General features: G+C 36.9%; 6 protein-coding genes and 1 long non-coding RNA gene across 7 annotated transcripts in view; 4 read left to right on the top strand and 3 right to left on the bottom strand.

Annotated features, from left to right (window-relative positions):
- The first annotated feature begins 12,106 nt into the window (after positions 1-12,106).
- Positions 12,107-17,515, top strand: LOC140162070 (caspase-7-like). The gene is made up of 6 exons (XM_072185363.1): positions 12,107-12,251; positions 13,255-13,540; positions 14,031-14,344; positions 15,537-15,712; positions 16,494-16,633; positions 17,497-17,515. Exons 1-6 carry the CDS (start codon positions 12,182-12,184, stop codon positions 17,513-17,515), a joined length of 1,005 nt encoding a protein of 334 aa, XP_072041464.1. The 5' UTR covers positions 12,107-12,181.
- A 3,234-nt stretch (positions 17,516-20,749) lies between these two features.
- On the top strand, positions 20,750-28,419 carry LOC140150338 (hyalin-like). Its single transcript, XM_072172349.1, has 9 exons — positions 20,750-20,994; positions 22,277-22,450; positions 22,840-23,100; positions 23,914-24,156; positions 24,678-24,926; positions 25,524-25,778; positions 26,216-26,467; positions 26,623-26,862; positions 27,527-28,419. Exons 1-9 carry the CDS (start codon positions 20,817-20,819, stop codon positions 27,640-27,642), a joined length of 1,968 nt encoding a protein of 655 aa, XP_072028450.1. The 5' UTR covers positions 20,750-20,816; the 3' UTR covers positions 27,643-28,419.
- A 1,630-nt stretch (positions 28,420-30,049) lies between these two features.
- On the top strand, positions 30,050-36,284 carry LOC140162059 (outer membrane lipoprotein Blc-like). Its single transcript, XM_072185353.1, has 4 exons — positions 30,050-30,211; positions 34,588-34,651; positions 35,046-35,207; positions 35,811-36,284. Exons 1-4 carry the CDS (start codon positions 30,050-30,052, stop codon positions 36,101-36,103), a joined length of 681 nt encoding a protein of 226 aa, XP_072041454.1. The 3' UTR covers positions 36,104-36,284.
- A 422-nt stretch (positions 36,285-36,706) lies between these two features.
- LOC140150329 (transient receptor potential cation channel subfamily M member-like 2) lies at positions 36,707-84,242 on the bottom strand. The gene is given in 36 exon segments (XM_072172339.1): positions 36,707-41,382; positions 42,414-42,527; positions 43,544-43,687; positions 44,665-44,773; positions 45,113-45,199; positions 46,030-46,223; positions 46,498-46,655; positions 47,054-47,162; positions 48,289-48,415; positions 50,784-50,916; positions 52,451-52,644; positions 53,875-54,013; positions 54,669-54,843; positions 55,536-55,784; positions 57,114-57,133; positions 57,136-57,241; positions 57,783-57,918; positions 58,531-58,667; positions 60,383-60,406; positions 61,006-61,179; positions 62,370-62,595; positions 63,814-64,024; positions 65,730-65,741; positions 68,161-68,392; positions 69,198-69,248; positions 71,129-71,263; positions 73,057-73,157; positions 74,878-75,077; positions 75,921-76,122; positions 78,773-78,953; positions 79,938-80,107; positions 82,110-82,290; positions 83,064-83,247; positions 83,385-83,479; positions 84,037-84,137; positions 84,140-84,242. Coding segments are annotated over 36 exon segments (5,004 nt in total). The 5' UTR covers positions 84,216-84,242; the 3' UTR covers positions 36,707-41,265.
- Positions 84,243-97,261: 13,019 nt separating this feature from the next.
- Positions 97,262-100,362, top strand: LOC140150318 (uncharacterized). The gene is made up of 5 exons (XM_072172328.1): positions 97,262-97,343; positions 97,554-97,677; positions 98,304-98,368; positions 98,856-99,254; positions 99,670-100,362. Exons 1-5 carry the CDS (start codon positions 97,322-97,324, stop codon positions 99,777-99,779), a joined length of 720 nt encoding a protein of 239 aa, XP_072028429.1. The 5' UTR covers positions 97,262-97,321; the 3' UTR covers positions 99,780-100,362.
- Positions 100,354-117,694, bottom strand: part of LOC140150325 (uncharacterized) — a 444,264-nt gene continuing 426,923 nt past the window's right edge. The window contains exon 2 of the long non-coding RNA XR_011858791.1: positions 100,354-100,590. This is a non-coding gene — a long non-coding RNA (uncharacterized lncRNA). The remainder of the gene's footprint in view (positions 100,591-117,694) is intronic.
- LOC140168365 (solute carrier family 28 member 3-like) overlaps positions 100,612-117,694 on the bottom strand; it is a 43,739-nt gene continuing 26,656 nt past the window's right edge. Inside the window, 7 exon segments of the mRNA XM_072191742.1 lie at positions 100,612-106,265; positions 106,747-106,927; positions 107,372-107,533; positions 111,751-111,919; positions 113,401-113,657; positions 114,339-114,500; positions 116,646-116,840. Coding sequence (XP_072047843.1) covers positions 106,171-106,265; positions 106,747-106,927; positions 107,372-107,533; positions 111,751-111,919; positions 113,401-113,657; positions 114,339-114,500; positions 116,646-116,840 — 1,221 coding nt within the window. The 3' untranslated portion in view covers positions 100,612-106,170.

The following is a 117,694-nucleotide window of genomic DNA, read 5'->3' as shown; positions in this document are numbered from 1 at the left end:
GCCCTATGGAGAGAGTGCCTGTTGAGGGCGCTATAGCCCCCATTTTAGGAACAAAAATGTGATTTAAAAAAAACTGACCCGTGCAAATTTTCTAAAATTTTCAGAGTATGTAGTAGAAATATAATCAAGTAGTTGCCCTACCTGCTCTTCTCCGAAAAAAAGAAGTCCTATTATACCTCAATGATAATGACACCTAGGTGATCTCCACCAATCATTGGACTATTTCATTTGAAATTCACACACCTCTGTAAGATTCAAAATTTTCCAGTTGTATCAAATGTACACAATCCAGCTGCAAATTTCTTGATTGAAAATTATTGAAATTGATCAAATCTAGTTAAAATTTACACAGATAAGAGAAGTGTTTTTGGAATTTGAAAATTTTTCATACCTTTTCTACTTTTTATGGATGAAAATTTGATGTTCAAATTCTTACTTAATGGGGATGTGGATTTTAAATGGAATAGCCCAGTATGTAATAGAGCCTTGAAGCCTCCGCTTATTTATTTTCTCCAATATCCTGTGTATACAATGTATATATTTCCCTGAGAAACTACTGCATTATATAGACTAATCCAATTTCACGCATTCCTACTCCTCAATGGCAGCCATAGCTGTGACGGGGACCCAGCTATCTCACCTAAAATGTGAAATGATGCGGCCTTAAAGGGTATTTTAAACTGCATTCTATCACCCGTGTTACATGTAGACAAAAGAATGATGACAGTTTACAACACAAAAGAATCTAACATCGAATTTTAAGTGGGTTTAATCCACCCAATTGGGCACTCACAACACCTGTTTGGTGCATGCGGGGAACCAAATATGGCCGACCAAATCCTGACCATGACTTGGCTCGTAGGATTCATCTATAGATCACATTTGTGATATCTGTACCAGTAAACTCTTCCCATGTTGATCTGTAAAGTGTAGCCCACTGTTACCAATCTAAAGCTGAAACTGGTGTGCAGTTGTATTAATATCCATGCTTCAAGGATTCAGAAAATAAACTTTATACATATTCATCATACGGCTGTAAAACATAAGGAATTGATAGTTGGGTTGTAAGAATGAGTATGTGGACTAATTTGTAGTTGGTTGATAACAACTAAAAGTTTATGTTGCAATGCTTTGATAGTATTTTGTTATTGTACACAATTTATGTAAGTGTCAGAGAGTCTGACTGAATATAGCCCAGTTTGTAATGTTATGGGAAATCTGCCTGCCATATTGGATTGTCATACATGGATACCAAAATATTGTACCTCCATTGTTAGCAAGTACCTACTCAAATGCTAGTGTGTTTGTTACAAAAGTTTACACATACGAGGGGGTATCCAAAAGTTGTTGACATCACCTAGAAGGGAAGGAGCTATATCGATGAAATTTTGTCAGTGTAATCACTGGTCCTTATGTACATTATGGTCCAAAAATGGTCTCATAAGTATGTTTACTTGTTTTACAGGTGTCGCTAGATGGGCAGTAGGCGCATAACCTGTAAAATGGTGAAGCATGATTTAAGTTCCTGCATTTGAAGGGTTAGGCCTACAATGCTCTGAAAATCTATAATGAAATGAAAGCTATCTACAGTGATGATTGCCCATCATATGGCACTGTTGCTTTTTGAAAAAGGAATTTCAAACTGGCCACATGTCCCTCACAGATGAGCCAAGAAGTGGGCGTCCATCACTTTCGGATGATGCGGCCTCAGTGAAGAAACTCAAGAAAGTGGAGGATCTTATCATGAAAAGGTTATGCGCCTACTGCCCATCTAGCGCCACTTGTAAAACAAGTAAACATACTTATGAGACCAATTTTGGACCATAATGTACATAAGGACCAGTGATTACACTGACAAAATTTCATCGATATAGCTCCTTCCCTTCTGGGTGATGTCAAAAACTTTTGGATACCCCCTCGTATATAGCATATTTGGCATATAGCCCAGTGTGTAATGCTATGGGAAATCTGCCTGCCATCAAATGATAGTGTGTTTGTTACGAAAGTTTACACATTATATTGCGAATTTGCTTTGCATATTTAATTGGAACAAACCTAATCGTGATTGCATTTTTTCTTTGTATCTTATGTTGTATCACTTTTGTGAACTATTATACTTAAAAGAGTATTTTGTGATCCTAGCATCCTCCTTTTATGACATTTTTCAGTAGATATACATGAAAAAAAAACTTATTCCCAAAATCTCAGTTGATTCCGATTTTGCGTTTGCGAGTTTTGCATGATTATGTGTATGACACTGCTCCATAGACATTGTGTTGTAATTTCGTTCTGGTATACCAGAACGAAATTCAAATTTCACGATATCTTTGCTAAACGAATTAATCTGCAAGAAATTGTTTGTACATAAACATTATGTAGCCAGAGGTTTCCAGTGATATAAAAATCTCAACTTTTTTTGAGAAAAGTGGGGATGAGGCTGTGGATCATGAAATGCCCTTTTAATATATTATGTTTTGTATTAGGGCTGAGGGCTTGCTTGGAAAACAGTGCTAGTCACTGAAGTTGATACCCTCAATAAAGAAAGAATAAACTAAACTAAATAAGCATGTGCTGGGAATCAACATTTCCCAGATGTATGTCAAAATGATAATAAATTTCTCCTTCATAAGTGACATGAAAACATGGTGAAATGCAGACTCTTCTAATATGTAACCTCTGATGTGTGTTCAAATGCAGAGTTGGAGTCTGATTGGCTAATTGTATAAAATAATCACCTCTGTATCTCCTTAGCAAATCAAACAATTCTACAGTATTAGGCCATTCGCACTTGATTATTAGTTTCCTGTTTAAGATTTTGAAAAAGGGACGAGGTGACTTTTAATTATTAATTCTTAATTATCTTTTATTTTCTTTATTTGGTTTGAACTATTACAAGCAACTATCGACTCGTTTTGACAAGGGCGGGCATTTAATTATTTCACAACAATATTTGATTTTATAAATAAGTGAAGGTGGAGTTGTACTCTTTGTTCATTCATCATTATTGTTGATATTATTAAAGTCAGAAAATATCAAGTAGAAGTAGTTGAAAGTTATTTTAAAGGAGAAAATTGGAAATAAAAATAAAATAACTAATTATTTTGAGGTTTTCAATTTTGGACGCGGGCGGTAAACAGGAAACTAATAATCAAGTGCGAAGGGCCTTATGGCTTTAAGGCTCTTATGAAAAACAAATGCATAAAAACAATACGGGCAGTCGGGCCCATGTTGGAATTGAAGCCATAAAACTGAACATTTCTGTAATTCAATTGTAGCACATCTATTAGTACAATGTTAATGACAGAAGTATATCATGTGTTTACCTGTGTTATGTTTTAGTTATACTTTTTTGACAAGCAGGTACTTGCTTAACATAAAAAAGTAAAGCCTCAAAAACAACGAGTTTGTCTCAGCGTTATGCACACAGAGTTTTTCTTGATAACCCATTTTATAGTGTATTGTATTGTTTTAATCGTCAGAAAAAGAATTCGACTGCCAAGCAATCAAATGCAATAATAATGATAAAATAGAAAGCCAGCATAATGTGAATTGCTGATACATACCTTTGTTTTTGACCTAATGTGGTAAAATTGCATATATTTTTAAGTTTTGTCTATTAATTATAAGTGCAATAAAATCATAGATTTGTGAGATATATATCATCTTTTGTGAGATGACCATATGTGTATTTCTAAAATGCAAGCCATTGTAGAGGAATGTGTCGGGTAAAGCACAAGTTATTAGGGATGGACGACTGAAGACTGCCCAGTAATATTGAAAGATGTTCTTGTAATGTGGGAGCAAGAATCTGTGGACACTCTACGGTGCAGCGACCAACAATGCATCGTGTACCCTTAAGTGCACCCACTATGTGTATTCCTTAGCCTCCATGTATCAATTAGATTTTTTACAAATACAGTTGTAATGTATCATGTTTCAAAGACATATAAAATGTTACCTGTCCTGCATCCAAGAAAGGTGCAGAAGCAAACTGGGATGTGAAATTTTTGGTGGAAGATAGCAAAGACATTGACTGACTGATCACTCTCATTTGCTTCATTGAGGTGTGGTATAAGCATTACCTGTAAGCACATATTAAAATTAAGTGAGAATTGGCTAATATCATCTATTCTTGCACAGATTTTCATAAAATCGGTATGCACATTATCAATATTGATTCTCGTAAAATTGCACACAATCTGATTGCACACATTCTAATAGCCTAGAATTACTCAATTCTCACATAATTTTGATTCCCTCATAGTGTAAACACTGCACTTGATCCGTATATGAATATGTATATGAATATGAAGAGCATCGGGGCAATTGTAAATAGTCAGTGCATTTTCCATCACTTGTCACACAGATGTCAAGTTATTATTTTGTTTCTAAGTAACATGAAATCATGTTTATGTAATGGACGAGAATGAAGTATATGTAAAATATTTGTACAGCAAAAACTATGTATAAATTAACTTAAAAACAGTTAATATGTGTTCCATGTAATCAACAAGGAACCCATGAAATTTTCTAAAAATACATTGTATATGGACATAATATTGTACCAAAAATGCAAAATACAAGGAGCTGAAACCAACCTAAATTGAATTGTTTTTAAGTAAGTCATTTAAAAAGGACAATACATCTAAAAAGGACAATACATCAAGTAAAATATTTGGGCCAAACAAACAACAAAAGTATTAGTATCACCAATTGGTCTAGTTATGAAGTCATTTTTAAAATGGTGTCATTTTCTTGTATTTTGATTTTGATAGAAGTGGATTGCAGGTTCTGTTACAAAGTGGATGGGTCATGCACATTAATTCCCTCTGTACTTGAATGGATATTTGGGCAATTCCAAGCATCATTCCGCAACGCGAAGTTTGCATATGCAAATTAGGGTCGTTTGGAAAAGTTTCTCTCACCTTAATCTTTCACTTACCAAAAATAGTTTCCATTATGCTATTCACCTACCTAATTGGCTGCTGCATTAAAAAGAATTCATTGCAAACTTCGTGTTGCGGGATGATGTTGCTTGGAATTGCCCATTTCAAGAACTGCTATGACCTAATCGTGAAGCAAAATGGAACTCTAAAAGTGGACCTTTGGCCACATATTGTTATGCTTTTTGTGTGTTACAGCAGCTACCATGACAAAAGCAATCCACAAATATATTTCTGTTGTGTATAGATCATTGTAAGGAAGCCTTCAATCACATTGTTTAAAAACAGGTGAAATGGTTAACAAATTTAAAAGCATGAAAAGTTAATTATAAAAAACTTTCTATACTTTAAAAGTACTTAATTTGCATTGATGTTCATGTTGGATGTAACAATTTTATTGTCTAGCCGCACACAAGTATTTGTTATTACTTGATGTGCTTAATTCCATACAGCATGATTTTGGTTAGCAGAGACTAGCATACAATGTTTCTAGAGTAATCAGGTTGCATTGAACATCTACCACATTTTGCAGTGGCATAGCCCGAGGGGGAGCCCTCCACAGAAAATTTTCAGGGATAAAATGGTGACGGTAAAAAGTAAAGTGACTAAAAATGGACAAAAAATTAACAAATAGGGACGAAAATGTGGCTTTGCCCCCTCACACTAAAATCCTGGTTAGATCACTGCACATTTAGTACTCTTTGTGGTATAATTGAATAACAACTCGTAATAATTAGTCATGTCTCTTTTATGAATATTCAGTGAAACCTAACCTTGTTTCAGAATTAGTCCATTGTTTTAAGTTATTGTATGTTTTGAGAGCATGTTATTTTTTTTAAGGGTTGGGCAAGAACAGATTATCAGGATTTTATCTTAGCATTGAAGTATACATGCTTTGTGTGCACATAATTATTGTTTATTTAATAATAAAATATTTAACGCGAAAGGATAACACCCGTAGTCTGTACATTTATTTTTTCCAGGTTTTTCAGGCCCACATAACAGAAGAGTGAACAAGAAAATGATGTACATAATGCAAACAGGTCAGGATAAGGAGAGACACATTGTACACGCCCGAGTATTCTTGATACACTTAGATGTATTCGTTCACTAGAAACTGGTCAAATAAAACTTTTTAATAATCCCCCATTGATTTTCACTCTTTTCTACTCCAAAAAAAATCACACGACTCAAGACAGCCAAAGCAAATTGGTAGGAAAATGTGTGCGAACAATTTATGTCATTATGTTTTGATGAGTCCATGTGTGTGAAAATATTGAATCCTAAACATAATTAATAATGATAAAATTGGATGCTTTACGCCCAGTATTTATTGGTCTCGCTATCAGTTTTAAAATATTGGACTCGACTACGTCTCCTCCAATATTTTAAAACTTATAGCTCGACCAATAAATATGGGCTCAATTGATCCAATTTTATATCACACGCAAACCTGTGTATAGGCAGGTCTCGGGTCTAATGCAGTAAAGTCACGGAAATAATAATTTTCAGTTTCTTATAGGACAGTAAACAGCATTTGCAAAGCTGCATTTTGCAGAAAACCGCATTGAAATTGAACAACCAGTTCCAAAGCAATTAAAGAGTTTCCAAAACAAAAGGAAACAAAAGAAAATTTTGTCTTTGTTTGGCTATATCTCAAAATCAATATTACCGAGTTGCAACTGATTTTGCTTGATGGCATCACAAATATGCAAGCATATTGTAAACTTTTTGCACTATGATTAGGAGCACATCGTCATCGTCTAGGAATGGAATGTTTGGTATCCCAAAAATTTGGTGTGTAAGGGGGTGGTGGTTTGGAATGCTGCAAATTTACCCCCCCCCTCATAAATATTACATCCCTCTAAAGGATTCACGAAAAGTAAGATTTGATCAATCTCTGATATCAAGATAACTGGTACACTAAAAGTATGCATTTTTGGCCTTAATTTGCATCTGATAACAGATGTTGATCCTTCAACATCTGTTACCAGATCATATGATTATTGATCCTCGTCTGCGGCGTTCTGTCAGATCCCACGACCAAGCTGTCAAAATCTCAAGATCCAACCTGGTCAGCCACCAGAGGTCATTCCTTCCATCCTCAGCTCACCTTTGGAATGCTCTACCTGGTCCAATTACCTCTAACCAGAATCGGTTGAGCTTCAAACGGGAGGTTAACAACTATCTTGGCGCCAACCCATCAGCGCTAACATACCGATAGCAGCTGTTAATGCCTTGCATAGTTCAGACATAAAAAAAAATAAAGTTTTCTACTTAAAGGCAAAAAGGTCAAATGTTCAACTTTTAAATTTGACCCATGCATAATTGGCCGTTTTGGTTTTATGCCAATTTCACCACTTTCGATCAAGGGGATTTTTTAGGACGTATATTATGGTGTTCTGAATTCTGGGGACCTCATAGAAATGCTTTGAAGTGAACAAAATTATGTTGTAATTAGGGGCTGTGCAGTAATTACTAGCCCAGGGGTAAAAATTTCCAAACGGCCTGCCAAAATTGCGTGTCCCCCTCTCGTTCTGCCAAAAATGCCCCCTGTTTTTGCACATGACAAAATTTTGGGCCAATTTTCAAACTTTATTATGGTCTAGATATTTAGATAATATAATGCGAGGGTAGCGAGTAATTTTGCAATAAACGTTTAGTTTCCCTAAAGTGCTTGTTATTTAAAAACTCACTTACTTGCCTCACCCCATTATTGCCGATGTCCTTAGGGGAGCACATCACCAAATCAATACTTCTGTAAGTTCTGTATAAGCATAGCGACTGACTCGACCACGAAGATTATAAATCATATCTGCGATTCGAAGACTATCAGAAAAGATATTCGATAACATCAACTTCAACGTAGGCCTACTTGTAATTTAATCCTGATGACCTCATAATAAATCTTTGCTGTGTAGGCCTAACATAATTGACAACATGCAGTAGAAATCAGTTACGACTTCCGAACAGACTACACTTTGGTTATTTCCACAAGCCGGATTTTACTGTGTAAAAAGGTAAAATTCCTTTTATTTTCAGGATCATAAATAATCAATATCCCGATATCATATTACTTCACTGATTCATGCTTGATTAAATAATATGCCTATCTAACATCATTCTATCCGCCTTTCGGCGGTACCACGGAAGTTGGTGTGTATGGAATCACAAGTGTGAGCTAGTGTGTATACTAATATGGTAGCCTACCTCAGCATTTGTGCAGTATACATTTATTTATATTTATTTTGATGATTTGTACGAAGTATTTATCACGTAGGGCCTACCGATAATAAGTGGATCGCAGATTGCATGTTTATTAATTAAGTACAAAGTTCATGATTCTTCATGTGAAATTCCTCTTCAAGCTAGACGGACATTTAAATTACTAGTATTAGGAGTATCCATTCCTGGGGTAAACCATTACATAGTCGATTTGAAATTTTCCGGGGAAATTTTAAATATTTAGGCCTAATTAATCATGATGAACGCATTCAGTTAAACTTGAAATTATACATATCCGGATACAGATGTTTATCTGAATTATCTCAACATGCTTAAGTAAAGTATTCAATAAATCAGTCATTCGGCGCAATTATAAAAGTACATCAGATCTTTACTTATAGGCATAGATAGTGTAATCGAATGCAACATATCTTGCCATACGGGCATAATTTCAAAGAGAGCGCATCGTTGAACAGTGGCGTAGCGTTTTAGGGACACAGGGAGGGGGGGCACATGCCCAAATCGATTTGAAAATCCCACAGGAAAATTGACGAAAAACGGCTTGTGCCCCCCATCAGACTCGGTGTCCCCTCCAATCATGGTCGGTGCCCCCTCCTCCATATGAGATGTTCCCCGGCTGTCCACCTCATATAATTACATGCAGTCTACCGCGGGGGACCGGTCAAGTTGAGCATCCTTGTCTTTATTTGTCTGCACAAATCGGGATACAAATAAGCACACGTACACAAACCCGTATATCCAAAACTGTCAAACTGTAGACAAACATATAGGCTAACTAATTGTAATTGTCGCTACAATTTTATTTATATTTGATTTTCGTGAAATTTCGTACTCTTTATTAAAATGCTGATTAAATTTTGCCCTTTGACAAAGCGGGATCCCGCATCACGTCAGAGGTGATATCGAGACACAAATAAACACATAGGCCTATCAAATCCGTACACCCCAACATAACTAAAAAACAATTGTAATTGTTGTGAAGACTAATGAAGACAATGATGCTCAACTTGACATAGTAAATGTCAGGTAGACTACATGTAGGCCTAATTATATGAGGTGGGACAGGGGCTATCTTTTGAGGAGAGCGAGAGCAACCGCTCTCTACTGCTCTCTTTAAATCTGATCTAGGAGAGTGATTTTTAGCTCGAGTAAGTTGACCATTCTCTCCTTACATTCTATTGTAAATGCTCTAAACACTTAACAGCTCTCCTTACATGCCTTAAAGGCTCCAGAAGAGCTATTTAATGCTCTCCTGCAAATTCCAAAAGCATCTCATAGATTTGGTTGGACTACATGCAAATCTTACTTAATAGTGAGTCATTCACGTTTTGGTTTTGAAAGGACACTTCGTCTAATTATGGTCTTATTCGTATTTTCCCTCGCTGGCTTACCAGGGAGGGATAATAATTCCGTGTTACAAAATTTAAATTCCGTGTTACAAATTATTGGACGATTCCGTGATTTTCCGTGTTACATTATAAAGCACTGAAAAGTGAATACAAGCATGTTTTAAAAGTGTATTTGTCTTGTATAATTATACGTACCGTTTTACTGTAGTCTCCCCGAGTTGCATCGTAGGCCTAGAATTAATGCTAGAATGGATTGTTTAATGGTTGATTACTGCTAAATTATCACTTTTCTTTGTTTTCTTTGCAAATCAACACAAAAGTTAGATACTATTTCACTATTTTGTGGCATTTTCAAATTTCCGTGAGCAAACACCGAATCCCGTGAATTTTTCCGTTTTCCGTATCATGGAGAAATCATGGCTTTAGATTACATTGGATTAGAGCCCAACGAATATGAGACTTGAGAGAGACTTCATCAGAAATGAAGGAGAACTACATGGTCCTAGGAAATAGAGCCTTCTTTATTTGCACTTTATGTCGAATTTTAATTGTGATGTTTAGAGTATGGTTAAATTTTAATTTTATTGCTTGTAGGTTTTATATCATGAAATTTGATTTACATCATTCGAAATTGATTCGATATGCGTTAAAGCCTTACATGTCAGCGTTATAAAGAACAATTGTGATGATTGGCTGAAATTTTCCCTCGCTGGCTTTCCAATTTATCATAACAGCATTCGCATTATTGTTTCAAATTACAAGGTGTCCCATAAACAGGTTACATGTAGAAATGAACCGCATTTTGTGATGGTACAACAAAACAATGTCAGTTTTTTTCAGATATTATTTTTTGTTCCTTCTTGTAACTGTTAGCTAAGTTTCAATTCCGTACCTTAAAAGCAACTTAACTTATGAGCGCAAGATGACAGGGTGTCAAGAGTAGCAAACCATCATCAAAATATCGCACAACAAAAGTTGAACACACGCACAGCTTAGTTTTCAGATTTTTCTTTAGGGCCCTATTACCTTTTATGTTTCTCTTATTTTTCATTGTTGAACTTATTGAACAAAAGAAACATATTGAAAAATAGACTATTGCACACTAAAAATAAATCAGTTTTAGAACTTCTTGACTCTTTGTGGTTAGGTGGTCATTAGAGAAGAACACATTTTTGGTGAAAGCAATTCTGCACGCTGTATCTCATGTTATCAACATAGTGAAATGAATAACAATCTTTTGCATTTAGGCCATGTTTGGATTTTGTTGACTTGAAATCGCTGCTGTTTGTTTTTACATTTCTGACTGAACTCTTGAAATAAAACTGAATAAGTTTTATTCTTTATTTATCAGAATAAAATACTGCATCTCAGCCATGCAGTGGCTGGGCCTACTCAAGTGCCCCGCCAAATGCACGGTGGCTGTAACGGCGGTATGATGAACCTCGTGTTGCATTACGGTATGTCAGGTAAAGAGCTTGCTCAGGAATACGTGGAATGCGGGCTAAGTACGTATGTTGTGAACTTGACATTCACAGGGGTACTAGTAGAGGGTACATAGATTATGTCATGAAAAGGATATTTATATTGGTTAACATTAACTTAGATTATTTTCAAAAATCTACATGACCTTTTTTGGGGACACCGGTATAATAATAGTGTCCCTATGTACCGTATGAGATTAAAGCCTTAATGTACGATTTCCTTCAAATTTTTAAATTTGTTATTATAATACTCAAAATGCTGAATAATACAAGTAATAATTATCAGGAAGGATTACTGAGCTGAAATAACAAGGTAAAGTGAAAGAAACCCTGCTGGTTATATTGGCCATTTAACGCGCACTTCTATAGGAGGACATAATGTCATAATTATTTGAATTATGACATTATGTTGAACTTTGCTCTGTTGACCTACAAACACAACAAATTTGGCTGATTCCATTTAGGTGCAAGTTGGGACATGTGTAAACATAACAAATATACCAAAAAATCAGGTTTGAAAAAAATTAACCAATTTCATAATAAAAGATCGTACATTATGGCTTTAATCAGAGAAGTTCTTCCTCTCTGATTTAACAGGATGAGTGGATGACTGACAGAGAATAGACAAGATCTTCGCAAAGCTCTGTGTTCTAGAGACAGTGAATGAGGGTCGTGTTTGGTTTAATATTCTACCAAACAAACAAATCGATTCCCCATCCTCGTATTGCACAATCATCACAGCTTGTCATTCAGGAATTTCTAGAAATGATTGTTTGCAAACAGATTATTTATTTGATTAGTGAGGGATTATTAAAGTACTGTAATTGAAATTTGGACTATTGACACCACATGACGATAAAGACCTATCTCTCCGTGTCCGGCGTTCAGCGAATCTTCATAGCTCTGTACACACTGAATGACGATAGACTAATTGGATGAAATAGTCCTATGACGCATATTTAATTAAACACGGTAAGTTTTTTGATGTGTATAAAAACAACGGGATTTTGCTTATTATTCATTTGAACCGTTCTTGAATACGACTGGTGATATTTTAAAGATTTACATAGGCCTATATTTGTACACATCTCAATTCTACAACAGCAACAGGGTTTAATACCGCAGTAGATTTGTTTAAGTTACCCAATAGAGAGCCGTAGATATGTCTACTCTTACAGCAACTGTTTTGATGTCTTATATTCCTGGTACTGCTTCCAACAAATATTTTAATGGTAAGTTTTAGTTTAGTACTATATTGTAGGCCTAATGATTGTAAAGTTTGAAGACATAATGGAAAGGTTTGGCTACAAAACGATTCTCTTATATACGCACCCCTGCACAGTTTCCATCTCGATACACATGAGCACACAATTTTGTCTAAGAGCTTCCAAGCAAGCAGTGAATTGTCTCTACACAGTTGAGTGCATAGCATCGTAAGAGCTGTGTGAGTTTCTAGCTGGTGACTAGTGAGAAATATGGCATATGTGATTGGTTTTTGTCAAAACCCCAAATCTTCCCTTCATCCAATCAGAAAGTTTTTTATATCGAACGAAAGCTAAGGCTTCCCCCTAAAAACACTTTTTTTCATCACGGCAACAGATAATGCAATTCAGTGTTTGTAGCAAGACGAATGTGGTAAATCTGTTGAAAACGACCAATTCAAGCACCATTTTTGATCAAAATGTAGGTTTTAAAAGTCAAAACCTCAAGTGATCCTTGCAATATTTTTCAGATTTTATGTCATTAATGAAAGAGCATACTTTTATTGTCCATATACTATATAGCTTCATTTTAATGAGCAATGACCAATTCTCTTTCAAAATTAATTACAAATCTTGTGTGAAAAGTTACTAGTTTTGCCTGTTTTGTCATACGATTGTAAATATCAATGAACAGTGACTTTTTATTCTAACATGTCCGAAATTACATAGGTTTACATTACAACTGATATAACTCACTTGTAGAGTTCCACAAGGGACCATGCTGGGCCCAATACTTAAATGCCTTTGCTCTAGCAATGAAGTAGACTGTCACGGGCGGGATACAGTCGGGGTTCTGTGAGCAACATGTTACTCCTGTATGCTAGTGAAGGTGGTGCTTCAGTCAGTATCATCTGAAACAAATGACAATGATGAAACATGAACTTAAAAAGTCGGCAGCCTTATAATAATTCCCTTTTTAAATAGCATTTATATATTTATTTACTAACACTTTGTACCAATATCATGAATACAGAGATGTCGTCCACCCAAGTACTTACAGGCACAGACGAGAAGACCACAGTGGTACCTCTTGCCCAAACGGACGACAATGATGATATCGTCGCAAGTGCTAGTCAGTCTGGTGACAGTGTCGATGCCGCAGCGACAAGGAGATCACGACAAACCAAGCAGGTGCCCCTAACGAAGGGTGAAGATGACACAGCGACAAGAAGAGCACTGCAAACCAAGCAGGCACCCCTAGCGAAGGGCGAAGATGACACAGATATTGATCCTACAATAATACTGTCTCAGAAAATGAAGTAAGTAAATTTTAAAAGTGTATAATGACGTTTTGTGGCCGTACGGTGGAGTTATATGGGGACTTAATGAATGTTCTTGTGAAATGAGGAAGGGACTGGGAGTACTGTCAGTCTGTGACGTGTTCTAAGTGCCTAAAATGACTATAAAATCTATTAGCCTCCTTCCAGTATGAGAAGAATGGCCGTGAATTTCGCAATTCTAACAATATTTCTCAATTTTCTTTCTGTAAACGTTTCCAGCCACATATTCCAAGTCTTATTCCCAGGATTTCTTAACAAAATAACCCCTGTAGATTGCTTGATGTATATGTAGCAATTTTTGTGGTTCTCTCAATGCATTTTCTTCTTGTACAGTTTGATGTATTTTAGTCTTACTGTGCAATTTTTAAAGGTATTTTTTTACTCTTAACTCTAAACATTGGACCGGGCGACAAGATACGATTTATTAAACGTCAATAATAATTTATAAAAAATATATTTTGTTTCACAGGGAATTGACTGAATTGTCATGGAAGAGCACTTCACAAAAAGATCAAATTAACAACAACGTCCCATCACCAGGACCCACAATTCCACGGACCACATATGCACAATCCAAATATGTCTATAACATGCAGCATAGAGACCGTGGTAAGGCAGTCATCATCAACAACATCAACTTCCAGAAGATAACGGGAATGTCCAAACGTGGTGGAAGCCAACGAGATGCTGACTCTCTTGTTGTGATTTTGGATAAACTTGGTTTTACTGTCCAAGCTCACACAGATCTTACGGTTAAGAAGACCAGAGCGGTATTGAATAGCAGTGAGTATTTGCTTCGGTTATAATTCAATAACGATCTCTTGAATATTTTTAACTCCCCAAGTCCTCAGTCTTTTTCACCTGAAAACGGCATTTAAGCGAAGAAAAAACCTGTTCTACGGGCGGATGAACCTTTCAGGTTGGGTTGGTTGGTCAGTGGTTTTGTGTTTGTATTTGCTTTATAAATAAACTTAAAAATCACTAAACAAAACAACAGTCTGAACTGCATAGGTCCTACAACAGAACAAGAAAATCTGGGTCAGGCCCGAGGGTTTTTGTCGCCTTATAGGTATTGGTTTCCATTTTAGCTCAATCTGTAAGGCGATGGACTCTGTGCCCTGGTGTGCTAAGATGCATGTTTGAGTCCTAAGTGATGTTAGTTTGTTCTCCACGGTGGAAGCAAAATGAGCTAGCCAGCAGGTTCCTGGACAGGAACTTACTGCTGATTAACTCTGTGAGCGGATACTGCCCTGTATACTGGCTGTGATGGTTTGTTTGTAAAAGATGTCTATAGGACACGCACTTCGTATGTAGGGACTGCAGTAGTTGTGAAATGGGACAATGTAATATAACAATGTATAATGCAGCGAAAATCTATTCTACAGTACACCATAAATTCTGAACGTTTTTAAGTTAAAAACGGTAACACACCAATTGCCTAACCTATTGAGCTCCCTTGTCCTATGCCATATGCGATATGCTACAGCTTAAAGCCATATTATAACATTTGCTGTTGAGGACGCCCTCACTGATTTTTTAAAATTCATTGTTTTACACAATTATATTGTACTTTATTAAACCAATATACCCTGCAAAAATCAAGACTCTAGGTGCTGTAGTTTTGTCAAAATCCGATATTTTGAATAAAGCGCCGGAACCGGCGTCTTATTATTACGATGGAATTATTAGTCGAACGCATACACGATGTTCATAACACACAGTGCGGGACGGTGATCTACACAACAAAGGGTCGTACCATAACATGACCGAAGGAGTGGTACGTATTGGCGACATACGCGCTGGTAGTAAATTCCAATTTTCTTTGCTTTGACGTAGTTGTTCGGCTCAAAAATAAAGGGGATATATCTGACAGTAAAATTAACATTTTATGTCAAAGAAATGCTAATCTATTTTGTATGATAATGTTATAATATTGCTTTAAGGTAACGAAAATGATTGTTTACTTCCATGTCAGTTTCCAGGCAGGATCACAGTAATGCTGATTGTCTCTTATTCGCCATCATGTCTCACGGTGAAGAAGGTCTTCTCTATTGCGTCGACGGCACGATACCTGTGGAAGAGGTAACCACACCTTTTCGAGGCGATAAATGCCCTTCATTGGCTGGGAAGCCCAAAATATTCTTCATTCAGGTATGTATAGAAACACGGTACGTAATAATCTGGCCAACCAACTCTGCTCGACTGAAGCTTGGGTGGTTCTGCCAGTAGGACATCCCTTCAGAGAATGGAATGAACGAAACAGTAGCATCTAGCATGTGTTTACTTCCCTTACTGCAATTGGAGCCATGCTTTGATTGGCTGTTTGAGCTCATATAGAATCTCGGTGTTGACTGGTTGTGGTGGAAATGTCATTGCCTTTTATTTAATTTCTAATCCGCGAATGAGATATTTGCACCATGCTTCTGGATTCAATTCCGAAGTAGTTGATGAACTTGTTCTGCATGGTGTATATAAGCAGAAACTTAAGTTTTCCGTTGTAGTTCGTTGGCTCTCTTGCTGGGGCGTAGCAACAGCCTCGCGGGCCCATGGACAAGGAGCAGTGCGGAGCCCTCTATAACATCTCCTGTATCAGTCCTTATTTCATTTTCGCTTGCTCGGGGCCCCTGAAGCCGCGGGGCCCATGGACTTAGTCCACCCTGTCCACCCGCTTGCTATACGCCCATGCTCTCTTGTGATCCAATAGAGTGTCAAAATGTATGTTCACTTTCATGTAATGTAATTAACACAGCATCTTTTGAATGACTGAAAATCTCCTTGACAGAATGACATTAATTCACATACAATAGGGATCGTCATCACGTATGCATGCTTTTAGCGTATGCATGGTTTCAGATTGTCTTTTCACGGGTTCAACTGCTGCACCGGTGGATTACATAATCAAGTAACTAACATTATTGTATATTCGATTCAGGCTTGCCGAGGTCAAAAACTTGACAGTGGCGTCGAGATTGGAACAGAAGAGGTAGATGCAGCGATATATGGATATCCTGGTGAAAAGAGGCAACTCATCCCATCTGAAGCAGATTTTTGGTTGGCTATTCATCACCCCAGGTACGAAAATATTTACTAACTCATATCGTGTAAGTGTGGCATGTGGAGACTGTGCACTCACGATCATGCCGTCCCGGATCATGCTACAGAAAAGAATTCAATTGACAATTATCGGTTTTGCAAATGCGATATCGCTTTTACCATGTTTGCGAGTTAAAAAATAATCAACATGTGGACCACGGGACTACTTTGGTATTTTAAATATTCTAATGAATTGGTAAAAACCTGTCATCTGCAACTACAAAGATGACGCATCGCTTGTCGCTTAGGCAAACGATCAAGTGTAAATTCAGCTTCAATTAATGACATAACTGACTCAAATGCTCTAATACGTTATTCAGAAAATATTCTTTTCAATAAATGGGTGGAAATGCATTAGTCCTAGATGGCTTATGTCCATTGCAAGAAATTACGGTACTTAGAAAAGGGTCGTTTCGTAAAATGAAGGTTCTGGATTTGGAGACGAAACATTGTATAAAAGTATTATTGAATTATGCTGTATATATATAATGATAAAATTATGTGGCACAAGATTGATTGCTTGACAGTGTTTGAAGTCAATACAGGGTCTCTATTACTCGATATACCCACCAGTTCCAGTTTAAATGCGAGCAATGCTAATTGCTGAGCATCAACATGTAAATTTCGTCTCCAAATCCAGAACTTCATTCACGAAATGACCCTAAAGTGCTGTAATTTCTTGCAGTGGACGTAAGCCATTTATAGTATATCAGGATATTCGCATCTAACACCTAGAATATAATACTCGTATGAAGCCATATTATCAAATTATATAGATCGCAATTGCTGATGTGATCTAAAAGTTGAATATGTTCAAAATATGTGTCTGATTTTCCTTTCAGGTTATTACTCCTGGCGTAATCAAGGAATTGGAGCATGGTTTATTCAAGCCATACTCAGCGTACTAACTGATCACGGCACAGAGCTGGAAATTCAGCAGATGATGACTCGGGTTAACCACATCGTAGCCTATGAATACATGTCAAACTGTACAATTCCCGGCTTCGACCAGAAGAAACAAGTACCATGTATCGTATCCACACTCACAAAGGAACTGTATTTTAAGTCAAAGACAACCAGCTTGTGACCAAATTGTATATCAAATGAACTTATGAAGTACAATATAAGCTAATATATGCCTATGTGTGTTTGTGTTCTTTGTGGCTGGTTTAAGTCTGCGAGTGGATTACAGACATAGTCAGAAAATTAACTGATGTTGTGAGATGTGGACTAAAACAATACACTTTATCCACTCCAGAACCAGTTTTAGCACCCAAGTGATACAGAGTTGTCAAAAAAGTGGCGTTTCAAGTTCTGAGAATGTGCGATACCAGCGAATCACAATTTTGCTTTGGCTCCAATTGATGTTATTTTGAAGTGACACAATTAGATATGTTGATCTGGGAATTTCCCCTTAAACCGTGGATTCTTGGTTTCCACAATAACAACTTATTTGTCAATAAAAAATAATAGTTTATATTTATTAAAATAATATTTAACTGACTAAGAATGAGAATAAACAACATGAGTTTTTGTTTTTACTATCCTCTGCAGTATGATAGATGACAAGCAGTTCCAATATCTTATTGTAGTGGATATTCCGGCTGCCTATACTCAAAAGATGACCCGCCTGTTGTCTAAACAAAAAATCATATTGTTTCTTCTCTAAGTTTATGTTGTCCTTAAGAAGTATGTTAGTGACTGCATACACTCTAAATTGCAAGGATTTAAAAAATAATTCTTAAGGTTGCAATTAGGGACCAATGAATTTTAGATTTAAAATTAATCTGATAGATCTGAATTTCAAATTTTTAAGATTTGATTTTAAATCTGTAAGATTTAATTTTAAAACTAATACTTGATTGGTCAATAATCACTAGGCCTATCACTTAGGATTTATTCTAAATCCCTAAAATTTAGAGTGTAACCGGGGCTTTAAGGGTAGATGCGGTATTGTTGGTCGAAGCAGCCAAAAAAAATCAATTTTTATTGTCTGAATCAATATATTATTGAAAAATAACACTTTGATGTTTTGCAAAAGTTCATTCTACAAATCATATACTTTGAAAACTTGCTTAATTTATTGTTGTTAATGAGTTATGTACATTTTACAAAAGTGTTGTTGTTTCAGCCCTCTTTACAACATAACTCAGGAACCACAGGACCTATAAAAGCATTTCTGTGATATTTGAATTCTTCTACACGCTCGCAAGGAAATGAGCAATGCAATTTTTGCCGAAGCTCACTACCATTCGCAAGATGTTGTGTACTACCCAATCGCAACACTTTAAAATAGTGTATTACCTTAACTGACAAATAAATACGAACTGTATTTTAAGTCAAAGACAACCAGCTTGTGACCAAATTGTATTAAATGAACTCATAAAGTACAATATAAGCTAATACCGTATATGATTAGTTGTGTTTGTATATTTGTAAAGATGTTCTTGTGTTGTGGTTTAAGTCTGCGAGTGGATTACAGACATGCGTTGAAGATGATGAAGATCAGCCAGAAAATTAACTGATATTGTGAGATGTGGACTAAAACAATACACCTTATCCACCCCAGAACCTGTTTTAGCACCCAAGTGATACAGAGTTTTCAAAGAAAGTGACGTATCATGTGTGATACCAGCGAACACAATTTGGCTTAGGCTACATTGATGTTATTTTGAAGTGACACAATTAGATTTGTTGATCTGTGAATTTGCCCTTAAACCGCGGATTCCTGGTTTCAACAATAACAACTTATTTGTCAATAAAAAATAATAGTTTATATTTATTAAAATAATATTTAACTGACTAAGAATGAGAATAAACAACATGAGTTTTTGTTTTTGCTATCCTCTGCTGTATGATAGACGACAAGCAGTTCCATTATTGTAGTGGATATTCCGGCTGCCTATACTCAAAAGATGACCTGCCTGTTGTCTAAACAAAAAATCATATCGTTTCTTCTCTAATTTTATGTTGTCCTTAAGAAGTGTGTTAGTGACTGCATACACTCTAAATTGCAAGGATTTAAAAATAAATTCTTAAGGTTGCAATTAGGGACCAATAAATTTTAGATTTAAAATTAATCTGATAGGTCTGAATTTCACATTTTTAAGATTGGATTTTAAATCTGTAAGATTTTATTTTAAATCTAATACTTGATTGCTCAATAATCACTATCCCTTAGTAAATCCTTAAAATTTAGAGTGTAACCGGGGCTTATAACTGACAAAATAATGTAATGAAAATATATTGTAAATAGCCAAAAATTCAATAGCACCTATTGAGGAATAAATCAGGATCCAAGTGTGTGTCCGCAAGGACCGACCGGTTGACAAACAAAAATACATAATTAAGAGAAGAGGAATATTACTTGAATTAAGAATTGTCTACATACATGGCAGTCTTTAAACACAACAACTTGGGCCACACATTTTCAAAACTGGTACATTACCAATGATTACAAGCGCATTTCAGTTCTGACGAACACTTATTGGTATAGCAGGGCGTAAGACAATGTGAGACACAATGATATATGCGAGGATCGGAAATATTAACGATGCAAGCCCGATCCCTCTTCATTATTACTGAAACAACTTTTATTACAATTATTATTTTTTATTTGACCGAGAAAATAGCGAGTGGTCAGTACCGTTCTGAGTAGATATGGGATACACTGAATATAATTGAACACTTGCGAAATATACCATACACAGAACACAGTGAAATTGTGTGACGCAACATTTTTGGGAATCCCCAAGGATTCAACCAGATTTCACAAAATTCAGACTCCACTGGTTTTAAGTTATTTGTCCTTTCAAGTGAAGCTTTTTCATTGCTTTGAAGCATTTTCGTTGCGGCTTTTTAGTCCAAATGAATTTTCAGCCGCTGTTCCTTTATTGAATAGTTGAAATGGATTTTAAATGACCTTCTATATTTTAGCTCTCCGTTGCCCTTTGTTCTCGGAGTCACGGGTTATGCATAACAATGCCCCGAAACAATGCGTCTTCAAAGTCAAACTTTTAGGGGAATTCCCAACTCAAATCCTTGGTGAAATATGTAAAAATAGACTCAAAACCTGATTCATATAGTAGCCTTCGACGAACTAGAGCCCAACCACTCTATCATTTGTCTATTGGGTAGATATTGATACGTAAGAAGCTGTAAGATGGCTGAACAACCTCGTTATAAAAATGATTACACGTACGTTGATAATTATTACTCGCAGTCAATTCCATCAGCATCCGGAGATCATAAATATTATCATCCACCTCAAGAAAATACTTACGAATATGCAGGACCACCTACCGTCAGTCAAGATGTTCGTATGAACAATCTAAATCCACGTAAGTAAATATGTAACCACATATTATACCGTAAAGATTTTTAGGTACAAACTAAAAGTGCTCTTCAGTGAAAATTCAACCAGCAAATAAGAGCACGGATCATTAATTCCATTTTTGATTTTCAAAGGATGGAGCGTTCTATAAAATTTACCCCGAGCCAAAAGGAGCCCATATGTGCCATTAGGCGAATCTTTATGGATTTTTGTTGGCATCCTATTTGCTTTCCCAACGGTCCAACAAAAGTAGATCATTCGCAATAATGTTTTACAGCAAAGAACATTTCGAGGGGTTATATCCAGAAGAACCATTATGATATAAAATTGGATCAGTTAAGCCCATATTTATTGGTCGGAGCTATGAGTTTATTTTACAACTCATAGCGAGACGAATAAATATTGGGCGTAAAGCATCCAATTTTATCATTGTTGGATCCAATATTTTCACACACTTGGATCCATCAAAACATAATAATGTCCAAAATTACACGTTATTCATGATTTCGGCAACATAATAAATGCAAGTGACTTTGATCAATTAAACAGTAAAACTAGACACAAGTGACCATACCCCAAAGCCTTATTCACGGATTTTTGTTGGCATCTTATATTTGCGTTCCCATTTCGCATTATAAATGTAAATGACTTTGGGGTAGGCGATACGCATGCATAAGTGCTCATGTAAACCCCAAAGTCATTTGCCTTTATTATGGAGGGCAGAATTAATCGTCCATTTGTTGCCGAAATGAGAAACATCTATAATAATCTATAATAAATTACTGAGTTTGGCGAATTGGTAAGGCTAAAAACTTCTACGGTTTACATTATTTTGGAAAACGGATTTTTGTGTTGCGTAGAGTAAGGTTGTCCGCACCCCAATAAAACGTTCAATTTTGTTTTTGTTTACGTTAATGGTGTCAAATAATACATGTATTAGTTTAAAAAGCACTGAAAGCGCCCTTACATCCATATTTGGACGTAAATCAGCCATTTTAAGAAAACGACAACTCCAATTTTTATGCAACTTTCATATATAGCATTCTAGACATCAATTACATACAAGTCAGCACCAACTTTAACAGAATTAGGCATATAATAATGATTGTTGTTGAAAACACCTGTCCAAATACTTGTTTTAGTCGGCACCGACTCATTTTTTGACCGATTTGGATGCAAATGGTGTCAAAATGCTCAGGAGATCATACTGCATCAAATCAGCCTATTCCCTAAGAAATATGAAACATCACCCTTTTTAAAAGGCTTATTCATATATCTCTGATTTATAGCGCCTCCGAATCCACCTCCTTATGATGCCGCCATCCGCCAAGCTTCTAATGGACGTCAAGCTCCTGATGGACGCCGCTCTCAACGTTGTTGGTGCTATGTATGTGTCTTTGTTGTAGTTCTGCTGGTTTGTGGTTCAGCTGTTGGAGTAACATATATTGTTTTAACTACTTCACGTAAGTTAATACAAGTTCTTACTTACACCTACACACTTACTTCAGTGAGGTATCAAACTGTGCGAATAAATTTATCTATAACATACTTTTGGCAGGTTTTCATTTAACATGATTAACACCCCTTCTTTGACTTATGGACCAAAATTAAACTGGGCACTTTCTTTTTGGGATGAGGTTATAATGGTGAATATTATAGTGATCTTATAGCACTAGAATTCGGCTATATTGTACAATATTCACGATGAATGTAACCTGTAAATTTAAATTTTCTTGTCAGCAAAATATATATTAGTCGTTTCGAATGTATTCTACAATGAGTATTTTATAACCATGATAACAATCTTTTAAAAACATGTTTAAGTATTCAATTATTTTGCCTTTAATTTCAGGATCTTCTGGTTCTTCTGGTGGTTCACAACCTCCAGTCCCAATAACATCTTGCCCTGACCCAATCAGGACCGAGGCACCAGCGCAATCTAATTCTACCAATGTGTACTGGAGGGAACCTATGGCACGACACCCTTCCAATATTTCATCGCTAGAGAGAAGTCACCAACCTGGTGATCGATTCTTCATCGGTTCAACTTACGTTACTTATACGTTCACAGATAAGAACGGAAACACGGGTATTTGTTCCTTCGATGTCACAGGTAAAAAAATGTTTGAGTCTTTCTTTGTAGTTTGATCAGGATAGTGCATGCTGAATTTTGTAGCTCGTCTTTGGACACCCTGTATATTGTGCTTGGATGTTCCACTCTGTAGACAGCTACAATATTCAAGATCACTCCTGATCAGGGAACTACAAAGGGTTCTTGTTACATTCACAGGGGCATTGATCATATCCATTAGTACGCACGATCATAAACATCTTCCTGATTGCATTTTGCGAAAGCCCCAGTCAAGTCGAGGAGGTATTTCAACGACCAGGTCTTTAATTGTTGTGATTTGGTTCTATCTTGTACCATTCATGATAGTGTCAAAAATAACAGGTTTTCTTAAAAGAGCAATAATATGCACTTAGAAGGGTGGAAATAAATTCCCAGTTTGAGACTAATAAAGCATAAGGTCTTTTTGGAGAAGCTCGCGATCATCATGATCATGGGTGCACCACCGACCAATATATGCCTATTTGATCACAATGTGAAGCTATAACCGAAAGGAAACTTTGATCTTAACAACATCCGGAATGCGGATGCTGAGAGAGGGAGAGAGGCAGTTTCAATAATTGAAACTCCATTGGCTACGAGCTGGACAGGGGGCAGAGAGATTCTTAATTGAATATATTTACATAATGCAGACTGGGAGATTCAAGGAGAATCACTTGAGTTTTGTGTGAGATTTTGTGGGGTTGTGTTTGCCTGAATGCCCGACCTCATTAGTTTTATTAAGCTTACTAAGGGTCCAAAAAGACCGTTTGCTTTTCAACGGTGGTGACAGTTTATTTATGTCTTCTTTACTGACAGTTGTGGATGTTACCCCACCCGAGATAACTAACTGTCCTCTAGACCAGGAGTATTTCATCACGGGTCCTAACGAAGAAGAGATAACATGGTCAGAACCAACAGCAAGTGACAATTCTGGAGGTATCACACATGTGACTCAATCCCATGGACAAGAGGTTTTGTTCCCAGCTGGTGATACCAAGGTTTCCTATCATTTCTCCGATCCATCTGGAAATCAAGCTTCATGTGTGTTTACAATAACCGGTAAGAAATTGAGCAAACTATGAACTTACATGTTTCCTTCTGTATAATTATCAGTCATAAGTATATGGCCACATCCGTACTTTGTCTCTGATCATGTATAATTCAAATATTGAATCAGTCCAAGTGCTAGTGAATCCCCTTCACAAGAAGTGTTCAGTTCACAATCTTTCCAGCAAGAAGTCTGACACCTCCGCAATCAGTAGTTCCACAATTTGAACTAGGAAAAGAGGCCAATGATTTTGATACAACTACAATATGGTATAGCTCGGTATGCGAATTCTAGGTCGATTAGTAACAGCATTTCATCACAAATTACAGTGAAGTAGGAAAGTTACCGAATAATAAGAGCTGAAAAGCTGTCGAAGCAACTGTCGTGACTGTCTGGACCTCTTTGAGCGTTAAAATAGCCCAAAGATTTAAAACAACAACAACAACTTGGTATAAAGGCTGGCCATCTCGTCATCTTAGACTTCGTGCCAAAGCTGAGACACATTATATTTTAATCTTTACCATGTTTACAGTTACCGGTATTAGACCTCCTGAAATCACCGACTGCCCTCAAGATGTAGTCAGAACCACACCTTCGGGCGGGTCCACGTCAGTTATCGTATGGTGGGCAGAACCGTCAGCTACCAACCCAAGTGGAGAAATGCTCTCATTGGAACGAAGCCATCAACCCGGCGATTATTTCGGTATTGGGGAAACAACTATAACTTACACTTTCACCGGAGATCGTGGACTTCAGGCAGTTTGTGAATTCAACATAAATGGTAGGCCCTATGTATACACATAATCAGGTTAGCTATAACATGTATAATGGCAAAATGGTATCCCCCGCACAAGCCACATTTTGGGTGAACCCATATTCCAAATATATCCAGTGGTCCTGGTAGGCATCGAATCTTCATAGTAACAAACCCTCAATGGTCTAGATAGTACACAAACCTTCGTAATAACAAACCTTCAATGGTCTAGATAGTATAAACAAGGATTCAATTGTCTATCAAAGGAGTCAGTGGTTTAGATAGGTAATAAACCTTCGATGGTCCAGAAGGTAACAAACCTTTGATGGTCCAAATATGTAAGAAGCCTTCAATTACCTACATTCTTGGCAAAAAGTAGTTGGCACACTTGGAAACATTGGCGTGGATATGCCATTTTTCATGTTTTAATAGGCGAAAGGGGAGGTTGGCATATTCAAAATGCCTTACAGGCCCAGTACTTATCTACGCTATCAACCTTCTGGGTTTTTCTTCCTTCGTGCCCAACACTAATTTCATTATTTGTCCCCAGCAAAGGTACATTTTATTGCACAATCCTCTAATACTAGCTTCGTGTACAGGAATTGGCATTTTTTGTATTTTCAGTGGTTGTAACAGATGGCACACCACCAGTTATAAGCAACTGTCCTGCAGACACATCGCATGAAGCCCCTGTTGATGGTAATGTCGCTATCGTCTGGTGGACAGAGCCCACAGCTAGCAGTCCCAGCGGTGCAATCGTAACACTTCAGGAACCGTCATACAGACCAGGCAATAATTTTGAAATTGGGAGTACTTCAGTCAACTATGTGTTTATAGACAACATCGGATTAAGGGTCACGTGTTCATTTCGCATTACAGGTATGCTCAGGCAGATCTCAGAGAAGATTATTGTAGTTAATCTCTAGAAACAAAATAATTGATCACAACTTTTCAAAAATCGGACCTCTTCTCATATTCCTGTTCCATCTTATCCGCTTCCATCTTATCCGCTTCTCGGCTTGTTGTACAGTCATGGTATAGTGTTGTAGTTGGATTAAATTATGCACCAAAACAGCGCCTTGAGATCCATTTGGCGGATGGTATGTCGTGCTTTATAAATCCCAAAATCTATTGACTTTAAAAACCAAAAACGATTTCTTAGATGGCGTAGCTTGGTGTGCACTCCACCATCGGAGATATGTATTAGTACCGTTGAATGTGGATTGAGTGCAACTTGTACAGTCTCCTTAAGTGACTATTGGACTGCACTTGCCCGATTAAATCGAACTATTATGTATTATCATGTCATGTTTCAGTTATTGACGTAACTCCGCCATTAGTGCAAAGATGTCCTGAAGACATTCGAATTGACGGGTTTAGTGGCAATATAGGAGATGGTGTTGAAGTCACGTGGCTGGAACCTACTGCTACCGATAATTCTGGCAAGCCTGTAACAATTGACAAATCTCATCATCCGGGATCAACGTTCATACATGGTGTAACAGAAGTAACGTACGTTTTTCGAGATCATGGCGGAGAGGAATCCATTTGTACTTTTTATATTACTGGTAAGTGCATCAGTGGCGCAGATTTCTTTTTGACATTGGGTTTTGGGGTTGGAAATTTTGCCATATTCTGATGAAATATGGTGCAAACGTGGAATTAATTCGCGCAAAGGAATTTTTGATGGTTTCATCTTCCTCCTTTGTTTCATAATTTGCAGTACCAGACACGAGTCCACCAACCATACATCAGTGTCCAGAGGACATGACGTTCCAGTATCAATCATATTCATCTGCAGTATATTGGACAAGACCGTATGCAACCGACAGCTCTGGCAATGTCACATTGCTCCATGCAAGTCATACTTCTGGGTCGTATTTCTCTTCAGGAGATACTGTGGTGGAATATGTATTTGTGGATTCAGACGGCAACATCGCTAAGTGTTCCTTCACGGTAACAGGTAGATGAAATCTCTTTCCCGATCGCTCTCTCGCGCTCTATCTATCTTTAACTGCCCCTGTCCAGCTCGTAACCAGTGCAGTTTCAGTTATTGAAACTGCCTCTCTCCCTCTCTCAGCATCCGCATTCCGGATGTTGTTGCACTTGTCACCCATCTTGATTCCGACTCCTAGATTCTGGACATATTTCATAACAAATTCCTTGAATATGCTGAATATGCATGTAGAAAGCAGGCATCCTGACCTATACAGACTAAAACTTCAACAATATTTGTGAGTTTATCATACATTCTATCGACGAGGTTTACCAACTCAACAAAGTTCCAGTAAATGTGACCATTTATTAGTTTTTCTATTTTAGCAAACACAATTTTCACTTGCTAGACGTAGACAATACCAACAGCGTTTACACTAATATTTTTAACACTGCTTTTCCTTTTTCCTTTCTTTATTTTATTCCTTTCATTTCATTACTCCAGTATTGACTTTGGTTTTTTTTCCTGGCCAGACCGCATTGATAATTTTGAGCAGGGGCTTTCTCATGATAGAGAGCCCTCCTGCTTTAAAGGTTTCTGCCGATATTCTATCCTATCCAGTGTTTGGAGTGTGAGAATACAATTCATGAAGTTGGTAATCTAATTACTATAATTTTGTATTTATTTACAGGGGTATACAAGTCATCATCGAGCTCAACCACGACAACATCATCTGTATCTGGGACACTTGTAGCGTTCATTTGTTTAGTCATAATTTGTTACTGTTGTTATAAATATAAAAAATAGCGAAATATAAACTGTTCAACAAGAAGAAAAGCATTTGTAGTAAAGTAAAGCCAGCGCTGGATTGGATGACTCAGAGCAAGTGGCTGAAAGAATGAGAGTGACACAGAGTGTCATTAGCAGGGTTTTTGTAGAGGTACATGTAGACTGGTGAGTACTCAGGACAGCTGCATGGACAAAAGTCGCACAAAGGCCACAGCCCTGGTTGTCATCATCCGCTTATCATTGGTGAAGAGGAGAGGCGTGCAGTGTCCTGAACTGCCAGTCTGCGTAAGCGTTGGCAATGTTAAATGCTCTGCGATGTGCTTTAGTCGTGTTAGTCAGAGCAGCACCACATAGAAGACCAGTATTGCGAAGACGCGTGCGAAAACTGCCAGTTGAATAAATTGTAATCATGGCATATGCATTGTGGAACCAGTTTCCTGAGGGTAAGCTAGTCTCTGCATGTACTTCTGCACAACCCTGCAATGACGATAGCCCCTGATAGAGGGCAGGGCTTGAAGAATGAGGGACATTAAGGGGTAAAAGATTAAAAAAAATAATAATAAAAGTAGAATATATATTCAGTATCAACAAAAAACATCAAGGCCGCAGGGGCGGCAGCCCCGAGGCCGGCGACTCCCATACAACGACTAAACACTTCAAGTGGGACCCCAATATAATGGCCCCGCAGGGTTAGAAAGCAAAGAGTAACTTTAATGTAAAATTCTGCGCATGTTTTGTTTAACGATAGGCGATTAGGGACCTAACAAGCGCCCCAGAGCGATGCCTCCTCACATCTAACGATGTAACGCTAACTTACTAACGCTAACTTACTAGCGTTGAGTTGGAGAGCCATTCGCCTGTATTGATTTACTACATAATTTATTGTACATTCAACTTACAATTTAAAATTGTAACTTTCAGTATTATAAAATTTATTACCATTTTTGTCAATATTGCTATTCTTTTGTTATGCATGTTTAATTTATGTAAAAAGCATTTGTGAATAAACTTGAATTGAATTAAATTGAATTGGAAAGGGGATGCTTGGAGAATCCTGGTGTCGGGTATACAGGCTGCAGACATTTGTAGGTCGTTATAACTATCATCTTTCACTCATTTTGTATTACTTTTCCTTTGCTCTGTTATCCTTCAGTTGGCTTGGTTACAGCTTAAGATAAATAATAAATATTAATCTGAATCAAGCATCCGATAGGGTTTCTGATAATTATTTGTGTAAGAACTTAATCTTTTGAGTAAGGTTTGATCTTTCCCTAGAGAAGGCCTTTTCTGAGCTTTCGGCACTCTAGCGAGTGCCATCTTCGGAGATGAAGATAGGACTCTAGCGAGTGCCATCTTCATCTTGTCAAGCCCCTTACTTGTTGCCATGGTGACTGTGAATGCAAAAGCTGCCGATTCCGAGTTGTACTTTAGGTACAAACTAGCAACACAGGTATATTTTCAAACCCGTTAGTAGTAGCTAGCCAGAGCTAGAGCGAAGAAAATGTAATGTTACGTCTATTGTAGCTTATTAATAGTATTGAGGCATGGTGTTTATTTTCGGTGCAGCTTTTCATCATCGCTATGGCAAGGGCAACACATTATGGGCTATTAAGACCAATGAGGTATCAGAATTTGCAGAGTATAAACCGGGCTCCAATTTACTACACAGTTTGAAAATTTATCAAAGAATAGGCATAACAATCTGGTTCGTACATTCTGTGGAAATTTCACATTATGCAAAAACCACTCACACGTCCACCTGATTTAAGATTAGTGTTTTTTTTATTTTTATGAAAGAGCGGTATTGTATTCGATCTATGATCATGATGATTGCACACATACACAGACATGGCAGGTGATGAATGCAGCCTACAATAGTGCAGGGCAATACATTCAAAATCGTTTTCACCTATCAGCTATGGTGATTAATCCTGTGACATATGTCGTATCACTACTTCTACAGCGAATAGAAAACGTTCGTGTTTTCGGATTTCGTTTACCATTGAAGTGAACAGATTTTCTTTTAGAAATCTAAACAGCATTTCTTCCCGGTAGATGGAGCATTTTTGTTCAATTATTTTCCTTCTTTAGGGTTCTTATGTCCCTTGTCAATGACTAATGGACTGAGTGAGTTGATTTGGTGCAGAATCTATCGCTGTTTATAATCTAGATGAATTATTTGACTGACGCAATCTGATCAAACTTATCAACAGCCTTGCGAAGGGTCCAAAAGATCACATCGATCGTAAGCAACAATTTGCTTATATAATATATTTACATTAAAGCTTATAAAAGCAAAACTAAGACGATGGTAAGAACTTTGTCACGTGCCCTCAGATTGTGATCGTCTCTTTTGAAGGTTTAACGTCGCTAGACCCCAGTGTTAGTGGTGTTTCTTGGTTTGTAATAATAGCTAACAATCAAAATGAAGATTCTTGCGTATACATTAAGTATAATTGGCATTGCATTGGCCATGCCATCTGCTCAAGACATTGGACGCAATGATGATTCGTCCGTCGCTCTAAGACCTCCGCCAGAAACGGTGTCTACCATTGACTTGCCTAACTACCTTGGCCGATGGTATCAGGTGAGGAATATTATTTTATATAATTCTATCTTCAATTATCTTTCATATGTGGTGTAGTATATCAAAGAGGTAGCACAGGTCATCTGATCTCAGTGTTTTGGTAACTCTTAATATCAATACCGGAAATCCATTTCAAATCCAGGTAAGATCAATCATGAAGTATAAATTTTGCTACCACATAATTCATGCTATAGGTAGGGAAGCGCTGTTGAGCGGAGACGCAAAAGCGAAACATAATAATTATTATGTTTTGTGACATTGGTTTCAATTCAAGTATAGTATTATCACAGATCAAAGAAGATTATCAACACATCACCACAATGCAATGCTTTTGGAAAAGATCCTAAAACTGGTTCCTGAATGCAAGTTCCCATTTATAGCATGTACAGTTCAGTGTAAACGAAGGAGCGCTTTACAGCAGCAATATCACTGCTATTAGGTTTGGGTGGTAACTGTGGGTGTCGTGTACTCATTACATGTTTCGAAAGAAAAACAAAACAGGGTTATGAAATTTGAAATGAAAATGGGAACAATAATTTTGTTGACACTGAGATCAACCTAGCTTCTTATCTGATGTTCACTTAGCCTGCCTTATTGCAATTTTTTCACTCACTCTGTAGTTTTGTGATGTGAACGTGGCAAGTGACTGCTAATAAATCTTTTTTTTACAATTTTACTGTTTGGAATAATTAAAATTGTTACTTTTCACCAGATATATTTTGTGACTACCTCATCTTCTACTTCTACGGCGATTCTTGGCATACCAATATTCGTATCTCGCCATGTGGTGCAAACGTTACATTTGGTGCAGAAATTAACATCCAAATTTCTTACGCCCGCCACCAACAAAGAAGTACAGAGCTTTATGATGCTAGATGTATCTTCTTCAATGTCGTTAATATAAAGGATGAATAGCTGAGGACTCAGCACTGTCCCTTGGGGAACTCCTGAGATGACACTTGTCTCGCCTGAGCACTCTCCATCAACAACCAATGATTGCGTTCTTCTTGTGAGCCAATTCTTAATCCAGTCGTATCTCGAGAGTGTAAAGATTTATACGTGTTGGTAGTAGACATCAAAGAGAAGTTTAAAACTGGTCAACAACACTCACGTTTGTCCGAATAATTTCAGAGAATGATACTCCGTCATCAGCGGTGTGATACTTGTGAATGACTGATGTATGCACTTTACTTCATGTTGTCAATGTCCTTTTTTGACCCTTTGTCAGGTGTTTCTAGAAGTAAAGTGTCATAGATTTTGGAAAGTTCTCGGCCCCGTTCCTATTAAGGGTGGGGCTGGTCTCTTTCTTGATGAAAATGGCCTCTCTCACTTTTCTTGGCAATAGTTTTTCTTCTCTGCAGAGCACTTCGACGTTGTCAGTGTCAGCATCATGTCCTGTGCGCTTGTGGTGCTCTACAATTGCTGATGGATGCAATTGCTGTTGTATCTCCTCGGATTCTAAATCAGTCCAGTTTATAAAAGACGTTGGTGGAGCACGTAATCAAACGCCTTTGAGAAGTCAAGAATAAGGCAGTCAATCTGTTCCTGTTGATCCAGTCCCCAGCCTAGTTCTTCATTTGTTGTGAATAGCTGGGTAAGGGTTTCACAATTGTGATTCTTTCTAAATCCATGCTGAGATGGAGAGAGTATGTTTTTATCATCTAGATGTTGCCGGATTGACTGGCTAGAATATTCTCAAGCATTTTGAACGTCACACTTGTGAGGGAAACGGGTCGATATATTGTTTCCAGGATCACTACGCTCGCCCTTCTTCTTGTAGATAGCAGATATATTTGCAGTCTTCCAATCAGGCGGAACTTCACCAGTTTCTAAAGATTGTCTGAAGATTTCACTCAGTGCCAGTGCAAGTATGGATGAAATATTCTTGAGCATCCAGGTAGATACCTTGTCAGGTCCAATTGCCTTCTTTGGGTTTAAGGCAGCCCGCAATTTCTCAACTCCATTGGAACTAATTTTAATACCACAGCTTTTTGGCTGGATTATCTGACTGGTTATCTGTGTCGTCAACAAACATGTTCTTGTAGATTATAAGCCTCATTGAGAGCTGAGTTCACTTCTTCCTATTATCGGTATTTCGGTATTTTATTTAGCACATATCACATATCGTGCCTAAATGGCCAAATTACATTTAAAAGACACGAAAAACAAATTATTGCACACAGTATATTTACATTGACCAAATATATATAATAAGGTATTGAAAAACTTCATAATAATATAGTAAAATTCAAAACAATTATGAATAAAAAACAATATAAACAATTAAAATATTATAACAGCTGCACAAGACAGCTGCACCAGCTCCACGTATTTCCAACAACTAGAAGTGGAATTTTGAGCAGCATCATTTATGAAAATCTGAAAAACAATAGGGCCGAGTTCGTGCCCTGAGGGACTCCCCCCCCCACAAATCCATGGAACGATGGACCCATGGACTCCCAAGCGAATCTTATCAACAAGGATGGTATGATCGACCAAGTCAAACACTTTGGAAAAATCCGTTAGGACCACCGTTCCAACATTGTGACTTCCTTCTGCGCCTTCTTCAGTTGGTTGTATACCTCAATATCAGTTTTAAATACTTCTTTCAGGCATCGTATCGTCGTATCATTAGCCTTTTGATATTGTCATTCATCCAAGGCAGACTCCATCGCCCAAAGATGGTTTTAGTGGGGATGCGGCGCCGATGGTCATAACACTCTCGAGAGTTGCCTTGAAATGGTCCCAGTTATCTGATGTGCTTCTGCTTTTGTTAGAAGCAAAGAACTCTTGGGAGAAATAATTCTTTCTCAATACCTTCCATATTTGCCTTCCTATAAATGTGTACTGTCCTTGATTTCTTTTTGTTAGTCTGGATATTTGTATCGGATTCAGTTATGACCGCTTAATGGTGTGACATACCAGGTATGACCATAACTTCTTTAACACAGTCTGGAACAGTTGTTAATATTAAGAGTTGAAGATGTTATCTAGTCACTTCATTCACCACGATGTTATCTTTGTAGGCTATGAAGGATCTTCTTCCATTAGCATCGCGATCCTTCCACTCATCTCCCTTGTTTGGTCCCTTATTCATCATCAATGCCTTTGTACCAGTGCGAATGTAATTAGTGATGAAGTCAGCAGGTCTTCTGGACCTGAGATCATCTTCAAGAGTGCTCATTCCATTCTTGAATTCGATGTATACCATCTCGCTGCTGTTGAATATCAAAGACTTCATCATCATTCACAACAACTGTACATTGAATATCATTGGATTTTTTCACCTTTGTCGAGAACAAATACCATACGGTTATATGCCGTGAAACTATTAGTAACGGTTGCCTTTTCCAGAGGTCTATACTTTGAATTTGTTCCTACGCTCACCTGTAATGGGTTTGAGCACTTTTAATTCCAAAGTTAGTCACCTGAAAAATAATACTTGTTATATTACGCCCCCACTATTTATAGTGGTTGAGCACTTTCGACTACTTTTGGAGCAGACACTGTCCTGGAAAGGCTTGGTTTGTCATGATTTTGACACCACAGAAAGTTAGTCACCTGAAAAATAATACTTGTTATATTACGCCCCCACTATTTATAGTGGTTGAGCACTTTCGACTACTTTTGGAGTAGAGACTGTGCTGGAATGGCTTGGTTTGTCATGACTTTGACACCACAGAATGTATATACATGTATACGCATTTCTGTTAAATTTTTGCAAGTATCTTTATTGACTAAAGTACATTGCAATCGTGTAAAAAACAGAATTTAAAAATATTTTGAGAGAGTTCTCCTCAGCAAATGTTATAATATGGCTTTAAAGTCTATGTAGCTGGAATGAAAAGCCGACCATCAATTTAAAATTTTGATATTTCGTATTGAAGATATACATCAGTTTCCCCAAAGACCTCAAATGTTTAGGTCTTTTTATTTTCGGTCTTTAGGGAAAGGCCTATCTGTCAACATTTTCAAATGATGGACGGGTTTTCCTCCCAGCTGTATATACTTTAAGTACATATCATTAGATTCATAAAGTTTACTTCGATGTATGTTAAATGTCAAAAATATAAATTTTGAATAATTTGCCATTTCAAAAAACAAAATCAAAATTATTCGATATCAGAAGGACATTCCTCGTATTCAGAATGCAATTCGATGTCTCTCATGTCCCACAAAAAATACTGTGCAATCGTTGCTATCCGATCCCTTAATATAATTGCTGAATTGAATAGGTTGTTTTGGTGTTATAAATTTCAAATGTGCGCACGGACTTGTCTGTTTACATAATATGTTCCAGTGCTCACGTTGGGGCGGGGTTGTGCATTATGTGTGATAAATATAAAATTGTTTACATATATATCTAATATTTACAGATGTATGCAAGTAGGATTGTGTTGGCTACCTACGAGAGAGATAATACCTGTGTAACTGCTGACTGTAAGTAATTTGACGAGTGGAATCATGAAAGTTCATATCAATTTGTTAAATGTATGCGTAATAAGATTGTTAAACGCGAATGTGACTGACGGGTGCACTGGCGCAGTGAACAGAGAACAAGGGCAGTCTTCAGTGAACGGCTCTTTTCAGAGTCACCATACCTTCAAAATTTGTCAGCTAAGCGATGTTCTCCGTTGACAAGGGGCAGTCTTCAGTGAACGGCTCTTTTCAGAGCCATCAGAAGGTAGGGGCGGCCTACATCTCATTTTTACGTACTTTGTCCTGAAGAAGTCAGAGTACTATACTCCTGACGAAAGCTTGACAGCTCTAAACTTGTCCTCCGGCGAACCAGCTAAAAACCCACTAATTGCTCATTTTTTGTTATTATATTTAGACGGCCTCAACCTAGATGGAAGTATTTCTGTTGAGAACAGTGGCCGATTGAAGACCCCAGATGGTAATTTGACACAGATCCAAGGCTTTGCTTATATACCAAACCCTGCCTATCCGGGACAACTCAAAGTTGCATTTTCTATTGTGCCTCAACCTGGCGATTGTAAGTTTGCTTTCAGTAGTTAAAATAAGACATGGTTTAATGCAGTTTTAGTTAGTAGGCCTACTATCGCGAAGGATCAAGCTTTCAAATGAGACCAAATTCATCACCATGAGACAAAGTAAAATACCCTGTTCTACAAACGTATTGACCGCCCCTCGTACCTTATGAAATTAAATTTATGCAATGTAAGCAATTAACGATATCATAATATTTGTATTACGTCTGTATATATCATAGGCGTAGATCCGGGGGGGTAAATCCTAATATTTTGCCAGGGGATGGTCCATACAATCATCCCTCCAATGTTATTATTCTATAAATTATTCTATGCCAAAAGGAGCTGGATTCACTATACTTAAAGAATTTTTCAAACCCCACCCCCATGTCAAAAAGAATTAAGAATATTAAGATATCACCGTTTTATATATTGCCTAAATTTGATTTCATACGGTAAATAAAGTGAAGATAATACTTGTACTTTATAGCATGACGCGTGGACCAGTATCCGAAGCAAACTCTTCGACTAGGCCTATATAGATATAATTAAGCTACTCATATAGGAAAATGTTATTAAAACTGAATTATTTTCAAATTTTTCCCCAGATTGGATATTAAAACTAGGTCCAAAAGAAGAATCCTTCCCAAGTGTACCTCAATACCAATACGCTATTGTATCTACTCCTCTACGTGGTCAACTATTTGTACTAGCTCGTAACATACAACAGTTCAACGCCAGATTCAATGAAGAAGTTCTCGCTTTCCTCAAGGAAGAGGGATTCACGACGTATTTGAATGAACCAGTGAAAACGCTACAGAATCCCGAGTGTAAATACGCGGGAACCAACAAACAAGATACCATGAAAGGAATATATTACCAGAACAAAAAGTTATTTTAATTTTTGACTGTCGTCTTTCTCTGACAAAATGTCACTGCACTGCACTTTATAACGTGCCCCTGCAACCTTTGTTCCGTACAGGATGTGGGAATGAATATAAAAAAAGACCTATTCAGTTTTTAACAAGAAATATGCTGCTCAGTCGTTTGTGTACGAACATGCTTTGTTGAAATAAAGGAAAAGGAAATGTCTCGTATTTCATTTGAGATTTGTGTTCGTGTTTATTGCAGCTTGTTTGAAAACCTACCTAAGAAATCGGTATTTAAGGCCACATAAGAAATAGCCGTAACAACTTAGCCAACATGATAAGTTCTAAACATTTTCCTCAAGTGATTTTAACAGTTCGATGTTTATTTAAACTTGTAGCTTTTGAGTTCCAACAACGTACCCAGGTCTCCCCTGAATCATGATGATGATGATGCTAATTACAAAAAAAATGATAGGACGTAAAAGTTTATTATGCAGTTTTTGATCATAATTTCTTTTTAAAAACGCTATCTATCCACTCCTTCCATATAAATGTTATGGAGGACACCCAACCAATTTTTTCTTAGTCAAATTGGTATGAACAATGTAGATGAAACCAAAGGATCAATACCAATATTCATAGATGCTTGCTATCTCTTTATTACATTTGTTACATTCATACATATTGTTTTCTACAAAAATAAGTAATAACAAAGAACACTTAATTTTATATTTTACATTTAAAAAGAGTATTGTATTGCTTCATTGATGAGGTTATGTTCTACAATGTTCAGTACATAATTATCATTTAAAATATGCAATAATTTTACTTTATATGTGAATAAAGTTTTAAATAACAAAATTAAACAATGAAAGACTTGTTGAAAATGATTATTCTCTGTACAAAAAGTGAGCGATGGATTGAACTGTACAAATATATAAGTAAACCCAAAAGATCATCACAATGATTTATGACAAACTATACTTTGATCAGCGCTTAATCGGCGGACCTTATAACATCGCGGATTAATATCAAAATATTTTATTTTGAGTATTGTCTTGTGACATCTTGCCAGAAGCATCATAAATTATCAATTGAAGTCCAATACTTTGTCTACTTTCTTTAACAACATATAGACAAGATAGGTGAACTAATAGCATTCTTAATGTGGGTCTACTTTTCGGCGTAGTAGTAAAAGCCTAACATTTGCCGTCTATTAAGAGCTGATCAAACTATAGAAACGTATACTGGAACATTGAGTGATACCAATTTACAGACGAAATTGCAAATAGATCAGAGACATAAAGGATAAAGGTCTAATGACACCTCACAGCTTAAATAATTAGAGAATAAAGGTATTGGTTTTAGCCCCTGGAGTGCATCTATCATCTCATATAACACGGGCGACATCATTATTTTAAGTAAAACAACGAGGCTTAGTCGAGTTGTTTTACACCAAAAATAATGATGTCGCCTGTGTTATATGAGACGATAGATGCACGACAGCGGCTAAAAACAATACCTTTATTCTCATTCTTAAACACTTCAATTCAAATAGAAATATCACAAGTATATTACAAATTTTAATCAAATTAAATCCTACATTTTATGAGGAACTACCTAGGGCTTAAAATCGATCAGTCCCGTTGTTGCTATGCGCCTCCCGATTGGTTCAAATAGTGAGCACGCGTATCGCGTCGATGCACACACGCTGACCCGTGTGATATCGTGTCATATCACACGGTAAGAACCAATGAGATTGCAGGAACGTTCTGAAGTGTTAAGAATATCTTATCAAATACTGCACAAATGCACAACTCTTATTTCTAATATCATTTTGTCAAAAACATACTTGGAAAGCAGTATCAGTCACTGAATGTTGTAACCGTGTATAAAGAAAGCTCAAACAAATATACATGAAACAAGGAATTTAAACAAAATCTGACAGTTTTGTTCTCCTCCCAGTTTAAAAGCTGCATTGTGGATAATTATGCAACATGTGGTTGGTTAATGAAGTAAAAATCCTCCCTCTGTACTATAACTGAGACTTGGTCAAATGTCTTTAAAATGACGAAGGCCCTAACCAAAGCAACTAACCTTTGAACATAACACACTTATATACACTAAACTTCCCCAACACACACCCACAACAATATCCCTATTGTTGTTGTTTTTTTATCATTTGAATAATAAGAATTTCACACTTTTATATCAATGACAGCATTTTAAAAGCAACTTATTAAACATTATTTCAGTTTCATATTTGTTCATTTACATTACAAAATACTAAAATTTACACAGCCTCAAAAACAAACAAACACAAAACAAAAGGACAAACTTGACTGCGCTGCACAATTGTCCTTTTTACAGAAGCGGAACTCTGCAATAAAATCTATTATTTTCAGCACTACATAAAACATCTTTGTAACTATGCATTTCACTCATGGACCAAGTTATTTCTAGAGGATTGCATATTCACAAAAGTCCAAGAGGGAAAGGGTTAAGATTTTTATTTTCTCTATTTATTTTCTTTGCAAAGTGAGCATGCATATCCATCACTTATATAGTTCCAAATTTGTTTTTTTTTCTTAATAGACTAACCACTTGCTAGGTTTCTGCCAGACTACCAGGTCCGATGTCATGCAGTGGTGTATTATACTGGCTGAAATTTCCAAGAGGGGCAAAATTCCAAAGTCGTCCTGCTGACTCGCACCTAGAATGACTTTACCAGAACACCATCATGCAGGTATGCTAAAATGTGTCAAAACAGGTCAAAATGAAAAAGCACATTGCAACCTTGCAAATTTTGATCAATTTTGTCTGGTATTTTAAGCCTGTTTTATGTTTTCAGCAACACAAATACCAAGGAGAAATGGGGATACATCTCATTTATTTAACATCCAAAAACATGTGTTAAGATGAGTTGTAGTTGTGTGATACTTTCTCTAACAGTTTGTCAGAAATGATGCATCCCCTGCTGCTGAAAAACCCATAAAATTCCCTTGGACACAAAAAAACTTAGTATCACATATTACTACACTGAACAAGTGCACACACACCCTATTTTCCATTCTTCTTAGGATGGTATTTCAACTACATATTTCTGTACATTTTAGACATATGAACAAGAAACTATTTTGTAAGTTTTTTCTATGTACATGAATATACAGTGCACATATTGCACAAAGTAATAAATATAATTGTTTTTATACAACAACCTTAATAATACTTCAAATGTTTTAATAAAATCTATAACATCAAGGTATTTTCTATGGAATGTTTAGTTCCTTCACACACACATGATTTTCTTATATTTATATTAACTTTACACTTGTGGAAAGGCACATTTGATACATTCTGCTGCAATCATTCAATCATAATCTGTCAAATTGTCCACAAAATAAATCCTTTACATAAATTAATTTCAATGTCTTTTATTAACAACTATGGAAGGTAAAATGTAAGGATAAATTTTAAATAAAAAAATAAATGAAGTGACCAAACTACAAGTAAATTAAGTAATTCTTGGCCAAACTTGAAATATGAACGCTAGTGGCGCCACAATAAACACTGGGGCAGATAGCGTGGTACAGAAGAAAGCATACATGTGCCTTACATTGACATGGACGCAACGCACATGTTCCAGCTTGCCCAAGAAATACTTAACTTACCTGCAATATACATCTTGGTAGAAACCATTTGGTTCAAAATAAACTGTCAAATTTCTAACACTCTGCAAAAGTGTTAGAAACAACATGAAAGCTGCAACTGCAATAACTGCTAAAAAAGTTAATTTGGCAAAGGAATTTGGTGGGTGAAATAGTTACATGGGCATAGCAATAGTAATCCACTCCCTTTCCATAACGATAATGTACTCATTGACAAAAACAAAGATACAATGTTCCTGGGCATCAATTGTATAGGATCCCAACTTATAATTTCCCCCTAATGCTTTTTGAAATAAATCCAAAAATATTTGTAAAAAATGTAAAAAGGTATGTGTAGCCATATTTGTTTTACACATCTAGACCAATTTATAACATCTCACATCATTGTGTTCAGTCATAATTGTTTAATATGTACAAAAAGAGACCATTTTAAAAGTTGCACCTGAATCCATAGCAGTCAGGTTTTTCTTAACAAACACAAGAACAGGACTGTATTGTTTGTGAGATGAATCCTATTAAACCATTGCACAGTTCCGCCATATGCGAGGAGAGCCTCGATCTGGCAGCATGCATGAATGGAAATTGAACCAGTTATATAACATTGCGTAAAGTTATGTTATACTTCCTTTCATGCGAATGGACTCATATGCAAATTTTAAAACAGCCTCTTTTTTTACATAATGAACCATTTGACTAAACGAAACGATGTGCGATGCTTTAAATTGGCCCAGATGTGTAAAACAAATATGGCTACACATACCTATTTACATTGTGTAAAATATTTTATTTATTTTAAAATGTGTTAGGGGGAAGTTGTGGATCCTAAACATCTAGTAGCTACAAGTAAATTAGTTCAATCTTGGCCAAGCTCGAACGCTAGTGGATACGTGATAAACACACATGTACATAGCGCTGTACAGAAGAAAGCATGCACAGGCCTTACATTGCGTACACACTTAATACGCTACATGGACGTATCGGGTACATTCAAGCTTGGCCAAAAATTACTTAATTTACCGCAGGTAAAATTAAAGCAATATTCAGAGATCCAGCACTGCCAAGCTGATTTCCCCATCCCTGAAAGGATAAGTTCAGAAACTTTGTTTTCTTGTCAAGAGAGATGTGTAATGTATTGAAAACTCTGGGGACAAGAAAATCTATGCCAAATAAGGAAGTCAAAATTTGTCAACCATATTCAACATAAATACAATAGGAGATGTTGCAATTATAGGTCAATGCCAACTTCACAAAGGAATGACCTATTAAATGAAAAAGCATGAGTTGTTCTTATCAAAGTGAACTATTTATGCTTATTGGTCAATTTGTGAAGCAGCCAGGCAAACAATTTAATACAACGTAGGCCTATATCTCTGAACAAAGTATTAACAGTTTAACTCATGTACCTTATCATTTGGTCCAAAGTCGTAATATCAAATAGTTATTTGTCATATACACACCATAGAGCTTCTAATCCCAGCTTTGACTGGCCCAACTTAGAAACAAACTTATAACTATCTTCCACTTATTTAGAATGCAGCATTATGAAACTCTGCAACTTTCTTGAGCATAGCTGTATGACTGGCAAAAAGAGGAATCTTGGAGCTGACACGCTGCCACCTTACACCTTGAGCATCATCACCAGCCTATAACAAAAACAAAATAATATGATTCAAATAATTTTTATATGCAACCAGTAAAGCAAATCCCAACTAAAGTGTATGCTACTATTATCTTACTAGCAATACTGTTGTGTGACATCAAACTTTGGCATCATTTACATTCAAACAAGGCTTAACATCTATTTGTAATGTGTTATAATGTATTGCACAAAATGTTTAAACAAAGCAAATCGTCAGTCGCAGCACAAAGTGGTGTGCATGAAGGACAAAATGCCTTTCCGAGAATTTTTTGTTTTGAAGGATATGTTACTAACAACAAAGTTGATACTCCTCCACTATTATCTCTCAGTGGCAGCCTGGGATTGGCAAATATACAACTAAAAACAACAATATATTTAAACCTCAAACACTCAATCTCACAAAATGTATCACTGAGAAAGTATTTAATTAGATCACATCATCGAAAATGACGCTTTTAGCCCTTATCAAATTGCTCTAATCATAAAATGTCATTCCAATCAGGATATAAATAATCTAATTACAAACACTACTGTCCTCCTATTAACTCTGAATATTTATATACAGTAAGCCAAAAAATTGAGGTACCAGTTGTGTTCACCCCTGTATGTTGTAAATAAAGACAAATATGTCAACATTTAAACAAGCATCTAATACCTGTACTCTTTTTTTGAAATTGGTTGAGAATTAAAGAAACGGTGATCTAAAACCTAAGGAAGAAACGAAATCAAAAGTTGCAGTTTTGTGTTCTAATCAATGAAAGCACAACGCTAGTTTTAACGTGCTAATCAATGGAAGCACAACGCTAGTTTTCTTGTTCGAGAACGCTTTGTGTACAAATCAATAGGGCATGCGATAGAGCAAACTGCAACTTTTTCGATCATCGTGTTTTTATTTCTTGAACAATTTCAACAAATGAGGTCTTAAATTCGCGCTATCTGTCTTTGTTTAGGATGTACATAACTGGTACCTTAATTCTTTTGCTTATTGTATTAGTGACCCTAGGTATATAGGTTGTAATTTTAAATCAATCTTACCTGGAAAGGTAGCTGACCAACTGATGTTCCATCTTCATCGTGGAAATTCATACAGACTGTCTCCATCCATGCATTATCTGTATTACGTGGATCATCAACATAGCCTTTGTACACCTGTTTACATAAATATATATGGAGTATTATGAGCTACATTATCTAACATCTCTCATTGTCTACTTGATACAACAATATCATAATCTATTAAATTTATCAAATACACTCAGATAAAGAAATCACTGGTACAGTGCACTCATTGCAGGAGCATTTAATTATGTATGTGTATAACAAATTCTTATGTAGAGTAATGAATCAAGGAAGACAGTGGGATGCCATACATCATGTAAGTGTGGCTTTGAGGGTTTCAATTTCTTGCAAAACCATTTCATGTCGTCTTACTTGATCCCTCCCATGGTAACCTGCAAACCTTAGCACTCCTCTGATAGTTTAGAAGGCACGTTCTATTCAACAACATTCAATCCTGACCAAAATCTATCATATATCCTATTGCTGATCTTAACCCTACATCCTCACCAAATTTTGCCAAATCAATATAGTTTTTGAGTCATTTACGGATTGAACCGAGTCATTTCTAGCAATTTTCAAGTCAAGGCTTAAGACTTAAAGACCCATTCAGTGATCCCAGCGCAAGTGTAAAAAAAAAAAATTAAAATTGTTTATAAATTGCTTAAAAGTGAAAGATAAGTCATTCAAATTGTCATTTGGTATTTTTGAAATGACAAATTTGGCAAAAAACGAGGAAAACAGCAGTACTGACGAAGTTGAAGCCCCATTCAAATACACGTAGCTAATTTAGATACTATCAGTATCTAAATTACAGATTTGTGTAAAATGTTTTATTTTGTCTTAAATACATGGCTTTCGGCTGAACCACTTGCAGGCTATGATAGCACATCCATGACAATGACAGAGGTACCAAAATCTGAATTTTGATGATTTTTACAATCGTCCGGATGAGCAAATCACTGAATGGGCTTTTAAGTCAATTTTATTGTGACAAAAATTTGAAACACTATGTGAGCTTTGTTAAATAGTTTCATTTAGTTCTTTTTATTTTTGACAAGCACTACCATTCAACACAAGTATCTTTTTTCACTTCAAAACATACTTACCGCTACTCCATTTTTGAAAAGCTTATCAATGGCTTCGGATATTACTTTCTTTTCCTCTTCCTTTTTGTCCAATTCTCCCAAGGCTTCTTCTCCAAACTCTTTTTTCAAGGTAAGGCTAACGACATCACCTGGCTCCACCATGCCCTGTATAGAGAAATGTTGAAAATACCAGATTAATAAATAAAGCAATTTCCAGAGTTTGATATATTTAATTTAAAGGGCATTTCGTGATCCACAGCCTCATCCCCCTCTTTTCTGAAAAAAAGTTGAGATTTTTATATCACTGAAAACCTCTGGCTACATAATGTTTATGTACAAAATATTTCTTGCAGATTAATTAGTTTAGCAAAGATATCGTGAAATTACACCACATTGTCTATGGAGCAGTGTAATACACATAATCATGTACAACTCGCAAACGCAAAATCGGAATCAACTGAAATTTTGGGAATAAGATTTTTTCGTGGATATCTACTGAACAATGTCATAAAAAGAGGATGCTAGGATCACATAATATTCCTTTAATTTAATAAGTGTTTAATATTGATATATTGATATTCAAACAAGCAACCAACCCAAATGTTAAATGTTTTCATTCAGGAACTTGCCTCCTTTCTCTTGTTTTCAAAATCTAATGTTTTCATTTTGTTAATAAGTCAATAAGCACTGTTATTCTACAAATATTTTATTTTTCTAAATAACTTAAATAGCTATGAGTGTAATAGAATCAGTATCAGAGTTCACCTTACAGTTAATGATTATAACCTGTTGATTGCTGTATGAATTACCAGAGGGTGATGGGCTATTCCAGTTGATCTCCTTAATCTCCCACACAGGAGGTGTAGATTTCAAATGGAGTCACCCATCCAGATAGAACCATTTGAAATTCACATTCCTGTGTGAGAGATTAAGGTCATGTCTTCCATAGGGGGGTGTATGTTTTCATAGTTCACAGTTTTCAATTTTTCCTAACTGTAATGCTGACCCAGGCATGAGACTGCACTTTCTTTAAAAAAACTGAAAATGTGCATGAAATTTGGCAAAAAGTACCAGGCTGAAATTAAGTAAAGTTGCGAAAACTGAATTCAGTTTTAAAATTGAAAATTCTCATGCATGCTTACCCCTGGGATGGCCCATTGACTGTTGTCTCGTCTCTGGATGGCTACAAATTCTAACACTCTTTTGCCTGTTTCATCTGTCATAATACAACCATCTGGGGATCGTTTCCACCTGTCAATCAATTGTAATCATCCATTATAATAAGTAAAACTAGGTCAGCTCCACTCATAACACAACATTTTCTTTGTTAAGTATTGAAAGCAGGATAGAACATTTAAAATTTGCGGTACCAACATGTTTGCAAAATGTAAGGTTGATGTGTGTTATATTTTGCAGTTTCAAATTTAATAATATGCTTTGTACGTTGAAATTGTAGAAATCAATTTTGATACACCTGAATTAATCTTAATCAAAACAATGCATGTTTTCACAGAGCTATGGTAATGTTGGTGTTTTTGTATACTACTTTTCTAAAAACAACACCTGTCTATTTAGACATGGTTTTATTACCTTGTGACTACTGGATCAGCTGCATGATTTGGACCAAACCTTCCCAACATTCCACGTCCTATGACACCTGTCCTGCCTTTAGGATTTCTATACGAATAACAAGTACAAATATGGCTGTCAATTATGATAGCTCAACTGGCTACAATGGTAGCCAAAAGTCTTAGGACAGTTTTGATAGGGTAATGTAAATAATTTCCCAGTGTTTTTCTCAAAATGACTATGTAAAGATACTGTTAACTGCCGCTTAGTAGCAATGTTGCCAGTTTCTCATCACTGTCATCATGGTATAGTGAATGGAGATGAGAGGCTATACAAGTTGAGTCACATTCTCTATAATCTAATGAATGAGAAAAAAAAAGCATTAGGCAACCTTGCTACTAAGCAGCTGTCAACATCTAAACTAATAAAGAAGTCAAGAATTAACCATCTTATGAACACCTTCAAGAGTGATAGATGTCACCTGGATCGCTATAAATGTTTTTTTTATAGCAAAATCACATTCTGTATTGTGATTTGATAAAAGAATATTTACATAATATAAGGATTCAAATAACTATTAAATTAGTATTTGAATACGGAATCAAATATGGACCCAGGAAACAAAAATATTGTATATAAAACATTCTAAATGTTATAAACATGTTTTGGTTTGGTCAAAACGCTTTAATAACATTTAAATGTTGGGTTTTATCACGTTAAAAATGTTGTCAAAATGTTATTGTAAGAATTTTTTGGCAAACATTGTGCTACATATTTTATCAACACTAATAAAACATTAGGCCTATGTCAGAATGTTTTGCAAGTTTAAAAAAATGTTTTATAACCTCTATATACACTTTAAATATGCGGATATTTAATCTTTTTCTGAGTTTGCTGGGGACCTCATTTTGTCCATCCAATCCAGGGGTTGTACTTACAATGGCAGTCCATCTTGAACATTGTAGTTTCCCATATAGCTTCTCCTGTCATACTTGCACTCCTTATCCATTTCATTGAAATTTAAGATCTGTCTCTTGCTTTTAGGTTGATCTAGTAGATCTACATCAGCATAATGTGGCATAGCCAAAACACTGTCATGGGTGTAGGAGATGGGTCGGTAGTTAAAAAATGTCTGAATAAAAAATTGAGAGAGAATAAAGGTATTAGCTTTTGCCACTGTCATATATCAATAGTCTTATATGAGCAATACCATTATCAGCCCCATATTTCTAAAAATAACTGTTTCACATGATTCTACATGATAATAGATGCACAAGAACAATGTAGGACTCATTTTTGAACACTTTTTACAGAAATGCTACAATATTGCTTTAATGCCACCTCATAACACTGTGTATGTTACACAATTACACCTGTTTAAACTGCAGGCATTATTATCAACTTACATCCCATGATACTTTCCCATCAGGTACAGGAAACCTCCTAATGGCTGTATTTGGATATGGACTTGTGCGAGCTTTTATATGAATAGCAATACCAAGCTCTTCAATAGTTGATGGTACTTTTCTTTCTTCTTCTGTCATACTGGATAAATCTTCCAGTTCTGTGAAATTAAACAACAAACATGGATTAATAGTCTTGATTTTAGTGTTCTTGACAAGATGAAACATTCATAAGAACATCACAAAATATCCAAATCATGTCAACTTATGATCTATACTTGTAGCGAATTTCATGACATCAAAATGATGCTAAAACCATGAAAACAAATTATGGTGTTGTGAAAAGTCTCATTCAGCAACTCTACCTTCAACCTGTATGGTGTGTCTTTTTGATGATAAAAGTCCCTTTTTGACAGGGAACTTACCAGCAAGAACTTAAAATTCTTATAGTGCATTAATTAAATGATCAAGTGTAAAACTGGTCAGTGCAGTGCAGATCACTACAATACAGCTCAAAGGAATATCTGCAGTATAAATGGTATTGTACAATCACTCTTACCTTCTCTGGGTTCAATTGCCTTCAACTCAGGTGGACCTTCTTTATGTCCAAGACGATTCTCACTCAATGACGTTATAATCCAATCAATAGCTTGGTTAGTTCTTTCCATCTTGGATTATCAAAAAGAATTACAGAATGTCAGTTTATGCCAATTATAAATACACACCTCATCTGATATAAGTGTTCATATTGTTATGATACTAATGCTTAGCAAATCATCAGGACCTTGTGAGTAATTATATGTTCCACAAAATTCAATTACTGCAAATTACAATCTCATATTGTAATTTTTCACATAATGAAGAACCTGTTGATTGATTCATTTACACCTTCACTAAATGCAATATTTATAACAATACAATACATTAGCAAAATATAAACCATAAGAAAGAAATATCATAAACAAATACAGCAATTTAATGTGTGTTGAAATGGGAAGAACTAATATTAAAATATAAAGATTTGATCACAATCCAGGCACTTAGCTATGAGTTTGCAAATGTATTGGCCTTGATGACTTCCTGATTAGCCTATATCTATTTACAAGGGCCCAGCTGCTGGAGAATCCCTCCTTCAATATGGAATTAAGTACATAGGCTGCAGCTTAGGTCCCTCTGCATTCCAAGGTTTTTAATTTGTCCCTTGTTATGGACAATTTGCCAAATCTCTCATTATATTGTTTTCAAATGATTGGTAATAGTGAATACATTTCTTAATCTGAGAATTATACTAAGAGTAACTAATTCACATTGTAATAAATTTATTGACTTCAAGCAGTTATGGCTATTATGATCAAATCACTGGTCCATAAAATGACCAGAATGGACCTTGGGAAGCCTTCAAACTTTGCCTGAACTTATTTACAAGGGTGATGCTTTCCCCAGTCAGGCTTAAGCAAATCTTGTTGGAGCTAAGTTTGAAAGCCTCTGGAGGACCAGTCTGGGCATCTAAATGGACCAGTAATTGATCCTACTCACCATAACTGTGACCCGAATTCAATAAATGTTTTACAATTTGGCTTAGGCTTTCTTTGTACAATTCCCAGACGGAACAGGGTTTGAGTTCAAATACATGCATTTGCATCTAAGTTCAAAGAACTTTCTGTTACTATTTATTGACAATTTAGCATCTGCCAAAGTCATTAAATTTGCTTAATATCTTGGAGTACACCAAATGAGGGGTTGCCAGGTGGCTAGAAAAAAACACACCCAAAACACATAGTCACTGGTACCTACCTGGTCTTCCAGCCTATTAAGCCTGTTCTCCAATGCCTTTTCTCCAAGCAATCCAAGAGCTTTAGAAGGTGCACCTGTTTCAGGATCAGCAAATATCAACTCTATCTTCTGAAGTAAGTCCTCCACTCTAAAAAAGAAATTGCAAAGTTCTCACAGTCAAACTTTTTTTGCACTTCTGTCTGTTAAGTTACTACAGTAGCACTTCTTCCTTCACACTGTGTTATCAATTTAATAGTCTTCAGTATATATCCATTTCAACAGCTATACTCGGCTACTTGAATATGATGTCATTAACCCAATATGATGTCACAAATTCAGTTTGACATCATATACTATGTCATAGTAAGGCAGGCATTTGATTGGATACTAATGAGGTCATTCTGGATAAAAATAAACTGTCACATCACAGGTTGCTAAGTAACCAGTTGTAGTAACAGTCTACTGTTATCAAATTGAGGAAGTGGTTCATTAAGTTTGACACTGTGTTGGTGCATTGCTTGTGTGTGTTATTTTGAGAATTAACAGGACAAATATAGATTCTGCTTAGACTGGTAAACATGTTTTGTACCAAAAATAAGGAGTTATTATTATCACAACATAGATTCTGCTTACGTACGTAATTCACTTTATTATTTTGTCTCACATAATATAGAAAGTAAAGTTTCTTTTATGTTACAAAAGTATCACAATCTAAACATAACTGTGTAAAGAATGCAAGATATCAAAACCACCTGAAAATATTTATATATTTTCAGTAGTATAATTTACATGAGAGTCTAATTGGCAAACATTGTAGAATGTTGAGATTATATCCTATCACATAATTCACTGAACTTTTAATTCACTGAACTTTTCACTGTTGAAGGATTTTTTTTACTTTCTGAAACCTAAACACGCACATCCCCACCTCTCACCCCCTCCCTCACACACATGCACAAATATACATACCCAACACATGCAACGATAGGTCATGCATACAATATCGAAGTGCAGACTGTATGCATAGGTTTTCAATCCCCATACTAATAATGACAGTTTTTGCCATATTTTTTGTGCTTAATTTTCACAGAGCAAATTACATGTAACAATACAGCCCAAACAAGGATGTGTCTAATACTAACCAACAATAAGGGATTTACTTTAAATGCAATTTTATGGCATTTATAGTCTATTTGCTTAAGCTTGGAACCAAGAAGCATCCCCTGAAATTTGGAGGTGTGTTTTCACTAGAACATCAGTATTAAATTGCCAGCAAACATGTATGCACACCAACAAGAAGCACAATATCGAAGTGTGGACTCTCTGCACAAGAAGCACACATGCACACCAACCCACACCTCTGTAAGCACTTTGTGTCAAGTGGGGACAATTATTGGCCAACCAGGGGACAAACAATTAGTTTACTGTCTAATCAGGGACTTTTAACTAATTTTCCCCCATTCATTTCAAGTTTTTCATCTAATTGGGGACGTTACCCATTGAGATCACAGTTGCAAAAAAGTTAAATTTTTGGTACATTTAGAATATGGGATTAGACTGAATGTTTGCAAATGGAGATGACCTCAGTTATCAAGAAGTCCCCAAATGTCCTCAAACTCTCTCAGACACTCAATCCTCAAAAGGTCATGTCTCCTACTCTATTTAGGAATTACATTGAGAACACTTACATATAGCATGTTTTTTTTCTTATGAATGAAGTTTCCTGAATGTGATTGTTGTCAAGGATATGGGGTTTGGCTTTGTTGTATAATCACACGATAGAGTGACATTTTGGTGTTGTCACAACATCCTCAAAATCTGTTGCTCTCTCACCTCCTATACATTTGTACAGGGACACTAAGATATAGCATGTTTTTTTTCTTATGAATAAAGAGTTTCCTGAATGTGATTGTTGTCAAGGATATAGGGTTTGGCTTTGTTGTATAATCACATGATAGAGCAACATTTTGGTGTAGTCACAGCATCCTCAAAATCAGTTACTGTCTCATGTCCTATACCTTTGTACAGGGAATAGCCTCAACACTGGTTCCAGCTACACCCAATCAGGCTATAACACATTGTCACCAATGATTTTTTTTTATCATTTCCTGTACAATACAATAAAACAATTAAAAGAAAGGGCACAACTTCTGAACTTTGGATACCATGATTTTCAGTCACTTCCTTTCTTATAGAAACCAAATGTTAATAGAAAAATTGGGTGACTTTCCAGCGATTTAACCCAAAAATTAGGCTGAACATTTTAGACAAGCTAGGAAGAGCACAGCTCTGAAGACGCTTGTGATCAAGTCTGGAGAGGTTAACAACAAGCACATATATTTATTAGATTGGTTTTGAGTAAGTAATTTTACCTACTGTTTAGAACTATAAAAATTTCAGAAAAGTTTATAGAATTATACCATTCATCTTTGACCTAATCATATATCTTTAAAAAACCTGTCAATAAAAGTCTTAACAAAAGTGGCCAACTTAAAATATTTTCAATTGGTGTTTACCTGTCTTTTGTGTGTCCAACCCTTTCATCAATCTGGTCTCTCTGACGTTGTTTTTCCTCTCTAATGTAATCATCACTTTTAATGATTTCCCATTTCACCAGCTGACTCACTTCAGTATCAGGCAAAATTTGTTCTAAGAGAAAACAACAACAACAACATTCAAGAATGAGCTTCTGCATTATGAGAATTGATCTTCTCCTTTTTTTGAAACTATTCTAAAACAACTAATAGTATTTATCGTAAACGTTCGCATAATGGCGCACCTGGGCTCCTTTGCCTTGGGATATATTTCATGTACAAATAGAGAGCTCCCTCCTCTAAAATTCCCAACAAGAATTAAGATTATGTGCCCTTATTTGCTGATGGGATTTTTATGGGAGGACACTTTTAGTTTGTGTCTAAAATTTCAGTTATGTCAAGACGAACGTTTACGGTATATGTGACATGATCAAGGGGAATGAGTCACATGTCGGCCCTGGTCGAAAAATGAGTTTTACACATGATTCTAAAGAGGACATTTAGAGCTTTCAGAAACTGAAAACCCCATGTTGATACAACTTTCCTTTGTGAAGTTATATCAATTTATCAATTGCTGAAAACAATATAAAACAAAAGAATTTTAACACTTTCTTTGCCAATATCTCAAAATCAATATTAGCGACATCCGACTCATTTCCCTTGATCGTGTCACATATGTCGTTTACTTGTATGGGTCTTTTTCTGATAATCATCCAATATGATTTCCATCATCCAATATGATTTCCTTGTAAATGGGTAGTATCTTTGTGTTTGAACTTTGCGTTAGTGGTAAAAATATGCATGACAGGTATAATAATCAATTCCTTTAAAAATCACAAAATGCATTTTTGAAGATAAAATGAGATTGTTATACCCATCTTTTAGATTTTTACTGACCATCGCTACAATAAACCCACAAAACACATATTTCACACATATGACTGATTATGGTATAACGATCATGCTTTCACAAATGCATTTTGTGTTTTTGATAGTGATAGCTGATCACTCCTAGATCTGTAATTACCCACAATTGCCCAACTCAGTGGGCCAATCCCATACAGATTCTTTTTGGGGGGGGCAGAGCATGGGGAAGTGAATTTCTGGTGGGGGGAAAATCAACAAATTTTTCGCAAAATTGCAAAAAGTGGAAATTTTCGTAATTTTTTACTGGGGGAGGCAACTGTTCTGACTGGTGGGAGCATTTTCCCCCATGTCCCCTGTGGTGCCCCCACTGATTCTAATCTCAGAAATCTGTATCTGTAACTGTGATACCAAAACCTCCATTTTCTTATTTTACAATTTCAGCCTCAGTAAGTCATGTTTGATAGCATTTAGCTGAAAATATGAAGGTTAAAATGAGTTCAAATCAAAAAGTGATATCAGTGTTACAAATGTGCAATGCATTGTGGTTGTTTTTGGTACAGATGAACCAATAATATTGTGATAATTAATTTATACACTATTTTTTAGTAAGTTTTTTTAAAACATTTTAAACAATATTCTGTAGACATAAAAAACAAACAATAGTTCAAAGATCAGCTCTACTAAAATTTGCCAAAACTGTCCCACAATGCATTAGGAATCGGTAATTCCGATGTCGCATATTATTAATACATAAAAGATTAACAAAAATCACACAATCTTACTCATTTCTCCTGCTTTTGAATTCAGGCACTTTCCACAACATGACTGCAGAATAAATCTCCCAAGGAAGAATATATGTGAGAAGATAATAAATGGAGGCACTAATGGTGGTCTGCTAAAGTACTCCTTGATGAGGCCATAGCGCTGGTATTTCCAGTATATGTCAGTGTTGTCTTGAATTGCTGAAAAGGTGTAACTGTACAATGCAAATAAATAATAAGAAATAAATCAGCCGTAAGGGGAACAAATAAACTTGTCTCATATATTTTTTTAAGTTGGCTCTACAAATGTGGGAAATTTCGTCAAACATTTTCTTTTTAATATCTGACTGTTGGTTAAGAAAATGCTAAACCAAGTGAAGAAAAAACTTGATTTTATTGACAATTTTTAAACGGTCTTCAAAATAAAGTAACATAACACTAATACATATGAGTATAATAGTGCTTGAGAATGTTTGTTTGAAAATAAACAAATCTTCCCAACCGACATACCTCACAGAGTCTACAGAGTCTAGAATAGTCTAGAGTCTAGAATAGTTTTTTTTTAAGTCTACAGGTTCATTTGTGTTTTAATATATATTCTTAAGCCATTTATTCATTGGCTCCTAAGTGACTTATATGACATGATATAACAAGGCTACATCACACACATGCTGGTCTGGCCAGATGGTATGATAACACATTTTATTTAAAACAAATTAAGTCATTAAGCTTTGCTACCTTAATTAACATTTGCTTTGTACATTTAATTATTTTCTTTATTTGTACCTTTGCTGGCCGGCTGTGCAATGCAATACAATGCAATGCAAGTAAGATCATGTGTATACCAGGATCTTTGATAATACTACTATTGGCCTATACTAGCCAACTGTTCATATTCAACATCTTTTACTTGTCTAAACTTAATTATAGACAAGATGACTTCCCAATAAAGGTTCTCAGGAGAACCTAGCCAAAGCTAATGTTAAATAAGGCAACTTTGCTGATGAATGTTCTGTAAATTGATTCTCACATAAATGAATACACATGCAAGAGAAAAGGCTCTGTTCACAAAAATCATGTATCCATATTCATACTATTCCAAGATGAGGATATGTGTTAGCCAATCTAGAAATGTGTCTTTAAACTAAGCAATTTTCTGATCTCTTCTATGTATACCAAAGCAGTGTTCCATCTGAATGACAAACTATAGTCTGTCTCATCTCAAGTTGAGAATAGCGCCATGTTGGATTGCACAGTGGCAGATTCAAATTGCGTGCACTAACCTAATGCCACGGGGCATATACACATGCGTAGAAGGACGATTTGTCCATTCACTGGTGATGCAATCGTGTACACACACTAATTAGAATCTGTCACTGCAAAATCCAACATGGCATTTCTCTCAACTTGAGATAAGACACACTATGGGTGACTGCTATACAAACCTGAACATGGCAATGAGAAGGTTGAGTAGGAGAATGTTACTGAGTAGCATGTAGAAAGACAAGAGTGTAACTCCTATTCCTGAATACTCAGGACACACATCGGGATCACCTGGTAAAGCCGTTTCATTACATGAATCACCTGACAAAGAAAAATATATAAACAAACAATTAAGCTATTTGAGAAAGATAGTAACCAGCAAACAAAATTTATCAGAGAAGAAATTTGGATTAGCTGGTGTGGCAACAAAACAGTCAATCGTAACATTGGTAGTTATTCTCTAGACCATTTGTTGATCCAATAATAAGAACCAAGCAGCCAAGGGATGCAAAATTGCCAGAAGTAGTGGCCAATACCGCAGGAAAGGTGGACCCCAGTGGTCATTCTGAAGAAGCCATCAGCCAAGATGCGACAGTCTAAAAGCAGTGAGTATTTATGGATTAGTCAATCAGAAATTTTAGTTAACAAAAGGTTAAAAAGGTTGTTTCCAGTATTTTATTTTGTTCAGGTTTGGAATTTGAAATTTGAAAATGAACATTAACTTTACAGTTAATTTTTTTGGCAAAATTTCTTTTAAATGAAAAATAAATAAAAATAAGAAATCAAATTTAACTTCTGCAATTTTTCATGAGCAAGCACACAGCAAAAATCTAATGCGTACAGGGGACATGATACAAAACCATTTTTCATTGTTTGGCCTTATTATAATCATAATTAATATCATTATTGTTTTTAGGAAACATTCTTTTTTTTTTCCTACATAGTTTGTTGGTATACAATCGTTTTGTTAGCTTACCCATAATAACTTCCAGAGACAGTTCTCCATACATCTGGAAATAGGAGCGGTAGAAGATGCCTTTAACCACTTCTGCAAATGTAGTTGTATTTGGAAACATGATAGCTTGAGCAGCAACGCCATAAGCAATTATGAACACAAATAAAATGCAAATGAAAAACAAGAGATCCACCATCTGAGGAAAAAACACATCAAAGTAAACAATGAGTATGGTTGTATCCATCCTGGTCTCAAATATTATTGCTAATATTATCATAGCTATACAGTCAGCAGAAGGAAGGAAGGAAGGAAGGAAGGAAGGAAGGAAGGAAGGAAGGAAGGAAGGAAGGCAAGAAAGAAAGAAAAGAAAAGAAAAAAAGGAAAGGTATGTGGACTGGAAGTGGAAGTGAAATGAAGTGAAGTGACATGAAGTGAAGTGGGAAGGTGGAAGTGAAGTGAAGTGAAAAGAATAAAATAGAAAGAAACAAAGAATGAGAGGAGAGGAAAGGAGAGGAAAGGAGAGGAGGGGAGAGAGGAGAGGAGAGGAGAGGAGAGGAGAGGAGGAGAGTGCAGAGGAGAGAGGAGAGGAGGAGAGTGCAGAGGAGAGAGGAGAGGAGAGGAGAGGAGAGGAGAGGAGAGGAGAGGAGAGGAGAGGAGAGGAGATACTGCCATATTTTCTAGTTCTGTATTTGCTAGCTAGATAGTTGACCTCTAAATGACCTTTGACCTCATACACGTTACCTTAGAACTCCCCAATAAATTTGAAAAGTCTAACTCTGCTACATGCTTGAAATACATTTCAGCGCTCAGAGGCTTTTGTAATGTGCGCTATATAAATCCCTCGTTATTATTATATAAATTATTATTTCCATTATGAAGATACATTACCATTCTTTGAATCATGATCAACTTTGGTCCAAGATTCTTGAATATGGAGAAGATATGGAGAATACGAATGTAGAATATAGACAAATCCAATGCTAGCAAGACTCTGGCAGCACTGAGTGTTTCAGGAATTAACCTCATGACAAACCCCGAGAAAAACAAGAGAAGAGTTGCTAAATCGGCTATATTCCAGTAGTCACTAATCCAGTCATGAAGACGAATCATCCATTTGTTGGATTCACCTTGTGCAATCTAAAAATACAGAAAAAATAAACACATATATTTAGAGGTTAATGACTGCGCATCGGTTATTTGGAGGGCATTGTGAAAAATCTAAAACATTTTGCCTTTGGAACCGAGGGATATTCCGAGGTGCAAAGCAAGATGTTTAGATTTTTCACAATGCCCGGTATATTACCGATGCAAAGTTATTAATCTCATTCATAACCGTCACTTTAATCTCATCACCTTACAAAATAACACAAAATTTTGCTCAAAAGCTGATAAAAATAGATGATTTTTACATCTTCTCTTCCAAAAATCAATCAGGCTAAAACAGGACGACCAATAACAAAAGTGCGTATCACAATCTGCGCAAATATGGTAGCGCGCAATCCAAATACGGCAGCCAGCGCGCACACAGTTTCTCCGACGCACAACAACACACAAACGCCGGTCAATTGTGTGCGACATTAGAACAATTACGAATTTTGCGGTCAATTGTGAGATATTAATGACCCCGATTTGCGTTCACGTTTTCACAAGTAACTAAATGTAATTGGATCGCACGCATCGTGTTTATTAATGAGGTTATGAATTATAGGTAAGGTTGAAAGTGGAGTTTCAGACCACAAGACATATAGATATAAATAATAATGTGTTGGCCATAATCCTTGAATGTGACAAAAGTTCCAAGTCAGCAAAAAGCACCTACCCCCCCCCCCCCCATGACTCATGCTATGTTACTGAACTCAACTAATGTTGTCATTAGAAAATAGAATCTAGGGATTATTATAACTTTGAAATGGTATCAAAGTAACCTTTCTCAAGCATGTCAGAGTCATGGAATCAAGGATAAGGAACATACCCGCAACACACTACGCAAACTTCTAGTTTCTCCTAAGGATAAGATCAGAAAGGAAGAACGGTGCCACACTGTGTATAACTTACATCGGTGAAACTAAACGCCCTCTAGGGGTTAAAAGTCGCAAACATAGATGTGAACCCTCTCCTGTAGCGCTACATGCCAGGGATACAGGACATAGCATTCCCACCGAATAGGTCAAAATCATCGACCAGGATGAGTCATGGTTTGGTCGTGGAGTTCGCGAAGCCTGTCACATAAGAATTAACCAGAGCAACCTCAACAGGGATGCTGGGAGATACTACCTGCCCGCCGTGTACAACTCTCTTCTGAGCCGACTGACACCGTCTGGTGTTGGTGGCTCAGAATAGCCAACAGCGCCCCCATGTACCAAATATTTGGGCTGAAGACGTCCAAGAGAATACTGGATAAAAGCTTCCTCTCGGTAAGCAATTTCGAGTTTGTGAGAAATAAGAAAAGTTAAACAAGGAACATACCTGTCTGAACTCCTCCAAAAGAGAGTGAATACCCAGAAAACAAGAAAGATTTCCAATGACGAGATGTCCTCTTTGAAATTCCCCAGGATGATATAGCTGAACACACTCAGAAATAACAGATATTCAATCTGAAATGGAACAAGATATTGATACATCCAACATTAGCAAGAAGTCATAAAATGGATACACATACCAAATTCTTGTAACATATTCCACCTAATTAGCACCCCTCCCCTACAAAGTGCCACCTGTGGAATATTTCAAGTGACAACAGTCTAAGCATCCTCTTTTCAATTGTACAACAAATTTCTGTCAAATGTCTAAGATGATTTTGACTTTGGATACACTGTATTTTTATTGTTTATTTGAGCTTTACTTTGACTTTCATTTCTTAGTTTACTGAGTGCCCCTGCAAGTAAACAACTGAAGTCACATGCAACCACTACACTGTTCAATAGCCTTATTGTGATGTAGCAGAAGTTTTAAAAACACAGGCCCTGAACAAAATATTATGCGCGCGCATACTGCCAGGCAAACAACAATGGAAATTATGATGATGCGTGCGCATGCTGCCAGGGATTGACATCAGAAGTCAAATCATCTATAGGGTAGATGTTGATGACCGTAACTCAAAAAGTTATTCATCTAAACTCTTCATACCACACTTACCACATTATGTCTAAATGTGATCATTGGTGAATCATAGAAGAGAACAAACCTCTGCCACCAACTCAACTCCTTGCCACTGTCTAAGATGTCTACATTAGCTGTCTGATGGTAGTATTCTTCACCTTGCTGAAATAAACTAGACAGGTGAAAGAAAGAACACAATGGATAAGGCAAAAAATAGCTATGTGCTACGGGTTTTGTAAAATAAGCTGTGCTACATGGGACTTATTATTTTTTACTGTGTTTTTATACTAGGAGCTATATCCTAAAATGGTTTTCACGTACATATATGAGTGGGATTGAGAGACAAACTTTCTGTTTTGTTGGGCCTAAATTACAAAATGTTACTACCTATTATTTCAGTCATAAGTTGCAATTATTTGATGGGTACAATTTATTGTACCAATCGCAATATATACCCATACACAATATTTTAGCTATTAATAATGGATCGTTCCATTTCATGTGCATGAGTTGTAAAATGGGACAAACCATCTCAACTCAGAATGGTATGTTTTTACTTTTATATTCATACATAATTCATGTCACATATGTATATTTTTTTTCAATTTTGTAACATTTGGTGGCACATCCATTCAATGTATTAGTTGCATGTTTTGTGTTCAGCTGATGCTTTTTCCTTTGATCATCAGAGTGAGTGTTATCACTTGTTTCATTGCACCCTTTCTTTTCAATTTGGTACACCCAATTTTGTATCTTAATAGCAAAATATTTTTTTCCAACCAACCTTGCTCGACTGGCTGACAAATTACTCTCCGTCTTGACCTGTACTCCGCTAGGTGTGGCATCACCCCCACCGCCATTCTGTACTGTCACCATATGTAAACTCTCATCAAGCATGTCTTCTTTAATCTCTGCATGGCCCTATATAAAAGATAAAATATAAGGTTAGGGGAAGCCATAGAAATAGAGTCACTAACAGGTGTTAGTATGCCTAATTTTTCCACTTAGCCCTATCATGATTGAAATGGGATCACATAGGCCTTACTAGCTACATCACTGTTTCTTCACAGTTCCAATATTCTCTAGTTCCATGAGGGAATATGGGTAGAAAAGAGAAATGTGGATCATATTACGGCTAGATTTTGCTCTGTATGGGAACAAAATACAAACCACAGAATTGCTCTTCATTGGAGTATACAGCTTGGTTTTGTCCAAAAAAACATCTTGTTGAAAATATATAAGAACAGCTAATTCCTCATTGACTGCCAATACTCAAATCTGGTATGTTTCAAAATCTGTGGGTATATATGACATACTGCTTCCGATGAAGTTCTTGTCAAAATATTTCCATTTGCAGATGAGAACCTCCTTTTTGCCTTTCAAACGAAAATGAGTTTACTCTTCAATGGAATTATAGAGTTGAATGGAATTGGTTAAAATCATTTCAAACAATTGGATAAAATTAAAGGGATATGATGATTTTGATAATAATATTTATTTGAATTATTTGCAAAAAACAAGTAACAAAAAACAGTACATTTACACACTTTTCATTTCTTACACATGACAAAAACAAGTAATTCAGGATGAGTGAATGAGCTAAGTCCAAACACAGAAGTGACCACTCATCCTGCACATGAATGCATAGTTTAGTACATCTTAAAACAATTATACATAAAACATTTTTTAAACCTCCAAGACAAAAAGTGTTTCTATCCTGATTCAACTCATACATTTAAAAACTGATTACATCAAATCTACTGAAAGACATATAATTCCAAATTCTTCTGCACACAATGGCACATCATTTTACTATGCTCAGACTAAATGTGTTTCATTTGAAATACAAACACCACTAATAAGCAAAGAAATAAGCAAAAAATAACTTGAGATATACATAATGCATGTACAACCTTTCTAACTATGCAGCAGATAGTGTGTGTGAAAGCATGTGTGCAAATGATTTTAAGGTGTGGTAATAGAGAGACCAATTGCTTAGGAATGTGGCCAGCAGAATATTTTACAACTCAACTTGGAAATAAACATGATTAAGCATATAAAAAAAACTTAAGATGATGTAAACCAAATATATAATGAGGGTGTTAAACAATATCTAATCCACATGCATTAAATAAGATACACCAATGATTTCTCTAACTGAACCAACCACCTGACATCATAAAAGAAAGATATACATTAAAGCTGCAGAAGTTTGTTATATATTAATGTTACACACCTTTCCAAGCAACAGAAAACCCAGTTAGCAAATAAGCATTTAAGAACACCTCCTCAGAAATTAAGGATAGGAATTTAATCTTTCAGAAAAAAATATGAAGTAACTCGCAGCTAAGTTACTACATAATTTTGGTTATTTTGTAAATAGCTGGGTAAAATTGCTGACCAAATACAACTTTGGCTAATGACTGCATGACTGAAGATTTGTGCCAGCAATTTTACAGAGTCTCAATGTGTATTCAATAGAGTTAGCTAAATATGACCCCTTGACATAAATTATGCAGGAATGATGGTAGTATAGAGCATCGCATGACTATAAAGAGCATAAAATAATGAAAAAGTTGGCTGATTTACAATTAAACAGATTACCAAGTTGCAACACTGATAATAATTTAAAGTACCTCAAATTCAGTAGAACCAGAAGGCTGCGATAGGAGGAGCAGAAATTTACAGAAAGTTCTTTAAGATTACTGTTAAAACTGATAACTGGTATGTAAATATTATTTAAAAAACAGAATTTAACATTTATCAGTGCATAGGAGTATTATGGAGGAGGGGTACCCAATGAAACTTGAGTGATGGTAACAATGACCCCCATTTCAACTTCTCTCACCCAATGAATTTTGGATACGCTATCACTGAATTACTCCCTTTTCACTCTAAAATGACAAAAATTTTGTATTTTTGTCCACATTTTTGTATTTTGGTACTGTTATGGTCCAAAACTACCCAGGTCTCACTAAATGACCGGCATTTTCAGAGGATTCTCACCCAATGAATCCCATTTATTTGGCTTCTCACCAAATGCCCCTTTTTTAGTGAAAGACCTCTACTTCTGAACCGCTGTCTGCACACCCCATCACTTCAAGTTAAATGCCTAGCTGATTATGTAGTACCAAGCAACCAAATTGTAAGCTCAACAAGGCAATTAAGCATGATTCCCGATACACAATGAAAGGTTATGGGATATAGTTTTAAACCCAATTATAGAAATACACAATAGTACATCTACTAAATGACATACCTGGTATTGCATGGCTTTGACAATTGCCAAGTCTTCAGCAGATTTTTTCTGTAAGTTTTTCAAAGATCCATCTGGATTTCTGATGACTTCTACAGGCTCTTCACTTTCATCTTCACGGAATTTCACAACACCCGCAAAGGGGATGATGAATGGGAAGAATGAACATATCCACAGCTGAAAGATGAATTGCAAATGTGCTTTATTAGTGGTACTATTATTGGTGAGTAAATTTCAAATTTTTGTGACGAAAAGTGTCAATTTCTGATCAAATACTTTTTCATTGTCCAAAGAAACACTAATATTAGGAATGTAAATATGTAACATGGGCTAGTGACTGTAACAAGTTTAGGAAATCATAATTATGAAGTGTGTTTCTTAAAAGGTTGAAAGCTGCTAATTGCTTTAAAATTCTCTACAAAACATATTCATACACTCCTATATCTAAGCAGCCAATCAGAAAAGCTGTTAGAAAAGTACGAAACATGCATTGATTGTGTATATTGTGCACTCCAGCGTACTACGCCAAGTAGTGTTTCAGCAAGGCTGTCACAAGCAGTAGGATTGATTCATTTTTCGGGCGGGTTGATGCATTTATAATTGGTTCTGTTTTCCAACATTTTTAGTGATAATTGTTATATAAAAAAGTGAAAATGACGCGTTTTTTTCTTCTCGTGTATGAAATAGATTAATAAACTTTTATTACTTATTGCTCGAGAAATTAGACAAAATAATGCACTTGCACTGATGTTGATGCGTCTAATGCACTCCCCCCTTCGGGGCTCGTGCATTAGACGCATCAACATCAGCCTGCGTGCATTATTTTGTCTAATTTCTCTCCCAATAAGTAAAACGCGTTCATTAACCTATAATTATACACATCACAAGTAAATTCATGTCTCAGAAGACTCTCTTGCAATGTATGTAAACTGTATAGAGTACCTTTAGTTCACCTATGGTGTACCTTTTAATATACCCTTGTACTATAGAGTGTCTTTTCTCAAGTTGAGAGTAATGCCTTGTTGGATTTTGCAGTATCAGATTCAATTGGCCCGCTCTTACCTAACCCATAGGGTGTGTACACACGTGTAGAAGGGACATTTATTCGTACACAAATGAGTAAACGCACAGATACGAATTTGGCACTGTGAAAGCCAACATGGTGTTACTCTCAACTTGAGACGAGACACACTATATTCAAGTATGTAGGATGTAAAATTCCCACATCTTGGTTATATGACAGGTGTCTATGTGGCAAATGTTGGATGAGCAAATGTAATGCAAGTTAAAAACTGATGCATAATTGAGATTAATGATTAATAATACTCCATACAAGAGGAAGCTGTCTGAGTAGTTAACACACTCACCTTCCAGTAGTTATTATCATTGGAAAGTTTACCCATCCATATCTCAGTTAGCAAGTTCTGTACTCCTGAGTGTGCAATGAAGCTCTTGTTGTCAGCACTGACAGCTACATTAAGACATGTCTGATTACCCCAATTGGGCAACTCTCTCACAAGAATCAAGGCTGTACGCTCCTCATCATCGTTGTAGCACTCATTCAGAACACCAATAGCCATTTCTTCATAAGAACTAATACATTGAGAAAAAGATGTGACATTTATTTGTATTTCATGCAACTTGGAACTATGTCATGATTCCAATCCACTATTGTGCTTTTCTAAGATTAATGTCTCCATGAACATTTGTTCAGGTGACATAAAAACCTGGGTGAATCAATCCTCATTCAGACACTGTTCTCTCATGATACCCAGTGCAGGGTGAATGACCAACCAGGTGTTCTCCTGATAGGAACTGACTGCATAGTCTTTGTCGTCCACTGCATCTGTGTCACTACTGCAGTAAATAGAGAGAGCAATTAACTATTTGCCTCCATCTGGGATCAAACCTCTTGCACCACTCTTTAACCATAACCTGTTTACCACTGTGACATGCTTCTCTCTATGGACATAACTTTGTGCTGCTGTTATACCCTTCTATTTATACTTTGCAACCTGTAAGCATGCCAATCTAGTTAAAATGGTTTTGGAAAGCCATATCATATTAGAAGTTAACATGCAAGTTTTATTATTAAGTTGCAGTGCAGGTGGGGGCAGCATGCTTGGGTAAAATATGGGAGAGCAAATGATTGTATTCATGCACCCATGCAGAGTATGGGTACTCACTGACTGTATATGACCTCAAGAGGACTTCATTTGATACTGCTATAATGAAAACACAATAGGAAATAGAAATGAATATAACTCTAATCTGGAAATGATAAAGGCAACCTTATAATACACTCATTTTATTTGGTATGTTTTGCAAGTCCAGGAGATATCCTTACAGATCTTTGATTACAAATCAAAATGTGACCTTGGTTTGCGGGAGAAAGTTACGATCTGGAATATCAATTTTTATCTCCTGTGCAGCATATTGAAACTTTGGTCTTATGCACTTTTTAAATGTAATTTGTGCATGTTACATGTATATGTCTTTTCTCCCTGTGACTCTTCTCTCTGCATCTCTCCTACCCACCCTCTCTTTCTTTCATGCTCCTTCCTCATCCACACTTGAAATCAGAGATGCCAATCAGTTTCACTCAAAAAACTTGAAATTGGTGAGAAAAACTTGAGAAGGCACGTGAATGCAGGCCAAAATGCCCCCAAAACATTTTGAAAATAAATAAAAACATGGGAATTGGGACTTGCCATAAACCTGACTTCAGGCTAAAACCTGCAAAGTGGCATCTCTGTTTAATTTGATCTCTTTCACTGTTCAGTAGAGCCACTTGAGTATGACATATCGTACCTTGCATGGGTGACAAGTTCTGAGCCAAGATCCGAGTCTTCTCCGGCCTCATCTGCCATTGTTTTCAGGATCTTACTGGCAACTAATGACGATGCCATTGCTTCTTTACCTTCCTCCCAAAACAGACGAGCCATTTCAGGGCGATTCAGTAAGATTGCAAACAGGAAGAGTTCCCTCATTGGATCGTCAAAAAGCTTGTATTCATCGCCATCTGTTAAAACCAATATAAAAAAATGGAAACATTTTAAAATAAAAATGTCTCCCATTACTCACAAAATAAAAATCTATTCTCCAGGCCTAGTCAAACCAGATGTAGCATTTTTTTTAAATTCCCAAATAAGTGTTTCTTGTGAAAATTCGACCACATGCCTAGAGTCATGCTAGCGAGTGACTGTCAGTGATTAAAACCACTCGCCTTTAAAATCTAGATGGGAAGTCCTGGATACAAGGCCATCTTAAATTAAAGTGTTACCTTCAAAGCTTCCATGAAAGAAACCAATATTTTTTTTCCTTTCCTTTTTTTCCCACAAAATATTTCTTTCTGAAATAGTGTGTATCCTGAACTCCGTATAGCTTTAAATACAGCCCATCACTTTTTTGTACAGTTTCCATTTTCATTTGCCCAGCGATTTTTGACACAATTGTGTATGTCATTATGCTATATCATAATGTACTAGAATGGATATGACCAGGGGTGAAAATAAGAACTTTTGTATTAGGCACATTGCAGTCAACATATGTGAAAAATCAACTTGTGAACAATACAACTGGGTTTAGTATTGAAACATAAAGTTGATATATCACAATGGAAATACCTTTTGTAACGCTTCCCTTCACTCCAGCTGGGTATATGTGCACACACACACACATGTTATTGAGAGATGAAAGTGATGATGACGAGAATGTGAAAAGATTTCAAAGAATTAGTGACATAAGTGATGGGTAAAATGTGTACGATTATAATGTAAGTGTTAAAGGATGATATTAAAATGTAGAGACTTCATTCAGTAAAGTATACAATTTCTTACCCATTAAATAATTATTGCATTATAATAAAAGATAAAAAAGAGCTCCTCTTTGATGAACAACTTTAAATTTCCAATGGTATTCAGCAAAAAATTAGACAATTGTACAAATATTTCAATTTGGATTATACTTTGGATTATGAAAAACACATTTGATTCCCCAAAGAAGACACAAGTGCACACAGCATATCAGTGCAAAGTTATTGACTCTTCGCATGTATTTGTTGTCAAGGATCTGATTTTAAATGCAAACATCTCTGATGCATTAAACGTTTGAGAAAATAAACGGAATAACACATCCCTAGATTTCCTTCCCAAAAAAATACTCTTACAGATAACTTTGCTTCTAATAGTATTGATGATTACCATACTATTTGAATATATTTAATCATTCATGAGAATAAGTTTGTAATATGGCTTAAGTTCCAAAAGAAGTACTATCTTTTGAGAAGAATGTCATTGCAAAATAGAGCACCACTCAGCAATCATGAAAGTACAAAGTTTGGCAGGTCACAATGTAGATTTTTACATGACAGTAAATGGTAAAACTGAGACCAATTTACATATCCACACTACCAAATATTTTTACTCCCCAAGAGCACTTTGCCGTACTCCACATTTTACAAATGACGAGATAATTTGGTTCAAAGGGAAATAATTTAGCTGCTTCAGTGCAAAAGAAATTTCTCAATTTGAGGAGTCATTTTTGCACACAAACAAAAATGTATTTTCAAGATTTACAAAAAAAGGTGTATGAGGAATTTTAGGCAACATTAACTGGTACTTGTGATGTTAGTCTTCAAGTAAGTCACCCTCTGAGTTGATTTTCTCAACAAACTGAAAGTGCAATCTTGTCTTTGTTTTGCTTGAGTGAAGTGCACATTATCTTACCTTTTTTCTTGCCTTTATAAGTGGAAAAGTAGATAAAATGAATGGTTTTCAAGCAGTAGAACATATGTAGAATGAAAATAAAGAAAAACAAAACAGCACAAAATGATAAAATGTGACCATCTATCTACCACAAATGGGCTGTAAAGTTGTAAGGTACTTTTAAGTTGAATTCCTCATTTGGGAAAAAAGGAATTGTCAAGTTTCATTTGTTACCTTGTTGACAAGCAATGATATGTGAATGATGGAACATAAAGAGATGATTATATCTCAAAAGGTAAAACTAATGACTTTACAGATTACTTCTGGTAAATGGTCAGGAATATGGTGACGTTTGACTTGCTCTGATACACACGTTTACATAGGCTCTTAGATAAATTATGATATCAACATGGAATATACAAAAAGTTACACACCTTTTAAAAAAATGGGTCCAATGAGGTATATTATGCATTATTATGCAACAAATTTATTTAGCTTATAATTAGCGAGCAGGTTTTTGTTACAAATCTCATTTTTTTTCGCCAATTATAAGCTGAACAAACTATTGTGATTTTGTTACTGTGGAAACTTTCACAAGTTAGAAATGATAAATTTGTAAGTAAACGATGAAGTTTTTTGTTACCCCTGATCAAAATTATGATCTTTCAAATAAACTTTTATTATAATATTTATTAAAGATCAACACTTCTTTTGTGGAAATTGTGATTTTTGTGGATCAGAGCAACTCAAATATATTTAATACATAGAATAAGAATTACGAAACTATAAACTAAATGCACTATGGTAAGCTCTACAATCAATACTATACTCTATCCTACTTGATGTCGGAGGTAAAATCATGACATAATCAAAATTGTTGCAGTGCCAAGATTATTCTTTTTTCTCTCTTTTCACATGTGAAATGTTATGGCTTTGAACTCTTCTGTTAAAATGTCACCAGCCACAGGCTACAATTTGCTCAATTCTAGGTTCACATAATATGTTATAACTGCAAATGCAAATGTTTGTCTCTCACATCAAAATGAGGACCATTACATTCTCATATTTAAATAGACAGCAATCGCATCACACTTCAATTTAGATAGAGTATAACAAACAAATTAATTACATCAGCAACAATTCTGAGAAAGTGGTTGGAAATTCACTAACATTAACAATGCATCTAGGATTACTGAATCTCACAAATCATAAGTTATCATAGGTTTGATTTCTTGATTTATGATTGATCATTAGTAATTGGTATTTATAACAGGAACTCAATGTAAAGTTATGATCAGTAAAGACTACTTTGTTGGGCTTATAATTGGCGAAAATTATTTGGTTTTTTGTTACTGTGTGCGTCAATAAAGTTGCATGCATAAATTCACATTAGGTGTGCACCAGTCAGGCATTGCGCAATTCATAACTAGCTGCACCCAATTGCATGCACACCATTCTTTATCAATACATGATGTTATGAGTCTTATTTTTTCACCAATTATAAGCCGAACAAACTTAAGCTTACCAATTAGTTAAGATACAATGACTTAAGACCATTATGGAATCTATGCAGATTACACTATGCTACACTCATGAAATGGTGGTTGGTTTAGAAAGAAAACAATATTATATTTTTTTGCAATTTTACAAACATTTTTGATTAATCATAAAACTACATTAAACATAAATTAAATATAATATAATGCCACAATAAGGGAGGACAGTTTTTATGGTCTACTTAGCTCAGCAATGCTTTGCTGTCTTCGATAATGGTTCATGTACGCTAGAGCGCTCGATAGGAACAAGCTTTAACAGTATACTGAGTTTGCTGACATCTATCGGAGCGCTTCAGCAGAGCAGCAGGATTAAAAACACAGTCGATGGTAAAACCATAATCAATTTCCTTTGTGTTCAATAAGTACATAACGACCCACTTATCAACTACTCAAGTGGTCATTAAATAAGCATGTCTGGGGTCGTGTTTTGCGGTCAATAGAAAGTCAATAGTGCAATTAGGTTTCAAGGGGTTGTTAATTCAAGCATGGTCGTAAAATAGATTCGATCAATATTTGGTCAAAGTGTGGTATCGGAGCGCTGTGTATAATTGAGCGGATCCTGACAGAGTTTGCTACAGGCTTTTATGGGTTTGGGCTCTGATAAAAGCCAGGTACCTCTCCGATACAATGCGCTATCGAAGCCAGCAAAGCATTGCTGAGCTAAGTAGACCATAAAAACTGTCCTCGCTAATGAAAGACAGAGATAAAAAAAGACCAGTTCACATCTGTAATTCTGACAACTAGACAGAAAATGCCGTTCTGCGCAGGTCAGCAACCAATCATCACGCCTTTGCCTTGACGTCAGACGTGAACGAGTCTTTTTATCTCTGTCTTTCATTATATAGCCCAGTAACTAGCAAGCAGTGCTAACTTATAAGCAGTGCATTTGTACATACCTTCTGCTAGGAGGGTATTGGCTGTACGGGCCATTCCATCAGGTAAATTATACCCATGTATACTCTCCTCATCATCCGTGTCCTCATCTAAGTTGTTCAATTCTGCATCTGATAGAATATATTTGAAGTCATTATCCTCTCCCATGGTGAGATACAATGCCTCATAGGTGTCCATGGTTAAGTCTTGGATCACATGACCAACATCAGCAAGGTTGAACTTTCGCCGATTTGACTACACAGAGTAAAACAAACACAGAGTTAGTAAACTTGTGTTCAAGTCCATAACAAAATATAAACCCTTAGTAACCCATAACTGGGTAGTTTGTCAGCATAGCGACACAACCACCACAAGCATTGATGTCACCAAAAACAAAACTTAATGTTGTAGTCCCAATGTTGATTGGAGAAGAATTGGAAGGATTAGGAAGGTATAAAAGGGTCTAGGCTTAACACCAAAGAAAGAGCCATTTCAGCATAATGTTATTGCAAATCATGAAAATAGAGCCATTGTACAGTACAAAGATTTTCAAATATATATTTTCAAAACTTGGCCGGGGCCTACAGTTCAGCGATTAGGAAGATCCCTCTCAGGTTGAACTCGAAGGTGACCTGTGATACAACAACATCCGCTTCACAGGTCAATGAACTTTTACCGCCAGAAGATCAGTCGGGCTGATGATGCGTTCAGGATAGAACGTGAAAATTTCCCACTCAAAAACGTAAGTCCAGTTGCCTAGATTGTAGTTCAAAATAATTTATAATTCAAAACTTTTGTTCAGCAACATAGTGTATACTGCCAACTTATTGCATAACACACCATGCACTTTAGACTGTCCATTTTGTATGAGTCACAGCAGCTACAATAATAGTTGTTAAAGTAATGCTGACTGGTATGATAATTTTCTTGAACTAACACATCATTTTGTTAAAGAAAACAGAAGACAGATCCAGTACAGTTTGTATTTCTTGCTTTACATCCAAAAGAATCAACTAACTTGTTTGTCACATTCTCGCCTATATGGCGCCATCAAACCTACCTTTCCTATTTCTTTTTCTAGCAGTTCATACAGCAAGGTGTTGGGTTTGATCTGCAGAACAAAATTATCAATATATAATAAATAGAACATAACAAAACATCTGATTATAAAAAAGTTTCAAATTCTCAGGAAGTTCAGTAACCGTGGTGATATGCAAATGTTGCACGCTGCATTATCCATGGGTGGTATTAAACAGAAAGGCTTAGAAAATAGAGAAAACTTTGCCAAAACATTTTACATATATGTATGAAACAATGCAGTACATTCACAGAACTTTAACCACTACAATTTACACTATGTATTGAGTTATGTAGAGACCTTCTTCTATGTTACAAAACCTATGCTACACCTAACTATAACAAAAGTGTTTTTTTGCACGTCATAGAAATAAGAGTTCAATAACTAGTTGTAGGCTGCAAGTTTTTAAGATTCTTCAAATTATGTTTAACATAAACTTGCAAGAAAATTATGTTTTATAAATCAAAATATTTTGATATCAGTGGCGTAGCGTCATAGGGGCAGGCACATGAAATCAATTGCAAGATTTAGAAAATCCCATAGGAAAATTGCCGAAAAATGGCTAGTGCCCCCCCCCACATCAGACCCGGTGCACCCCAAGCATGGTCGGTCCCCCCTCCCCCCAATATGATGACCCACACCACGCCACTGTTTGATAGAAACTGAATGAGAGTTATTATTGTTGCCCTCAGTTCTTTGAATTTGTTGAAGCATTTATGACACATAAATGCACATACAAGACTACAACTTCAAGCAACTTTTGAAATGCGGTCCCAAGAGAGATCTGCACTACCACTAATTTTCTAAAAATTTCACAGCAATAAACACATGTCGCAAAAAAATAGCAGAATATAGTAAAATAATGTTTCTAAACATTTTAAGTAACAGGTTACAAACTAACCAAATAATATTATCTACCAACACGTATGAATATTCACTTGAACCATATTCATCAATTGCACGGTTCTGCTATATGCAAAGAGAGCCCCGAAATGGCAATAGACATGAAAGGAAGAATTACAGAACTTTACACAACTGGTTTAATTCCTATTCATGTACGCTGCCAGATCGAGGCTCTTCTCTCATATGGTGGAACCGTGCAATGGCCGAATAATGGTTTACAAGAGAGAATAAATTAATAGACATAAGTATCCAGCAAAATTAAGAGAGGTTTATCAAAATACAACATTTTCACAATACCTGATGACTATGACTACGAGCTGATTGTCTCTATTGAAATATGAAATAACACAAATGATGTATTCATCAATATTATATCAGTATCATAATGTAGGTTAATTAACCCTAACCCAACCCATGGTTTTTTTTGCTATTGGACGGGAAAGAAGAAACAAAAAAGGAGAGAAGGTGAACAAAGAAGTCACTTGGTACCCCCAGGATTCAAACCTCGGTTCCCTCGCATGCCACGCAGAAGATCACCAACCTGTAGCCACGGAGGTTACGCTGCCCCTGGCAGTGATTCCCTGGGTATATATGACTTAGGCTGATTGCGTCATCAAGTCACATGGAATGCATGAATGCACAGTGGTTTTAATAGTGAGCTTTAGTGAGACTTGGTTGGGTTAGGGTTAATGATCAATTTTTCCCCTTACTGTCTTTTTTTACAAGGACATACCTTCATTTGTAATGACAAATTCCTTAGACAAGTGTGAGCAATATTCATGCTATTTGTAAAAAGCCTCTTAAAAAGTCACCTTTATAAGATTCCCAAATAACCTACATGGTATGACTTGTTACATTCAAGAAAACAATATATTTACTAATATCAACTTTGTAACAACTCCTAAGTTAGCAGGCATTTTGTTCTGTAATAAATCAATCAATTTCTTTACCACAATGCAATTTTAATGCACAAGTTGTTCTGTTACAAAATCCTCCCAGCTTTCTCTCACCTCATTGTAAAGTCTTGTCAACTCTTTGACTGTAAGGAAATCCCTGAGGCTGAATCCATTCTCCAAAAATAAACGGATGAAATCTACTTGGTTGTTTACAAGGGCATAGTGGAAGGCACCATCTAGTTCTCCTTTCTAGAATGAAGAATAAATTGAAAAGAAATCCAAACATAACATTACTACATCATATAAAATCAATCTTTAAACAAAAGACAAGCCACCGATATGTCTTGCTGTGTCTTTGAGGTCGGGATGGTATAGCGAATTCATCAACAGGTTTTTCAAAGGCTTTTTCGAAGAGAATTCATAGTAAGTCTTCATCAGGACTGAAAAAATCAGAGACACATCTGACGAAAGCTAGACCACTCACACAGGGACCAGCTGCACCGGTACTGTGACAACTGACAGCATACTTGTTGAAATATTACAACTTATTTAAACAAAAGGCTGACTGTTTTGCAAATATTGCATACATTAAGTACTTTATCAGAGTCTTCTGTCCTCTTTTGCCAAACAAAATGGCATGACCACGAATACGCAATATCAGCATTATTCCCATTACATTGTGGTGTGGACAGTTTGTACAGTTGAATTCTGACCTATCAGGGAAACTGTACCAAAACTGTCAAACAATGCATTTCAAATTGTAATGCTGATTGACTTTCATAGTAATGTATGAGTGTATGTGATATAATTTTTTTTATAACTATCAGATCAGCCGTCTTTCGTGGTTCGTAAATGCATAGAGTTTGGACTTTATTTGTTAGTAAGTTTTTGTACATTGTGGCCATGAAGATGAAATTGCTGAAGACATAAGGGGAGGAAACCCTCCCGTTACGAATAAAAGTCCCCCTGTAAAAAAAAAAAAAAAATGTGACTAAAATAAGACAACTGTAAAATCTCCCTGTACAACTAACAGTAGGCCTATTCTACTGCTGGACTACATTGACCGTAAAAACGACCTCCTCCTCCACTGGTAGGAGTACACAGTTAAACAAATTTGCCCTGTTGGACTACTTTTATCCTTATACTTGTAGGACAATACAGTAAAAAAGAGAAAAAACTCCTCTGGCCCCCTATACGATTACATGTTAACGCATGTCTCCCAGTAGGAATTCATTAAATAACATCTCCCGTGGTAGGACTAACACATTACAACAACAACAAAAAGACTCCTCATAGGGTCTATGAATAAACATTGAATCACCCCTATCATTGTCATCATTATGCAAATAAAATAACAGCCACTATAATAAGCTCAAGATTTTGGCCAACCATAAAATTGAATAAACAATTCTGATTACCAGTGAGCTCCTGTGTATAATGATATGAGTGACCGGATATCAGACAAAAATTGACCCGCAAGTCCAAATACTGCAACCTTATTGGAGGTGATTAGTCCGAAAGGCCCTTTCAGTGCTTTTGAAACTAATTAACTTAATTTGACCCCTTAACATAAACAAAAACAAAATTCAATATTTTATTGAAGTGCACACAACCTTGTTCTTCGCATCACAAAAGTCTGTTTTCCGAAATAATGTAAACCGTAAAAGTTTTTTGCCTCACCAATTCGCCAGTTTCAGTAATTTATAATAGATTCCTGGTAATGAGTTATACATATTCACTTGTAAGTTGAAACAGGCAAACTTAAGTTAATTTAAAGTTGAAAGGTGAGCTGTTGTAAACTGCTTATCCACAAAAATAGCCTGTTTAAGTAAAATTTCAAAGTTTAGGGGCCTGAGCTTTCGATAGCAGGACCCTTTGCCTTTGATAAAGATCCTGCTAGGATCGAAAGCTCAGGCCCCTAAACTTTGAAATTTTAATTTAAAGTTGAACATTTTAGTTGTCACATCACCTATATCCTGATTGGTATAGGGACCACTTTTTTTAGTCTGTAGCAGATAAGAATTTTCTTTGGTTTACTTTACCTTCCAGTTTTTCTCATCAGTGAAGATTTCTCTTTTAGCCACATCAACTCTATTCCATACTAGAGCTAGATTCAACTGATCCTGTACTCTGCCAACATTTGCTGCAATAAGAAACCAACCGACAATGAACATACTGGAATATGGTAAAATGTCCAAATCAATAATATAACTTGCTAAATTTAATAAAGATGTTGTTTACTTCTTTAGTGAATTATAAATAGCATTACTTTTAAATGGTTTTACCATATTTTCATACCTGCCAACATTGAAAACCTGGAAAACAGAGTACATGGCGAACGTGAGGCGCTGAGCTGCCAGTAGTATCGCCTCTGACGGGGGGGTCCAGGGGCCCGCTTAAGGGCCCTTGGTGGGGTCCAGGGGCAAAGCCCCGGTGGGGGTTGAGGGGGCAAAGCCCCCAAAGCTAGAGGGTTTCTACACTGTGGTTTCTACACTGTAAAAACCCTTATAAGCCCCTTCACATTAGGCACATTTTATAGAAAAACAACAAGGTGAAAATGAAGCCCTAGGCTTTTATACACTTTGAGGAGGGATTTATACTCCATATCTAGCAACAATTTCAACACATATTTGATGACTACAACCTTTGAAAAAAATGTGAAAAACATTCTGGGACCTGTTTTTATAAGTTTGAAAAATATGCTTCCTTCACACAGAAAATGTGCTTTTAAAAATGCAGTTTCCTATACTTTTGTACATAACGATCATTCGTGGAAGCGATTTTTTGGCTTTATAACAAGGCCTACGTGACTGATAGGACATTGATATGATGCACAATACAAAGGTGAAAATTAAAAAAAACAAAAACATTTTTTCTTAATTTTTTCAAAGTTTTTGGCAACTTGAGAACCTCTAGACCTATTCTGAAGGTTGCATTTGAGGAGGATTTATACTCCATATCTGGCAACAATTTCAACACATATTTGATGACTGCAACCTTTGAAAAATGTGAAAAAAAAAATTCTGGGACTTGTTTTTACAAGTTTGAAAAATATGCTTCCTTCACATAGAAAATGTGCTTTTAAAAATGCAGTTTCCTATACTTTTGTACATAACGATCATTCGTTGAAGTGATTTTTTGGCTTTATAACAGGGCCTACGTGACTGATAGGACACTGATATGATGCACAATACGAAATTTAAAAATTCAGAAAAAAAACATTTAACAAAAACATGTCAAAGTTTTTGTTGACTTTGGAGAAACACTAGACGTATTCTGAAGTGCTAGGATCATTTACAGATGATTTGAAAAAAAAAAAATGGAAAACATTACAAAAAAAAATTACAGTTTGTTATCCGTAATATGCAAACCACTAACTAATGTTTACCTCTTCATCTATCACAATATTATACATGCATTGGTTTTCCATGCATTTTATAATATGTGCTAGATGAAGAGGTAAACATTAGTTAGTGGTTTGCATATTAAGGATAACAAACTGTAATTTTTTGTAATTTTTCCAATTGTTTTCAAATTAACTGTGAATGATCCTAGCACTTCAGAATAGGTCCAGTGGTTCTCCAAAGTCGCCGAAAACTTTTAAAAAATAATTTTAATAATAATAATAATTTTTTTTTTTTTTTTTTTTTTTTTTTTTTTTTTTTTTTTTTTTTTTTTTCCAGAAAATCGGAGTACTCCGATTTTCGGGGGTTTAAAACTCGGGAAATCGGAGTAACTCCGCGAAAATCGGAGTAGTTGGCAGGTATGTATTTTAATGAGGACATGCACCACAATAATATTAGTTATCCCCTATTTATTCTGCAAACATGACAAATTATCACTGATTTAAATAATGTACAAACCTTTAAGTAGTGCATGGAGGATAGCCCCATCAATATCCATGCCCCCTACTGTATCTAGCTCATACACCGTAATCAGGTGACGCTGCTGAAGGCAATCTTTAATCCGATTCAAATGAACCTCTAGATCCCTCTCACCAAATTCTTGCTGAAGCATGGCTGCTATTCTGACTTTCAGGGCTTCTGTGATCTTGGTTTTCTTCCTATATAATCAAAAGGTTAAATCATAAATGAAACCATCAAAACTGATGTGTGTATGAACAAATGTTAACTGTAGAATATCAATAACCAACAGAACATGAAAGATTGAGGGTAACGAGATAAAACCACAAGGCAATATCATTCTCTATAATATAGGACTATCAAAACACCAACAACTTATGTATACAAGCAAAGTTTTTCCCAGCAAGCACTATCTTTAAGAGACCAACCTCCCATGGGAATCATGTTACAGTTATAGCTTAACTTTTTTGCCATGTCATTGATGCCATTCAGTGCATTCTTTTTTTTTTAAAGAGTAAACTTGAATTAAACCAAGAACATTTGGGTTTTTTTTTGTAATGTGAGTGCTACTCAATAAGTAGCAATGCATAAACCAACCGTTATCGATCAGAGAATTATTTTATAATAATACATTTTAGCATAACCGTGAAGGATACACTTAATTTAAACTGATGCATTCAAAATTGATGTTCAACAACATAATCACAATTATAATTTGCCGTAGAAGTAGTGTACTCTACTCATCACCTGTCATGCCTGTGTATGTGGGCAATCAAAGTTTGAATACAATAACACTCTTTTCAAAGACACTAAACTAAAGTACAGGTGCGACCGAAACATACAAGGACTTGGCATAATCTGAAATTTCTACAGAATTATGATCGAGGTCTTAATGCCTATTCTTTGATAAGCTATGGTGTGATGCAGAGGAACAGCGTACGTCTTGAGCAGGGCAATACATTCAAAAATAGTTCTGACCGGTCGCTATAGTAATTAATCTTGTTACATCACTACTACTACAGAAAATACAAGTATATACATACTGTTTTCGAACATTTCCATCTTTATCTTTGAATTTCACTTCCACTTCTGGTGCTTTCTGGAAGGCATATGCTAAGATATTGGCTGCTCTACCAGAACCAGCTACAATCACTGCTGGGGTGTTGTTCATAATGGCCTCATGGACTGTTGCTATAGTATTAGGTCCTCCTTCTACTACAATACACACCACTGGTATAGAGACATCTGGAAAAGAATAAAAATAGTTATCATTGTAAAATTTATTGATAGATAGATGAACTTTATACAATGTTACGATCTAAAAAGATCTCATCACGATGCTTGATGAACACTTATGTTGAAGGAATTTTTAATATTCTATAGTCCGTAAGCACAAAATAAATTAGACCAGGTCTAACGCTAGACATGGTCCTACCAGGGAGGTTAGAATTAGGGAGGGATCCTTTTACTCTTTTCTTTTCCTCCTTTACTCATAGCAAAGTCCATAGTTACACTGCATCTTATATTAAGCTGCATGTATTTGCCATTAACAGGATAATAATACAGAATAAGGTATGTAAATACCAAAAAAGTTCCTTCTTCATAGGACTAATCTCCATAGTTAGACCAGGTCTAAAGTTACTTGTTTTGTGCATACGGACATATGGCTTTATATAAGCACAGGGTTAGAGATGATATGAGTGCCCCTGGCTGGCTGATACATGGTACATACATTCATAAGGCGGTCAGTCACCCTCTCTGGACAAAAGACATTCAAGAGTGAAGTTGATACATGTCAAGGATAGTGGTATGGTACCACTACAGCAAGTCACATAGTAAGTAATGTGTCATGAACTCTCAGGTATAACTATAAGTGGAACACAGTGGAAGAATAACAACACATGTTAACATGTTCTGATATTATTTACGATACAAAGTGGCAAAGGCTATGCTCCTTCATGAAATATATTATACAGAGATCCTTCAAGTACCCAGTATCCAGCAAAATGCTGGAATCCGCTTTGTGTGATGTATTTGGGTAAGCTTTAGGACATGATTGGTTTAGGTTAATGTTAGATTAGGAAATAACCTAGCTTAAAAACATCATGAATACTGAAGGATTTTTTTTCAAATATTTAATGTTACATATTTTACATTAAAAGATTTGTAAAAAAGGTTTCTTCACATGATATAATGTACTTTTTTCTGCTCTTTCCATGTTAGTAACCTCATAGGACATAAGGATTATGAATATTGTAAGGTACACTGCTTTGACCCATCCTAAGTTTGAATTACCAAGCATTAAGTAATTATATAATTAATATTAAATCAAACCTAAGATCAATCATAGGACTTTTGTGAAATGGGCTTCTTCAGTTATTCAAAAACAAAAAAATCAAATTGTACAATTGTGACCTGCTACCACGAAATAAGCATTAAGTTACAAGTTGGTAGTTTTGAGACATACTGGTTGCTGAGTCGATTTTCTTTGTTTGCCGCGCACATGTACAAGCTAGCAGTATGTCCTTTGTGAATGGTCCATTAAACCCCCATTCACAAAGGACATACAGACACACTATTGGCTTCAAAAGATGTGTGTGAAACAAAAACATAAACACATCAGCCACAAAGTCTCCAAACTACCAACCTGTGACTTAATGCTCATTTCACAGGTCACAATTCTACAGATGTGAATTTAAAATGATAATGAAAAAGCTTACAAATCAATACAAACATGCTTTGGATTCAGTGGCTCATGAGACTGGATGGATGGATTGCCAATATGAACCTGTTGAAATATGTAAGGCCTAGCAGTACCTCCTTGATGAAAATGACTCAAAGGGATTACCAGAGACTTTCTGTACCAAATATTTGTACTGTAACACCAACCATAATAAAGCATTGCAATTGGCAAATAATTCACTCTATGTAGGTTAACCATAGTTTGCAAATTTGACAACTTCACTCATGTAATATGAAGTTAGTTCAGAGTCCACATACTTTTATTCTACCTTCATTTTGAATCCATATATTGTTTTTCATGTTTGTCCCTTGTCACTGTTCTGTTTCATTCCTACATTCCACAAATGTAAGTTTATGGTGATCTGATTTGGTAATCACTGGGAATCCATTTAATGGGACATGATTGAATTTGGGAATGTTATCCTGGTCAAGTGTGACAATAAGCAATTTAAAAGTATTCTTTCTGTTCACCATATGTTATGAACAGCTTCCAGCTCTAAACATAAACAATTATGGTATTTGCTTTACAATGATGGAATGAACATGTTGCTTTATGAGCCATTTGATTTGAACAAGACAGGTGACTCTACTTGGAAGATATATTAGAACTATTACCTTTGTTCTTTTTATAAAGTCCTATAGAAAGAAAATCAATATATAAAATCACATTAACTGAGCATGAAAAGGAAGAGAACACATGAAACAAGAAGTTGTAACAAAGATAAACAAGAAAGGCTTGTTTTCCTCTGCCATTAGTCATTACTCTTTCATATCTGTGTGTGTGGGAGAGGGAGTGAGGAGAGGTTAGCAGAGAAACATTTTGGGGACGGATTTTGACATCAAAAGCGACATTACAGGTTTTTTTGGAGGCCTCTAGAGGGGTAATATCATGGATATAGTATCCAACCCCTAATGTTTGATGTGATTTGGAAAATTAAGTTAATAGTTGATAGTTATATTGTTACAGGGATATTTACAAATATATGTTATAACACATAATGTCGCTTCCTAAGTAAAAGCATCTCCATAATGCTGGTTTATATGCACAAATAAAACCCCCAATGTTGCATACACATAACTCCATAGGTAGGGGTGTAGGGCGGGGTGTAGGGTGTGTGTATGAATATGTGTCATTGTTGTGGGTAATACTCACCTGTATTATTAGTAAGTTTCTGCTCAGAAATCGCTTTCTCAACTTTGCCCCGAAGTTTGATTTCCACACCAAAGTTTCCTTCTGTGCCATTGTCAACCAGTATGAAATGAGTGTGGTTGGGGTCTAATAAAGGACCTTTGGGTTTCTTGGTATCCATACGATAAATTGCAGGATAACAACCCTGGATATCATAAAAACAAAAAGAATTCATTTATGACATTAAATCCATAATTTCCACAACATACATGTACCTTAGATAACTTAAGCGAATCACAATATCTTTTCAAATGAAACATATTTCACTTAAGTTGTATAAAAGTGTGAATTTTAAGTACATCCACTTTCACTATGAGATAGGACAGATATTTTTCAACCATAGCATATCATAAAGCTAAAGCTATCAGGAGGCTGGCCTGATTGATGCTAATAGCATGCTCTTAAATTTCTCATTATCATTTGATCAGATATAAATCATCAACATGTAACAGTGCAGAATGTTGAGGGCAATCGACCTTTTTCATAATATAATTATTTATAAAAATAAGGAATAGAAACACCATTCGGATTCATTCAGATTTACAATTGATCCAATCCTTTTCATAACCATCCTATTCATTATATTCAGTTCCAGTTTGAACCAGTTTCGAACAATAGGGAGGCGGGATAAAAACCTGTGCGGCGTGCTGAGATAATTCATTCGTTCACACACTCTCTATCCTTGAGAGACACATCACTATGGGGTTGTAGCAGTATTTGTATTTGTATTATTTTGTATGGCACCAACATGAAGAGTAATAAATATCATATCACCAAATAAACTAACGTTTCCAGTTAGTCTGATTTCACCAGTAGCTACCGACTCGCCCCGTTATAAACACTTGTAACATATTCTCATCACTATCTCATCAATATATGATGAGCGTTTTATAAGAAAAAGTAATTGTGAAACTTCCTCATCTTTTCTGTTCAATTTAAATTAATTCCATCATTAAATTATCCATGTTTCTCACTGGGTAATGTGCATGTCAGTACACAGTACTGAGACTGCAGTGGTTAAAGGACAATGGACACCATACTTTTTCTGTCAAAAGCACAGTTCCTGACTGATAAATTGATTAATTGCTTGATTATTAATTGTTTCATCAACTAATCAATTAATACCCACCTGTGGTGATATGAGTGCTTCTCTCTGATCCAGCACTCCCCATGATGCTACACCAATTGCTATCACATTAGTCCTCCCTGTAGTACCACTAGCCAGAGCATAGTCTCTCACAGCCTCACCTACATACTTCATAACACCTGCATGTGTTCCACCTGTTATTATCCATGCTCCTGAAATTATCACGGTAAGAAGCAAAGTTCAACAAGCAAATAACATCAAGTACAATTCATATGTGTGTTTAAGAAAATAATGAAAAACATACACACAACAATGCACTTTAATTTAGTCATATCGATAATAGCAAGAAACAAAACATTCTACCATACCCTGTCCTATTTCCCTGATGGCTACGAGTAAAGGAACATGTAGTAATTGGAAGGTTTCATAGATGGATTAGGGAAGCTCCTAACAGCAAGCTTTTAATTAAAAGTACACTCACAAATTAGACTTTCACAATTTCTACATGTCTTTTTGTCACATCAATGTTTCACGCATTTAATTTTAAATATACTTTCATTACCAGTTTCTTAATCACATTATATGAAGTGTAAACACTTCCTAAAATCACATTTTTATCATTTTCCAGCAAAATAGTAAATTGCTATTGTTTGAATGCAACACTTTCAAATCCACACACCGAGAGGCAATGAACTTTTTATCAGCAATAAAAATAGCCACAAGTATACAAACCTACTTTTATAGGGTTCAGTTTTTTACAAAACAGGGCAGTTACTCGTGTTTGACAAGATTGAAACTGACAGATGCACTAAATGATCACTATCATACATTACACAGACTTAATTATTTAATGGATGGTGTACTAGATATTGAAGTATAGTGCAATCAAGGTTTCATATGCCTAATTAGTTAATGTATTATAACCACTTAACTGGATGAACACACTATGTGATTGCAATCTAGTTTTACATGCAGGTTTGTGTTTAACAATTGCTACATCCCAATACTTTTCAAAATTGTTGCATGATTATCTGAAGAATTGTTGAACTAATTACTAGGCATGTTATTACTTGTTTGAAAGCAGTTGGAATAAACATGTCATTTATACAATTATACGCAAACAATGTAAAATTCAAGAATTGAGGTCAATTACTTGTTGTTTTTAATTTACTGAATATCTTTCATAATAACAGGATTATGAATGTATATCTCTTAGATAGTTTAACATTTACAATGATTATCAAATTACTTTTTGTGATAAATCTGGCTTATTTTGGCGTTTGATCAAAATATTTTCCCACAATATTTTCAAGAGATTTTTATTTATACTGACACTTCTCATCACCTGTCAAGTTCATGCGTACTTTAAAAGTACAATTTTTGTGAGAAACATTTCCCATAGCTCAAATTTGAGCTTAGAAAAAAATGCCCAAATTTAAAATTGTATTAAACTGGAAATTGAACAATCTGCTTGAACCAAAGCCACCTAAGTGACAATAATAAACAAGGTTTTTTACTCACACTAAGTACTGAAAATAGAGTGCTAGTCAAGTGTATTGGAAAGGTATAACATGGTGTTTAAGGGGGTACTACACCCATTGATTAATTTGTGACTATTTTTGCATTTTTCTCAAACAATAATAACACACTGGTAACAAAAGTTATGGGCAAGGAATCCAGTTACTACACTGGAATGTCAGTGACTCAAGACAAGCGGTACATTATCAGAAAAGAGGTACCGCTAGAATGTAACTCATTTCTTAACATATATAATGAACCACTTGTCTTGAATCACTGAAATTCCAGTGAAGTAATTGGATTCCTTTCCCCTATAATTTGTGTGTAGTTATTTTTTGAGAAAAATGCAAAATTAGTTACAAAATTTATCAGGGGGTGTAGTACCACCTTAATTACAGCTATGTTGTTCACCATGAAACTGGCAAGCTGGATTTCAGTACATCTATTTTCACTCACAATTGTCAATACAAAAAGTATTTTCATACACAAGTTTATGCCCAAGTGTATCAAAGTATGTAATGCATACAATTTATAGTGCAATTTTAGGTAGAAATGGGAATGCACTTTTCTGCACCAAAAAATCATGAATTGAATCTTGCATATCATTCTTTATTAAAAAAATAATAACAACATGAAAACAAACAGTTGTAAAGTAAAAAAAAAAGTAATTTGGTCAAACTTTCTTTTATACAATACCTGTGCTTATTGCAGCCTTGATGAGTCCTTTGCGGAATACATCTTTGAGACGACTGTTGAGGGGGAAATTTAAGGCTCCTCCAGTGACTGAGATGAGAAGCTTTGGTGTACCTAGGTTCCATTGGTTATTTAATAAATGCAATATACTGCTGGCTGATGTATTATGTTCAACTCTCACATACTGAAAATACATTGAAAAACATGTGACATGATAGCAAGTGTAAGACCAATAAGTATGATATTAAACAACTTTGTATAACATCTTAGATTACATATGCGCTATTCTACTTGAAATCCATACCCAGCAAACACAAAACGTTTTACAGAAAAGTGTTTATTATCAGGTTATATAAAGGGTATAAAACGTTTTAATAAAGTTCCAAAAGCATTTTTGAAAACTTGATGCAAAACATTCTAACATAATGTTACTTTAAGAGTTGATAAAATGTTTACAAAAATATTTAACAATAACATTTTACCAATGTATTGAAAATTATGTTTTAGTGGGTTTTTTTTAAATATAAAAACATGATTGTATTTACTGGGTACACCATCTCCTGGAAGATATGACCTTATGATAATCTCCCACACACAGGGTAGAGATTTCAAATCGAATCTGTTTTATTATATTCACTAGCAATAGGGATGTGATTGAAGATTTAAAAATAAATCCTGAAACACTATCAAAATACAGAAAAATTGTGAGCGGATGGACCAGAATATCACGACTCACCGCAGGGGCTGCAGGGGGAAGCTTAAGATAGCCTATTTGAAGGCTCAAGGAAAGCTATTTTGGGCATGGATTTCATGAAATAAAATTCAAAGAATTAATACACATTGTAGCTTACGTTCCTGAAGCACCAAATTTTTTAAAATTCTTTGGGGAAATTTTAAAATCTGGAAAAATGCAGGAGAATCACATGCCTGCTAGCCAATATCTTGCCATATTCCTACCTTTCTAGATTTGACAAATCCCGTGCCAGCAGCACCTCTGAATTCAACCTCACCATATGCATTGGTAGCACTGGTGTGAGTATGAGTAGCCACCTTCCATTTAGCTCGAGGATCTGGATTATTATGATAACGCTCATCATGTTTGGATCTAAGTTGACCACATTGACATTTAGGATCATCAGGTCTGCAGGAAAAAATGAAATCTTAATTTTGACAACAGACTCTTTGAAACAATGGAATAAAGATTACATTTGAATACAGTTAGTGGGGTGTTAGTGTTAGTCAATTCTCTTTGGATAACAAAAAAACAAAGTTACTTACGTCCAGCTTGGTGGTTTTCCTTTTGGCGGGATAGCCTCTGTAAATCGAATACATTCCCTCTTCCGCAGGTTCTTTCTTATCCATGAGGGATTTTTCTGCACAAAAGATGAAACACATTGTTGATTAATTTTAAGCATTTGAATTTAGCCATACAAAATATCCAGGATATCATGAAGGGGTTAAGTAACAGATCAAAGTTAACAAATTGCCCTGAGGGCTTGGCCATACTTCAGGAAACAAGTTTCTAACATTCAATGTAAGTAAAACATGCAAAGGGAGACATCGATCATCAAAATCATACATGTGAAGCAGGATGTCATCTTGTGACCCGACAAGTGAAGCTATTTTAACTCACAATATGCACGACGAGGTTGAAATACACTTGATTTTCATGGAAAAGCATAACTTTTCCAATTATATTAGTCATAGGCTGTACAGCCCCAAAAAGGGTGATGTTTCAAAAAGCTTAGGGTACGAACTGAATTTTATAAAAAAATCGGTTGAAAAATGAGACAGTGCAGGCCAAAAAACAACGCATAAGGGGGATTTCTTGGGACCCCCCTATTTTTCACTATTTTGACAATTATGGGCATTTTCTTTGCTGTTTGTTGGGTACATCGGTCTTTACACCCCCAGCCCCATAGTAACATACCTCTACATCAAGGTTGACAGAGCTAGATGCTGATCCTTTTCGCCTTCTTGGCCTCTTGCCCAAGAATTGAATTTGTTGTTTGACAACCCCATTACTAGGGATACTTTATTCTGGTGTGCTCGTAAATTGATAACACTGGAATGCGCAGATGGCGCATTGGTATCTCCTTTACTTGTCATCTTATTATCTTCTTTTGCTGTCTTCTTTTGTCTAGTGATGCAAAAATACAAACAATTTATCAGTTTTAAACAACAAACAGTCAGTCAATGGTATATTTTAAAAGAACACAGAAACCATAGACTACTAGGAATTTTATTGGGAGTTTCCTACTCCTTTTTTAGTGCATCCGTAAGTCTGACATGTCCCCACTACTGTATTGCACTTTTTATATTTAAATATTACTGCATACATAATTATTTAAATGAGTTCAGACAAAGTGTGTTGGTATTTCTTTGAATTTATGACTTAGTAGGGAATTTTGTGATAGTCAGAAATATTGTTGTGTTGGATGACAAATGGCGTATACGGTATCGGACTAGCATGACAAATAGCGTCGGACTAACAGTGTGTGTCAGACTAGAGTACTAGACTCCATTTTTTTTCTTGCAATTGTATATATTTTTTCTTTGTTTCTTTCATTCTTTTCTTTCTGTTTATCTATTTATTTACTTATTTATTTATTCATAAATTCATCAATTATTGGTTTATTTCTTTACTTATTTATGTATGAATAAATTTATTTATTTACTTAAGTTATAAACTCAGTCACCATGCTTCTAGTAGTAATTATAAATCTATTATTAACACATTACCTTTCTCGTTCACATTTAATCAATATACATTTTTAAAGTGCAGTTCTTTTTATTTATCCCTAAATCCATCCCCTTGCAGAAGTAAATGCAAGAAATGAAGAATACAAATTTATATAAATCAAGAGAATATATAAATATGAGCTAATATGGCAACAAAAGCAAAACTGGCAACCCTCAAGTTGCATACTTTGTTGCCTGTGCTGTGTGTGAGGACAATGTAGCTCCATCCCCTCGACCATAAAAACACCCCAAGAAATTAAGAATATAAATAATATTAAAGTTTTAACTTTAATATTATTTATATTCTTAAAAGAGCTAGCTAGAGTTCTTGAGTATTAAATTTAAATGTACATATTTTTTGTATGCTGAGGTAGTTGCAGCATATGGCGCTGTAGGGGTGCACTCGCGTGGGTACTGCAATCTGTGTATGGTATTTTATCCTTAGTTGATAAGAATTCTGCAATCTCATTGGTCAAACACCACTTGTATAAACATCCGTATTGCATACTCCTCATACAGGCAGGTAATATTTCCTGTATTACTTATGTAGTCCTAACATACAAGCGTCTGTGTAACCGGTGTGTAACATGACTCATGCGATATCCTAAGCCTCACCGGCTCCCGCATACTTCATGCGCTGCATTGCTGCTTCGTTGTTAAAAAACAAGGAAGAAACTGGCCTACTTTTCATTCAGATTTAACTAAATTCGTTCAGCAAAATTTACGAACAATTTGGAAGATAATAGAATTCATGTTCAGTTGTTCACTAAAGGATAAAATTGTTACCCTGTTTGTTCTCACAAAATACGGGAAAATATCTACGGTCTGGTGGCATATTCCATTCAGCCTTCAGAATATGTAGATATTTTCCCATATTTCGTGAACAAACAGGGGGTACCTAATAGTATCCAAGGTCGTGCATTTGTGTTATAGTTTCAAAAACGCAATATACGATCGTGGTTGGAAGAGGCTACAAGGCGACAGGTAACGGTAACCTCTGTTTCAAACCCTAACTCCCAATTAGATGTTGATTGACAGGACAGCGGTCAACAGATTACTGCTTACTGCTGCATGACAACAATAGGTTACCTGTTGCGCTGTAGCCGCTTCTCATGATCATGTTCTCATGTTCCGTGTTCATTCAATTGAGCTTGAGGCTTTCGAGTCTGCATGCACACATGAATGATGGATCATCATCACAATTGATCATCATGCACATGGCATGCCCAGGATGACATGATGCGTACATCATACATGTAGGAATTCCATCATTATTTATCATAATAATAAATAGTCCCAAACAAAAATGTTTGGTAGACTCATAACCGGTGCGATCTTACCTTTCCGATGTTGATTAAGATACTTCTTGCATCGATCCCGAGATGCGGAAAAACCAATAGTCATTTTGTCCCACATAAATGAATAAATAACAAAAAACCCCCGATCCCCCGGTGGACTCACCCAAAAGGTGACGTCACACCATATGATCGCCCCTTATCCGACTTGGGATCCCCTACTCGGACCAAACTTGTAGGGGGTGGCGGGTCGGGATAATCAACATCGGAAAGGTAAGATCGCACCGGTTATGAGTCTACCAAACATTTTTGTTTGGGACTAGACTCAGTACACGGTCGATCTTACCGCTTCCGATGTTGATTAAGATACTTCTTGCATCAACATCTGAAAGATCGATCTAGCAAGTAACCGACGGATGGAGGTACAAGATTGGTCAGCATCTGATCAGGGATCGGGAGCGGTAACGATGGTTTTCGCGAGGTCAGAAAATATTTTCCCCAACGGTCGGGAAAACAAAAAGACCACGCGATCACAGACATAAACCTCCTTACTTAATAAGTTTGGTGGTTAAGAATAGCGACACTGGTTCTTACCATGCTGAGTATTCTGTATAGTCTGAAAACCTGGTACCCGTACACCACCGTATTATGATCGCCCGAACAATGTCCCGGTAAACCTCCCGCCCCGTCTCTGATTACTAACGTAAACGGAAGTATCATAGAGAAGGGCGAAGGTGGCTTCGGGACACCGCCTGCTAGATCTCCTCAAGGGACAACCGAACGGTATACCCAAGATGATGAGATAGCTCAGTGTCGAGTGGGTGGGTGGGACGCGAAACCTTCGCGATCCCCCGGCCCCCACCAACACCTGGACCAGCCATTGCGACAGCGGCTGGACCGAAAGGCTCTGTAAGGGTGATGAATGCCGTCGTGAGTCCCTCGCAAGGCTTGTGTTCGGAAGAAATAGTGCTGCAGCGCCTTATCGGACACCCCAGCCTATCTTTGGCTTCAGCCGAACCTTGCCCAACCCTGGGGATTGGAGAGGGACGAATGTCGGTATGCACCGCGCCCGTTCGTAGTCACGAGAACAGAGCGCCGAACAGTGTCGCTCCAGTGTTTGTGAACACGGAAGCTAACCTCGAGACCGTGTGCAACTCAGCACCGCCGTCCCGAAGCCAACGCCAAACCGGAAAGCCATCTTGAGAGTTACGTATTTAAGCGTCGCTTTTGGACGGAAGGTCAAAAGGGTGACCCTTAAAGTAATCTAAGACTGTGTTGGGATCCCTTAGGAGGATCACTTTCCTTTTGGTAGACACTGCTGAACATACCGTCGAGCGTAGACTAATAAGGTAACCATCGGCTATGATAGTCGACCCGTCTCGAAACCTCGGTGAATGGAGAGGACAGCTGACTTATAGCTGGCCCCAGTGGCCCGCTGAAGTCTTGCTTGGAACTTTTCTGTCAGAAACTCCGGAACTAGCAGCACCGAGGCTCTAGCGGGAGAGCTATTTGTCTCATTGCACCAAGCGTAGTATGGAGCCAGACTCTGGCTATACGTACGGAGGGTAGACTTCCGTCTAGCCCGGCGATGAGAAAAACAGCTTCTGATGAAAAGTATCCCTCCGCTGCGTGTTCCCTGGTAAGGGCCATGCAGCTAACTGCAGGTGCTCTAGTGATAGACTGGGTACCTCCGCTCCGGGCATCCGGAGTAGATCTGGTACTGGGAGTGCCAGCGGCCTTGCCGCTAGCAGAATGACAATGCAGTCTTCCCACCCGATCTTGGCCACCACCCTCATGAGTAGTGAGATCGGAGGGACTGCATAAGCTGTCATCCTCCCCAGTCTATGGACAGAGCGTCCCACGGTGAATGCTTGGGGGTCCGCGACCCTTGAGCAGTACACCGGCAGTGGATGATTGCGATGAGATGCGAACAGATCTTTCGAGGGGTGGTACATCCCTTGAAGATCGTCTGAGCGACCTGCGGAGCAAGGGACCATTCTGCTGGTCCCGACACCCTTCCTCGTGACAGATTGTGCGCGAGGATGCTGGTGACGCCCGCGATGTGTATCGCTCTCATCGTAATCTGCCTGAACTTGCACCACCCTATCAGGTGTCGTGCATGCAGGCTCAATCGTGGTGGCCCGGAGTCCCCTTGTCTGTTGGGGTAGGCTACCACGGTTGTGTTATCCGTCAGGACAACGGTATGTGATTCCACGATCACCTCCTCGTAAGCGAGGGAGGTTGATGTGAAACTCTGTCTCTATGGCCCCCATAGGCCCGAGACGGAGTCTCCGTGGATGTGGACCCCCAGCCCCGTTTTGACGCTATGGTCGTCACTACGTGACATACCGGGGTGCAGGAAACCTGACACCCTGGGTCAAATTGGGCTGATGGGTCCACCACCAGAGTTCCTCTCGCGATCTCCGACAACGGAACCGCGAGGGATATTGGTGATTTACTGGGCCTGCAAGCAGGCTAGAAGGTGTAGTTGGGTAAGCCTAACGTAGAAAGCGGCAGTACAGTGCGAGGTCTACCATACTGGCCATTAGGCCTACCACCTTCATCCATGCCACAGCGGGTTTTGCCCGAGACTCGCCAAGAGTCAGGCACACCGCACCATGTTCGCCACCCGCTCGGGTGAGAGCACCGCGAACCCCTCCGTGAGGGTGATCTGGGCCCCTACAAATAGTGGTGTCTGCGTCGGGACCACGCTGGACTTTTTGAGCTGATCAAAAAATCCAGGGTCCCGCACCCTACGGACTATCAACCCCATGAGACCCGTAGTCTTCAGTGGAGTGCGTCCGTATATGAGCCAAACGTCCAGGTAGCAACTGATGTTGACACCCCTGTGCTTCAGGCACGCTGCCACCGCTCTGACCAAGAGTGTTAAACACCCTGGGAGAGATGGACAGGCGGATGGCGGTATCAAAACTGGTAATTTTGATCCTGTACCTAGAAGCGCAGATGCCTCCGATCTTGAGAGGCGATTGGCATATGCAGATAGGCGTCCGAGAGATCTAGCGATGCTGTTCCCATGCCCCTGATGGGGCAGGCTAGCACCGGGGCGAGAGTCCCCATTCTGAACCTCTTGGGCCTGACGAACGTGTTCAACAGCCTGCGGTTCCGGATGGGGCTCCTGTCGCCGGTCTTCCTTGAGCCAATGGCTCCAAGATCACCCGTAGAACGGGGGGTAGACCGGGACAATCGCCCGCGTCGTGAGAAGCTGTGTGATCCCTGTCAGTAGTGCCCGACGCTGGGGGCCGTCTGACGGCACTACTGTGGACCTCTGAAATGTGCAGGCGAATGTGGGGAGACTGGGTTGCCAGTCTGTAACCCCCACTCACCACTGACCATACCCAGGCGCTCAAAGAGATGGTTTCCCACCTCTGGGTGAAAGCCATAAGCGGTCGTCCACCGGGAGATCCCCCCGTGGAAAAACCGCTGAGCCCCCCAGGAATGCTCTGCCTAGCTTCCCTTGGAAGAGCGCTTGCTCTTCTTCGGGCTTGCCAGCTGTTCCTGTGCTACCCTTGCGCCTCCCAGAAATGGGTGCTGCAGAGGTAGTGGGCTCGGGTACTGTTGGTGGTGCACGGCCTGCTGAAGTCGGAGCTCCTACCCATGGTAAGGGCAGTTTCCGACCTCTTCAGAGTGCTCCCGTTGGTAGCTTCTTTGCACGGTCCTCCACCGTAGCGCAGAAGCATCCAAAGAGAAAAAGGACCCTGCTTTTCCATCGCGTTGAGCGATTGGAGTGGCAGGCCCCTCCCCCCGGCGCTGAGTGGACACCCTATGGGCTAGGCCCATGGAGCTCTCGTTGAGGCTAGCTGTTAGCACCGCTAATAGGCTCACCTCGCGGAAGAGCTCAGATGTTGTCTGGCGTGATACGCTTGACGACATCTGGGTCCCTCTCGGATCCCCTCAGGTAGGTCCCGTGGTCCTCCGCGTTACATCGCAGAGGAAGCGTGCAAGCACGCAGGCGTCATAGCTCTACTGAGCTCGACAGCCCCACGATATCTACCCGTGAGGTTTGCCGGGAATGAGAGTGCAGGCGTCCCCTGTGAGGAAGCAGCAGCTGAGCATCCTACTGAAAGGATCCCTGGTCCTCCTCCATGGACTCCCCTTAGGGGGTGTCCGGAGGAAGATCAGTGCTGTTGCTCCCTCGCGGGGCAGCGGGGAAGGAGATTGTAGTGATGTCACTACCGGACTCAGCTTCCGACTCCTTTCCCTCGCCCACAGTATCCGTATCATGCTCCGATGATGACGGTAACTGAGGACGGGCATCTGAAAGCGGGTAAGAAGGCATAACCACTGTGTGGCTCGCCGACTACCTGCCAGCAGAAGAGGGAGTACTCCCGCAAGACCCTGAGGTATCCGCCATGGCACCACTGGGTCCGCATGCTCTCGCAGCCGTCGTCCTAGCGCTAGCAGCACGGGCCTACCCTGATCAAGATCTGGGTTAGCCCCATGCCGGCTGGCCTGGTCAACAGCTGATGTTGGTACTGCGTGGCCATCGCTAGGCGACACTTGCCACGGTGCTAGGCCGTGGAAGAAACACCCTGCGGCGGGTACCACGGGCATACCCAGCCGGCAGCTGACCCTGAAAGGATCCGCCACCAGGGTAACCCCATGGTACTGCAGTACCAGCACCGCCTCCCCCCCCCATGTTGCCACAGAGACTGTGGCGACTAACAGGCATGAGACTGCACTTTCCTAAAAAAACTGAAAAAACTGAAAATGCGCGTGAAATTGGGCAAAAAGTACCAAAAACAGGCTGAAATTAAATAAAGTTGCGGAAATTTTGACTATAAAAAAAACTGAATTCAGTTTTTAAACTGAAAATTCTCATGCCTGGACTAAAGGCGGGTGCTGCGGTACGGTGCGGTATCAGCGTGGGTACCCGTGAGGGTTCCCAACTGTGGACCGCTGTACCCTCGCCACACTGCGTTCCCTGTTTGGGGATCAAGCTGTGTGCTGGCGTGGTACCGCGCGGAGTACTAGCATGGGTACCCGTGAGGGTGCCCGGTTGTGTACCGCTGTATGCGTGGTTCCAGCGTAGGTGCCCGTGAGGGCTCCCGGCTGTGTACCACTGTACCCATGCCTCACTGCGTTCCCCGCAAGAGATCAAGCCGTGTGTATGGGTACCCTTCTATACCGGCTGTCCCTTGGCTAGAGGGAGCTTGCCTAGTACCACGGGTAGCTGAGCGTGCATACCCCCGCTCAATCACCTCGCCACCTGAATAGGCAGCGTCAATCAATGGAGCTATGCCCTGTTGATTTGACAGTGATCGATCAAGAGAGGGTAATTGACCCATTGACGGTAATGGATCACCCACGCTCCGCTGGCTCTCGAGGACATAAGTGGGTTGTTGATCAGCTAGGCTGTTCAAGCTACTTACTGTACCCTCTAGAGCTTCGCCCAAGGTCGCTGTGTGTGGCGGACCACTCACGGCAGCTATGGGCGGGTGCATAGCGGCTACCACTGAAGTCAAGCCGTGGCTCGTCTTTGTAGCTGCCACCGAATGCACCTGGGTCGCTGTCCCGTGAGAGACTGCGAGCCCAACCCCTGAATAATCGCCAGCCAGTCCCTGTGGACAGCCAGCAGCTATTCTAGGGCCCAGGGTATCACTTTCGGCGGTCCCGCCATGGAACGCTGCCGTGTGACAACCCCAGTTGGTTCTGCTAAGACTACACCCACAGCGTTAGCAGCGGTATCGCCTCTGCTGAACCCATGCATGCTAGGGTTCAACCCAGGCAAGCCCGGGTACCCTTGCATGCTGCCCGTCGCTGGCTACTACTGTGGCTGTTTGAGCCCGTGATATGCCTGCAACAGGCGGGTGTCCTCCTGCTAAAAACCCGTGAGGATTTTCGCTAGAGGACTGGTATCCTCCTGCTACAAAACCCGCCAGGGTTTTTCGCTGGTGGTTACCGCTCTGCTGCCTGCTGCTTTTCTCCGACGTATAGTCAGTGCTTTCGCTGGCTGCTGAGCCTTTGGACGCGCTTAGCAGTCCCGAAGGAACCGCCTGCTTGTCCGGGACCGGAGCCCCTTAAGCAGACCTGCCATGACCCATAGGGGCTGTCACAGCAGAATCTACCGTGTCGACTGGTATCCTCCTGCTGCAAAACCCGCTAGGGTTTTCGGCTGGTGGTTACCGCTCTGCTACTGCTACTTTGCTCCGACGTATAGTCAGTGCTTTCGCTGGCTGCTGAGCCTTTGGACGCCTTAGCAGTCCCGAAGGAACCGCCTGCTTGTCCGGGGACCGAGCCCCTTAAGCAGACCTGCCATGACCCATAGGGGCTGTCACAGCAGAATCCACCGTGTCGACCTTACCAGTGCCCTTGGTAGATTTCTTCTTCGTCTTATGGCGATGACGGAGCCTATCCCAATCGTCAAGCTGGAACTCGGAGAGTCCTAAGCAAAAGAAAGACATCTAGAAGATCGTGAGCACTCCCTGTGGGTGAAACAGAGCGGGTGTGGGTCCCGCCCGTCACCAGGGAAGGGCAAGCCCGACAGGGCCGAGGCGAAGCGAGGAGAAAGGGAGGGGGGCACTACCCCCCAACACGCGACTCAAGCCCAGTAAGCAAACCTGAGCACGGAGGCTGGTCGCTAACGTTAGTGGTAAAGTAAGGACTGGCTAACTTTATTACTAAATGTCAGGCGGGTCCCTACCAATCCCCACCGTATGAATATCTGATTAACTTCGTCTTTATTGGACGGTAATGAAGACATAACGATAGAGTAATCACCCTAACATAGCAACAATAACCTACCGTACATGAAATACAATGTGTATGTACAAACATCTATTGTAACTTACAGGCTGCAATGGTTGTTTTACGTGGGAAACAAAATGAATGGCGTCAACGAGCGGCCATTTTGAATTGCTCGTGTGTCCCGTATACAAACGGAGGCACGATATGTAGCTAAGTTTTGGAGTTTTTCGCCAGAAAATGCCGTCAAAACTATCCTCAGCCGAACAATACCGGTTTGGTTTTACCTAAGGTGTGAAACTACAACCGTATATCTCGCCTTTGGTCGAGAAATTGATACACAGTGCTATGAACAATCGATAGGCACGCCTGTGTCAGTCGGAGACCAAGGAGGATAAGGATTTATCATATGGTGTGGCGTCACCTTTTGGGTGAGTCCACCGGGGGATCGGGTTTTTTTTGTTATTTATTCATTTATGTGGGACAAAATGACTATTGGTTTTTCCGCATCTCGGGATCGATGCAAGAAGTATCTTAATCAACATCGGAAACGGTAAGATCGACCGGTGTACTGAGTCTAAGTGTTTATTTATATTCATAATTATATTCATGTACAATACATGATGTATTAAAGCCATAACATTTGCTGAGGAGAATGCCCTCAAAAAATTTTTAATTCTGGTTTTACACAATTGTAATGTACTTTAGTCAATAAAGATACTCTGCAAAAATCAAGACTTTAGGCATTGTTAGGTGCTGTAGTTTTGTCAAAATCCGAGATTTTGAATAAAACGATGGAACCGGCGTTGTATTTATTACGATGGATATATTAGTCGTACAGTACGTACACGGCGTGCGGGATACATTTACACACACACCCCGAGGATCGTACCTTAAAAAGTTATTACAACCGCGGGAGTAGTCCCAGTAACTGAGAACGTGACGACATTTACATTTACATTGGGTATTATCTGGTATGTCACGAACCAGCTCATTTAAACGTTCCAATGATTATGTCTGTGTTCGATCTTCCTATAGAAAAATTATCAAATTCGTGTACATCGTGGAACATACTCTTTGCGTGGCTGTGCGTAGTAAGCAGTTGTATGGATGCGTAGAGTAGCGTTGTACGCGCGTGTAGTTAGCATGATTAGTCGCGGAGTAACAAGCGTAGTTGAATGTTCCACGATGTACACAAATTTAATATTTTTTCTGTAGTTACTCAGTACTAGGTCGACTTCGACTACCGCGGGAGTATTAAACATGCAAGGGCGCTAGTAGTAAATTCCAATTTTCTATGCTTTACCTCACTTGTTCGGCTCAAAATTAAAAGGGGACATATCTGACAGTAAAAGCTAACATTTTATGGAAAATAAATACCAATATATTTTTACAGAAATGTTAAATATGGCTTTAAATAATAATTTATTTTTTTAAGCTTTCCTAAATACCTTTCAAATGCATTATCGCCGCTTCCCATACCAAAACATCTGCATCACAGACATGCACAGTAATGTCGTCAACACATAGTATTTATTTCTTACTAAGCTGTACTCAATATAATGCATAAAACATTAAAATACGTTCTGCTGCTGTAAACTTTCGTATTAAAATTTCTCCTAGAACACCGCCATGTTTTTATTTAACCCTGTACCCTAATATGCAAGTACGAGTCTATCCATTCAACGGTATATAATTACAAAATAGGGTACATGGTAAGAGAGCGGCAGTGGTTACCATGGTGAACCAATCAATTACGCTGCTCTGATGATCACGTCTCTTCAATGAATTGCGATGCACCTGTTGAATTCCATGAGATGTATGATTTATCCGGGTACGTGTGTGATGTATCAGAGATGAGATATACTAATTTTTCCTGTTTTGAAGGGATCTGGATTCTGGAATGAGCGTTTTGAGCGTTTCGACAGTATTTTTATGGGACATGAGAGCACCTCAGACGTATCTGAATTCGAAGCATGTCTTTCTGATATCAAATAATTTTCATTTTTTGAAAATCACGATATAATACACATTTTATGACACATTATAAAAATTTGATATTTTTCAAATTTTTGATATATAACAGTCCTCGAAGTAAATTTTATAAATCTAATGATATATTCTTAAAGTGTATGTAGCTGGGAGGAAAAGCCGACGATCAATTGAAAATTTTGACATTTCATATTGAAGATATGGATTTTTTTCCCAAAAAGATCTAATTTTTTTTGGTGTTTTGGGAAAAAAATCCATATCTTCAATACTTTATGTCAATATTTTCAATTGATCTTCGGCTTTTCATCCCACCTACATACACTTTAAGTATAAATAATCAGATTTATAAAGTTTACTTCGAGTACTGTTAAATATCAAAATATCAATTTTAATGATTTGCCATAAAATGTGTATTACATTGCGAATTTCAAAAATCAAAATTATTTGATATCAGAAGGACATTCTTCGTATTCAGAATGCAATTCGATATGTCTGATGTGCTCTAATGTCCCACAATAAATACTGTCCAAACGTTCATACCCCTTCCCTTAATGAAATATAGCTAAATCCTTAAGGGCTTTTATAATTTGTCATAAAAGTTGTATTATATTGTGATTTTCAAAAAAAATGAAAATTATTTGATATCAGAAAGACATGCTTCGTATTCAGAATGCAATTCGATAGGTCTGAGGTGCTCTCATGTCCCACAAAAAATACTGTCGAAACGCAATAAACGCTCATTTTAGATCCCTTAATCAGTTCTTACTGTAAATAAAAGCCAAATTTTAATATGTGTCCAATTTTTGGAAATAATGGCCCAAAGTATGCGTTTTAGGGTGTTTTTCATTGAATTGTACTATAAGAATAAGTTTCAGGCCGAGAGAAGTTCATTCTTATTTCTGGAAAACACATTTGCTAATATCTTTTATATAAAAATTAACATAAAATTCACATTAAATTTATGGACAAACTCAATTCAAGGAGGCAAATAACATGGCATTTGCCAACCCAGTAAATTATTTTGCCCACTCAGTAAATTCTACTTGCTTGCCCATTCCCGGTGCAGTGCCCATTTCCCAAAAAAGGCCTAATCATAAAACTAGTACCATGGTGCATTTCTTAAATTAAAGGAAGGTTACCCGATATTTTTGGAAAATAGAATTCTTAAAAATTTATAAATGCTGTCCCTTTCGAGCATTCATGCAAAAAGAACATGAATGTTCCTTGTAAATGTGACTAAATCACTAATTCCTTATGAAACTACTGACATTTATACAGCGCGAATGAGTCTACAGTGTTTTTTCATGATAAATTGATATCCAAATGAAAGATCCGATTAACATATTGAAATTAGGAGTTCCAAATCGTTGTAAGTTTCCAAATTATTGATTATTATCAAAAACGATTGAATTATGTTTTTTAACATCTAGGAGTCAAGAAACTCTAAATATGATCTATTTTCAATGTACAATATTTAATTTTTCAATTATGTGTCTGCATAGATTTTTAATTTAAATTTTCAATTATGTTTCTTCATCATACTTAAATCTATGGTTTCTTTTGTGCAATAAGTTCAACCGAGTCCTTCAAGAATAACTATCGGTCAAAATCTCCTTCGGCCTTGCTGTATGTATTTAACTCTCCTAAAAATATTGTAAATCATTTAGGACCTTAATTATTTGCCTCAGATTTTAATACGCCACTTTTCGGCAAAAGTTGCCAAATCTTTGTCTTTTTTTCATGATGTAAGAATTGCCAAAGGCGCTGGATTCACAATACTTCAAGATTTTTTTTTCAATCCATCCCCAATGTCAAAAAGAAATCTATACGTCACTGGATAAGCACAATACGTCAAAAGTAAAAATGACATATAGCTCTACGTAATAATATTGTTAAGAATCGTTACCTTTCCTTTGTAAGCAATCCAAAACCGAACCCAATTTACACTTTCAATGAAAATGAAAAATAATACTGACACACTGACATATCATAACATGATGACGATTCTAAACTATATAGCTTAAGGGGCTGTGCAATAATGAGCCCGGGAAGTAACATTTCCAAACGGCATGCCAAACATTGCCTGCCCCCTCTCAGCTTGCCAAAAAAATTTGCCCCCATCCCCCTGCACCTTTGCGCATGTCAAATTTAGGGAACCCATTTTGCAAACTTGGTAGATGGTAGATAGCGCGAGAGTATAACGAGCAGGAAGGTTTGCATAATTCAATGTTTCCGTACGGTTTCCCTATAAGCTTTTTAGAGCGTTTTCGTCCCTTCCCCTTGTGCCAAAAATTGCTTATCCCCCCCCCCTTTTTTTGGCTTGCGAACAAATCCCACCCCTCTTAACACTCATAATTATTGCACATCCCCTAAATGATGTCTTTTTTTTCATTTTCATAATACATGCACATTAGAATCACTTCGGCTTTCGCTTTTAAAACACGTGAAAAGATATTCGGAATATTTTTTCAGGTATATACTGATATGGATGTAACGTCTGTGCCAGGTAAGAATACTTTTTTTTACTTATTACATTTATGAAAAAAATTATTATCATCACTCTGCACAGCGAGTCCAACTTCAATATTTACAAACATATAGACATGATAGAGGCTTCTCCCAAACTCACCCACGGGAACTCACCATCTCCCACCTCACCAATCTGACTATATGCCTGCTTTTACCTGTACACCCCTTTCACTTTTTAAATTTTTAGACGGAGATGATACTAACCTATCGGTTACTCCAGTTTCTCTGATGATCTATTGTAGCAGTGCTCTTCTGATCACACTCTGCCTAGTATTCCTCGTTGCTGGGATATATTCACATTGTAAATCGAGGTATACAGATATCTTTCTAAATAAAATATTGTAATAAATTATTCCTATATTTTATTTTGATGCACATACGCTTTGGAATTCATGATGGCAGCTATAGGGAGGATTTCGTGGGATTTTTGTTGGACGCTTTAACGGTCATTCGTCTGTTCGTTACCAATATATGTTTACAAATTCATAAAACTATCACAATGCATAAAATAAAAATACCAAAATTGTGGCAGACAATGTCAGATGTGTGCATCGACTCTGCATGTTAACCCACTGAAAACATCAATAATATTATAAATTCCAATAAATTTTTCAATAAAAATATATTGTTTTATCTGTGACACGCAATGCCTCATACACATGAATATAAATCAAAACTTGAAACTATCTATACCAAGTGTTGCAAAGGAATATATTATGAATTCTATGAATTATAGTATAGATAGTTTTATTTTAAAGCATGCAAACACGCGATTTGAAAAACATTGTATTTTTGAATGTAATTTTGCACCGCTGTGTTCTCGCTATTGAAATGTTTAAATTATATACCTAAATTAGTAACGATCGCCACATATTTGATATCTTATGACGCGTATGACTATGATTGTCTTTCTCTTTCACGATTCCTATACTGTTAGGACACAGGTTTCTCGAAGGACATCTGCTACCCCGGTAAACGCAAGTGGGCACAAAATATTGACAGGTATACATTCCCCATTATAGTTGTTCATTCAGCGTTGGTTTTAAGGGTTAGCTTCAGTGGGGTTCACATTGGAAACGTCCCCTTTTAGAGTGAGTTTCGGGTTTTTTTTGTCAAAAACTTAGATTTTGACACCGGCAAAGGAGTTTTTAAAATCTTTTAAAAACGTCAATGAACGAAGTGAAAAACACAAACTAACTAAAACTAAGTAAGCAAGTATCGAAACCTAACATGTTCATTTCCCCATAACCTATTGTTTATCTGATCGACCATAGCCTATATAACATAAATTGTCAGAAAGTCAAAGTCGTTTGAGGTTTCAAACCATGGCCAAAGATCAGCTGCTGTTTGTCACTGGGTTATTGTACAATGATTTGTTACGTAAATGGTAATGATTTGAATTTCGTAAAATTTCAAGAGTAATGATACTAATAATGGATGCAAAATGACAACAACGGCCCATTTCTTACTTTGACTCGCACACTTTCAGGGCATAACAATGATGATGGCATTGGCACAGATATCCACAGATATGAACAACCGAGAACCACAGACATTGGAACATACTTGCAACCTCTATCAATGATATCGTCGGACAAAACGAATGAGACTATGACTCGAACGGGTACGATCACCGCAGTAGTACAAATCAACCTAGGGGATATAGCTGATGGAACCATCTCACTGGATGGAACCCTAAATCGGGCCCTAAATGCCCCTACATCAATGCCAACAACAAAAACAACTACAACCAAAATAGGAACTTTGCCCAAGTATGAGAACACACCCGTCAAATCAAGGAATAACTATCAGCATCATGACTTGATATCTAAAAACTGGCAACCGTCTCCTTACGACTATCCGGTCAACTTAAATTTACTCCAAGACGGTAATTGTATTTTTCTATTTCAGAACCAATTTTAGATTCAAGTTTAATTAAGTTGGTGTCACGCGTAAACACTGGCGAAAATCTATCTCGATTGTGACATATCACCGATATAAACATGTTAAAGTGTTACTAATCCATCAATAAATCCTTCTATAAACGTTTTATAGTGTTAATTGTATGCAACGCCTCCTATACTTTTACGTACATGTACACGTAGAATATAAACGCGTTTTAGTGTTTATTAAGTGTTATCCGTTGTTTTTTACAGTGATTTGCACGCAAGGCGTGTTCAAAAATCAAGCGGCAATCCAAGAATATATAAATGATCCATAATAATCATCAATCAACTTTTGATTTGTGAAAATGATGTGATATGCATGTATTTATGACACGGTATGTTTCTATTTTTCATCAGATGGTGTGATAGGTACGGAAATCTCTGGTTATATGGAGGTGTTATCCAGTACAGAAGACATCTACGAAGCAGTTGATAAAAAACGCCGTGTTCGTGTAGATTCTGTTTGATGAATTGGAGAATGTTGATGGACTGCGGTTGTCGTTTTCTTTCTGCAACATTCTTAACCTTAAAATAATTTAAAATTAGACTTCTTATCATTGATTATTTCGCTTCTGTCAGCCGACGGGGTGAGCTAACAAGATCTTCTGACAACGAGGAAGTTCCTCGAAAGCGCTCCGGATCCCGGTAAGCGAAATAAACAAGTATTGAAGTCTCATTTATTATTTATTCTCTCATGTTTTATTACCACTATACGTATATGAATCTACATCTATATTCTTAATCTTGTATAGAGTTATCTTCCGGAGGTATGTTGGTCATTTCCGATCGTATAACTGATAAAGAAATTTGATCATTTTTGACCCTCTAAAGCAAAAAAGACAAGTTGGGATCTGGGATCTGATAATGAGATGAGAGAAAGGATCATTATTTCAATACTAATTTGTGAACATCTCATTATAAAGATCATATCAGGTGGAAACAAAAATGGAACTGAGTAGTAACAGTTTTTGGGACCGATAATTGTACATTATTTTATATAAATCGAACATACGACAAGTAAAACATAAAACGATAGAAAGGTTGTGTTATTTCCTTTTTTTATTTCAATTTGTGCTACATGTATTTATAAAGCTCAATGACCATTGATGTCATTCACAATTTCGATTTTAACCCAAGTCTACCAGTTTTTAGATTGATTGCTGTTTATTGTTACGAACTACAATCAGTCAATAACGTAATACTCTTTTAATTTGCATGATTAAAACAATGTGATTTTTTAAAAACATGTCCCAAAGGCAACGTTACACTGCAAAAAAACTGTGTCTAGAGATTGAACACTTTTCCTCGATTTGTAAACACGTGTAAAATCTAAAAATATCGAGTGTTTAATATCTTAACACAAGGCATTTTAAACATGTTTACAAATCGAGGACAACATGAAGATGGATGGTGTCTATAGAATGGTGTTTAATCTCTAGACACTGTTTTTCAGTGTATACCTTTTTTACTTGTCCTGCATTTGCGTAAAAGGCTATTCAGTGATTTGTATAGGATCGTAAATATCATCAAAATTCAGATTTTGGCACCATTTTTAGTGTCATGTAGATGTGCTAACATAACCTGCTAGTGGTTAAGCCGAATTACAAAATATGACATTTTACATGAATCTGTAAATGTTAGCTATTTGAATGGGGCTTCAACTTTGTCAATACTGCATGCAGTTTTCCTCGTTTTTTGCCAAATTTTTCTTTTTCAAAAATAACCAATGACAATTTTAATGACTTATTCTTCACTTTTAGGCAATTTATACACAGTTCCTATATTTTTTACACTTTCGCTGCATCACTGAACATGCCTTTAACGCAATTGTACATGCTCGCATGCAGACGCCGTTATATGCTAAAGACATTAAAAATACTCCTTATTGTAAAGGAATATCAGAATTGTAGATAATGCATGCACACAATATGGTGATGTAGAAACGTTTTATCATTTTCAATGAAACTGCACCCTTTTCTTATGGTGTTTGGATTTGTATAGTATCACTTCTGTTCGATATCAGCCTCAAGGAAAAGTGAATGTATATAATAAATTGTACAAATAATTATGATGTCTACTACACGTTATTTATATCCTATTTCACTTTCACTGTGTCCATGTGAGATTCCATTCCACGTATACCGACACTAAATACCAAATTACTATGGTACAGAATAATAGCACATAATGTATAAAATTCGAGTTGTAAAACTTAAGCTACGAAAGTCCCTCAGTAGATGAGCACACTTGTGCGAATTATGCCCGATTCATACTCTTGTGGCGAGCAATGAGCGATTGATCATTGACCAATGAAACTGGACCATACCTTCTACTTCTATAAATATACGATCCCGGTCATTGGTTTACGATCAAATAATTTGTGATTTACTCCAAAAAAGAGGTATACGGTACCGCAGGTCATCACAATACCCTAATACCGGTATATTGTTATCGATATTATTTTACAATAAGATACATGATATTTACAGCATTTTTACGCATTATATGCAGTTTCACGCTGTTTACTCTACATTTGATATCAAAATTAATTGTCAATTAAAGACGGTATTTATAATTGCAATATTAATTGATACACGAATAATGCAGCTTAATAAATTACAAAGTATATGCAAACTGATATTAAACACTTACGTCATGAGGTTTCACATTTAGCATTTTAAAGATGTCCACAAAATGACCCATAAAAATTATAGCCCCTACATGATATTTCACCCGTAACTGTACACAACTTATATGAAGCTTGGGTCAGTGCTTCTTGTGGCATCTGGTGCTAGTAGCATTTTATGAAAGGGGTGATAAGAATTAGAAGAAGATGCAGAAGATTCGACAACTCAACCAATATAGGCCTAGGGCAGTGTATTTTAAAGATAGATTGTCAAAGTTTATGGCGAGTTGTATTGGTTTTTAAACGGATTGTTTCATTGTATCATACAGAAACTAAAACACGAAGGGGTTGCAAATTCACTTAGCTGATTCCAAGAGCAATATATAATTTCAAAGCTACCTTAAACTGAAGTATATTATATTAATCTTTGTTGGGTTCAGAACAAAGATTAATATAATATGAATTTCAAGATTCAGATATCACATAATTTAAACGTTCAAATTACCAAGAACAACACAGATAATGGCAAAATATGTAACTCTCTATACATGCAGCCAATTGCCTATCAAGTGAATGGTAAGCTCTACTTGCAACAAACCCTGTAATAATAATAATATCCCTGTCACGGACATAATTCGCCGTAATTTTCACATACTGGCGAATAGCAAACAATTCTAAACCATCATCCCATATAGCCTTTGGATTATATTGGCCAAAGAGGACGAATTACAGAGCAAAGCCATTTTGCCTCGGTGACTACCCGCGTATAGGGAATCCAACAAGGCATTCCATGGAACAGTTTACAGTAATCATTGATTCGCCCGTATGTAATATTCACGGCAATATGATTTTATGATTTACCGAATAAACCTACTGTAACTACAATATATAGGATTGTCAGGATTATAAACAGCTTCCACCTGAGACAACTTTTCTTTCTTTATAACCATAATGAATAGGCCTAATACATTGATAATGAAAACGAGATGACCCTGATTCCGACTTCAATAACCTTGCTATCCCGAACTTTAAACATAAATGAACATTTTCAACAGCAATGAAGCGCAAATAATGAATTACATATACATGTACAAAAGGTATACCAATATTGCGGTATAATGATACCGGTACATAATATAGGATATGCAAAAGTTGTTTATACAGCTCAGGTATTTGCATTTGGCAATATATATAGCATGATCAAATTCAAAGCAGTATAGAAATATTCTAACGCTTGGCGTTAGGCTGGAAAGGACTGTGCTTATACCGGTACCACGTGTAAAAAATCACATTCACTTTATACATGTTTGAACAAATCAAACACTTAAAAATTACATATTATTCACATAATGTTTCACTGAAATAGCGTCATTGAGCTGTATTATGTTGGGCTTACATATACATTTGGTCAAAAACAGCTTTAGATTTACAATACCGTAAAACCTCGTTTACAAGCATATAGAATGCTTTTGATGAAAGCTAAATTAATGCAGGCGCCCTCCATCCACAAAATGATAACATTATAAAGTTTGAGCGAATAAATTTCCAATACAAGCATATACAGAGAAGTATTATTGTAAGACCAATCTATTGTATCAGCATATTTACGGCTGTTTCGTATTTAATTTAGCTTTCATCAAAACACCCTATATGCTTGTAGCCGAGGTTTTACGGTAATTGTTTTTTTTTATTAGGGCAATCTACATGCACTGAATCCACAGCAAATGCGTCTAGTAGGCATACTTCAATCAAATTTTCCATCTGAAATGTGGACTTGCTTTGTATCCTGCCAATTTGATGCGGGTTTATTCTCCCGTTTATACTGTAATAATGGTGTCTTACGATATTATAAACATGTCCAGTGTACGGTAATTACTAAGACATGTCTTTAACAATGACTTAGAAATAGAACCACGTGTCTTGCGTGAAAACATATAAGACACACAAACTTGTGAATTGATTTTGAGACACAAGTCACGTCCAAGTAAGACATGTCATAAAAAGTCATGTCTCTATACAAGACATGCCACACAAAGTCATGTCTTTAGCCGTGCAAGACATGTTTAGATTGCAAGACTTGTCAGTTGAAACCAGTTTTAAGATACGTCTTGATTTTATGTCGTCTGCTTACGTGACTTGCTGGAAGATTTGTCTCAATTTAGTAGGCCCTACAAGGCACATGTTTTTCAGTTTTTTATGTTTTCTATATTATTGACGACAGGGAAGATATGTCTTCTTGCAAGACAAGTCTTTAAAATGATGCCAAGACACCATTTTTACAGTATAGATTTCCCCAATATTTCTATGTCCCCATAAAAGAGGCACAAAGAATTAAAGATCAACATTTCTTCCAAAATTAGCCTACAGAGTAGATTTTGAGGAACTAAAATAACGAAGTAGTACTGTACTTGACTTCAATTGAATAGATAGTCGACATTTGTTATTAAGTGAATTTGTGATTGTAGATCAAAAGATGGCGAAACATATGTTGTTGATTTTCATGATTTCGTTCATTTTGATCACAAGAACCATATCAAAAAGAAATATGTACATAAAATGCACTAGACGGGTCACTTTATACACTAAAGTGTGCTACATGTTTGTACAAAATTACAAAACGCTTTCTATATATCTGCTAGTTGAGCGCAGCTTTAATGATAAAAAATTATTATTATTAAACAAAATCCAACAGATTCTGCCAAATTTGCAAATATATATTTTATAAACCTATGACAAATAAACAATATATCATTTACATTAACATACACTACCGTGTACGTGACACGTATGTTTGATAGAAAACATATTCCTTTTGAAGTGATACCATACTGAACGACTGTAATGTAAAATCCAACCTTCATAATGCCAATAGTTTCAAACTTGACGTTGGGAGCCCTCATAATTTATGGGAACCGTTCTGCTGAAGCAGTAAAATTGAAATAATTTTTGCTTGTTTGATTGTAGCCATTCTTCTGCTATAGCAGAAATCAAAATAAGATTATTTCAAACTTGATGCCCACATTTAAAATAGGCCTATAAATCGGAAGTATAAACGGGTACAAAAATATATTATTAAGAGGTTCTTGAGTTGCAGTCTTGTAATTTTGGGCGATTGTACAATTATTTAGTCTTATATAAGATTACAATTACGAGTATAATTAGTATTATGTATATGTAATCAATGCGACAAAGCAATCCATAGATTCAATTATTATCACGTCATTTACAGAGCTTATACACTGCATACATGAAAACGAGACTTTGTAGAAAAGTGTAAGTTAATAATAGAAATAATTTACATCTTGATGAACATATTAATGTTTCACATCAACTAAGTACACCAATTTGAAATATAAGCCAAGTAAAAAATGTAGAAATGTGAGTGATTTGCTATTACCATTACCAATAACAGCTTTGTATACAAAGATAGAGAAATCCAGAAGTATTCAAAGTTCCTAGAAAAAAGTATTAAAAGTGTAAATTACCAACAACAGTTAGTATATAACATTAACATTATTCAATATTTGATGTAAATATCCCGGGATAGATCCACCAGAATGAGAAGTCCTTTTATGCATTGTATTTTTTCGAATCACGTAAAGCCAATGCCTGAAATACTACTCGGCTCGGTATCGAAGAACAAACAACACGGTTTTTCAAACACGTAACTTAATGATGTGAAGATTCACATTTGCGTAAAAAAGCGCTTTTAGTGTGTATCAGGCAGTAGTTAGCGTTGAATACTGCTATTCACAGCATGCAGCAGGTTTTTTTACACGACAATACAAAAACAAGGTGTTTACAATGTTAATTTTTCAGTTTGAGGATAAGTTCTTGTTTTCAACTCAGGTCTGAATCATGACTCCAATAATCGATGCTGATCTTCATTGTGGCATTTGCCTGGTTTTCACATCGTTCCATTTAGCCTTGTTTTCAGTTCATCCATCACATTAAAGGCATTTAGTGCAATTTCATACTCGAGGCGACGAATAGTACACTATGCCACGTATTCGTCCCCGAGACGACGAATAGTACCACATATTCATCCCCGAGACCACCATATATTCGTCCCAGTTTGTTTCTCTTTGGTAAATGCACCTGGTCATTTAAATTGCAGTATGATGTGCAAGACGCAATGGCTGATAAACTCTTCAGGGGCCATGCAAACAGCGATTTCAGATTTTGCCGCCACCAGTTAAATTCAACAAGCGAATAGCTATGTTAAGATATCACTAGCTTCCAGTAACGTACGTGATGGGTTGTTCTGTTGCTGTGTAATTTCCAACTACGGCATCATCCTCGTATCTTTCTGCTTTGTACAACAAACCTGGAGGTGCAGTAAAGATAATAGTATTTATTAGATTGATTCAAGTAAAATGAGATCGAACGCAAACCCAGGGTACGGTAAGTCGACATTAGTATAGGATCTTTCTCTTCTTCAGTTTTCTTATCCTGTTGACATTATTTTCACCAATAAGGTAAAGTAACCATTATCATCATCATCTTTGTCATCACAACCAAAATATATAAATGATGAAAGCTATTTAAGTTCAGTGAGAATATTAGTGAAAATAGCCAATGAATAATTAATTATTCAAATTTAATGATCACAAACCGAGGAACAATCTGTACCTATATCATAATTCTTGTTGTCATGCATCGTCATCATCATCAACATCAACATGAACATCAACATCAACATCAACATCAACATCAACATCAACATCATCATCATCATCATCATCATCATCATCATTAATAATAACAACATCTATTCGGTATCAATGTAATTAATCGTTCAAACCAACCTGCAACAGAGGCTGTCATAAGACAAGCAATTGTACCAGCAAACAAAGCTCGGATACATAATTGTGATATTTCGCTCTTCCGATGTGGAACCAGAGGGATCATTCCACCTAACATCACACCAAGACTCCCCAGATTTGAAAACCCGCACAGTGCATATGTTGCAATGACCTCTGACCGCGTCTGAAATAGGAGTAAAGTGTATAACCGAGGTTAAAACGATTTTCACTCCAAAAGAGTGACATTTTCATTATTCAAGGAGCCATTTAAAGGACCACCCCAAAAATGATTTGTCCCTTATATCATACCTCAAACTGGACATGTCACTCATTTGGGGTGAAATTCCACTCTTTTTGGAGTGATTTGCACTTTTCTTGGAGTGGAATACATAGATATTTATTATTTTGGTTCACTTCTTGTGTATGCGTATAGCGGAGAAAGGATGTTACACTTGCCAAATGCCAATGATGTTGTTGTCATATCGTTCATCATTATTGGATGAGATATTAAGAAGCAACATCATAATCATTACGAAGAAGGCCTATACTTGCTAAAATCGAAAGTTATGTTACAAACAGATGCATGCTGTATTATACTGATACGATGAGCAACAACATGTGTTCTTACCGATATTTGCCCGGTTCTTGCATATTCAGCAAGTTCTGTGTACGCGATGAATTCGTTAAGAAATGTCTTAGTGCCAATGAGTTCAGCCACAATGAGGGTCTCTTCATGCCGACCTGTACCTAAAAGCCAGGCGATTGGATAAAGCACATACCTGCAAACAAGCTATTCAAATAGAAACAAAAGAAAATAAGAAACAAAACAGACGGTTTTGAGTCAAACAGATAACGTTTATATCAGGCTTCTAAATAACACCGGACGGGTCACTTTTTGGTTAAGATTTCTGAATACCCATCAAGGAGCTACGGGACGATTTTAATTAATTAAACTCCTCCCGTAGCTCCTGTCGAGTGAGAATCAGTATCCAAAATGGTAAAACATGCACCCTGTAAGTTTATCCACACACAACAGATCTATTCAATAAGTACAATACTATACAGAAATCAGAAATAATAATAATAATAATAATAAAAACCAACTTAATTCGCGTCTGACGTCCCCTGTCATTCAATATCAGAGATTTGTCGTTGATGTTTAAATTTTCAGAACTGCGCAGTGAAAACCAGCGTGCCTTATGATTTATGATTAATTTTGCACATTAAAACGTACAAACCGCCTCAAAAGTTAGGTCTTATGGGCAAAATATCTAATTCTCGATCATGAGAGCCAACTTGGGTATGCCCAGATATATGCGTCGAGGGTACTATACGCAAGATCACACGCTTACGGAGCAAGCACATCTTTTGAGAATTGACCAATCACGATAGGTTGCGCGATCGTGTTGTTCCACGAAAAGTGCGCTGACGCCACAGTATACGCAGAAGATACGACCTCTCAAGATCGAGAATTAGATATTTTACATAGGAAGCTTTCATTGCTTTTTAAGGCACTATGTCATCAATGCTTATAGAAAGATGTTTTTTGTCCAAGGTAAGAGTACAGATATCGTCCGACATTTTCTGCGATTCCTTCATTCTCCGATGAAGGCACAAATGAATACCTCCTTTTTATTTACGCGTTAACCAATCATGGGCCGTTGAGAGTTTGATTGACAGATGACGTCAGATCAGATCAAATATTCCCAGCTTGCACACCAATAAGAAAACCATCAACATCCACCATATTACAAGCTATTACAATTATAAGGCAACTGTGTGCATTTTACAGATTTTGCAGATTCTTGTGCGTTTTTGCAGTTGTATGCGAACTTTCGCAAACTCCCTTGCGATATTGACCAATTACAACCCGACACTCACACCAGTTAGTGATAAGGTACCTTTCGTGGGAGTATATCCAGCTAAGTGCATTAATTTCAACACCTCGGTCCGTTTTAGTAAACACAAATTATTTGAAACAATCTGCTGTATAATTCCGTCTACAAGCATATTATGCCTCGGTTGAAGGTTACGGCGCATATAGGCTCCCATCACAAAACTAGAATTTTAGGCACAAACGAAAAGTACCCTCCAGTAAAAATTACGAAGGCACGAACCCTTAATTCTTAGCTCACGTGGGCTCAAATGAGCCCGTGTGCGCTATTAGGCGAATCTTTACGGTATTAGAACTACGTTGGTTGATATTGCCTGAAACCAGAAATATTTCTATCGTAATCGCGATCGCGATCATTCAGCAAAAAATAACGATCACTTTACACGAACATTTTTAAGATGCGTAACTTTGTGCAAACAGAATGGCATTGGATATGAATACCTTAATATTATCTAGGGATATTAAACAACGCAAGAAGTGTGGTGTTTTTCTTCTCACCAATAACGCCATTGCTAGTTATCAGTATCACTGGTCTATAAGATCCAATTTATGACACAAAGTGATAATTTTAAATCATTCAGCGACACATTAATAATTTCATGACGACTCGTTCAGAAAAGCGTGAAAGACAGGTAATGTATATTTCCATTTAAATGAAGAATGGAGAGATGGCACCATTATATCCACTTGATGTGCTTCACACTTTTATTGGGTGGAGAGAGAGTACCAAAGATGCACACATTTTTGAAGCGAATCTGGTTTGTAACGTTTGTAATTCTTTGTTGCACTGATTGGTCAAAGAAACATACTAGTGTGATCATGTAATTATTATTATCATTATTATTGTATGAAAACAGTTCAGATTTGTTTGTAGGTGGTTATTAATTACTTTAAAATATATTCACGCACACCGTTTTAAAAATATTATTATCCTATACATGCTATACAAGAACCGTTGCAATTAATATTCCTGACTATTATTATTAATATCAAATATATTATTTTACCATGATTACTATTGTCTGGTAATTTGTATTCAAACGTTCCTAGCATAACAATGGAACAAAATTCTAAAGCGGTAAATAATATCCCGGTATAAATTGACAGAAAACGGTACGTGATCTTTGTAAAGTAATTAATCTACCAAATCTAAACAAATCTTGGGAATGAAAAAAGAGAATATTAATGATTAATAATATGATTGTCCCTTAATAAAGTACCGATGCAGTATATTCTAAGAGTAGGCATATATAATATTAACCCGTATTTCTCTTTGCTCTTTCGAAATCAACGTTGTTTCTATTTGACTGTGCCTGTCATGAAAATTATGCTTTGTGCTTTAAAGGTAACCTATTTGTAGGTTAATAAATGCGTATCACTTGTTGGGAGTGAAATTGTACAAAATAATGCTCGCAAACTGAGATGCTGATGCGTCTAATGCACGAGGCCTGAACGAGTGAGTGCATTAAACGCATCAACATCTCAGTACAAATGCATTATTTTGTACAACTTCTCGAGCAACAAGTGAAACGCATTTATTAACCTATTTCATACACGAGAAAAATATCCCCTGATATTTGCTATTTTTAAAACAAAATTGTCACTAAAACTGTTGAAAAATACAAGCAAATATAAATGCATCCACCGGCAAGAAAATGAACGCGTGCGGGTACTTCACGGAGTGCGCGCCTCTGCAATGATACCGGTACTAACGATTGCTCTGATTGGTTCGCACTATCTAGGAGTGTAGGAAACCGGGTTGGTCAACCAAAATGGTTCGTGCTACAATACCAATACCGTAGAATTCCGTCTACAAGCATATATGCCTCTAAACGAGGTATTTTTTGAAGAAAGAGACGAAAGGCAAATACCCTCCACAAACACATTACAATAGATTGGTCTTACAATAATACGTGTTTGTACAGTCGCCTATATCAGTAATATAGTTGTTCAAACTCCAAATAATGTTTTTGTGGAGAGTTTCTGCCTCTCGTCTCTTGCATTAAAAAAACCCCGTTTAGAGGCATATATATGCTTGTAGACAAGGTTTTACGGTATAACGTTTTAATTTAACGTGTTCTCTAAAAGGAACGTTTGAGGAATACAGTGGTGGCATTGAAAGGTCCAAAAGGATTCGTATTAGTCTTGATCACCTGCATATTTTTTCGGTGCAGAAGAACGATTGATATCATTGGTCAGTGATCGCCAATCGCTCATGGTTAACAATTGAAATATGAATCAAGGAACACTAAATGCCGGATAACATCAAGATAGTCATCTTTTTTACCTCAGATTATATATCTCAGGTATATCTTTCTCATTAACTTACATCCTATTTGCTCGATTTGTAATAATTCCTGATTTTTCTTCATGACAAACAGTTTTTATCAAAACGTTATGGAATCTTAGAAAACAGTGTCGTTACTTTCGAGACAGATATGTGATATGATCAAGCAAAATCAGTCGGAAGTCGGAAATATTTAATTTAAGATATAGCCAAATAAAGGAAATATTTCCTTTTGTTTCCTATTGTTTTGGAAACTCTTTAACTGTTCATATCTTTTGAACTAGTTGTCCAATTTCAATGAGGTTTGCTGCTAAAATGTAGCTTTGCAACATGCTTGTTACAATCCAATACACTAAATATTGAATATTATCACCGACTTCAGACTGATTTTGCTTGATCCCACCACATATAATTCTATTAATGGTCTTGTTAGTAGTAAGCCTTGCACCGCAGGAAAGTAAGTCGAATGCAGACAACCAGCTATGAATACCTAAGTGGAAGAAAGTCCCAACTCCATCAACACTGTGACTTTTTTGAGATATTAAGAAAAATCTTAACGTTTTAGAGAGACTGTTTCATCTTCAGGGGATCTTTAGTACCAGTACATGAACATACATTATAACATACATGTGAAATAATACATGTTTCATTGGCAACGGTAAAGGTACTAATGGGATAAAACTCATTTTTGTCAAATGGTGGAGTTGGGCCTTTCTTTCACTTAGGTATTCATGTGCATAGAGAAGTGGAAAGAAAGGTATTAAATGAGAGTTTCAAGCAGAATCCAAGCATCCAACCGAACAACAGCTCTACTAACAACACTTACCTTAAAACTAAGATTTGGAATATCAGCCATCCTGCCGAGCCAGCCCAAGACGGCATTGAGGAACGCTAGTAATGATATTATTACTGTAATATTTGCTATAATATAACCGCAGATCCGAAGCCCATCGATCGCCCCAATGTAAATCGCCTCTAAGGCGTTTCTTGAATCCCTACACATTTATATAAGTAATAACACAATACAAAAAAAAAAAACACAACTTAAATTTTTTATTAAAGCAACTAAAGCAACTGGTGTTCACTATACTACGGTTACTAGGCTACGACTGGTGTGCGGGTGATGGTACTGTTACCTGAAAACTGAGTTGCGGAACGTTGGCCAAGCCACCAAGCCATGAAAGCAAGGCATTGATAAACGCCACGATGGAGAGGATCGCCAGGATATTGGCTAATATATAGCCGCATATCTTAAGACCGTCCACTGCTCCAACGTAGATCGCTTCCAAAGCGTTCCGTGTATCTCTGTTTCCCCAAAACCCAATGATATAACAAAACACATAATGTTAATAGTTATTACAGTTGATTCTTCCAACTCTGTCAGCCTCTGTAAATAGTCTGCATTTTTCCTTTTAGTGTATCCCCCTGCTGCAATAAGCGATCCACAAGTACCGTCATAAACTCCGCAACAAAAGTTTGGAAAGTTTTTTCAAGCATCTATATCTCACATTATTTGTGACACATTCATATCGTGTTGTATATCAACGGACAGCTAATTTATTCCCCTTTACAATGACACCACTTTTGAAACAACCGCCCTTTTCACGGTTGAGTACATCTCTTGTGAATGGGGTCTCAAACAGAATGTGTCAAATTGACCATTATTCTGTGCAGCAAGCTGCAATCCCATATCTTCGCAACTTGGGACCTAATGCAACCCCCAATATATTAACGCTCGCATACACAGAGCAAGGGTAATCAAAGACTACCTACAGAATATGGGAGTAGAGAGAATGGTTCAATGGCCTGCCATCAGCCCAGACCTCAACCCGATTGCACACTTGTAGGACCAGCTTGGTCGTGCTTTGTGTGCCAGAGTAGTCAATGCAACAACATTGAACATGTTGAATGACCTGCGACCTGGTTGACGAATGAAATGCCATCCCACAGCAACGTGTGACCAGGCTGGTGAGCAGCACGAGGTACCAGGCTGTGGTGGCTGCGTATAGTTCTTCCACCCACTATTGTTATTGAGGTGATTGATTAGTGTTGTTTGAGCACAGAATAGTAATGGTCAATTTGGCACATTCTGTTTGAGACCACACTACATTCATGAGACGTGTACTCAGCCGTGAAAAAGGTGATTGTTTCAAATGTGGTGTCATCGTAAAAGGGAATAAATTAGCTGTCCATTGATATGCAACACGATATGAACATGTTACAAATAATTTGAGATATAGGGTCTAGATGCTTGAAAAACTTTCCAAACTTTTGTTGAGGAGTTAATAGTTGATGTTATACAGATGATCAACTTGGTTAACTTTTACTCAGTGGCAAATCCTAAAGAAAGCTCGATTAAGTTCATCTTTCATTTACCATGTTTACCATTAGCATTATAATTTAGTTACTCTCTTTTAAACACATAAAGTTTGTTCAAGTGCAATGACACATCGTGTAACCATTCTAAAACACTTACCCTTTTTGTGCAACCACTGTTGCATCTCGCGCTGTTTTTGGTCTACTAACTTCTGGATAAAATATCTTGGCAGTTACCATGGCAGCGGGAGCAGACATAATAGATGCAGTAAGAAGATGTGAGGCACTAATTCCGAATGAGATATATACAGCCAGGACACTACCGGCGATTGTGGCGAACCCCCCGACGATTACTGAATGCATTTCAGATTTGGTCATATCGTGAAGATATGGCTTGATCGCCAACGGAGCTACTGTCTGCATGTGGATGATATAAAGTACATTGAAATATGAGTTATTTTGAATATGTTCACAATTTCTTTACATGTATTTCAGCAGACGGAATTACTAACCTTTATACATTTTAGACAACAAAGACAAGTTCGTATGCCTCCAGCATTGTCAAGGTTACTTGCTTCAGCATAAGATGAAGATACGAGGTCTAGTTAAGCCAAATATGATAAAATAATGCCCAAGTGACCAAACAAGATGTTTCAGATGACAACCGCATTTCAAGACCAACGAAGCGGGTATTTACAATGTATTACAAACATATTTCTCACTCTACCGGCGTACACATTTAGATCAGTCACACACTATAATTCAACACATTTTCCTTTTACTAACGCTATAAACCTAATTTCAATTAAATTACATTGTTCGTCGGAAAAAAATTAAAGGGGTCAAAATAGAAACATATTATAATTCACATTTAACTATTTCTAATATTTATCGGGTACTTCATTATCCATATTGGATACAAATTGGTAGACGATTCAAATTTAAGGAGTAGATGTCCATCTTACTTCAATCAGCTTAGCAGTAAACAGAAGCATGAGTATAGAGCCATTCGAATGAACATTACGTAAACAAAATGTCATATTTCATAATGACAGTTGAAATGGTATTTCAAAAAAATTGTATTTCTAACGCACTTACCATCCCTACAAATATGTTGGATGCACAGGCGAATGATTCGGCTCCCGAAATGCCCATAGTGTAATGCATTACAAAGGCAAAGCCATTAATAAGGAACTGCATGACACGCCAATGGTACAGCAAAGAAAATACACTACTTGAAAAGATGATAACAGGCAGTATCTATGGAGAGATAATCAACGTAAGAAATATATGCAAAAGGCTTGTAAACATATTGAATATGCTCAATCATTATTTTAGGAATCATGTACATGGAGCAAAATGTGTTGATGGATCTGGTCTGCAAAGGGGTTTGATCACCGTTCATACCACGTCGCCCGTACGATTATCACCCAATAGTACATTCTGATCTGTATCTCAATTTAGCAGCTATATATTGTGATTCAAAGATATCGCAACCCTATATCGATAGCTCTCCCATGATATAAGGACGATAATAAAGGACTGAATCAATTAGTACGAGCTCAACCAACTTTTATTTAGCATTAGGGTGAGATTACCCCACACAGAAATTAAGAGGCAATTAACTCTGGATCTTAACTTCACATCTTACAAGATGTCAAGTTTACTTAGTAGTAATATGAATCATGTATATTTCACTCTTTTTATACGTTCTAAATTTGCCTCTGTAAACTGAACAGGCAATATTTATTGTTTCTATTTGAATAAGCATATAGAAAAGGAAGAAACCGTTGATGCACACCGGATGTTTGTTTTTCATACACCATTTCAGAAGCATACTAATATTATAATGCTATGCTTAATGCTTATGTATAATCAACTTACACGGTCCCTGATAGTTGATTTATATCTAATTCACATAATTAGAATCTGAGACAAATATCGCCATACCATTTCAAATATTTTAATACAATGTCGCTGTCCCTTGTGATCAAGTCTCAATTGGCAGTGCATTGTGGTCCTATATCATCCTCGTGGTACCGGGAAATACAAGACGTTGCTAGGGTTATATGTGCGGAAATTTAAACGGAGCTAAATACATAATAGCATGCCTTTAGTCACGAGCCTGAATGAAGAGATGTTTGCATGATGCTTAAAGATGTACAACTATAGACAAAATGGAACAGCAGAGTTAACTCTCCAATAATACTAATAGAGGAGGTTTGCTGTTTGACCCACTCATGTTTTCACAACTCGAAACACACAAAATGAATTCTGCTATAATTCAGTGTGTTCTTAGCCACATATCTGGTCTACCGTTCCCTGAAAGTGTTATGTATTATATATAAAATGCCCTAAAACTATATTATAACGGATATCATTCAATCATTGTAACATTTATTGTTGTGATGAATCGCTGGTGTGCACGTGTTGTTGTCAGCAACAGGTGCTTACTGAGCTGTTTTTACTTCAAGTACAATTCATCAATATCTTTCTTAACGCTGCTATCAAATGTCGCGAACACAAATACCTAAAGCTGAACTTATAAAATATATTCGATCACTTTTCTCCAGTGACTAATAAATATGATAATCTCTCGTCTCAGGGGCTACTGGTGTATCGCTTGACATTAATCAGGAATTATCAAACTCGATCTAAGTTGTTGCACCTTCCAACACACCCCGATAGCGAATTGTAATCGCTCGAGATTTGAAAAATGCTTTTCAACAAGTAAAAGTGGAATGCGACTCCGCATTATACCAAGAGTCACTAGCAGATTCCTATTGCTGCCGCCACAGAGGAACACTACTGCCCAGCTTAACGTCATAGGACTATATAGAGTACATGAGTGGGTACTCTAGAGTATACACATTGGAATCACACATAGCGTATACACACTGGTACTGTACTGGTATACTCTAGAGTAGCCACGAAATAGCTGGGGTCGGCAGCAACAGGAATCTGGCAGTGGTGTTATCGACACATCGACTGTATCTGAAAATAAATATAGTAAAGAATATACACCAAAATCTCTTTTCTGCAAAAAGCGATCGAGTATAAAATCATTTGAATAGAATTTTGTGACATACTATTCTAGGGATCTATAATTGAATAGTCACTTTTTACGGTCCATTGTGAACGGAGACCATATTTTGTGACCAGAATCAGTACAGTATTGCTGATAACAAAAATGCATTAATGCATTTTCTCAACGGTATACCTTTCATTCTTCAGTTCCTACATCGATTTTCTTCAAATTGGCTCCAGATAACACATTAATAAATAATAAATGCTTTTCAAGGTCAATTTTGCATCCTTGTTTTTGAAAACGTAAAACGAATTAATAAGCATCCACTCATAACAAAACATTAAGCTAACATGCAGGTGCGATAAATGTTTACTTACAACAAAAAGAAACTGGTGATATTTTAGCGGCGCGGGACCGAAGACAAATTCCGCTCCTACATTGGTATAATTCAGGAAGACTTCTACATTATGACCAAACCAGTCGAAGGTTTTGTACCCTGGGTCAGTGCGAAGAATGAGCATACCCAGGCATAGTTGCAAACTCAAACCCCAGAAAACAGTCCGCCATCTAACCTAAAATGATAATCAGATTTAACATATTATTAGTTAGACTGGAACACGAGCTCATGATTAATGATGCTTTAAATTCAGTTCAATATGTTCTGTTCTACATACGCTGCTGCTTTCAGACCTGTTTATCGGAGAGAGCCAACAATCAAGTGGTTGGATGTGTGCCTAACATGCAGAAGGTCCAAGGTTCGATTCCATTGTCAGCGCATTGTCAGATTTGTTTGAATCTATAGGTACACGTACAGAGTGTATCAAAATAAAGTAAACAATTTGAAAAATGCCACTAGATTCAAAAGTATGAGGTATTTGGTCAAGGCTCTAGTTGATAGCTGAATCAACATCTTGTCCTCCCACCATTCCGTCCATATTTTCAAAAGCAATACAGGATGTATCAAATCAAAGGAAAGTCAGTTTGAAAATGCCACTAGATTAAAAAGTAAGAGATATTTGGTCAAAATGCTTTAGTTGATAACTGAATCAACGTCTTGTCCTGTTTAAACGATAAAATCACTGGCGTGTGACCATTAATAAGGACTCAGTGGCTATTTTGGTGAGCCGAGTAAAAATGCAGTTGCGCAAAGTCAATTTTTATCAAAGCAACATGAAACATACTGCAGTTACTGTCCGTTTTCCTATACACAATACACAGTGCTCTCACCATTGACGTGTGACCTCAACAAATGATGTATGTTGGGAGAATGGACACTTGCCTAGTTAACATCACTGTGTGAAAAATAACCAGCCAATATTTTATTTATTCTCCAAAACTTCTAGCAAATATATTTCTCTAACATGACCTAAAATTACAGCTAGGTTAGATGTTCAGAAATGGTCGCACTTTTGTAAAATATGAGTGA

This window comes from Amphiura filiformis, chromosome 1, assembly GCF_039555335.1.
Source record: "Amphiura filiformis chromosome 1, Afil_fr2py, whole genome shotgun sequence".
Lineage (NCBI taxonomy): Eukaryota > Metazoa > Echinodermata > Ophiuroidea > Amphilepidida > Amphiuridae > Amphiura > Amphiura filiformis.
This window is presented reverse-complemented; position numbering and strand designations above follow the sequence as displayed.

What these genes read in the sequence shown, in the direction of transcription:
- LOC140162070 (XM_072185363.1), top strand. Translation starts at nt 12,182, where the DNA reads ATGTCTACTCTTACAGCAACTGTTTTGATGTCTTATATTCCTGGTACT. An exon ending in ATACTGTCTCAGAAAATGAA is followed by an intron (nt 13,541 to 14,030) that starts GTAAGTAAATTT and finishes TTTGTTTCACAG; the next exon opens with GGAATTGACTGAATTGTCAT. An exon ending in CCAAAATATTCTTCATTCAG is followed by an intron (nt 15,713 to 16,493) that starts GTATGTATAGAA and finishes TATTCGATTCAG; the next exon opens with GCTTGCCGAGGTCAAAAACT.
- LOC140150338 (XM_072172349.1), top strand. Translation starts at nt 20,817, where the DNA reads ATGGCTGAACAACCTCGTTATAAAAATGATTACACGTACGTTGATAAT. An exon ending in TATTGTTTTAACTACTTCAC is followed by an intron (nt 22,451 to 22,839) that starts GTAAGTTAATAC and finishes CTTTAATTTCAG; the next exon opens with GATCTTCTGGTTCTTCTGGT. An exon ending in GTGTTCCTTCACGGTAACAG is followed by an intron (nt 26,863 to 27,526) that starts GTAGATGAAATC and finishes ATTTATTTACAG; the next exon opens with GGGTATACAAGTCATCATCG.
- LOC140162059 (XM_072185353.1), top strand. Translation starts at nt 30,050, where the DNA reads ATGAAGATTCTTGCGTATACATTAAGTATAATTGGCATTGCATTGGCC. An exon ending in ACCTTGGCCGATGGTATCAG is followed by an intron (nt 30,212 to 34,587) that starts GTGAGGAATATT and finishes TAATATTTACAG; the next exon opens with ATGTATGCAAGTAGGATTGT. An exon ending in TGTGCCTCAACCTGGCGATT is followed by an intron (nt 35,208 to 35,810) that starts GTAAGTTTGCTT and finishes ATTTTTCCCCAG; the next exon opens with ATTGGATATTAAAACTAGGT.
- LOC140150318 (XM_072172328.1), top strand. Translation starts at nt 97,322, where the DNA reads ATGGATGTAACGTCTGTGCCAG. An exon ending in TGGGCACAAAATATTGACAG is followed by an intron (nt 98,369 to 98,855) that starts GTATACATTCCC and finishes GCACACTTTCAG; the next exon opens with GGCATAACAATGATGATGGC. An exon ending in CTTAAATTTACTCCAAGACG is followed by an intron (nt 99,255 to 99,669) that starts GTAATTGTATTT and finishes ATTTTTCATCAG; the next exon opens with ATGGTGTGATAGGTACGGAA.